We start from the raw sequence: 144,179 nt of genomic DNA on the forward strand, positions 1-144,179 counted from the left end.
TAGGAGACAAGTACCAAAAGGAGCTCTGCTGCTCCTTTTGCACTTTAAGTAGAAAGAAAGAAAGAAAGAAAGAAAGAAAGAAAGAAAGAAAGAAAGAAAGAAAGAAAGAAAGAAAGAAAGAAAGAAAGAAAGAAAGCTTTTCATAACAAAATCTGGGTAAACTCAAGCCTGTGGTGGAATGCATTGACATTTGGAGATTCATCATTCACTTCGATGGAGATGTTTTTCCTGACATCACCTGTTTTGTTGGTGCAACATTATGCTGGTGTTGTGGGCAGGGGCAATCTTGACATTAGCATAGGATTCCAGCTAAATTTAACTCCTCCTTTACCACCACTTATGTTCATCATACAACTCCACCCACCTCCCACCTTACACTAGCAGTCCTCATCAGCATAACCTGGTCCCATCTATTTTTCCTTGTTTTCTTTTTGGGGTAATAATAATAAGTTTCAATCTTTCTGTAAGCACAGGATTGCATTTTTCTGCCTCTTAGAAGTTACCACAACACAAAGAGCAATGGGCTTTAAAGAAAGGCAAAGATCACATCAGCTTACATTAGTTATTGGCACAGTTCTCTGAAATGGTATACGTTATCTTGTGCATGTTTGTTTTTATCTGTCAGCATGGTTTATTATTAGGGAAGTGTAGTATCAACTGTCTCTTCCCAGCCATCAAAGCTGCTTCATTAAAGTTAATAGTGTTTGACTTCCAGACGAGGATCTTTTACCAAGGTAATACAAATGAGTTTCAGCTTTTGACTAATTTTTTCCAACCATAAAAGCACTAAACAGATGCAGTCATTTGCTCTGTCTTTCGGAAAGGAATTTATTACATTAAATCTATAGAGATGGCATTTGCCTTTTATCCACATCATTCAGGCTGAGTAACGTCAAAAGCATGAAAAAAAATCACTGTTGACAAACAGCCAAAGAAGAAGCCCTTTGATATCCCCTTTGGTTGAGTGCAGGTGGTTCAAGTACACCTGCAACAAAAACAAATGCACAGTATCATTGGAAGACCTCTCTGATTCCAGTAAGTCTCCCAAGATATCTAGTGTAGTTTGGGGGGGGGGGGAGACGGGGGACAGTAAGTACTGAGGTGCTACAAGTCACTATGTAAGCCAGTGACAATTCTGTCCCCAAGGCCATCTGGGCCCACAATCACAAGCTGCTGCCCCTCCCACCATCTGTGCAGCCGGTCCGCCATCGGTCCCACCCCTTGCCCCCATCCACAGTCCTTGTAAAACCCTCACAAGGCAGAAAAACACTTCTGGTTTCACAAACTGGAAGTGACATTCTGACGCCCTTAGAAGACCTTCTGAGTGCCGAGGAGGCTTCCCTAGCCCTCAGAATGCCTCTGGGGGAAAGGTTCTCAGGGGGCAGCCCTTGGATCAATGCGCCGGCTGAGTGCTGCAGGGGTGATGGATGGTAGCATGGCACCACCCCCAAGCCTGGCACCTGCAGCGTTTGTCCCCCTTGCTTCCCTCTCAGGTATGCCCCAGATGTAAGTGGTCCCTTCCACTCACTGTCAGAGCCATTCCAGGCAGCAACAACATCTGCCGAACCAAAACAACGTCTCCTAATTGCCCAGTCCTTAAGAAATGGTATTGAAATAGGGGCTGTGCTATGGTCATTCCAATACATGAATGATTTTGTCTGAAATCCAAAGAATCAACCTGTGTAATTTTATCTTGCTTGATTCTAGTTCACATTTAACTGTGACTGGTGCTGTAGAGGTTTTTTAATGCTTCACAAAGAAAACTTTTGACATACCAGTACCAGATCATTTCTCGCTGGTACAGGAAAATTTAAATATCACTTGTATTACAGTCTGAACTGAGGAGTGAAAAATGAAACAAGAGTAAAACACAAGCAATGGTGACTGAAACCTGATCAAGAGATCTCCACTGAAAAAAATAACCTCATGTATATATATATTACATGAGCTGATGATTAAGCATTGAACTAATTATATACAGTGTAAAGATAGCTAGTTAGGTCAAAGGTTCCCTTCCACTACTGGAAAGAGCTTCGGCACTGATGCAGCTGTAATGCAGCTCCCTCACCTCGAGGAGAACTCTGTGATTATGCCTCCAACTGCAGGATGCAGAGTGCACCCTGTTGTCATTGGAACGTTAGGATTGGGCCCTAAAACAATTAGGATGGTTCTCCTGTTGGAATATAGTAGTTTTCCCTAGAATATATAGTAGTTCTCCCTATATATATGCATATATATAGTAGTTCTCCCTAGCATTCTGCCAAAGAAGTGTGAGTATCAGGATGATTTACAGTGCAATCCTAAACATGTTTATTCACATGCAAGTCTCATTGAGTCCAATACGGCTTACTCCCTAGAGAATGCAGCCCTGATCTCATGCTTGTATGACTGCACAATTGAAACAAGATAATAGATTGGCATTTCATTTAGTCAAGTAATTTGGGCCAAGCAAAGAACTCATCCTCCTGCACTAGTGCTATTCCACAAACTGCACATTCAGTTCTGATTTTTACAGTACTAGACTGCTATGAGCCCGGTGTTTGCCAGCTCCCATATGGAATGATTTTTCTCTCTTTTCTCCTGCATTTTTAAAAAAGTCTTCAGCATGACTCTCATAAATAGGACAAAAGATTTAGGACCTTCAATACCAAACTATCTGTTCCAAGTTCTGAGCAAAATCTTGAGAAGCTCCAGCTTGCCAAGAACTGCACTTTTCACTAATAAGCAAGCAAGCTCATTTTGTCCACCTCAGATAAATGTTACATTTCTGCTTGAGTTGGCTCCATTTTTTCCTATTTCAAGTTATTCTGTGTTTGGTGTCCAACATAAACAAAACTTGTTTCATGGAGAACTCCCACCCCAACTCTTGGAAACCATAACAAATGCAGAGGATCGCTCTGAAGTGCGAAGGTCAGAGTGTTTGCACTGCCAGATGGACTTGGCTCAAGTTATTACTAGGAATCGCCTTTACAAAGGTTCTGTCTGAACTAGCAGGAATGCTCAGACTTTGAGTACCTGAAGTCTGCACTAGCAAGGAACCGGAAAGAAATGGCATCTTCTGGACAATACAGAACACCCACCTGATATTTACCAGCACCTGTTCCTGACGATAGAAATTTCTTGTTCCCATAGATATTGCTATACAATTATTTTCAAAGATGTAGACAAGCACAGCCATAGACATCTTCCAAGCATTCATTACCATAAGATTTTATTAAATGAATACAGAGTTTCCTATAACAGCTACATGTATTCTAGGTGCTCCACCAAATCCAGAACCCAATGTTGGGCCTCCCGGCCCGACATGGAGCCTCTCAACAAAACCAGCAAAATAGCTGGCGTAGACTTGAGTAGCCCCATTGTGGGACTTGGGCCTTTCCCCAGGGGAAGGGGATGAGGAGACACCAGCAGCTGCCCAGCATGTATAGGATGAAGCGGCGACCATTTTGGTGCCACTGCTTCTCTGGGAGCTGAGCAGTTCAGGATTGGGCTCAGCTGTGGACATCCCCAGCCCTGTGCCCAGGGCAAAGGTCCATGATGGAGCCATGCAGTGGGCTCTCGCCACCCCCCTGTACAAAAATCTGCCCCCCCAACTCACCTGAGGCTCATGGAGCCTCGCACGACCTTAGCCCACATCAGGGAAGCCTCTCTGAGGTTCTCCAATGCTATAAACTGTGCTCCCGGAAAACAGGAAGCACCGTTTCCTACCCCTTCGGGAGCCTCAGAGAGAGGTCCTAGTGGCTTGTGCCTGGGGCATTTGCCCCATCAAACCCAATGGCAGGTCCGCAACTGATTGGGCTACCCATCCATAACAGCATAGCCCAGCCTTTTCATCTACTTCACCCTGCCCTCTTCCTACAGTTTCACACCATGCAGAAATAGTCTTCTATGAGAGATACATATAATAAGTTCATAATACACACATGTATTCTATCACTCCACCAGCAGTGAGAGGGTCAGTTCTGAACCCACAGAGCTGAGGTAAACTAGATAAACTTCAGGGCAGTGTATATTCCATTCCTAGTTTTGTATTTTTACTGTTTTTCTTTATGTTGTCCACTGCCTTGAGTGCCCCATTTATTTGGACAGGACAGGAAGGCAGGATATCAATCATATAAATAAATATGCTGTAGATTCTGCCAAAGTGTAGAAAAACCCAGAAATTGGTATTGGGTGCAGAATTCAGCTTACTTGACTATGGCTGTAATCCTAACCACACTTTCCTGAGAGTAAGCCCCATTGAACAAGATAGGACTTACTTCTGAGTAGACCTGGTTAGGCTTATGCCCTATCTCAGCTTTCTTTAAAATAAATACATAAAAATAACAGCTTTCTAGTTCGCACTACAGCTAATCTGCACCGCACACTATGGCTACAAAAGGTGGAGGCTTAAAATTTCCAATGGTTGTGAGCAAGGCTTACATAGTTCCAAACAAGTATAATGGCTATACTGGCAGCAGAAAACATCTACCTCCTCTTGGTTGGCATCTTGTTCTCACCACAACAGCATGATCCAGGAGCCTTTCTGCTGTATTCTATCAGACTCAGCATAGCAGCTTGTAGGAATTAGCTGTAAAATATAGGCTATTCTTAAAGTGTTATGGAATTCTGATGGTGGAAACATGCACTAAGTGGTAGTTTGTTAAGGGGGCAGAGCTAAATGGTCTTTGGGCATAGCTTGTTCGGTGATGTCACTGAAGTTTTTAGGCTGGCCTTTGATTCTTTTTTATTTATAGGCAATGCAATATTTCCTAGTCTAAGTTCTAATAAGTTAATATTTGAGTACTGCCAATGCAGCTTCTTTCGATCTCTCTTTTTTTTTTTTTTTTAACCAATGGAGCTGACTTGCCAGAATTTCGCTCTGTTATCAGTTAAGTTGTAGCAGAACATGCAGGGCTTCCCATGAAAGGATTACACTTCTAGGCAAGTTGTTAAGAGAGCCTCTGCAGTGTAGTCCTGGAAAGAGGGAGAATTCCAAAGGTAATCCATTGCAGCACACAACCGAACAGGAACAACTTAACTATAATTGCCAAGAGGGACATGGCTAAGGATCAAAAATGTTTTACACAACAGAAACATTATGATAAGACTAGAAGGATGTTCACTTTCAGGCAGGAGATTAGATATGATTTAAAGTTCATTCTCAGAAGAGTGCAAGAGAAAAAAGTTTAAAGCCTAGGTTGACGCTTTATTCAGAAATATATGAGTGGGACAGGATCAAACCAGGTACCCTTGTGCCAGCACAGCATTCTTAGCCTATATACAATTATGGAGCCCCAGAATTGCACCCATGTTGATCTTAGCTGGTGTGCTGTTGCCACTGTACTAATATGACTGTGTCACAAGCCCCTGCACTAGGACACAAGGGGATATATCATTGCAGTCAGTATCCTACCCATGAAGACAAAACCAAGACTTTTCACTGCATGGCCACAGGGCTGCACTTCAAAACATGCATGTTAGTCATAGAACAACTGTATTAGACAGTGTCTTTCTCTTCTGATGAGGAAGATGATAGGGGAAAATGGAGGCTCTTGTAGCTTGTATTGATGTACCTAAAGGGTGGCACACAAACAGGGCCATGGGGGTGGAAGTGAAATATCTAGCAGAGATAGGTAAATTCAGTGCAGATTGACTCAAGTTGAATCACGAGTCTCTGCCCCTTTTAACAGCTCAAAAAACGAGTCCTAATAAGCAGACTTTCTGAGTCACCCAGAGCATTTTGGGGCCTCTAAAAGACTCAAGTCCTGAGTCTTTTCTGTAAAAAAAAAAAAAAAAAAAAAAAACTCAGCTGTGGCTCCACAGAAAAAAATGGACCTGCTGCCAGGATGTGTGTGTCAGAGTTCTCATTTAATACTTCTCTGATGTCCTCATCCCATCTGTAAACAAGGCAGGAAGGGGTGGGACAAACTGCGTGAGAGCAGGGACAGAAGCGGCAAGAGGGAGGCGGGTCACACACAGCAGCAGGGAGGCTTACCAGTATGACCCAATCCATTGAAGCTCTTCTCAGAAGTAGTCCCATTGTGGCTAGTCATTCAATGAGCCTGCTGGAGCCATGCCATTTCTCCTGGATGACTAGGAACTGCCTCCCCTCTGCCTTCCCCTCTCACTCATCCAGGGAAAAAACCTTCATCCAATTATCATTGGGTCCTTCAGTGATGGGCAAGAGAACCCACCTCTCTCCCCCCCCCACCTCCTGTTCGATGCAAAAGCAAAACATTAACCCTTTCCTGCCTCCTGGCTGGAACTTCCCAGCTGCTCACCTGGTCTGAATGATGACCCCACAAGGTCTTTCATGCTGTGAAAAAAAGTAAGCAAGCACACCCAGACACAGACAGATTGAAGTCTGCATGTGTGCAGGGTAACGAATGTAACTTGAGTGTAACGAGTCAGCAAAAAACACGTTTTTGCGACTCGGACTCGAGTCACCTGACTCAAGTTCCATCCCTGGTAGCAAGAGGAGAAGGCTGGGCAGCAACCCCTTTGCAAGCCTGCTAAAGCCAAGCTAATAAGGTTTTAACCAACACTTAAGAAGTGCTCTTCTTGAGAAGTGTAGGGATGAGGGGATGTAGCAACAGGAAGTTTTTGTGGAGCAGGGACTTGCATTTGTGAGTAAGCTGCCTAAGGAGACACCCTGGCAGGAGATGGGGCATTCCGCCCCTATAGAAGGCCCAGCTTTAGGGAAGTTGGCCTCATCCATTTACATAAGTGTAGTTTTACAGGTTCACCTTATTAAATACTTAGATATTATCCACTGTGCTTTTCATGGGCAGCTTGGTTGTCCTATGATAAGCACCTTTGCAAGAAGGTGGTACAGGATTTGGGTGGACTGGCAGAAGCAGCAGATGGAGCTATGAATCCAAATTGTTACAGTAGGCGCAATCAACCATTCTGCCAGCTCTGATGCCCAGGACACCCTGGCTGGGAATTGGGTTCAACCCATGTGCTTCTGCCAGTGATTTTCAACCTTTTTCATCTCATGGCACACTGACAAGGTACCAAAATTGTCAAGGCACACCATTGGTTTTGGGACAATTGACAAGGCACTCCATACTGTTGTTGATGGGGGGGCTCACATCCTCCACTAATAAATGACCCTCCCCCAAACTCCTGTGGCACACCTGCCATGGTGGGCCACTGTGCTGAATGGAGTGTCTCATTTTGCAACATCCGTAAAGGACTTTGCACTGCCAGAACACTAGTTCCAGCAGCGTAAGGCCCCCATAGGTTTGGGCCATAAGGGGGAGGCATTCATGTTGATAAATGAAAATTAGACCAACGCCCAACGGTGCGTTGGGCAAAATTTTTTGGATATAATATATCAATGGATGATTGGAATCAAATTTGTAATACAAATATTAACATAACTAAAGCAGTGTCTTTTAAAGAGAATTTATATGAAATGTTTTATAGATGGCATTTAACGCCAGAGAAATTAGCAAAAATGTACTCTGGGTTATCAAATAAGTGTTGGAAATGTAATGAGGTAGAAGGAACTTTTTATCATATTTGGTGGACATGCGAAAAAGCAAAGAAATACTGGAAAATGATACATAAAGTGTTGCAAGAGATATTGCATTGTGTATTACCATTCAAACCAGAAATATTCCTCCTAAATGTGACATCAGAAATTAAAGACCAATCTAAGAAATACCTTACTGTACATATTGTTACAGCGGCAAGAATATTGTTTGCGCAAAAATGGAAATCTATAGATCTGCCAACTAAAGAAAATTTAATAGACAAAATTTATGAAGTAGCAGAAATGGAAGTCTTAACAGAAAGCATGAAAGAGAGAGATTTAGATAGAGTAAGAAAATATTGGAAGTTTTTTATGATTGGGTAGATAAATTTTGTTAGATAAGATTGTTTCGTAAAAGTCAATTTTTTATATTGATAAATATGCGAGCCTTTGTATTGATGATTATTGTGTGCTTTTTGTGTTAACTGAATGATGTATGTTGGAATCTGGGGCCGAACCTTATGTGTAACCTGTGTTCTACCCACCCAAAGTTAAACCTATTTCCTTTCCTGTATCTGTAATAAATAAATAAAATATATTAATAATAAAAAAGATAAATGAAAATTAGAGTGCATGGATGAACAAGTTCTCTATATTTGCAACGAGGTTACAATTGGTATTCCTTTATAAATCCTTTATAAGTTCTATATAAAAAGTTATTTGTCAAACAAGATTATGAAGAGCAAGACATACATCTAAATGATTTGACTGAAGTATTATCAGTTACTCCAGTGTTCTGAAAGTATGTTGGGTATTTGTGAACATTTGCAACACTTTGGAAGAAGTCTGACTACGTGTGGATTTTATTACTATGCACTACTGAAGAACTCAAGGCCAAAACAGGTTCAGCACTTTATAAGGACTTTTTAAATGTGTGTTAATAATTGTGTATTGATTTGCATCCAGCATTTCAATCAGTCTATTAGAATGCTGAAGTGATTATTATTAATTATTATTATTAACAGTATTTATATATCACTTTTCAACGGAAAGTTCACAAAGCAGTTTACAGAGAAAATCAAACAACTAATGGCTCCCTGTCCCAAAAGGGCTCACAATCTAAAAGATTAATGATGCAAACATATATAGTATTAATGAATTTTTAAAGATCATTAGTGGTTTTCAGTGATCTAAAAAATATGTGTGTTTTTTGTGTAAAATTTTGTCTGTTAAATTTGTTTTGTAAGTAAATATACCCCTTTATAATTTTTTTTTAGTAACCCTCAATTTTGCCCAACACACTACATGTACTGATCACTGTTATGTAAATCAAAACAAGTATTTTCCATGAACTAAAGTAAAAGTTTTGGTCAATCCAACATCATTTATTTGTCAGAAAGTCATTTGTCAGAAAGTCGATTCTGTCCTTTGATTGAGAGTTGGCTCCCTCCCCCCCATTCCCCTAAATATCCAAAAAGCATCCCAGAAAAGTGCCAGTAGGTGGCACTCAAGTTTGGGAAGCACATTTTCTCTGATCAAAAAAGTTTCTTTTTACTATTCACTGTTCTAGTCTTTTTCATGGTCCAGCAATGTAGAAAGAAGTGATAGCTTTTACAAAACCTGTTAGTGAAATAAAATGTTCTGTTCAACACTTTCACACACTCCCCATATAAATGTCAGATAATATTCTTTCAGTACACGCATGCCCTCTCCTTCATGTCCCCCTTTCTGGCAAAGATTTCTACAAAGATTATAATGATCATTCTAATACATCCTCTTCTGATCGGTCAGCTCAAAACATGACATGGCTCCTATTTTACCACCTGTTCCAGAATCATTAAGAAAGCTTGTAGTATACTGTATATGCATTTCGTAGATAAGAAAGACTACAATTTTTGTGGTTGTTTGCTTTAGAACAGTGTTCTTCATCCTGTGGGTCAGGACCCCAACTAGTTGCGAAACCTCTTTTATGAGGTCATGGCAATCTATCAAAGTCTGTCCCATCACCACATTTTTCCATCTTTCTGCCCCTACCCCAACTGGAAGATGAGGCGGGGTGGGGGGATAGACTCCCAGGAAGGGGACGGGATCAATGGTGGGTCCCCAGAGTCTCAGGCTCTCACTCTCTCTCGCTCTTGATTGTGGTTGTGGCATGAAAAAGGTTGAAGACCACTGCTTTAGAGAGCTTCCCACTTATACTTCGGCTGCAATCCTATGCACACTTTCATAGAAGTAAGACCCATTGAACACAATGGGACTTACTTTTGAGTGGAAATGCATAGATTGTGTTGTAGGACATGCACATGGATTCCTTCTTTCCACTGCAATTGAGAAACTGACTTTGAAAAGTTCACAGTGAACACAAGGAACTTTGATTCCCATGCAACACCACTGTTCACAACATCGGGCTCCCGAATTGTCCAGTCGGACATGTCTCTACTGGAGCTAGTTGCAGTCTCATGTCAACTAATTGTTGATATTGACATTGTACAAGCAGATCAGAACCAAGGAAATGATGTTTTGTCTATCCAGGATAAAAAGGAAAAGAAGAAACAACCTGTGCTGACATCATGGGAGACTCACAAAAGGCTGCTGAGAAAATTCCACAGTCAGGAAATAAGAGGGCAAGTCCTCTTATGGACTAGGAACTGACTGAAAATAGGAGACAGAGGGTTGGTATCAAAGGGCAATTTTCACAATGGAGAGAGGTTAAAAGCGGTGTGCTCCAAGGATCTGTCCTGGGACCAGTGTTTTCCGACTTGTTCTTTACTGACCTGGAGTTGGGGATAAGCAACAAGGCAGCCAAGTTTGTGGATGACACTAAACTTTTCCAGGCGGTGAAGACCAGAAGGGATTGTGAAGAGCTCCAGAAGGATCTCTCCAAACTGGGAGAATGGGCAGCAAAGTGGCATCATAAGGGAGTTGCCCCAGCCAAGTAATAATTTTGGTTGCTCTCTTCTGCACCTTTTCCAAATCCCCTATATCCTTGTTGATATCCTTTTTGATCACATCCTTTTGATGTGATGACCAGAATTGTACACAATACTCCAGGTGTGGCCTTACCATCAATTGTACAATGGTATTATAATACTGGCTGTTTTATTCTCAATTCCTTTTTAAATGATACCAAGCATGAAATTGGCCTTCTTCACTGACACTGCACGCTGGATCAACGACACTTTCATTGAGCTGTCCACCAGCATCCCAAGATCTTATCCATCACAGACAACTCAGAATTCATTAGCTTATATGTGAAGTTTTATTTCTCCCCCAGTGCATGACTTTACACTTACTTCATTTGAGGCATATCAGCCATTTTGGTCAATCAGAAAAGATCTGGCCAGATATTGTCAAATAGTGGTCAGGTATTTTAAACATATTAACTGTATATAAAAAACAAAATAAACTTTGATCATCAGCTAGACCAGGGATGTCCAAACATTTTGGAAAGTTGGCCACAGAATCTCTCTGACACTGTGTCAAGGGCTGGGAATAAAAAAGAATTGATTTACATTTCAAATTTGAATAAATTTACATAAATTTACATATTTTATTTAGCGCATATAATACATGGACTTATATAACAATTAAACTAGATCAAATATCAATGTTCAATTCGTCCAGCCATCCAAGGAAAGAATTACCTTCATTGAAAAAGTCAAACCATGGGCCAGTATACGCCCTCAGTTTACAACCAGACACAACAAACAAAACCCACAATCATACTGTGGGGGTGGATACTAGCCCCCATTTAAACATTGAGTCCTGGTTTATACCATGTGGGGTCCGGATCCTGTTCAAAGTTTTCCAGTGCTGAGGTAAGTCGAAACCTGGCACCTTAAGTGTAGGATTGTCTATATTTCTACCTTTTTCTGGGCATTCAACTACCCATTTAACTTTCCATTGGGCAATGATGTTGAAATTATTGTGCAGATGTTGTGCAAGTGCTAGAGAAGGCTTCCTGCTTTTAAGCCTACCAATTGATAGATGAGGATGACCAGCATGCACTGGTAAAAGTGGATTGTTGGTGATTTTTCTATATTCTTTCACTAAAAATATTTACATAAATGAATATAATAGAGATGGAACTTGAATGAATGAAGGTTTTGCAATAGCTCAAGGCCTATAAAAGGCCTTACACAAAGCAAGACTAGCCTTTCCTTCACTGCTGCTGCAGCATCACAGACATGAAACAACAAGCAGTGGAAGGAGCCCTCGTCCCACAGTTCATGCAAGAGGTCAAACAGTCGCCCTCACACTGAGAGTAGTTGCATTGGGCCAGCAGGGGCTCCAGCAAGTCTCCTTCAAGTGGTACCCAGGGCAGATGTCCCTACTTGCCACACCCAGAAACACCGTTGGCCTGAGCTCAGTTTATTAGGGAGTGCAAGCAGGTTGCCACATTTCCAGATTGCTCAGATTTCACTATTGTTGGATATTAAGTTGAATCTCCAGGGTCCCCATTTTCTAACCAAGGGGGAGGTTTTGCCAATATGACCTCTTCCTGGTTGGGTTTTTCTCTAGGTCTTGGGTGACAGCAACAGAAGCTCTCTCTTTTCCTAGTAACTTCCAGTCTGATCAATACCTACCCCTACCTCTGCCCCCTGTTCCTTCCCTCTTTTATCTTCTTGAGGCAATAATTGGACTGTAAGCCCATCCGGTCAAGAACTAGTCCCTTCAATCTATGTCGTTTCAAAGCATGTCCAAAGCATGCTACAGTTCTTATGCACAGCCTGCAGATGTTGATAGCTGGATTGGTACCATTGAATGCCAAGTCCTTCCCAAGGACCTGGGATATTCACAAAATTTTTTGTAAAATGTACATAGATATCATCATCATCATCATCATCATCATCATCATCATCATCATCATCATCATATGGACACAATGCAACCAATATCTCCTGCACTAAGGTACACCTAACTGGTACAAATCTGGAAAATACACTCTCTTACACACATTTTTTATGGGTATAAATCCAATTCTTGTGCACTTAGTAAACCACAAGAGGCTACATTAAAATTCCTACTTTATCAGTTCTTTTACATGCTGTGAGCAAATCCAGCAAATTGCAATAAACCATCATTTGCAACTCTATCTAGAGCCTATTTGTGCTGCAGGGGTCCACTGAAGTGAATGGGAGCTCTGCCTTTCGAGCTGTTCAAGGATGGGAGCAATCATAATTTATTACTTGAGGAATCTCGTGAGTCTTAGTAATAGTTTTCTTTTCCCCCCAGAAACTTTAACAAGCAATTGACCAGACAACTGAATTCCCAGCATCTCACTTTCTCAGGTCACCCATAAGCACCTTAAGATTTATGCAGTGAAGGAATCATGTTGCTATTTTAGGTGGCGGTGTGGTGTTTTCTTAAGCAGTGCATCTCTGATCAAGATTTATTCGAGTGGGGCATACGAAGGGCCTCTGCTTTGAGAGAGCTTGGTATGAACTGGGTCACATAGGCAATTAAAAGTCGTAAAGCAGATGTATCGTGTCTCCGTTCAATCCCTTTGGTTTCTGTCAAGAGGTGAAATCATTGCATGGTACTTGCTGGTGCATTTTTTCATTCCAGAAGTGGAAATAATGTAAACAGTGGGGAGGGGGGGCAAAAGCAGCTCTCTCCGATGTTATAATACAGTACTGAGCCTCTGTGTGAGTGTTTGTGTGTATATGATATCAATCTTTGCACTGCATTTACTGGCCAGTCAAACCATGCTGGTATAAAAGAGGAATCCTTGAGTCCAGGATTCTCAAAAGTACATAATCATTGCAATACAAACCTGTGTAGGTGACTGAGCTCTGTAGAAGGAAGGAAGGAAGGAAGGAACAATTAGATTCAACTCCATGCGCATCAATGATGCTGCAAGGAGAAGGTTAGACAATGCCAATGTTTCCCTAACTGAAAAATTCCTTCTCCTCCATCCTATTACATGACAACACTGACAGCTAGAAAACTAGCAAATGAGTCTGCATATAGGGCAGAGCTGATCCTATTTTGCCCTTTCTGTGTGTGTGTCCCCAAATATTTTTTCTAATGTACCACTGGCTATACTCATAGCAATTCACACAGATTCTAATTAAATGATTTTAAAAACATTGTAGATGATAACTCATTTTAAAGGGAGGCTTGCTTCTGATTTTTATTTCACTCAAATTTCCTTTTCTTGTTTATTATATGTAAGTCACAAGTACTTAGCATGCTTTGTATGCTTGTAGGAGAAGTTTTCATGAACTACAATCCACTTTAGCAGAATCTGAACAAATTCAGCTCTAATACAGTGTTTCTTAAACTGTGGGTCAGGACCCACTAGGGTGGTCATGAACCAATTTCAGGTGGGTCCCCATTTATTTCAGTATTTTATTTTTAAGATATTAGACATGATGCTACCATATTATGTGACTGCATTTGGGGAAAAGTTACAGACCTGTACTTTTAACAAGCTACTATGTATATTCTTTTAGGATTGCAGCCTAGGATTGTTAAAAATGTTCCTGCTTGATGATACAACTTCTGGTCATGACATCACTTCTGGTGGGTCTTGACAGATTCTCATTCTAAAAAGAGGGTCCTGATGCTAAATGTGTGAGAACCACTGCTTTAATACATTTGTCAGCCTTTAAGCTGCTACAAAACTCTGCCGTTTTTGTTGCAGTGTAGACTAGGGGCCCAATCTTATCCAACTTTCTAGCACCATTGCAGCCACAATGCAGCCCCCAGGTAAGTGAACAAATGTTCCCATACCTTGAGGAGGTCTCTGTGAATGCCTCCCCACTACAGGATGCAGTGCACGTCTCATTGACACAGTTGCACTGGCACTGGAAAATTGGATAGGATTGGGCCCTAACGTGGCAACCTCTCTGAAAGGAAATGTATGCTACTATACAATAGTAACTCTCAGTAGATATTGCTCCCTGACAGAAGCGGGGGTGGGGGGAGGCAGAGTGTTAAGTACAACAAGCTCCGCAACGCATCAAGCAAGCACCCCTCCCCCTCGGAGCTGGAGCCATTTAGGACAATGATGTCACTTTGCTACTGCTGCCCCAAATAGCTCTGATTCCAAGGGGGAGGAATACTTACACTGCGCATTGTGGAGCATGCAGTACTTACCACACTGCCCCCACTAGTTCTGCTTCTGTTCCCTGAACATCCATGCACAAAACACTGTTTCATTATGTTGAGGAAAGGAAATGTCTTGCCTTTTTGAAAACATTCCTAACGGATTTGCCATCTAGCCCATCATTTCTCTCTCCTGTACACTTCTTCTTCCACTCCAACCCCCTTCTTCCTTTTCCAGTTCAAAGAACAGTAGGAGTAGAGGTTGGCACATCACCAGTGTTTGGCATGCTGCCTCAGACACCAGGATCTCTTGAGCCATCAGTTTCCAAACCATTCTTGAATGGTCTGCACTGGTACCCAGCAGATGAGTCCTGTATAGTTAATCTAATTCATCAAGACTTGTAACAAGTAAAATCAGAGAGATGAAGACTTGACACTACATAGGCTCGTACTGAGAAAAAGTTGCTTCTTATAGAAAGCCATTCAAATTTTCTTTCCATGTCCTTGAAGAACAGATTTTTTTGAAAAAAGAAAAAGCCTTTCATGTAAAGGAGTTATTTCTAAACAATAACATTTTCAATAGCATTTATATTAAACAGACTTGCTAAAATGTCATTTGCTCTGACGAACAGAAAATCACAGTGAGCAAATCATGCATTTTTTTAAAAAAATGTAACCAGATAAGCATTCCAAATTGGAAAGAAAAGCTTCTAACATAACTGAGGCTTTCTAAAATCAGTTTGCAAATGTTATCTTTGTTTCCAAGCAAGTAAGTACAAAGTTAATACAACTTGCACAAGCAGGAAAGAGACTAGAAATAGATTACAAAGATGCTGATACTAACAGCAATGAAAATATTTTTTATGCCAAAAAGAGGTGGGGGGAAGACAGATTGGAGTATGACCTGGAAGTTTGAGAAGTTGAAGAGCACTGGTTCAATGTTTAATTTTGTTCTTCTCTCTGACACAAACCCTGTTCAGTCCAAATTACTGGCTATGCATTTAGACACAGATGTTGACCATCTCCAGTGTAGAGTGACAATGACCTAGTTCTCCTGTGATTTAGTAGGTCTCAATTCTATACAGCCACTCAAGTCTGTAAAGAACTAATCCCTTAATGGTCAATTGTGTCCTTGCAACAAATCTCAAAGAATTCAACAGTACTACAAATTGTACTTGGTGGTTTTACATGCACGTTGTCCACCGTTATCTTATCAAGAGGCTAATTCCCACAAATGATTGTGCAGTTTCAAGGAGGGGGAAAACATTGAATCCTAAATGTGTCCTTTCCCAGACTGCTGCTAAATAAGTAGAATCTTGATCAAGTGGAAATTAGCAATTAAACTGAACAATTAAGGATCAACGTGGAATCTGTAATGTTTTCTTTTTGGCATTTGTAACTAATATGTCATGGGCAATAAATGAAACAAAACCATGGTGCAGAAAGGAGTAGGAGGGCTTTAGAACTTTGCCCCGTCAAGATTCGAACCTTGATCACATTCCCCTTGCTCCTTTTTAATAGGATACAAATCACTGGTTTTTCAATGGGTTTTTTCCCCAATTAAAATAATGCAGGCAGTGTAATCAGGATCAAAAACATTAGGGGAGCAAAGTGTTACATTACCCAGTGTGCTAATTACAACAAACAAAAGAAAACACAGCATCATGTTATGCATTCATTATAACACTGTTTGACCGTAAAGGCTGAGAAATCATTTGGTTTTCTGTCAATGAAATATGTATTGATTAAAGTGGTTAATACAGAACTGGTTTTTTTAGAGTGTTATTAATCCTAAGTGGGGGAAAAATATTTTAAACAGGAAATTGTGACATGCTGACACAAATGCACTAAAATGTGTAGTTCTATTAGGGATCTTTCAAGAGATGAAGAATTCAGTCCTCTAAAACAGCAGATTATAAAGCAGACAATCTTTCCTTTTTGTTATTTTAAGCCATCAGTGAGGCCATCTCAAGGATATGCTCTTTTTCACAGTTGGTGTCAAGGATTCATGTCATTGCCAAGGGACGAGCAGCCCAATCCTACCTAACTCACCGCAAGACAAGGTAGCATCTTGGGGGAGTTTCAGCATGTTGAGACTGAAACTGCCCATGTAAACAGCCCATAGGATTTGGCCACAGGTTCCTTAGAAAAGCCCAGTGCCAATACCCAAGACCACCTCTATATTCATAGCCTTTGTGCAGTGGTGGAGCACCTCTCTTAGCCAAGAGTCACTTCGTTGTTGGGTTATCTCTCCCATTCTATTTACTAAGGTAAACTCCACCACAAACCACTGAGGAACTCAGATAGGAGTTAGGAAGTGTTCTGTAATGAAATGATGACATGTCAATTGCATTCTATTGTTCCTACATTGCTTTTTGACCCTTCTAATAGAAAAATCTACTCCGTTTTTAAAAAATAGATGATATACATGTAAGTGTGAAATACCCAGTGTCACCTGCCATATTTTAGTTTTGACTAGCACCAAACTCTGCTCAAACTACAAATCATAATTAAAAATAATCCAGAGAGCACTGCAAATTCAGTATATATTACAACTCACCAAACAGCAACATTGTCATATGGGTGCTCCATTCCTTGCTCTGATTATGCTCTGATTATGCCCATTCCTTGCTCAGATTATGCTCAGTACACAATGAAGGGAATCAGAAACAATTACTGTACCCACTTCATTCTGTACTCACCTCTAATACCACTCTGTGCAACATTTACTTATTTTCTGAAGGAGAACTCTTAAATGACTGGGTATCCTTTACCAGCATTACATTCATTTAAATTATTTGTTCAAATTGCTCTCTGGTGCAAAATATAACAAAAAACTCTAATTTATTCGGTGTTTACCAGAGATTTTAAATGTTGGTTGACTGAAATGTGAACCAAGAGTTAATCAGTGGCAACAGGGTAGCAGCAAATGTAGTGTACATAAACAGGTGATAAAAGCCGATAAGAGAGATGACAAAAATTACAAAAATAAAAAACACTGTTATAAAGATTTATGGAGCAGCTAAAGCAGAACTAAATAAATGATAACAACCACTGATAAAAAGAAACGGGGCATCAGCCATATAAACACTTGGGGGAACTTCAATGCTTCTGTGTGTTACTATGACACTGGCTTGTTTATGCCAGCATTGACCTTCTGCACCAGGAGAAGTATATTAACCATCTCAGTGTCTTTTGTGTTGTTTTACTCCTCAAGAGAAAGTTGTGCAGGGCTGATTCTGATGAATGGCTTTTGCCAAAAGTCAAGTTATCCTTGACTAGATGCAGATGGCCCAGTAAAAAATGAACACTGCCAACAGACGTCGTCTTTATCAGTTGTAAAAGTTCAGGAGGGACTAGACTTCCTCATCTCTGGCCAGAAAATCCCCCAGCCTTCTTTTTCAGCACCAGATCACATATTGTCCTGACGAATTCTTGCAATGCGCTGCAGCTCAGATAAATATACTTATATGAACTGTTTCTGGCAGTTTGGCGCATGGTACAGAATTTACACAAGTTTTTTTTTTTTTTAATCCTGCCTGGGGCAGACATTAGGAATTTATAGAGTTTAGACATATTAGGCTGTTGTTACATTGTTTGTCCTGCCTGTTGACCTGCCTTGTCATGGATCACAGTTCATGCTCTCTAGACTGTCATCTAAGAGGGGAAGTTGGCTACAGACTGGAGATGAACTGCATCCCAGTCAAAACAATACAAGAAATCAGTTTGTGTACTGGGGAGCACTGTTCTTCCTGAGAACAGCGTGCAAAGGCTCATTAGATGAGATTCATTCTAAAACTGGAGCTCAGAGGTCATAATGGCAAAGTCTTCTATTTCAACCAATTCAAGGCTTACTATGAAACTAGTTTTTTGTTGGTTTGTACTGTTGTCCTGCACTATGTGTTCCCCAACAATAACAACAGGTTAGTTGCTTATATGAATTAAAAGTATACTGTAAGATTACAATTGCCAGATTGAGACCTGGACAGGATTCTTACTGCAAAGCTATAGGTGCCTGACATGTAACAGGAACTGACCGAAAAGGGTAGGGTTAAAGAACACAGCAGCACCGTGATGGATATGCCACTAAATTCTGGATAACCTCTCACTGTGTCTTCCCAATCCTTGTCCGAGATGAGATATGGCAATATTATTTACAGCATACTGACATAGGTAGTATCATCACAAAATGACCTGGTATGTTTTAAACGGCACTGATGTCTTTTATAGGCATTTTTATCATACAAGACCAAACAAATACCTCTCCCTACTGAATGTCTGTTTTGAATTAGTAGTATACCCTCCCATTAAAATATTAACAGAAATTATTTGGCATTTCAAATTCAATTTCTTGAAGTCAAACTGATTTCTCATACCTATCCTTTTTTAATATTCTACAGTGGGATTCCTTGCCCCTCATTTCAGTAACATACTTTCCAATTGAATCAACTCATATGTTAAACCCTGAGTCAAGTGCAGAGCAATGGTGTGATATACGAGTACATGACCCAAGCATGAATCAGCTCTCACCTCACAGCAATCTTTTGAGGAGCAACTCCTTCAACACAACCAATACAGTTGGGCCCAGAAAGACCTTCAAGTTGTGGAGTCCCCTGCCTCAGTTATCAGACTTCCTGTCTCAGAGACAAATTGCATCAGCCTCCGTGGGAGGACTTCCCCTTGGCACTCTGGAACCAAAACCTAAGAGAAGGACTAATGTTGAATGCTTTGTTTTTTATAGGACAGTCTTCACCTAGATCTTAATTTCATAGGCTGTAACTGTAAGCCTGAGGAATAATTTCTCTTTGGTCACTACTCACATAGAATGCAGGCTTCTTCTACCTAATGACATAAGGTTAGGAGTATATGCTATAAAGAATTGAAATATGGTATTGTCATTAAGTTGATGGGGAAAGGACCATAATTTCTTTCCAATAAACTGTTTGATTCATATAAGCTCTTTAAAGTATCCTTAAAGCATGGAGTCCTATACAGGCTATAATGGTGACTTAAAACATCCAACAATCATCTCTTATTCTATATTCAGACATTTTGGCACAGTGGTGTTGTGTGTGCCTACAACTTCTTGACACATTTTGAAACTATCTCTGCAACTGGTGATGGCATTTGCATCTCCTTCCTCAGTGACTAAATAAACCCATTGTGTTTTCAGATTAGGCTGAGCTGCAATTGATATATTTGAGTATATTTGAAGTGGGCCATCTAGTGACAGTTTGGCTGTACTTGTCGTAAGAGGCGACTAAACAGCCACCAGGTAGATGGGACTCATCAGCCTGGGAAGGCAGCTCATATGAGAGAAGGAAAACTCTGATCCCAAACTTCCACTGCCTTGTGGCTACATCCAGTTATGGAATAGGCTTCAGGAGTCAACTTTGAGGCAAAATCCGGAGCCGGAGTCCCTGAAGCAGTTCATGGCTGAACACAGTCACGTTCTTGCAACTCCTGCGATGCCGCTGGAACCAACCGTATTGGCTTCTGCCTTTCCATTGGACCATTTCAGCGATGTGGAGAGGGGGGATTTGCTGCTTGGGTAACAGTCTATCCTCCATATCTACTTTACCCAGGCTTCACGCACTGGAGAGGACACTCTGTTCCAGAACCACTATTCAGAGCGCGATACTATACTCTTCTGAGACTGAAGGATGCCAACACAAGTGGCCACACATTATTATTGTGTAAAAGTACTTGTGTGCCTCCCAAACCAGGAAGTCTGAAACTTTCAGAAAGAGCACATCACGACACTGCTCCTATACAGATCTTAGAAGATAAACAAATCCTTCAAAAGGATTACAAAACAAATTTGAATGCATTTTTTAACCACCACCATTAAATGGGCTGTCTGTTCATGAAAGCAGTATACTAATAATACTTTACATTTTACTTTACATACAATGCTTTCTGAGTGTGCAGTGCTTCACATGTCATATCTTAATGTTGTCCTTACACCAAGCCTGTAAGAATAATAAGTACTACAGTGGGCCCTTATACCTCAGAAAGTCTCCTGGATGCTTCTGAAAGGCACTTCTGGTTTTTTGGCAAACTGGAAGTGCCCTTCAGATGAAACTGGGAGGGCATCTGAGGAGTGGGGAGGCTGCATGAGACCTCCCTATGTCTCAGAAGGCCTCCTGAGCATGACTTCCAGTCATGTCTGAGAAGTCCTCTAAGGCCCTCTAGCTACAGGTTTGGTGTCACAGATGTTTAAATCCGCAAATGCCAAGCCTGAGAATAAGGAAGGACCACTGTATTATCCCTATAGTGCAGCTGAGGTTTGGGAGGCAGTGCCTAGGAGAGGGGGGTAAAGGGGGTAATTTGTACCCGGGCCCAGGGTCAAAAGGGAGGCCCAGGAGCCAATGGAGGGGGCCCAGAAATTTCCTGGGATCTGACATTTTCCTATCTATTCAGACTTGTTGCCCACGCAGGATGCTGGGGACATTACCATGACTGAAGATGCTGGGGACACTACTGAAGCCACATGAGTGGGTAGACCTGGGCTCCAAAGACTTCCAGCTTCCCCCCCACCCTGCTTTGCCCCTCCCTGCCCCTATTCTGCCTGCCCATCACCACCCTCCCCCGCTCTGTTTCACCCCTCTCCCTTTGCAAAGCGGCACAGAAGAAACTTTGTACCCCTGATAAAATTCCTCTCAGAGGCCCTGTTGGGAGGGAATGGTTAGCCTAAGTTTTGAGCATAGGTTTGTGTAAAAAGGAAACTATAACCATACAAGCTTTTAAATGCAAGTTCTAGATTAGCTATTTTCAACCAATATGCTGGCTGGGACACATAGGTGTGCTACAAATGGTTTGCAGATGTGCTAAGGGAGTTTGGGGGAGGCTCCTTTATAAGTAGGGCCATTGTGGGATGTGAGCTCCCCACTGGCAACAAGTTGTGTTTTGTCAATTGTCAAAAAACTGATGGTGTACCTTGACAATTTTAGCGACTTGTCCATGTACTGTGAGATGAAAAGGGTTGGAAATTGTTGTTCTGGATGCTCAACAAGGTCTGCACATGTTGTGTTTCATTAGGAATGGGGAAACAGCTCTCACAAATTAAGTAGCTGCAGCATGTTAAGGTTTCACATTCATTGGAGAAACACCCACATTTTCCCAGCAATATTTAACCCGCAGACCACAGACCAGCTGGCAGATATGAAGAGAGTTCTTAAAAACTTCATGTCAGCATTTCTCTGGCAGCATGGAAAAGAAAGAAGGACACGGCCTACAGAAAATTTCACTTCAGAGCCGTTGCACTGATCTTGGAGGGACTACTGTGGATTGTGAAATACAGACACGCCTGGGCATCCACTAAATGTCCATTTCCAGAACCCCCACAGAAGCCAAAACCCATAGATAAACAAATTCTATGGGTCAGGGCACACTAGACCTCCAAACATGACCAGACCAGAGCTGCGTTCCAGTTGCATACAGAGGGTACAGGTTGAGCCTCAACATGGGTCAGGGAACCCACGATGAACCAAATCCACTGAAGCAAAATCTGTGGATGACAAGGTCTGACCTGTACTGACAAAGGAAAGTTGAAAGCACACATAGGCAGAAGTTAATTCTGCTACACCAATTTAGCTATTGAATAGCATTTAGCTATTCAAGCAAGCATATCACTGGCTAAGATCTTGTTGAATTTTAAAAAGTGGGGAAAAAACAAGTATGGGGGGGCCGTATCTGCAGATTCCATATCCACAGTGTCACTTATCCACAGATCAGAGATTGTCAGGGCCCCCTGTACCCCCTCTGGAGGTGAAGGGAGCTCTGCTCTGCTCTGCTCCACTTCACTCCCCTCAACTCCGGAAGGTCTTCTGAGCCCAGCAGAGGCCACACGCATCTGCCTGTGGCCTCTGCTGAGCTCAGAATGACTGTAAGAACGGAAAAAGTCATTTCCAGGTTTTTTGTGTTCCCCCCCCAACCAGAAATCATGTTTCTATGCCTTTAAAAGGAATTATGTGGGCCGGGGAAGCCCCAGAGGGGCTTCTTTTTTTACAAAGAAAAAACCCAGAAGTGAATTCTCCTCTCTGCTCACGTCTGGAGACTTGGGGAAGACATTCCCTGCACCTGTGGATTCACATATCCATGAGGGGCTCTGGAACTGAACACCCACAGATACAGGGGCATGCCTGTACTCTGTTCTCACAGCTAATGTCTCACTACACCACCTTTCTCTGTACTAGGTACTACACGGGCCATACTAACACTTTTGCTGGACATGTCACTGTCTGTTCACTAGATTAAAATCCAACTTTTCCACTTTTAGCTCAGATATTTGGATATATTTGATGAATATCACTGTTGTAGTCAACCAGAATGATTTCCCCTGCCCCTCAAAGGGAAAGGGGCACTATAACACGGGCTGGTGGGTCACAACCCACCAGATTGAGTACAAGTGCACTAGGGAATAAGCCCCATTGAGTATAGTGAGTAAACCTGCATAGGTTTGCACTTTAAGGTCCCAATCTAATTGGGGCCTTGCACTGCTGAAACTAGCATTCAGGCAGCACAAGCTCCTGTACAGCAAAATAAATGCATTTCCAGGCTGCTGCTGCAAGTGGTTAGATGTGGTGCATACAAGGCAGTGTCTCTGGAGGTTCTGCAGGCACCAGTATGCTGGTGGCAAGGGTAGGCTGTGGGCAAGGAGGTGGTGTAACAGGGCATGTTGGGGGAAGAACTGGGGGGTGATGGGGAAGGAGAGAGTGGATCTGGCAGCAGTTGTGAATGTTGGATCTTATCATTTTTCTGCTCACCCCACTCCCTGACTCTCCTCACTTGCACCAGCTATACAGCTGGCGTAGGTCCAAGGAAACTCATAGGCAAGCAGGCAGCCTAACAGGGGATAAGTAAAATAATTTTACTTTCCCCTGCATGCTGTCTGACTGTCCCCCCCCCCCCACCATAGTATACAGCACAGCCTCTGTTGATGTGGCTGCAAACTACAATGTGACAGGGGACAGGAGTGGGAGTAAGTCTTGTTGAAATCAATAGAATGTAACAGTCTTTGGATCAGAATACTATGGTCCAATTCTATTCGGACGTGGCCCAGAACATGCAGCAGTGCTGAAGCAGCCTCCACTGTGTGCGATGGGACCAGGGAGTGGTGGAAGAAAAATACAAATTCTCCTGGGGAAAAAATATTGTAGCACTCAACATAATAGAATGCAAACCAAATAGATGCCGGTCATCCTCAAGTACAGTAACTCTGATTTATAGAATTATATTTTTCTGGTCACAGGATTAGGGATTTTTAGCATGGAACTCTAGCCCCTAGCATAGTCAAATACTCAATTATTCTTCCTCATGCTTGCCTGTGAAACTCTTACAGGGCATTTCATTAGCGATATTGCAAGCAGCACGAATGAACCGTGAGGATGATAATGTACAGATTTCTATCTGTCAAACTCATCTTTGTTGCAGACCATTTGAACATTTTACTTTGCTCCTCACATGTCTTTCTTGACATATAGGGTAGAAGCCAGATAGTCTTCTCAGCTACTTTATAAAATCTCTGCAAAGACAGGTACTCTGAATTGTAAAGCCAGCTGGCACATCAACTCTGTTCCGTGTGGTGTGGGGCCTCCTTCATCAGGCCCCTCTAGTGGACCAGGAGGAATGCACGGTCAGCCGCTGTGATGGGTTTGCGAACACTTTGCAGATAAAATTGATCGTATTTGTCGCAACTTGGATGCCACATTGACAATGTCTGACGATGTCCCCTTGGCAACTGCTTGTCCAGTGTTGTGGGATTCTTTTCAGCTTGTACAGCCTGAGGATGTGGACAGACTCCTTTGGAGTGTGAGGCCATCTGCCTGCCTGTTTGACCCTTGCCCAGCTTGGCTAATAAGAGCTGCCCGGGGTGGACTGGCTGAGCGGATGGGGAGGGTGGTTAATTCTTCCTTGATGGAGGGGACGTTGCCACTCGCTTTGAAACGGGCGGTGGTTCGCCCCCTCCTGAAGAAGCCCTCCCTGGATTCCACGGTGTTGGATAACTACCGGCCAGTCTCCAACATCCCGTTTCTGGGCAAGGTAATTGAGCGGGTGGTAGCGGCCCAACTCCAGAGGGTCTTGAATGAAACAGATTATCTGGATCCTTTTCAATCTGGTTTCAGGCCGGGCTTTGGGACGGAAACTGCCTTGGTCTCCTTGGTGGATGACCTACGCTGGGGACTGGACAGGGGGAGTGCGTCCCTGTTTGTCCTGCTGGACCCCTCGGCGGTGTTCGATACCATCAACCATGGTATCCTTCTGGGCCGATTGGCCGAGTTGGGAGTTGGAGGCACTGTTTTGCGGTGGTTCCGCTCCTACTTGGAGGGTCGGTCCCAGATGGTGGTGCTGGGGGATGCCTGTTCGACACCCTGGCCTTTGAGGTGCGGGGTGCCACAGGGTTCAATTCTGTCCCCCATGCTATTTAATATCTACATGAAACCGCTGGGAGAGGTCATCCGGGGGTTTGGAGTGGGGTGTCATCAATATGCTGATGACACCCAGCTCTATCTCTCCTTTCCTCCAGACTCCAGGGTGGCAGTTGAGGGCCTGGAGCGCTGTCTGGAAGCAGTGAGGATCTGGATGGGGGCTAATAAGCTGAAATTAAATCCGGATAAGACAGAGGTTCTCCTGGTTCGGAAATCCTCGATGCAGGTACTGGACTATCAGCTTGCTGTGAATGGGGTTGCACTCCCTCTGAAGGAGCAGGTCCGCAGCTTGGGGGTCCACCTGGATTTGCAGCTGCTCCTGGATTCCCAGGTGGCAGCTGTGGCTAGGGGGGCCTTCGCTCAGCTTCGGCTGGCGCACCAGCTGCGGCCATACTTGGATCAGGCAGACCTGGCCACGGTGATCCATGCCACGGTGACATCGAGGTTAGATTATTGTAACGTGCTTTATGTGGGGCTGCCCCTGAAGACAGTTCAGAAACTGCAACTAGTGCAGAATGCGGCGGCCCGTGTGGTCACTGGAGCTAGGCGGTTTGACTCTGTCAGCCCGCTTCTCCGGGGGCTGCATTGGCTGCCCATTCGTTTCCGGGCCCAATTCAAGGTGCTGGTTTTGACCTTTAAAGCCCTATACTGCTCTGGGCCAGGCTATCTCGGAGATCGCCTACTTCCGTACAATCCGGCTCGTCCTCTTAGGTCATCAGAGAAGGCCTTTTTACAAGTGCCGCCGCCTAAGGAGGTACGTGGGGCGGCGGCAAGAAATAGGGCCTTCTCAGTAGTGGCACCAACATTATGGAATTCCCTTCCCCTTGACTTGAGAATGGCTCCCTCTCTTGAGACTTTTCGGCGAGGCCTGAAGACATTTTTGTTTAAAGAAGCCTTCTGAGTGCATGGCCTTTTTAAACATCTTTTCTGTATCTTTTTTAGTATTTTTTCAGGCCTGATTCCTCTGATTTGCTACGTTTTGCTCTTTTTATCTGACTTTTTATCTGACCATGGTTTTTATGGGTATATGTTAATGTGTTTTTAATATGTTTTTATTTGTGGTGAAATTATGTTTTTAATCTGTTTTTAATATGTTGTGAGCTGCCCTGGGTCCCTCTGGGGAGAAGGGCAGCATATAAATAAAGTTTAATAATAATTTAATAATAACTCTATGTTCTGATTTTGTCTCAGTGCTATTTCTCTCTACTCTTTTGTTATTGTCTGTCTGAATCCCACTAATGAAAAGCATCAACGCTTCTTAGGCCTACAACACGAGATGCTGCTCAGGCAAGTGTAGTGTTTATCAATTTTTTTGAAATCAAGAAGAGTAACAATGAACACTGCAATCTTGTCCAGAGGTCTGCTTGGGGAAAGAGACAGCTTAAGAATTTAATCTCCATCTGATTTTTTTTCTGCTTAATATCTCAACCACCACCACCTCTACAACATTTCCGTTCCCAGGGGAAAAGATACAGGTGTCTGTATCTTATCCCTTGTAGAGTGAAAAGCGGCTGAAGATGCTTTTGAATGGAATTACCAGATATGAAAGGGTTAAGCAGCTCCTTTTCCCACCCCCAATAGTCCTCCACTGAAGATAGCAAATTCCACAATAGTTTGCTTTTGGTTTAAAAAAAAAAAAAAGAGGGGGCGGGAAATACATAACCAAGGCCCCAATTCTATGGCCGCCTTCTGCTGATGGAAATAGCATTCTGTCAGTGGAAGGCCTTCTCCATCAGTGCAGCCAGTGCCAACACCAGTGTCGACATACACAACACAGCCAAAATCTCAGATGGCAGGTGGCTACATGTGTGCAGTTGCATGTGCAGGATCTGATCCTCTATTTTTCTGCCCCCTGGCTCCCCTAGAGCATGCATCAGCTATGTAGCTGGCATAGGTCTGAGAAGATCCATAGGCCATTGAGGTGCCTACAGGGTTTTGGATTGGGTAGTAAGTAACATTAAGCCTTAAACCCACATCACTATTTCTTTTTCTTCTTGATACAGTACTTTGTTTCACATAATGGAAATGTACAAGATCCCTTGAGGAGACACTGTGTGGTGTCAACAGTGGCCCCTTGCTCTGACAAGCATGGGGTTAACATCCTTAGATTGTAGTGAGTGTGTTGCACAGCTGCAGCCACTTAGAGGCAACAAGGCCTTCAGGGATGAAAGCAGCACCTGGAGGAGAGAGAATTTGTGGGTATAAGGAAAGAGGTTGGAGAGACAGAGAGCAGAAGGAAGGGGCTTGGAAGGAAGAGGACAGACAGACAGACAGACAGACAGACAAGACAGACAGAGAGAGAGAGAGAGTCTGCTGGAGACTAGTGTGTGGCTACCATGCCCAGGAGCTGCTGAGAGCCAAGATGTTGCTGCAGTGGCTGGAGAAGCTGCTGGTAGGAGAGAGAAGGAAGTAGGACCTCTGCAGGTTGAACAGGCGAGCCACACTGGTGGCAAGGTCCAGCAGTGCTGCAGCACAGAACTAGGACCATTGCTGGGGAAGGAAGGAGAACTACTAAGCTTAAAGTGGGCATAAGTTCTATAGGCAAAACTTGGAACAGGAATTTGGCAAAACAGTATCTTTTGTGTCTATTTTCTTTGTTGGACTGACTCCGACTTTATTCCTAGTTTTTGCTCTGAATCGCTAATATTGACATGTTATTTCTTCCTGTTCTTCAGATACCACACCATCATGCTGTCTCATAGTTTAGTGATTGCAATAAAACAACTAAAAGTGCCTTTCCCTAAATAAGGATTAACACACCTGCACACTACCATAAACATAATCATTGCAGTAATTTATACACAAGTGGCTAAATCAGAAAATGCTTTGCTGCACTGACTTTAAGATTACAGCAATTCATGTTAGTGTTTGTCATTCCCACTATCATGTTTGTATGTTATGCAAGAGCTTTCAATATTAGATTCTGTTCTTGTATCAGTCCCTACTGGAACTGATCCATAGTTTTGCAAGTTTCCTTGTGGACTGCACCCTCTATTCCCTTTGCACCTAAGGCAGGCATACAAAGGATGGGAGCTGCTGCAGAGTCTTCAGCTCTACATCTTTCTCATCATAGGCACAGACTGCCTTTAAATCCCTCCTGACTTCCACCACATGTGTAGCACACAATGGTCCTATTATACAGACCATTGGGACAGATGGACAGTGTCACGATATAAGAACATAAGAACAGCCCCACTGGATCAGGCCATAGGCCCATCTAGTCCAGCTTCCTGTATCTCACAGCGGCCCACCAAATGCCCCAGGGAGCACACCAGATAACAAGAGACCTCATCCTGGTGCCTTCCCTTGCATCTGGCATTCTGATATAGCCCATTTCTAAAATCAGGAGGTTACGCATACACATCATGGCTTGTACCCCATAATGGATTTTTCCTCCAGAAACTTGTCCAATCCCCTTTTAAAGGCATCCAGGCCAGATACCATCACAACATCCTGCGGCAAAGAGTTCCACAGACCAACCACACGCTGAGTAAAGAAATATTTTCTTTTGTCTGTTCTAACTCTCCCAACACTCAATTTTAGTGGATGTCACCTGGTTCTGGTGTTATGTGAGAGTGTAAAGAGCATCTCCCTATCCACTCTGTCCATCCCCTGCATAATTTTGTATGTCTCAATCATGTCCCCCCTCAGGTGTCTCTTTTCTAGGCTGAAGAGGCCCAAACGCCGTAGCCTTTCCTCATAAGGAAGGTGCCCCAGCCCCGTAATCATCTTAGTCGCTCTCTTTTGCACCTTTTCCATTTCCACTATGTCTTTTTTGAGATGCGGCGACCAGAACTGGACACAATACTCCAGGTGTGGCCTTACCATCGACTTGTACAACGGCATTATAATATTAGCCGTTTTGCTCTCAATACCTTTCCTAATGATCCCAAGCATAGAATTGGCCTTCTTCACTGCCACCGTACATTGGGTCGACATTTTCATCGACCTGTCCACCGCCACCCCAAGATCTCTCTCCTGCTCTGTCACAGACAGCTCAGAACCCATCAGCCTATATGTGAAGTTTTGATTTTTTGCCCCAATGTGCATGACTTTACACTTACTGACATTGAAGCGCATCTGCCATTTTGTTGCCCATTCTGCCAGTTTGTTTGCTGGCATGATATTTGCACGATGATTCTGCATGATTCTGCATGTGATTCTGCACGATGTTTGCTTATGCCTCCAGGCCTACAAATCTGTATTCTATTGGCTTCTACTTTGACCATTCAGTGCAACCCCATGGTCTGCTTGCTATCTCCACAAGCACATTATTTCATATATAACCCAATATCAGGTTCACTGAGGCAATTCAATCCCCATGTCCACACGGTTCACTAATGCAGGGCACAATACTGCCCTGTGCTGGAAGGCTTGCACTGTATCCAGTGCAGGATAGGGGGCCCAAGGCGGCTCAGCCAGAGGAAACTTTTCCCCTTACTTCTGGGTAAGGCACCTTTGCCCCAATAGGTCTCCTCAGACTTGCGCCACCGCCTGAGGTGGCACAAGTCTGAGGAGAGTGGAGTGGTTTCACACTGCTCCATACTCCCTGGGAACGAGGGTTGGGATCCAGCATTAGTGCTGGATCCCAGTCTGCCTCCTGCTCACCCCCTAGGCTGCCCACCACCCACCCTCCCACCCAGGAATGCCTCCCTCCCACCTTCTCTCCACCCACTCCAGAGCTTTGGGTCAACCCAGCCAGGCCAAAGCAAGGCTCGCTGAGGAAGCCGGCACAGAGGCTTGTGTCAGCCACCGCAGGCCAGTGCACCTCTGAGCTCCGGCCCAGCTTCCCCCCAAGGGAAGGGGCCTTGCACCAGCCCACAGGCACCTCAGAATTTCACCCGCAGACTCAGAAACTTAAAGAAGTTTTTATTAGTGAGACAAACACACAAGATATTTTAAAAATAATCCCTCTAACTTTACATAAGGTCAGTTCAGGAGAGTTTTCAATCAGTAAAGCCATATAAGCCACAGCAGCTGAGAACACAATAAACATCTGAATATCTAATATTGCCATCTTACTGGCTGTACTCTCCAGCCAGTGGATCTTCTTATCTACTGCAAGGCTAGCTAAAACTGAATGACTCTGACTTCCCTCTATAATAACTCCTTAAATACTGTTTTCTCCTCCTCTTACCAACACCTGTTATCCAACACCTGTTATTCCTCCTACCAGCACCTGTTCAATTCCACATTAGAACCTATTATCTTCCCAACCTTTCTGTACTCTCCAGAAAAGTCTCTAATCCTCCAAATTATTTACAGCCCAACCTTATCCAACTTTCCAGCACCGGTGCAACCGCAATGCAGCTCCAGAGTAAGGGAACAAATGTTCCCAAACCTTAAGGAGGCCTCTATGACTGCACCTCCAACACAGGAAGCAGTGATCCCATAGGCACAGCAGCACCGCACTTGAAAATTGGATAGGATTGGGCTGTCAGTCTTTACCCTCGCCTGGGCACTTTACAGCAACTTTTCTTCCCCTTTTCCCTTACATAAAATAGGGCAATTAAATAATAACCTCCGTGACAGGCAGAAGTAGACATTACAAAGGCGATACAGGTTTCCAATCCCAGGTTTCCATCATGATGCTAATGCAAGGCCATGAGATGCAAGGCCATCATAATGCTAGTGCAAGGCCACTTACAGGGGGAAAAATAATGTGTGAAAGAGAAGTGCTCAGTTCCTCCATTGCCTAATGGAGCTCTCCTGCCACTTTTATTGTTTCCCAGTTGGACTTCCAAACCAGAAATAAGTTGAGAAAATGATCGGGAGAATATTAAAAGAGAATAATCTGTACCCTCCCGCCTGCCTATTTTTCCCATGACTACCAGTCTCCTTGCCCCTAAATTCCCACTATTCCAGGGCCAAACTTGGTATTACTTTAAAACCTGTCTTTAACAGATGCCACTTTAATAGAATTGGCACAGGAACACAGCATGCAATGGGAGGGGTACAGTGGTTTCCCCCTCCACCAATTTCAAAACCACTTGCAACCTCATATTTGTCTAGATCAGGGGTGCTCAATAGGTGGATTGCGATCTACCAGTAGATCGTGAGGCAAAATGAGTAGATTGCGGAGTGCCGACCCCCCCCTTCAGGTGCCTCTGGGAGGAAACGCCGGGAGTAAGGCCCATTGTACTCAATGGGGCTTACTCCCAGGTAAGTGTGGCTAGGATTGCAGCCTCACAGCCTAATCCTAGGCATGTCTACTCAGGAGTAAGTCCTGTTATACTCAGTGGGGCTCAAGGTACACCAACATACATTGTACAAATAAATGTTATATGTTATGATGGCGCGAACATTGTAAAAAAAACTCTGGTAGATCTCTGGGCCTTGCTGGGTTTCAAAGTAGCTCTCTAGCCAAAAAAGTGTGAGCACCCCTGGACTAGATAGTATCTGCTTCTCTCCTGAGATTTTCTCTTGTATCAGGAATATCTACCGTGCTTACTATGTCACCCACCCTATTCCCCCAACCTCCTTTCAAACCGGTGATAAAGTCATTCCCTTGTCAAGGTGTTGACAGCAGCATGTATTAGTGCAGTTCTGCCATTTTGATCCCTATCCCTTACTCAGTACAGGGCCTTCTCATTAAATATTTTCTGCTAGGCGCCATTACCCAAATACAATGTGCTTCTAGGTTCTCATAAGAACTGACAGTGAAAGGATCGGGGCCAGGAACTAGCTAGTGTGAAACTAGTGCCTGATATTGCATATTTGTTCAATCCTCTCAAAGAATACTTTTTTCAGAATGATTGTTTTATTTCTTCAGACCATCTCTCATACGTTTATTGACTTTAAGTCATCTTTACTCAGTTGACAGCCCTAAACAGGAGGTCTTGGACTTGTTGCAACTATACTGGTGTTATAATTCAAACAGTTAGCTTTATTTATCCCTTGTTTTGCAGGACAACTTTCATTTATTTATTTTAAACCCTCCTTGACTTGTAGCATAAATCCATCAGGCAGATGTCTGTTTTAGGACACAAGCCTAAGCAGGTTTACTCAGAAGTAAGTCCTATTGTGTTCAATGGAAATTACTCCCAGGAAAGTGAGGCTAGGATTGCAGCCTTGGGGGCACATTAAACATCATCTGCTTTATACTAAAAGAACCAACATACATTCTCATTAAACCTGATGAAACGTTCAAGTGGGTTGTTTTTAAAACTGGATCACAAGTACACACACAGGCACACAGACATTTTTCCAAAATTCATTTTGTTTGCTACTCTTATTATGAGTTTCTCCAGAGGCATGCTGCCCTCTGACAGCAAAAGATAAAGATGATTGATACAAATGAGTCACAGTTCCCTTGAAATAGAGAGTGATTCAATCCCCATGTGAGAAACAGGACTTGAAGAATTAACTGTTGAGTTATGCTGGAACATACATGCGACTGCACTCACAGTTCAGTCCTATGCACACTTACATGGAGTAAATCCCACTGAATACAGTGGGACTTACTTCTGAGTAAATGCATATAGGCTTGCACTGTCAACAAAGGAAAATATAAACCATTTTCTTTGAGTGTTCTTTCTTTTATACTTTATCAGGGGGGAAATGAAAGACTATAGCCATACTTATAAGGACATAAAATCATAGATATATGTTGCAAGATTAAACATCTGTGCACAGCAGACACCATCCTGAGGCCACTGGAAGAAGTTTAGGATACAAATGAGGTTAATAGTTAATTATTCTAATTTACTTCCTTTTGCATTTGCACAGTTGTGTTGGGGTTGTGGAGTGACAGCACAATCCTAGGCATGTCTACTCAGAAGTAAGTCCCATTGTGTTCAATGAAACATACTCCCAAGAAAGTGTATATAGGATTGCAGCCTAAAAGCTCAAGCCTATTCATGTCTACTCAGAAGTAAATTCCATTATAGTCACTAGGGCTTACTCCCATGTAAATTGGGATAGGATTGCAGCCTAAGGGTCTGATTTTCCAGTACTGGTGCAGCTGTGCCAATGGGGCATGCACTGCATCTTGTGGTGGGGCAGCAGTCACAGAGGCCTCCTTAAGGTATGTTCCTTTACCTTGGGGCTGCATTGTGACTGCACAGGTGCTGGAAAATTGGATAGGATTGGGCCCTAAGGCAGCTATTCTAAAGGTAGTGAAGTTGCAATCTTTGTCCTGATGTAACTGCACTCATTTTGCATTAAAGGCAGGGTTCTGTGATGTGCCAAAGTGGGAGAGATTATGAGACCTAGACCAATGTAAGTGTAGCCTGTGGCTGTTGTTGTTAGGGAAAAATGATGTAAGTGGCTGGAGAGAGGTGAGAAACAACTAACTACAACATTAGGAAACTGGATACTGTTGTCAGGACGATTCCCCAGTGAGAAGGATAAATTGTGGTCAAGACCTGGGCAGGTTAACTAGTGGTCATCCATTCTGGTGGTACCTTTATATACTAAAAAAAAAAAAAAAGTTGAAACTATTGGACAAGAAACTTGAAACCTAATACCAGCAGTGAAACAAGACATCTGTTGGACTCTTGTTTGTTTCTCTTTATATGGGCTTTAATTGAAAGCTCAGTGAAAAATGCAGGTTACAGTCTTTGTGGTATCAATAGCTTGTAGAAACATCTGAACTGTGATGAATCTAACGTTTATTCATTTTCTAATTTTAATCATTTGAGAGCAATACATTATTAGATATATATAGATATATACACCACTTCAAGCAATAATGGTAAATAATAAAACCCTAAACCCTGAAATAATATATTTCCTCACATTGGGTATCTTTTTGCACATATAATTGCAAATGAGAAGACATTCAAGTCACTTAAGAGCCATCTGTTTAGCTTAAGAGCTATATGTTAATGGAAATTCTGGACCAGCCTCTTTGTAAGTTCAGCTTTAATTTTATTTTATACAACTTGCTAGCCATATAACCAGCATGGCTGCCTGTTAAACAAATCCTAAACATCTACAATGATACTTTTACTTTATGTGAGGAGCTGTGTCTCAGACTGGAATAAATTTAAACCAGTTTTAAAATACAAAAAAAAAAAAAAAATTAACATCATATAGGTTCTCTACATTAATGCTTCTGAAAAAAAACAAGTTAACTTCATGCAAGATTCTTATTTTCAGTACAGAGAGATATTGGTTCATCAGACTTCACCAGCTATAAAAACAAGACTGACAATCTTGAAGATTGTGTGTAATTTGCATTTCTCATATGTAGAGGGAAAGTTTGCTATATTGTACTGTTTCAGTTTTAGAAGAATACAGGAACATCAACATTTCCTGCTCCTACCTATTCATTATTTATATAATGCCAACTGTGTGCACAGCAATTTTCATGGCAAAAAAAAATAAAATAAAATAACCAGACACCAACAACAGAAACCCATAATGGTGCAAAAATACAGTTGGCCTTTAGCACTCTAAAATTTGGGTCTCAAAGTCCAAACTGACATTTTAATGAGGACAAGAAATGTCTCTTAAATAAGTAGTGCCTAAAAAGAAGGCAGAAGAGCAAAGTGGGAGAACGAACCAGAATGCACCCATGATAACAAAATTTATCTTCTTGATGGTGTAGTCAAGCCTTCATCTCTCCATCCAACACCCAGAAAATCTTACTAACACTAAGTTTGAAAAAAAAATTGCAACCCTGCCTATACTATCATTATTCTTGTGAGCATGCAAACTTCATCCAGTTTCATGTCTTTGAAGTGTGACACTAAATGCATGTGTGGGAGCACAATCGCAGTGACTGACTCCCCTCCTGACCTATAAGCAAAAATAGGGTTCCTACTTGCATGAAGAGAACCCTCTGAGTAAACACTTGTACACTCATAGGCTCTATGCAGACTTGTAATTGAATGCATGTACATCAGGGCTAGGCCAGTGAGCCTAATTCCTCCTCCATCCCCTACATATTCTCATTGAACAGCTGAAAGCATTGATCCCTCTCTTGCCCCTTTCTTCAGTGTAGAAAATTTGGGAACAGCGCAAGCTAAGAACCAACGCTGTGTGGACGGCGGGGCTCAAATGCACATGAGGATGTGCATCCAACCCCCAAATCAACCGCATATACTTATGAGAAACTAGTGTTCCCACAGTTCTCAGGATTACAAGCCAGATATTTGGAAAAGGTAACATGGAAGATTCACAGAAGAATATAAAACTATGCCCACTGGGCTATACAAAAGTTTAAAAAATTGACTCTGTATAGGAATGCAGAAGTATTTGGAAATTTCAGTGTACACAGTAAGCACACAGTGTACATGAATAGGCATTCATACATACCCATCATTATGTATGAGTATGGTCACTAGCCTGAAATTGCAGATTTCAAGTAAAAATAAAAAATACAAAACCTTCTGAAGGAAAGAACAAGTATACACAGCTAGACTGTATAGTAATAACCGAAGGTATAACATATCAATTTGAATTATATAATAACATTACAAATTGAAACCATTAGTGGGTTTTGAGTAGGAAGATTCAAAAAAGGAGAAGCCTGAACTGAACAGAATCCTACGGTTAAGTTAACTTGTCTCAACTGCATGATGAAGATGTCTGAAGATTTCCTAAAGATGATCATTGAGTGACAATGGTTGAAATGTTTGCAGTAGTTCATAGGGTCCCATCTGGTTTGTACAGATAGCGTGAAACATCTAAAGGGTAAGTTGAAGTTTAGTCATGTTTCTGTTGTGCATATTATGATGACGGACCAATTCATCAGACCGGGCAAATTTTTTTTGACAACTGGGCCACCGACAACTGAAAGGCTTTTCACCTGTCAACAAAACACACAATTATTAAACTAAAAGAGGATTAGATTGGAACATTATCATCTGGTTTCCTCCCTTAGGACTCTTATCAAAAACATAGCACTAGCTGAAGCATGTAGCTAACCTCTGCATATATAGCGCTTAAGCCATTTCTGTCCATTGTTGCATATATGCAACAGGGATCAAATGTGTACACCTGTGGGCCGGGCAGAAATGGGTTAATTGGAATCACAAGAGTCTTGCTAATGATTTCAGTATGAAGCAGAATTGCACTCTTTTGCTTCTGTTGCTTTTTATTGAAAACAATTATTTATTGCAGTATTTGATTCAGAGTGATTTATCTGTAGTTGCAACAGATAGTCTATCTAAGCAGTACTCAGGGCCAGATAAATTTGGGTTCTGCAAGAAAACCATATCATGTCTCTTGAAATCAAGAGATTTCCAAACATCTCTCCCCAAGTGAATTCACTCTCCCAGTTTCAAAATCAGAAGCCCTGCTCCATGTGCCCCCTCCTTTTGAAGCTTATTTGTGGAAAGGGTCACTTTGGTTGGAGCCCCCAGGCTATGGAATTCTATGGCCACTTGGTCTCCTTATTGTCACCTGACCAATACTTTTTTGTTCAGACAAGTTGATCACCTGTATCATTTAATAATAATAATAATAATAATAATAATAATAATAATAACAACAACAACAACAGGTATTTATATACCGCCTTTCTTGGTCTTTATTCAAGACTTTATTCAAGGTGGTTTACATAGGCAGGCTTTTATTTAAATCCCTTATTAAATAGGGATTTTTACAATTTCAAAGAAGGTTCTTTCTTTCAAGAACGACTACATTCAAGGTGTTTCATTCCGATCTGGCTTCACATTCTGGCCTCCATCCTCCCACGCTCAGAGCAGATGGAATCGCTCGGCTTCAGCTTGTCAGCTGCTCCAAGGTCGCACGGTGCCGGTGGCCTCGAACTGGCAACCTTGTGGATGTTATCTTCAGGGAGACGGAGGCTCTACCCTCTAGACCAGACCTCCTGCCCAATTATTTATTGACAATTTATTTAGCAGACAATTTATTGTTGTCTGCAGTTAGTTCGTTGACTGGCTTCAGTTCAGACAATTGGTTTTTTCTTTTTTTAGTTTTACTATTGCTATGATTCTGTTTAAATTACTGATTAATGTTTACTGTTTTATTTTTGATGTTTTATTAAGTACTATGTTTAATTTTTCTAATTTGAATTAGGGGCAATAGCACAGGGTAAAAACTGCTAAATTAATAAAAATCAATCAATAGTTATTTTTCAGTTGAGAACTGAACATTCAAAACCTTTGTAAAATCAGGTCCTATGGAAGAATTTTCTCATTTTAGACCACAGCTTAAAGCTTTAAGAGGTGCCATTTACCATTAAACATGTTAAATTAGGGGAGGTCAACAATTTCTACTATTTGCTAGCAGTCCAATCCTATCCTCAAGATATGCCAGTGTATGTTCACAGACACCAGCATGACGACAGCCATGCCAGCACAGAAGTCCAGTCACTGCTGAGCATGCCGTGGATGCCAGCACAACATTGGAAAAACGCTGTGACAATGTAGCTAGGATGTCAGCCCAACTCCACTGGCAGAGAGTTCAAAACAGTGAGAAGATTGAGGCATAATATGGGAGAGATGTGGGAGGGACAAGGAGAAGTTGACATACACCAAATCCTAAATCTCTTTCTTATGACAGACATGGAGAAAGTCTGGAAAAATGCTACACCAAGAGAATCCTGGCATAGGTTCGAGTAAACCCATAGGGAACGATAAAAAAAAAAAAGAAATATACTAGGAAAATTCCACCACCACCCTGCCACACCCACTTTCCTATACTGGAGCATAGGATACAGATTACATTTGGCAGCCAATCACAGAACACCAACACCAGTATAGAATCCCCTGCCAGGGACCCTGCAGTTTAGATAGTGATGGTGAACCAATGACACTCTACCAGGTTTTTCTTCAAAAATGGAAAATGCAAGTATGGTACTCCTCACCATCCCATCTGACTAATATATTGTATTGCATATTACACTGCAGTGGCTGAACTAGGATAAGTATGAACGTAACACTAAATTAGAGGTATTGGGATTTTTATTATGTAGAAAGACTCCAAACATATGATCTTGTGAAAAGGGAAAGGAAGCACATGACATTTGAGGGGTAAGAAGGGAGTCAACCAAGGCTGAAACTGTCACATCAGCATTGGTGTGGAAAATGTTGCCAGTATAGTGAAGATACCTGGGATGTCCAGCTTGGTTGGAATGGTGGGTAACAGAACACTCAAAAGAATGAGAATGGCACAAAAATCGAGCTGTGGTCAGTGAAAGTATGGCATAACTAGCAGAGTTTTAAATAGGGAATCAATTTCCCTGCAATGGGGATGAGTTACAATTCACCCCCTAATAGTGTCAAGGGGACATTTGTGGATACCTATCCTTGCCAATCTCCCTGCGCATCTCTTTAGGAGGTATTAAAATGATCCCTTCCACACTGGTCTTAGCTAATCTCTATATACTGTATTCTTTCAATAAAGTAGGAACCTGTTTGATTTCATTTATTGACTTTCTTTTTCCCCAGTCCTTCTGCCATCAAGTACTCCCTTTCTTGAGCTTTAGTCCTCCACTAGGAAGTATTGGTGAGAATTCTATTTCTTTGCTCTGAGTCAGGGGTGTCAAACATAAGGCCAGTGAGTAGGTTACAATCAGCAGAAGCTCATTACCCAGCTCACATAATACTTGGGCTCTCCCAGCACTGCCTTTTCAGCAGCACCACTTCTGCCAAGGCTCAAGGAGGGAGAGATGGAAGGAGGCCTCAGAAGGCAAGGAACACCCCATGGCAGAAGACCAAAAGGAGTGACAGAGGGAGATGCTGCTGAGTGGCTGGGAGGGCCCAATTATTACACTGCTCGCCCTTTCAGCAGCACTGATACTGCTGAGGGGTCACTTTGCAGAGCGCCTCTCAGAAGCTGAGCTGTGAAGTGATGCCTCAGCAGAAGTGGTGCTGCTGAAAGGGCAGCACATATAATAACTGGGCTCTGTCAGCGTGACAATTGAACTCTCTTGAAAATATGAAAGTATCTTGAAAATATGATCAAGATTTGCATAGTTTCTCTTCTGTCATTTGCAGCTAATGAATTATTATGTGAGAACAAAATGCTTATTTCTGGCAATCTGCTTAATGACTTCACGTCCTGCTTAATGATGTCACTTCCTGCTTAATGATGTCACTTCCAGCCCTCAGCAAACTCTGTGAATGTTATTGAGCCAGCTGTATGAAATGAGTTTGACACCTCTGCTTAAGCAATACATTTTTTGTGCCTTAACTAAAATAAATTCATGCCATTTTTCAAGTTCAATTAGTTGTACGTTAGCTACATGCATATGAGAATTTAAATCACAGCAAAATCAGTTTAGGTAAAATAAATTTTAAAATATAAATGGTAAAAAAGTATACGCACTTGTTTTACCTGTATGAGTCCTGGTGTGAGTCTTCAGATGATCGGATCTGGAAAACTTTCTTTGACAGGTTTTACATTGGAAGGGTTTCACACCTAAATAGATAAAAGAAGTCTGTTCCTATATTCTTATACGTTTTGGGAGGGAGGGAGGCATGTTGGTTATTTCTGAATTTCCAAACTGGGAGCTTTTTTGTTTGTTATTGAAATGACTCTTTTTCAACTACAAGCCTAAACATCCCAAAGGCTGTTAATCAGGCTTTTCAACTATCTAACCTTCTACAACCCTCTTTTCCTCTCTCCAGTTAGAACTGCATTAATTCCTGGCAATATAAGCAAGTGTTAACTCACCATTGGATTCTAAACTTGAAAAGCTACAGGTGAGGAACATCATGTAACGTTGGTTGATATATTTACAGTGTAGTGTCCTAGGCCTTATTCCATTTTAAGTTTGTTTCAGTATCACATTCCTAGAACTTTTTAAAAGTGTTTGAATTACATAAGCATTATCAGTTCAGCCTAGGAAATTTACAGAAGAATTTTAAAAAGTGAATTTTAAAATCACTTCTATCAATAAAACGAAGCACAATATTCCACATCATTCAGTGGAATTTTAACTCCAGAGATTAGCTTAATTTTGAATTTTATTGTGGAAGGGCCCACACTATACTTGTCAGCAAATTTTATCATTATTCCTTAAGACCTAATACAGCAGGCACCAAACCCCAGCCTGCAGGGCGGATCCGGTGCCTCTGAAAACTCCTCCCCTGCATGAACGAAGCTTACCATTCTGGGGACAGGAGCTTGCTATCTTCGATCTCCCCCAAACATTGCACTGGCCTGCCGCTTCTGCATCCTGTTGCCCCAGCAGGCTCTGCACCCAAGGTTTCTAGGCAGGTATGGTTGGTCAGTACAACATTTTGGGGAGATTGGAGAGGAAGATAGCAGGCTCCGCTGTGGAACAGTAAGCTCCTGTCACGCTGGGAGGGTTTTTTCAGCAAGCAGCAGTCTCAGGTTTGGAGACCACTGACCTAATGCATCAAGTACAATGTGTATATAAAGTTCTGATTATTTCCCAACCAAAAAATAGATCAACCATAGAACCTTTTGAGTCTGTAAGTTTTATTGTGAAAATATATTTTCTTACTTCTTCTACACCATAGATTTTATACTAAAAGTGACTTGCACAAACAGAAAAAGTTACACCCTGCTTTTTATTGATTCCCCTCCCTTCCCTCTGCAGCTCATCTGAAAATCTTCTTCTATAAGTAGAGGTGTTCTTCAATGTTTTTACTTTTTTGCAGATTTTGTTTTTTTCCCCAGGAAGGAAAAGTGCAGAAAATGTTCTTATTACTTCAAGGGTGCATTTTTATAAATGATAATCACTTTAAAAGTGTACTAGGTAGGTGAAACAGATGGTACAGTGTCAGCAGATGCAGCCACAGTCATTATCCATGCACCCCCTCAGTCCAGCCCAACCAGCCTAAAGTGACCAATATGTAGAACTGTTTGCTTTTGCAGATTTGGGGTTTTTGTTTATTTTTTTACAAAAATGAGAAGGTCAGAAAGCAATGTTATGTGTTTTTATTTTGTTATAACCAAAAAAACCACACCTCTTATAGGTCCCCCAATGCTCAGGATCACATTGTATGTAAACTATCAGTCCAATTGTTCTTCACTAATGATAAAGGTGAGATAAAGGCTAGAGGTTTTACACTGTTCACCGAACAATTACAGAAAAAATGATTATGATGGCAGGACATCATGTTTATATTAATCATTTATTATTAATTGTGTATTTAAACTATCAGCCCAATCCTACCTAAATCCCCACATTGCAATGTAGCCGCAAGGGGCCAACTCAGACCTGCACTAGCGATATCGCTGGCACAGGTTGGTATTGATCCATGCAGGCAGATCAGGTCCAGGAAGGGGGTTTGGGTATGGCACACATGGGTGCCACCAATCCCAGGCCTGATCCACCTAGCCTTCAACCCCATCACTGCACTGTTCTGCCTTTCCTCAACCTCCCCTCTTCTGCCCTCCCCCCACTTCTGCACTGGACTTACCTGCTCCAATGGGCCTCCAAGAAACCACCAGCAGTAGTGGGAATGCCTTGGCTTTCCTACTGGTGTGCCTTGGCCTTGCACTGTCACAAAGCACTTTATGGCTTTCTTGTGTGAGCACAGGCCAGCAGAACATGTGTTCCACTGGTGCAGACCCTTCAACAGGATTTGCCTTAAATTTGCAGATTTGTAACATGGACTTAAACATAATGACTCGTAAACAAGATAACTGTTTTACCTGTGTTCATAGCAGTTATTACGTATTATTAAAAAAACTCACAATTTTATGTTCAGTATTTTTTTAATATATCCAAATATTTGATTGCATAATGAGTCCCTAATTCTGAAGTACATGCAGAAATTAGAATTCCACAGAGATGGGCAAGTCAGGTGTGGCTTGATTTGAGTTGTCACGAGTCTCTGCCCTGTGACTCAAAAACGAGTCGTAACAGGGCACTTTCTGAGTCATCCAGAGCATTTTTGTGACACAAAAAGACTTGCGTCTCAAGTTTTTCCCTTTAAAAAGCCCACCGCGGCTCTGCGGAAGAAAACGGGGCTGCTGCCGGGCAATGTGTGTGCTTCACCATTCCTTTTAAACACTTCCCTGCTGTCCCAACACCCATCCCACCTGTCAGGCAGCAGAGTGGAATGTGCCAATCCCTTCCCTTCCAACTCCAGCCACAATGAAGGAAACCTACTCTGCCCTCCCATTAGGGACACAGTAGGGAGGGAGCGAGGGAGGGCACATCCCAGCTAGGCAAGGGGGGAGGGGATGGGGGAAGCCCACAGGTAAGTCCCTGTGAACTTAGCCACAGCACAGGCAGACTGATTAAGGGGAGACAGGCATGCTGCTCAGACACACAGTGACTGATAATTACTTTCAGGCATGTTTCTAGAAGAAAGGAGGGGTGTTCAGAGGGGCCAAGGTACCCACTATCCATCCAGGTGTCCCATAATAACTTCAGCCTGGACATTGGAGAAGCCTCCTAATGTCAAGCAAGCAGCATGCAGGTAGTGACTAACAACACACATCGGTTCTGCAGCCTGCTTCATCTAAGCTGCCTGGCCAGCACGTATTGCACCACACAGAGACACACCTGACTTGTAGTGTGGACCTGAGGTGTCAGAAAGTTTGCTTGACCCACCCCAGCCCTTTTCTCCTACTTGCAAAACCCTCTTAGCACTATGGGGGAAAACAGCTCCTCCAGGCTTCCTCTCCCAGAGACACATCCTCCGTCCAATGGATGCTCCGGGGAGCAGAGGAAACACCTCCCTCCCCTGGGTTCTGCAGGCACCTCGAGCCAGGTAAAGTTGATACTTTTGCAGAAGATGCTACAAGTTCTGCATCCTGAGACCCTGCAAGTTTTTTTAAGTGCAAACAAAAAAAAGTTAACCATTTCACTCCCCCAGCCCATCTCTGAACATAGTGTACCTTGCTCCTGCTGCTCACACACACGTGCAAAAATTGGCTTCCTGAATGAACGCAAGAGGTTTTTCAGGTGAGATGGAGGCGGCGCAAGCAGTGGCCATTGGCAGGTGACTCAAGTCGTCCAAGCAGATGGCTACTCACGGGTCAGGGGTCCCTGTCTCAAGTGTTTTGCCAAATCTTCCATGCGCGTGACTCAAGTCTCCACAAGTCAGCGAAAAATGCTGATTTTCACAACTTGGACTCGAATCACCTGACTTGAGTTCCCGTCCCTGGAATTCTATCACACAGGCTCCAGATAACAAAAGCTACAAACTGCTATACATTCCAAACATCAAGTCATGCAACAAACCTGTATGCCGTCTTTGGTGTCGCTTTAGTTGATCTGAACGAGAAAATCTCCGTTCACAGTCTTTAAAGTCACACTGGTATGGTTTTTCACCTTGGAGAGAAGAAGTTTCATTGGAAAGGAGTGAATAAGGTTAAAAGACATGAAGTAAAAATCCTATATAATAATTTGCACTAATATGTAATATTAATTAGCATTTGTAGAGTGCTTCCTGAGTGTGCAAAGTGATTCATATGCATTATCTTCATATTGTTTCATGACGAAAACTGGAAGCGGCCTTTTTTTTTTACTATTTTCAGCAGTTTGGAGGCTTGGGCAGCCCTGCACAGGGGTTCACAGGCTCCCTTTGCCTCCCCCCCCCCCCCGAGGCTGGAGCTGCCTCAGATAAATTTTTTAAAATACAATTTTGCCCCCTGCAGCAGCATAATCATAAGAACATAAGAACAGCCCCACTGGATCAGGCCATAGGCCCATCTAGTCCAGCTTCCTGTATCTCACAGCGGCCCACCAAATGCCCCAGGGAGCACACCAGATAACAAGAGTCATGTCACTCTTGATATGACTCAGTAAGAGTCATGTCACTGCTACTGCTACAGTAGAAGGATTGGACTGCGGAAGACTGAACTGGACTGTGCTTTGGGAGATTGAGCTGGAGTGGACTTGGACTAGATGCTTTGGACCTTTATCCACTAAGTTAAGTGGAGTTTTGGGGAGGGAAAGCTTCTGGACAAGAGGAAGTCAGGGTTTGTAAGCAATAAATTTGGTTAATTGCTATAGATAAGGAGTTCTGTTCATTTCTCTGCACACCACAGCTGTTGTTCTTGGAAATAAGGATGTGTTAATTAGCCAAAAAAAAGTGGGCATTGGGAGCCAGAATATAATTCGGACAGGACAAATTGGCGTAGTTGGCAGGATAGGAGATCATGTCATGTCACTGAGATAACACTGAGTGACAAGAGTCATGTCACTGAGATAACAAGAGTCATGTCACAATAGAGATCATGTCACTGCCTTCATCACCACCCCACCCCTTGAGGGAACAGAAACACGTCTTTCCTGGCTGAGGTGTCGTGATGCCCTAGTTTGGGAACCTTTGCTCTAAGGTGAGCAAGTATTATTATCCCTATATTGCAGCTGGGACCTGCAGCTTCAAAGGAGTAGCTTCCCCCAAATATCGGATGAGTTCATGGCAGAGGTGAGGTTTGAATAAGGGAAGTCCTTATTCACAGCTTGGACTCTTAGTCGCAATGCAACACCAGCTTTAGTTACAAATATATAGTTAATGCAAGGGTCTGCACTTGAGAAAAGTCAGCATAACTCAGATTTAGTACACACACTATGTATAAAAGAGATTTTTATTACAACAAGAAAATCTCTATATAGGAAAAAAAAATATGTACACCATGTCATATGTGGCACAAGATAAGAAAGATGGTGGGAGCAGCAGCTGTATACTGGATGCTGCATACGTAGGCCAGAATAAACTTCATGCAATAATCTTCATTCACACATCATGCTATATATGTTTCGGCCCAACCCTATCATTAATTAGACTGGCACATGGTGGGCTTTATGACAGAAGAACTGTGTTCCACTGTCATAAAATGGCCTCTAGCAGCAGCCATTTTAGATGTGCTGCCGCATCGAGCGGCAGTGCTGGAGATTGGCTGCTGGACCTTCAAAAGTAGGTGCAACTGCAGTGCAGGGCCACTAACATTGGGCCTGGGGCAAAATGCCTAACTGGGCCCCCTTCTTAAATCTTCCTACAAACCAGTTACTACATTTTTGAAACAAGTTTTTAACTTAGCATGAGCAAAACTAAAACTAAGTGAAAATATTTATCAGATTATTTCCTTACTTTGAGCAGTGCAACTGCATTTCTCTTTCTACCTCAGCAAAGTTCTCCTCATTTGCTTTTCTTCTTCTAATAACACACAGACATCCAAAGACAGGTTTTTACTATCTCCCTCATTACTATGTGATGATTTTGAAACAAAGCCCAGGTGCAATAAACTTACCTGGTTTTTTTTATTTTTTATTTTTTTTTACTCTTTTTCTCCTCTGTGCTCCACACAAATACTGTATTCATATTCCATACTGTTAATTTCACTGTCACACAATGCCAAAGTACATGTAAACCTGATCCAATGCCATGTGTTCTAGACACACTAAACTAGAAGGGATGGAGCTTGCTATTGGAATTGAACTGAACTGGGCCTGAACTGGATGATCTGCTACAGGAGTTCTGGTCTGAAGGGGTTTCACTTTCCTATGTTTTAATTGATGTTTATGGAGAAGACCTGGGCTGCATTACACTGTTGTGATTACAGCTTTAATCCACTTTCGGTGCATTCTGGAGGAACTGTAGTTTGTTAAGGAGTCTTTTAAGGTTTGTTAGAGCTATTCCTAATAAACTACAGAATGCACTGGGTTAGTAGAAGTGCATTGAAAGTGGATTAAAGCTGTGTAGGCTGAGATTGAGGTACCCAAATTTATTTTGTAATAAATTTGTTTTGTAGTGTATAGTTTACTTGGCATGGCCTGGGCCCCCTGGAAACCCTGGATTTGGTCCCCCTGCTTCCCTCCCCTCAGTCCTGGCAGTGGGCTGATTTTACTAGCACAAGTCAAAAAAAGAAGGGGGTGGGGAGGCTGCTGATGGATCCACCCTCTCCCGCAGCCTCCCCACCCTGTTCTGCCCTCCCCATGCTCATTCCCCCCTTCTTCAGCGGGTGGCTTCCACTCTAACAACACTTGCAGGAAAGCTTCGGCCTTCCTGCCAACACTCCAGCAACACACTATTCAGCACACTACTCAGAGTGCACTTTATGGCCATTTTTCATCGATCGCTACCAACAGAACACATGTTCCATTGGCACAAGGCACAATAGAATTGGACTGTTAGACAAAGGACATTGGGAAAACAGGAAAAAATAGTGATTTTTGCCTTAGGAATGCTATGGCATATTTTTAGAACTTTTCTTCATACTTTCAGTGCCATGTGATTCTGATTTCCTTAAACATATTTTGTTTTGCTTTTATTGGCATACTGTGCCTTGGAGGAGGTTTCCAATCACTGCCTACCCATGTCACCAGGTTTGATCTCCAGATAATATTTGAGTTCTGTTCATATACGGATTTTAACAAGATGTTCTCTGGAACAATCTGCTGAACATGCAGAATGGTAGCACTTCACTGAAAGTTTTTGTAAATTTTTATCCTTTGGTAAACAGGGTGGGAGTAGGGCAGGAAATAACTGCCTGCCCTGATTGACCATAATAACGCATTTCCATTCATACTAATTTCCAAACATGGAAAAGGAATATGTGTCAAGTAATAGATAAATGCATATTGAAAATATGTTTACAGTCTAATGGCCAATTTAGATGTTCCACCGGAACAGTAAATTGCATGTGAACAGTCAGCCTGTCGGTCTGTGTAGATCCAAGCTAAAAACTCTGGGAATGGTTCATTTGAGTCTCAGAGAGAGATCTTTCCCAGCCCCTGTAAATGCAAAGAATGTTCTCTACCACCAAGCTATGCGCCCTGCATAGTGGCATCTTCTTCCAGTTCTGAATGATGTGATTTTATAGTATTCTTTTGTAAACCAGGTTTATTTTTTTATAAACTGTTAGCATGGAGTAAAGCAACAACACTGGGACATTGTTAAGTCTTTTCCAAATGGCAAGTGAAGTTACCAGTATTAACAGCTCGTCCAGTTTTACACTTGGGGTAGTGAGGTCAAAATCTAAATGTAACTATTGGATATCTCTAAGAGGATCTTTATAACTTCCTGTGGCAGTCACCCAAAGGACTTTACTGGCTCTTAAAACCCAAAATGGGTTGTTTCCATGTCTATTCAATTTAATTTATTTATGCTGAACATTATATTTGCTACATGTGTTTAAAGTGATTCGTTTCAAATCTGACCACAAGGTCTCCCACAGGAATGACTGTGCCTTGGAAACTAATTCTGAAAAAGTCTTAAACCCTGGCAGATTAAGGAACCAGAGTGTAGGCAGAACAGAATGCACCGACAAGTCGCTAGTCTCCAAACTGCTACAGAAATACATTGCTAAAGTTTATGCATTTGAATGTATCATATTGCTTTCACATTGCAAACAAAGGTCCTTTGTTACTGTTAGACTGATGAACTCACTAGAACTTTTATATCTTTCTTAAGCCAAGTTACACCAATCAACTCCTGGAAGTTTAGGCTATGGCCACTCAAAATTGGAGTGTGTGTATGCATAAAATAGCCTTTGGTTGTGTTGCAAATGTTACAGTGTTTCTGTTTACTATTTGTTTACTGCTGCTACTACTGCTTAATGTTTCTTTAGTGCCAACATGGTGCTAGACCACAGGCACTTTGTTGAATGACGACACAGGACTTTTTGCTATGTTTCTAGTGCAGGGATGACCAACCCATGCACACCATGAGTCACTTTTTCTGTAGATAATCTTGAACATGCCACTCTACCTTAACATCACTTTTAGCAATTACTACAATAGCTAAATAGAGCCTCCAAGTTCAAAGGCAGTATATCTCCGAGTGCGAGAAGGTACAGAGCAAGAAACATTGGAGTGCTGTTGCCTATTTGGGGCTTTCCAAAGTCACCTGGCTCACTGATGATGAGGCCAGAAAAGTGGACTACATTGACCTTTTCTCCAGCCCAGCAGGTCTTGTTCCAAGGTTCATATAATGTGCATTCATTGCCCTTCTGCACAGCCCAGCCCTCCTGCCTGCCTGCCTGCCCACTTGCCTACCTTCTCATCCTCAAAGATTATCCTAGCCAGGATCTCTCTGCAGATGATTTTCTTGAAGATGGTTTCTTGACCTGGCTGGGCCATCTGGGCTTTGTTAATCTCATTGGCCATCTCTGTGCTGCTCTGCTCAGCCCTCGTCACCTAATACAGCTCACTTCTCCAGCACCCCACAAATACTGGCCTTCTCAGGTAATGAGGACCTGCCAGTTTGTGAAATGAAACTCACTAGCCTCTGCCTTATTGGCTTTCATTCTTGTCTGTTGCTCTTTTCCCACCTTTTCCCCATCATTTTCCAACCAGAACAAATCAAGCAGAGTAGCCATGGTCACAATGAGCATGCTCTTTGCAACATTAGAAACTTGGAGTGTGCTGTATAAAGAGCACAAAGAAATCAAGCAAACCATAAACTGCTGGGGTGCCTTCTTTGTTATGATTTAAATGTTTTTCCAAAAAAACAGCTGACTGTGTGTGCCACTTAGAAAGTGTCTGCATGTGACTAGTGGCACAGATGCTACAGGTTGGCCACCCCTGTTCTAGTGGCTGCCACCACTAGCCTGGTGATAAAAGTTAATCTACTGTGTTCTTCTAATGTGATAGATTATCTCTTAGTAGTAGTAGAAGCAGAAGATAATATTTGAATTTCATTTCAGTTTATATTCATGCAACAATCTACCATGAAGTATAAAGTGGCCCTTTCATGAACAAAAGACACTTTCTGTATGCAGAAGGGCATGTCAAACTGATACAGCATATACATGCATGCCCCCTTATCCATGAGCGTTCTGTTCCAGAACACCCCATGTATACCTGAAACTGCGGATATAAGCCAACACCCATCCCTGCGGTCCTGGGACCACCACCCCCCTCCGGAGGCGAGAGGAGTTTTTGCAATGGGAGTGAGCAGAATGAAGGCAAAACAGGTAGGAGGAAAGTGGCAACAGCCAGAATAATCTTTGGAGCCCAGGTCTACCAATCTTCCCAATGCAGAGCTCAGGTCTACCTGCCTGCTTGGTGTTGGTAGCTAGATACAGTAATACGGAAAATCAAATGCACTCCCTAGTCGCTCTAAAATCTTTCAAATATAGAAAATCATTGCAGGAGATTAGTATCATTCTATTTAGGCTCACACTAGATAGAAAGTGTCCTGCGTACACCAAAACGGACTTCTGCAGTAGCTACAGTCCTGCAGCTGTGTCACTGAGCTCCTCTACCCTCCTTCATGGGAAGCAGATCCACAAGCCAAAGACCTACTGTAGCAGGTCAGTTTCTCCCAAATGTGACATTGTTAAGGAATGTAAGCATTCCTGAGCCTGGAGTGTATGGCTTATGGAGGTAGTCACTGCCATGTGTCCACAGTGATGCCCCCAGCATCCCGTGTGGGCAGTGAGTTGGGTGGAAAATTTAAGATCCCAGGAAATTTCTGGGCCCCTTCTTTGGCTCCTGGGCCCCTTTCTGACCCTGGGCCCAGGTACAAATTACCCCTTTTACACCCCTCTCCTAGGCCCTGGGGCCCCCTGTACACAATGACGATTACAGTATTTTCATTGGGATGTAGACAAGATGTTTCAGTAAGATATTAGTGCTGTAAGGTTGTAAGCAGGAGTATTACCCAATAGCAAATATGCAATTAATAAACATTGAAGCAATCTTGCAGAAAGATCCATGATGTTGAAAGAGTGTGGAAAACACAGCAAATTGGGTATTGAAAGAGTGGGGAAAACCCCTGCTGGGGGCCTACAGACACAATCTGTGGATATGGGATACACCCCCCTCCCTGTACTTATAATTTTGCTGAGAAATAAAGCTGCGTCAGAAAAAAAGTTTGCATCAGAAAACGTTTTTGTGACTTGTTACTTGTAAAAAACAAGACCTCAAACTATAAGCCAAATTCCAGAAAATCTTCAAATACATGGATCACTTTTGCTATATCAAGTTTAAGGTTGATTAAAGCTTCATGAAATCTTATCACCACGCTATCTATGGTATCTATGGTATTGTTAATATTTGCCTCTTTATACATATGTGCTTCCAAACATTCCAAGGCAAGTGGTGCCCTTTTAAGATATTTGTTTCAATAATGTCATTGTTAATCCTAGGAAGACATTTAACAAGCAGTCACTGAGGGTATGAGGTGTCAGCAAAAACTGCGCAGAAGCTTTGGGAAATGCTGACTAGAAATTCCCGTTTTGCATATCAGAGGCCTATATGTTTTGTGATCCAGTTCTTAGCCATATTATCAGAGAGAACTGGAAATATGAGTCAGTTTCTTATAAATACCAAGTGCTGAGACCAAGAATTCAACTGGACACTTTTTCCCTTCCTTTTTTTGTAATCAATCAAACTTCTACCTCGCCTTTTCCTAAAATATAAAATATGCATCTATGTTATCAAATGCCATTTACTGGGAAAACTTCAAATATTATTTGTTTGTCTCCAGAATGATACACATAAATATCCCAATCTTATAAAGCCACTTTGAGATTTTGTCTGGAGCACCACAGAGCAGTGTGTCTCACACATTTAGCACCAGGACCCACTTTTTAGAATTAGAATCTGTGAGGGTCCACCGGAAGTGATGTCATGACCAGAAGTGACATCGTCAAGCAAGAAAGTTTTTAACAATCCCAGGCTGCAATCCTACCCACACCTACCCAGGAATAAGTCCCATTGACTATCATTTTTAAAAGAATACACATAGTAGGTTGTTAAAAGTACAGGTCTGTAACGTTTACCCAAATGCAGTTACATACAATGGTAGCATTAAGTCTAATATATTAAAATATTGAAATGAATGGGGACCCACCTGAAATTGGCTCATGACCCACCTAGTGGGTCCCAACCCACAGTTTGAGAAACACTGCCATAGAGTGTTCAGCAGTGCTCACCTAGCAAAGAAACAGCATCTTACTTTCAGTCTCTCTTATTGGTAGAGGCGGTGAAGGGTTATGAAGTGAAGGGTTATGCTGACATTCCTCTCCCAAAATGCCCATACGATGTTTCATGATGGGAGCACTGTGAAACTGTTCAATTACCAGCACAAGGGCAAGGTCACCAGGATATAGAACCAGACTTCAAGGTAGGGAGAGTTTTGCAATCAATGAAAATACTTACCAGTGTGCTTTCTACCGTGCATTTGCAGATGAGACAATTTAAAGTATCGCTTGTTACAACCAGGGTATGCACACATGAAAGGCCGTTTCTCATTTGTCTCACTTGCTGATCTAACTATTGTAGGAGCTACTCCAGGCACTCGCCGCATATCCTATAATGACATTTGGGTGGGGGAGAAAAAAAGTTTGTACACAATATATATTTTGAGCAATGGGAGCCCTGGAAGAACTGTTGTGCATGCAAGAACTGCTACAATCATGGGCAATCTGAGATTGTTCAGGTCAGGCACTGACTGAGGGCCCACACAACTAACTACTGAATCTACCTGTGGTGGGCAGACTAATGTACTGGGCACAGAGGACGATTAACAGAGGATGAGGGGAGCCATAAGAGCCAGCACAAGACTCACGTGGGTTCTTTCTCCTCCCCCTTTTCCTGGCCAATCATGCTTGCTCCTCTCAGGCCCTTTGTGTACAGAGGGTTCTACCCCATTTCCTCTACCCCTCAGCTAGTCAGGTTATTCCTAGGAACCCTCTAGATGTAGAGGACCCCTGGGCACAAGAACTCACCCACCTATTCTCTAGCTTGCCCAAATGGCAGAAAACCAGGTGGGTAAACTTACAACCAGAGGAGAAAATTTGGAGGGGGGGGGGATGAGCTTGGTTATGAGAAGATACCATGCACTCTTTGTGTACACAAGAAGCCCTCTTCTATGGGTTACCAAGGGCCAGCACAACCTAGCACCTTTCCTGGCTAATATTATGTTACCCTAAACTTACATATTGTAACAAACCTTGATCTTTCTGATCCTTTCATCATTATTTTTTCTTCCCATAGAACAAATGTTAATATATTGTAATTTCACACAAGTAGGTATTGTGTGGGAAACAGCAACATACCATTTAGAAAACCTTGTATTTTGAAATATAGACCCAAATATTCTGTAATTAAAGGGAAATATATTATTTTTGCCTTACCCAACATCAATTCTCTTCTATAGAATAAGGTGGATTCTCACTGAGATTTATTACAAATAGATTGTGAGCCCTTTGATGACAGGGAACCATTTTTTTGTTTAGCTATGTAAACCACTTTGTGAACTACCTTTTGTTGAAAGCGGTACATTAATATTTTTAATGTTGTATATGATGGAGCTAAGTAGAATTTTGAACTTAGTGGTTATGAACATGTTAAATAATCAATCTGAAAAGTTATATTTTCCCCAATATACTCACTTGTATTCCTCTAAAGACTCCATGGGTATGTATTCTATATTGAGCACCACAGCTGTATAACATAGGGGCTGTGTGGTTATCACTTTCATAGCCTCCTGAATGGCTGAAAATAAACAAAGCAGAATATTGAAATATATTTGGTTTACAAGTCTCTGCAGAGATGTTTTTGCAATGCTTCTTCATTTGGTGGCTACATTTTCACTCCTGAAGACGAAACATTCAGTAAAACTTGGTGAAGAAAGATACCCCAATTCTATTTTAAACATGGGTTTTAAAAAAAGAAGATGAAAACATTTGTCTAGCTATGCTCTAAAATTTGATTACTGAAGTAAATTAGTAACAATGGGGAAAGATAGAGGAGCAAAAGTTAATTCTGTGCATACGTGCAAGTTATTTATCAGTTAAATGCCAAGTTGGCCATTGCTAATATCTTTGGAATGAGCAAAATGCCTCAGGTTTCACATTAAGTGCAGTGGGGTTTTGTCAGCACCTCATGACTCAGATATAACCAGATAGGGCTGAGAAAGTGATGACATTTACAAGAACAGCAGTGATGTAGCCACAGGATAGGATTACAATTCAGTGTCCTAACTGTTTAACCCACGTATCAGCTTGGAAGATGTACTGTAACTTAACCTTTAGTAAAATCAACAAACAGGCAAAATGGTTGCCTTGTGGAAATCAATTTTCTCTTTTACTTTCAGTGCAGCAAGAATTCCACTCAGTGTTTTCCTTGAAGTACTTAGGGTTTTAAATTCAAAGCCAAAAAATGTGTACACTCTAACATATATTTGACAACATGTAATTTTCTATGCAACTGTGCAGGGGAAAACTTTACCTTTTACCTTTTAATTTTCCTTGCATGCAGATTTTTTTTCCTGAATTGAAATTGGAGGTCTGCTTCCCTCTTATACCTATTTTTTTTTAACTTTTACACTGTATAGGAGTTAACAATTACCCGCTCTCAGAGCAGAGCCTATCTACCTACCCTCCCCTTTTCTGAGGCTGCAATCCTATACACACATACCTAGGAGTATATTGGCAACCTTCAGTCTCGAAAGACTATGGTATCGTGCTCTGAAAGGTGGTTCTGGCACAGCGTCTAGTGTGGCTGAAAAGGCCAATCCGGGAGTGACAATCCCTTCCACACCGGGAGCAAGTGCAGTCTGTCCCTGGTCTGTCTCCCTGGCTATGGGCCTTCCTTCTTTGCCTCTTAGCCTCAGACTGTTGGCAAAGTGTCTCTTCAAACTGGGAAAGGCCATGCTGCACAGCCTGCCTCCAAGCGGACCGCTCAGAGGCCAGGGTTTCCCACTTGTTGAGGTCCATCCCTAAGGCCTTCAGATCCCTCTTGCAGATGTCCTTGTATCGCAGCTGTGGTCTACCTGTAGGGCGCTTTCCTTGCACGAGTTCTCCATAGAGGAGATCCTTTGGGATCCGGCCATCATCCATTCTCACGACATGACCAAGCCAACGCAGGCGTCTCTGTTTCAGCAGTGAATACATGCTAGGGATTCCAGCACGTTCCAGGACTGTGTTGTTTGGAACTTTGTCCTGCCAGGTGATGCCGAGGATGCGTCGGAGGCAGCGCATGTGGAAAGCGCTCAGTTTCCTCTCCTGTTGTGAGCGAAGAGTCCATGACTCGCTGCAGTACAGAAGTGTACTCAGGACGCAAGCACTGTAGACCTGGATCTTGGTATATTCCGTCAGCTTCTTGTTGGACCAGACTCTCTTTGTGAGTCTGGAAAACGTGGTAGCTGCTTTACCGATGTGCTTGTTTAGCTCGGTATCGAGAGAAAGAGTGTCGGAGATCGTTGAGCCAAGGTACACAAAGTCATGGACAACCTCCAGTTCATGCTCAGAGATTGTAATGCAGGGAGGTGAGTCCACATCCTGAACCATGACCTGTGTTTTCTTCAGGCTGATTGTCAGTCCAAAATCTTGGCAGGCCTTGCTAAAACGATCCATGAGCTGCTGGAGATCTTTGGCAGAGTGGGTAGTGACAGCTGCATCGTCGGCAAAGAGGAAGTCACGCAGACATTTCAGCTGGACTTTGGACTTTGCTCTCAGTCTGGAGAGGTTGAAGAGCTTTCCGTCTGATCTGGTCCGGAGATAGATGCCTTCTGTTGCAGTTCCAAAGGCCTGCTTCAGCAGGACAGCGAAGAAAATCCCAAACAAGGTTGGTGCAAGAACACAGCCCTGCTTCACTCCGCTTCGGATGTCAAAAGGGTCTGATGTGGAGCCATTGAAGACAACAGTGCCCTTCATGTCCTTGTGGAAAGATCTGATGATGCTGAGTAAGTTGAGTAATTGGGCTTACCTAGGAGTAAGACCAATTGAACTCAATAGAACTTACGTCTGAGTAGACAAGCATAGGATTAGGCCAGTGGCTCCCAAACTTTTTTGACTGGTGGCTCCTTTGACCTACTGGGCCACTGGCCACGGCTCCCCATTAAGGCTACCATCCTATACGTTGTACAGACTGGTGAGTTTTTTGCAAGGATTCCGTGGCTTCCCTGGCTGCTTTCTGCACCTCTCTAGAGAGCCATGGCTCTCCATGGTTTGGGAACCACGGAATTAGCTGTGAACCACTTCTCTGGGTGTACTTCCTGATGGAATGGAAGACTAACCAGAGCAGTGAATCACAGAGAGAAGCAGCAGGCAGCCTCCTTTGTAGATGGGGACTTTGGGCTCCCAGGAAACTCTAACTATTTAGCAAATATCTTGGAACATAATCAATTGTCTCATGGCACACAATTTGGAAATTACTGACACAGATGGATGGAGTTTATAGGAGATCTTTAATTTTTTATTAAACCAGTTGTGTTCGTCAGGCAAGATAGTAAAGTTTTGGATTGCCCAGAATGCTTCTTTGGCTTTACTTTTTTTATAGCCTAAAGTAACTTAAAACTAACATGTCCTTCAAGAGTTTGTGACATCTAAAGTAAACTCACAGCACCAAGGACTATGAAGATAACTCTGAAGCAAATTTACTTTTCTTCTACAAAACTCTGGCCTCTCTCACTCATTCAATTGGCAAAACTAATTGTTTCAACATATACGAAAATAAAGTCTTCCTTGAATTTGCAACAGTTCCTTGTTACGTGGAGTTGAATTGTGCACGGATCTCAGTCTGATTCAAACCTTCTGCAGTCACTCACGCTCCCATGGAGAGAAAATGCATAAGGGGCTCTTCACAGACGAGTGCTGTAGCCACAGCCCCCACATATAATGCATCAGTTAGCCACACACCCCACTCTCTTTGCATTCAGCATGTGTATGTAGAGGCAAATGCAGAGAGAATTTCTCCCCGTTATTGGAACCTGAACTATCAGGAGAGCAGAGGCGGTATTAGCACATCAGTGGTAGAAGCTGGGCTACTGTGCTTTTTCCTAAGTCAGTGGTTCTCAGACTCTCTGGGAGAGTTTGAGAGCCAGTAAGTCCTTGCAGGGGTGGGGGGAAGAGGCAGCAGGGGCGGAGGGAAGGCAGCGGTGCAATCCCCAGGATTGTGCTGCTCAGGGGGCTGCAGGGGTTTGGGTGCACTTACCCAAGGCTCCTGCAGCCTCCCCGGGGTGCGGGGAGCCTGGCGCAACTTCTGGCAGGGCTCCCCGCAGCAGGGAAAGTGGATGCGGAGCCATCGTGCCCGTCCCCACTAAAGCAGAAGTGAAGTGCGATCGCTCCACATCCACTTTCCCTGCTGCAGGGAGCCCTACTGCAGGTTGCGCCAGGCTCCCCACACCCCCGGGAGGCTGCAGGGGCTTGGGTACGTGTACCCAAATCCCTGCAGCCCCCCTGAGTGGCCCAATCCTGGGGATCGTGCCGCTGCCTCCTCCCTGCCTCCAGACTGCCCCCGCCCCTTAAGGGGACAGGGACCAGGGCCCGCAGGCTGGGGCGTTGTGACGCCCCAGTTTGAAAAGCCCTGTCCTAAGTGAATAAAACTCAAACAACACATGCTGAAATTCTTGTGTGAATGTGAATTTTCCACAGAATAAACACACATTAGGATCCAAAACTCACATTGGTTTCCTTATTCTGGGGGTTTTGTGCCACAAAGTCTTTAAATATCTCTTTGCTAGTTGATGCCCTTTAATCCATGAGTGCTTTTTCTTCCTCATTGGTTTTTGAATATGTGATTGCAAAACCCATGTGGTTCTTGAAATCTGCGACTCTGGTAGATGAGATGCTGTCAACCTGCTGCCATTCAGCCACTTCAGTTGGCCCTCCAATCCCCTTCTCACTAGCCAAGAGTAAGCAGGAAGAGGGTTGGGACAGCAGCAGCTCATCTCTTTCTTCAGGGCTGCTGCTGCTGCAAGAGATCATGGCAGTGGAATTGCAAGAAGAAGCAGCTGGACCATTCTGACCTGACCACTTGCTTCTACAAGCAATCAGAAAGAGATTGCTCACTTCAGGTCAGCTCAGCCTCTTTCTCCAACTTGTCCTTCCAGCAAGAAAGCCTGGTGGCCAAAAAGGAGGCAGAATCCCTATGCCTTATCTTTCAGGCAGGGCATTCATCTGCCACACTGCCTCTTGCTCCTCTGCCCATCCTGTTGGAACAAACAATGGTAGTAGCAGATGGGCAGCCCACCTGAAAGGTAAGAGGAGGAGGAGAAAGGGGGTGGACTTCCTGCAGTCTACTCCCCTCCCCTCTCCTTGTCCGCTTGGTTGCTTCCCTAAGCAGCTAAGAAGGTGAGAAGCAGGAAGCAGCGTCAGAGGCAGCAACACTGGTAACAGTGGTGCAATCATGAGCCAACTTTGTTTTAAAAGGGTGGGTGAGTGCAGGGGCAGCAGATCTTCACAAACTTAGATGGCAGATCCACTGAGGCTGCCCCCGAATAGATTCACATACGTTGGACTGTAAAAATTAGTCTTTGATGATGGTCAAAAACCTACAAGAAGCAAAAAACGTTAACTTATGTACCAGACTAGAACAACTTTGGTTTCATGTTTGTAGGATGCCTGACTTAATGAGCCTCCGGTTCTTGACCTGCACTTCTTACTGTAATATAAACAATATCTTCAAACACTGTTTAATCCAAGAAACTCTCTCAAAATACTATGTCCTGCATCTAGGGAAGGGAAATGAGAAATTTTAAATTTCTCTTTTAGATAAACATCAAACAACAAAGACTGATGAATCTATCAAAGAGTCTTTTCCTGCCTCCCCTAAATACAATAACATGCACACACTTTTCTCAACCCAGTGGAGGAATGCAAGAAAGGGGGATTTCAAATGATCATTCAAACAATTTGGACACCCAATTTCAAGTTCTAGATTAGAATAAGAATGTTAGATAATATGGAAACAGAAATTGATATTTGAGAAATCCTAAGTACTATCCATTTATCTATCTGGAAGCAGTTGCATTAGTCCAGGAAGTCCTTAATACTTGGAGAAAAAATCTGTTATAATGATTAATTATAATACTGTACAGTTGTACAAGACAGCTAAAACATAGGTTTTACCTTCTTACAAATTAAAATGTGTGATGAAAAACAGAGCGGTCCAGAAGAAATATATCACTGTGGCTTAAAGAAAGTCTCCTAGGCACGTTACAGCCTAGCCTAAAAAGTATGAAGCGTTCAATTACCTTCTTACACCATCTTTATTTTCTTTCATTGGCATGCTCTATCTGATTCATAAACTATAGACTCAAGTTAACAAGGATATACTAAGCTTTTTCTAGGAAACATAGAGACAAGTCAGCAAACATCAGCTTGATTCATCATCATCAGTCTTGAACGTTTTTTAAATAGTTCAGGGGGAAAAAAGATTACACAGAACTGGCACCATATTAAGCTATAACTTAATTGCTGTTCAAGGAAGAAACTTGAATTTTAACATCCAGAAACAGTGAAAAATATGAAAAACAGGAAAGATGCCACTTTCACTTAGAAAATGAATAACAACGTTTAATAGGACAGTTCCTTAAAATAGTTTTAATCAGCACACTGAAAAATACTTCTGATTCTTACAGCAATACAGGCATCCCTCTGTATTCGCTGGGGTTCCATTCAGCCCCTGCGGATAGAGAAACCGCAGATACGGGGGAACCCTATATAAACAGCAAATGTAATGTATTTGTAAAGAGTGCAAGACATATGGCTAAAAGACCACCTAAACATTCATATTTTTCTGTTTTACAAATAGCCAACTTTGAAACCGTAACATTAATTAAATTTTGCTTATTCTATGTCACTTTGGAAATGAAAAAGTGAAAAAAAGCATTTTGAAATACCAGATATTTCATCATTTAAAAAAACTTCTTCACAGAACTGAAAGTGTTTGCTTCCATTTTCTCCTTGTGCTTAGCACAAAAGAGTTTTATTAAGCTGGCAAAAAGAACCAAGAGATAGAAAATGTCCTTGAGACTATCAGATTACTTGCTTCTATAACTCTTTATTATTACTCCTACTGTTGCTCAGCAACCATTGAGAAAGTTGGCCAGTTACAAATGGATTGTAAAAGCCACGGGGAAGGACTTGTTTTAAAAACAAAATGGACAGCACCTAGAACAATTTTGTGCACTCTGTAAAAAAAAAATAGTTTGTAAATACTATTTCAAAAAGTAACAATGATCAATTGTATGGTTGAATTGCTACACAATTAGGACTGATTCTCAAATGCATGTATTAGGGCCCAATCCTATCCAACTTTCCAGCACTGTTGCAGCCGCAATGCAGCCCAGAGGTAAGGGAACAAACGTTCCCTAACATTGTGGAGGCCTGTGTGACTGCCTCCCCACCAAAGAATGCAGTATGTGCCCCATTGGCATAGCTGCACCACCCCTGGAAAATTATATAGGATTGGGCCCTAAGGGTCCAATTTTCCAGTGCCAGTGCAGCTGTGCCAATGGGGTGTGCACTGCCTTCTGTGTTGGGGAGGCAGTCACAGAGGTCTCCTCAAGTTATGGGAACATTTGTTACCTTAACTAGGGGCTGCATTGTGGTTGCACCGGTGCTGGAAAGTTGGATAGGATTGGGCCCTTAGAGCCCAATCCTGAGCTCGGTGCTCCAGCTTTCCACCAGAGTGCACTGTTGTGGCATGTTTGCGAGGCTTATCACTGGGCTACTGCCCGTGCTAGCCCAGCACTGGCTGGCGCTGGGGTAGTGCCAGGCTTGCACCTGGCAGGCACATAGCCTCTGCCACTTGGTGGTCTCATGGACCGCAGAGCCGCGGATAGGACAGCAGGGCCGGGGGGAGAGGCAAGGAGGAGATGTGACAGGGAGGCGGGAGGCTGGTTGAGGGCGGAGAGAGGGTGAGGAGGAGGCGTGATGGGGAGGCGGGGTGAGGGCGAGCGGGGTTCTGGGGGGTGGGAGCGGAGAGGCAGGGTGGCGGGTCCGGTGGGACTCCGCTCCACCGGATCCAAAGTGTTCATGTGGGGCTTGCCGCCCAACACGAATGCTCTTCCCCATTGCTCTTCCCTAATGAATAGCCCCATTGTAGGGATGCTTCCCTTACCCGGAAAAAGGGGACAAAAGTCTCCTTCTCCTGAGGTGCTGCCCAAGGCACATAGGATGTGGCGGCGGCCATTCTTGATGTCACTGCAGCCGCGTGCCCCGGGCAGCTCGGGACTGGACTGTTAATCATTTATTTAGCATCATTCATGTACATGGCAGTTTGAAGAACAACGCATGCATCATTTTATTTCTCCTTACTGGATATTCCATAGCTAATGACCCAAAGCTGAATGTGTGAACTGACTCCACTGAAAAGTGTTGTGAGCAAGTTGGTCTTACAAATGATGTTTGTGATGACTTATATGGATCACATTAGACATGCATAACTTCTTTGAAGGTTCTTTTTCTTTTTAAACAGAGAGCAACCACTGAGACCTGATCCAGATTGTGGTCGTGGGACATGAGAGGTTGCTCCTTCTCTACTGAAAATCCACCCTCAATTGTTATTTGCAGCAAATATTCAGTGCTTAATGATAACAGTCAACAAGTGATGAATATGTGAAAAATACGTGAATATTTTTCCTTCAGTAAAAAGTTCAAAATTCAGTATCTTTGTTCAAAAGACAGTAGACCCAGCTTCAGTGGAGTCACTAGGGTTTATGTCATCCAATGCAGGAGGCCAGCGCGTCACCCCCAAGATGGACCACCTCCCATGCAGTGGGTGGGACAACACCCCAGGCACTGGGCATGGTGATGCACCATCACCCCACACCTACTGGTTTTTTGGCTATAACTTTTTATAAAATAGATATATTTCAACACGGTTTTTTCCATTGTATTCTGCATGAAATTGCACATTGAATGATATGTAACATGATGGTATTATTCAAAAATGCCAAGATTTTAAAATTTTTGGTGGTGTCACCATAAAATTCAATGGTGGTGTCACCCCCCCGTGAATGTCACACGATGCAGCCTACATCCCCCCATACCCTGCTACAGACACCACTGCCCAGCTTAACTTTGTGTCTGCATGCAAAAACCATGTAGCCTTTTTCAGAAAATCATCAATGGACACTGCATGCATATGCAACCCCTGCAGCTGTGGTCTGGTGGCAGAATCTTCTGCACTTCAGCCATTTGTGTATGCGAGGCATAGATGTGCTAAAGCCCACTTCCACACACATATACTCCCTGGCTTGATCATAGTAAATACTTTATAATTTTACATTTCAGAAGTTTGGAAAACCTTCTTAAAACATCCTCCATAATACGTGAAGGAAATTTTAATTGAATCATAGACAAGGGCAGCAAATTTATAAAGGCTGTCATCTCTCAAGGAAAATAAAAGAGCTACTCATTTCAATGTAAAGTAAGATGCCAACGTTCATTAAATACTTCAAGAAGGAGGAAAATATCTGAAACACTAAACTCCTGGGAATCCTTATGAACAGTTCATGTATTTTAAAGATGTAAATCTTAGGAAGAGTAGCTTATGTTCGTGGCAACTGAAGCTGAAGGCACTGTGTATTGTAACTCTCTCAGCCAGAGAAGACAGATAACTATTTTGGCTCATATTACCAGAGATGAGACTATGTCTAGCTCTGATTTTCCACAGATTCTACAATCTTGGCCTACATAAAAACATTTAAATTTACTTTGCCATAGATCACTCATCCTGATTTCATCTTCTCTTTCCTTCTCTCCCCCACCCCAGCATCCCTAGTCACATCACTGTTAACAGTCCACACTTTCAGATACATAGAAGGCCATTTATTTTCTTCATTCCCCATATATACTTCATTTTTTTTTTCCTTTCACTTCACCCAGATCCCCAAAGAATAACCTCTTCCTTGCTTTAATTACTTGGATCTCAGTCAAGGGTAATGTGTTTCTTCACTTTGCAGGGTATTTTCTCCAGAAGAGACAAAATAGTGTCTAATATTGACAATGAATGCCGTATTGAAAGGGCTGGATTTATAGAGGAAATTACAGACAATGAAGGAAAAACTTAGAAATAGCCTCTAAAAAATCAACAGTGGGATAGCTGAATGAACAAAATCAATAATGAGTGATGGACTGTTGGAACCAGGGACTGTTTCCTTTTTTCTTCTCCTGTGAGTTCCATTTTAGCTTTCAGAAATATCACTGGATAGGCTGATATTAAGACTTCAGTTCGTCCCAGTGCAGTGATTTGCTATATAATACTTCAGTACCATCTTTGAATGACATGCAAGGGCACTGAAAGTAATCTAAAAGTATGTAGTATGGGTTATGCAGCAACATATCAGTAGGCAGCAGCTTGAGAATACAATTATCTTTTTCAGATATGCACTTTTTAGCCTCTTCCATGTCCAGTTATATAAAAAACTTAAATGACTTAGGAAAAACAATGCTGTTAATTGTGAAATCTATGCTATTCTCCCTGTGACCTTCCTCAGCCTCTTTAGATTTGTATATAGTGCTGTTGTAGAGCAGAAATGGCTAACTGGGCTATGATCCAAGAAATCTCTTGTTCAAACAAATTTCACATGAGGGCCCAATCCTATCCAGTTTTCCAGGGCCAGTGCAGCCATGCCAGTGGGACGTGCACTGCATCCTGTGATGTAGAGGCAATCACAGAAGCCTCCTCAAGGTAGGGGAACATTTGTTCCCTTACCTTGGGGCTGCATTGCGGTTGCACCAGCGCTGGAAAGTTGAATAGGATTGGGCCCTGAGACATTACTCAGTAGGAGAGATCAGCAAGACTTTATTTCTCAGCTTTCCCTCACTCCACCACCTGCTAGATGAAAACAATAATACTAACATACCCTTAAGGATAGTTGTATTTGCAGCACAATCCTAGGCATGTCTACTCAGAAGTAAGCCCAACTGAGTTAAATAGGATCCCTCCAAGGTGTTATAGGATTATAGTCTAAGGGCCCAATCCTATTCAACTTTCCAGTGCTGGTGCAGCCACAACACAGCCTTGAGGAAAGGCAACAAACATTCCCTTATATGGAGGAGGCCTCCTACTGCAGGATGCTGCACATACCCTGTTGGCACAGCTGCACCAGCGCTGGAGAACTGGATAGGATTTGGCCCTAAGACTGCAATCCTATAACACTTTCCTGGAAGTAAGCCCCATTGAACTCAGTGGCTCTTACTTCTGAGTAGACATGCATAGGATTGCATTGTTAGTGATGTATTAAATGTGAAATGCTTTGAAAAGTGCTATATTATACTGTAAAATACTAAATCAGTGCTTCCCAAACTTTTAGCACAGGGACCCACTTTTTAAAACTACACTCTCTTTAGACCCATCTTGGGACCCACCTAAGTTTACCAGACTTTTAAAAAAGGAGATCTAGAAAGACCCTCAAACATTTATCTCCCTATATTTACACATGCTTGCAAACTTCAGGAGCTCAGCTCCTTGCAGGGCAATTAGCAGCTATCTTGCAAACTGCAGGAGCTGAGCTCTTTGCAGGGTAATTAGCAGCTATAGGATCTTATTTTTGAATAGCCTCAGGCAATTTGTTATCTGATCTTTCCATCACCCTTTGGCAAGCCACCAGTGGGTCCTGACTCACAGTTTGGGAACTACTGTGCTAATGTCTAATTAGATTTTCAACATTTTGGTGCTAGTCTCCTGTGCCACACTAGGCCAACCTTTGCAGCCCAGGTTAATCTCACATTACTTTCAGTCTATTTTGATCTCATTTTCTGGGCATTCCAGAGCTTGTGTATAATCTGTACTTCCTATGTCTGCATATGTTGGGTTGTTTGGAGACAAATGGTTTGTTTTCCTTTGTCCTAATAACACCATCTCTCCTCCTTTTTTTAATTCTTTGACAAGAATTGAACATGTGTTTATAGGAAACAATCTAAGCTGTTTCTTAGGCATGCATTTGAATAAAGGCACCAAATATAATCAAGGAAACAAATTTAAAACCTCATCAAATCTGAACTAGAAAGAAAGATAACAGATAGGAAGCATGAATTCCAGTGGTGAGTTATGAATTTAAACTAGACTCAGTGGAAATAAGCATGCCTAAGGGCACAATCCTAACCCCTTATGTTGGTGTTTTCCAGCACTGACATAAGGGCAATGCAGCTCCAAGGTAAGGGAACAAACATTCCCTTACTTTGAGGAGGCCTTCGTGAGTGACACCCAAATGCAGGTTGCAGCACACTTCCCATTGGCACCACTATGCCAATGCTGGAAAGCACTGACATAAGGGGTTAGGATTGCGCCCTAACTCTGCACTGGGCTACAGCCAGGATGTTTGAACTGTGAGGTTTCGGTGTGTATTATGGAAAGTTGGAGTTAGGAAATGTGCCCTTCTTCAAACCAATGTTTTCAATGTGATAAAATGTCATAAAACCAGATGCCTCTTCCTTGCCCAGATCTGTGGAGTTTATCCTTTTTGACCAAACCAAATTATGGCCAGTTCTCAAAAGATGTAATGAAAAGCTTTAAAGAAAAAGTTGAATCAGTGCTGGTGGATTAAAACAGCATAATTGTTATACAGGTTGAGTCTTGTTATTCTTGAAGGTTCCGTTCCCACATGGAAAGCAAAAATTGCACTAAACCAGGGGTGCTCAAACTTTCAACTTTAGGGATCCTGGACCTTTAAAATTGTGTAGGAGAGATAATTTCAGCAGGTGCAGCTTGTCATCTGTGGGATGACAAGTTGCACCTGCTGAAATTCTCTCTTCTATACACTTGTTAAAGGTCCATCATCCCTAAAGTTGAAAGTTTGAGCACCCCTGCACTAAACTAAATCCATGTAAAAAACAATGTCCTTTTGCTCAGTGCTTTAAAAACAGCCTTGCTGACCTTGCACGCAGAGGCAATCAGTCTCTCTCCAGGTGCTTAGAAAGGCTTCACTCTGAGGCAGCAACCTCTCCCTTCCCCAGGAGCCCAGTGGATGGAAAGAATGGAGGAGATAATAATGACTTGCATTCTTTCAAGTGCCCAGGAGGGGAGTGTGGCTGTTCTAAGTGCCTGGAGATAGAATGATTGATGAATTGTCAGCTGGCTACCCTCTCTCCCATTAACAAGGCTATTGTTAAACATCTTTTTCCCTTTGATTTAAAGGGCCCTTCTCATCACATTGAGATAAAACCTAAGGATCCTCGGCATCACCTGGCAGGACAAAGTTCCAAACAACACAGTCCTGGAATGTGCTGGAATCCCTAGCATGTATGCACTGCTGAAACAGAGATGCCTGCGTTGGCTCGGTCATGTCGTGAGAATGGATGATGGCCGGATCCCAAAGGATCTCCTCTATGGAGAACTCGTGCAAGGAAAGCGCCCTACAGGTAGACCACAGCTGTGATACAAGGACATCTGCAAGAGGGATCTGAAGGCCTTAGGGATGGACCTCAAAAAGTGGGAAACCCTGGCCTCTGAGTGGCCCGCTTGGAGGCAGGCTGTGCAGCATGGCCCTTCCCAGTTTGAAGAGACACTTTGCCAACAGTCTGAGGCTAAGAGGCAAAGAAGGAAGGCCCATAGCCAGGGAGACAGACCAGGGACAGACTGCACTTGCTCCCAGTGTGGAAGGGATTGTTGCTCCCGGATTGGCCTTTTCAGCCACACTAGATGCTGTGCCAGAACCACCTTTCAGAGCGCGATACCATAGTCTTTTGAGACTGAAGGTTGCCAATACATGAATTAGGTTATACCTGTATTTGTCTTTACTATGTTAAAGAAAAAATATGCGCTCTCAAAACAACAAATTAACATGTTATTTATAAGCAATTTTGTTTTAACTTACATAGCCCCAAGATTTTGATTCATGTAAATGTACAAACCAGCATTCAGCTCTATTAGCTACCGTCTGACGACCATAATTATAATGAAAATTTTCTCATTCTATCTAAGCTTCAGGAAAGAAAGGAGAGCATTATGCATGCCAATCCTCTTATCCTGTCTGCAGCCTCATCACATATCTTTAGCAATATGCAGTGCCTTCAGGAAGGACTTCCTGTTTCCAGAGTAACAGGAAACCAAACCCGGACAAGCAATGATCAGTTGAGAGCCCCCTCCTACAGGTGGGAGTACAACAATGGTCTTCAGGGAGGAAGCCAAAGAAAATGGGGGAGATGGCTGAAAACCAAAGCCAAAGGATGTAAGACCTATGAGAATGCAAGGTAAGGATGTGAGACACAGACAGTTTATAAAGAAATGTAAGGAGGATTAAAATAAGAAACAGGGAAAGGAATAGAGACAATTTTGTAGACGACAGCATTCTGTCTGGCAGGAGCCAAGGGTGATAGAACAAGGAACCTTTGACCTATACTCTGCTTGATAAGGCACTTACAGCATAATCCTATGCATATCTACTCAGAAGTCAGCCCTATTGAATTAAATGTGGCTTACTCCTAGGTAACTGTGTATAGGATTCTGGCCCTATGACCCAATCCTATTCTTCACTAGCACTGGTGGAGTGTGTGTTCCACTGGTGCAAAAGTGCTGTAAAACACTTTGCTGCAGCATGCCTGTTTGCAAACAAGAAGAGCGGCACCCGCCAGACAAGGTAAGCCTGGCAATATGCATTGCAGGGGCAGGAGAAAGGTGAGGGAGGGCAGGGAGGGGATGGGCACATACTGGATCCTATCCCCCTTCCCTGGCCTGATCTGCTGACACAGATTAACTCAGACTTGCACCAGCAATATTGCTGGCACAGGTCTGAGCTGACCCATTGTGAAGGCTGCAGCTTACTCCAGGGCAAGGGGAAAATGTTCCCTTATCCCAAGGAGTCTTTCCTGGCCTGCTGAAATCCCCCATGAGATGCAGCATAGCCTGTGCTAGCACCACTGCATCAGCGTGGTGAAATTAGATAGGACTGGGCTGTTCAAGTTGCAGATTGAAAAACTGTCAGTTCTATGATATCATCCCGGGCTCCAGGGTGATAACGCCTATCCCTGAAGTGGATAGGCCTGAATTCACCTGGCCTGCCCATATATCAGAATTCGGGAATCCTGGACAAGTTTGGGCTTTTGCTGGACAATAGCCAGCATGGTGTTTTCTGCCTGGCTTAAAATCCATTGCACTCAAGGTCAAAGCACATTACTTTAATGTTTAAACACAGCGATAATAAGCAACCAAAGGACTGCCTTTGGGAAGGTCTCTAGATCCCATGCAACAAATTGGATTTGCAAATGTATTTCTGGATAAATGAGAATATGGAAGTGCCCTTATGGTGATCATAAATACTTAATTTTTGCAAAGGTTCACCTTTTTGCTCTACACATCTGTTAGAACACTGAAGTGTGTTCACACAGAGAGAAAGAAGTGCGTGGTTTTATCTATTGCTAGATCAATGCCCTACTTCCAATCTGATTGTGGGAGGAATGGACGAAATGGTTGCTTCCTCCTTAATTTTGCATACTACCTTTCTCACTTTCCCCATGATTCATTCCTGCACCAACCAATGTTTCTCTTCAATGCATTCTAGTTTCCATCCACCTGCAACATGCAGCATTTTCTTTTACTGTTTGGCCTCACGTTGTTGGACTCACTTTGCCTTGAGAAGCACGGGCCAATTTGGAAGCAGAACCTGATTGCCATCAGTTATAGTGAGGGACTCCAGCGGGTGAAGTTGAGTCCTTCACTCAGGCATCGTAGAAGTGCCACTGAGTGAAGAACTGGGGGTCATTTGGGTGAATGAGGGAATGTGTATGGCTTCATCCTACCAGTAAGAAACATATGCAGCAATGACATTTGGAGACAACATAGCAGGTATCTTGACACATCTGTGACACAGCACCAGAATTTAATGATCCTGTGAAGCAAATTACTGTATTCTGGTGCTGCTACTCTGGATATAAACAGAAACCTTGAACACATAAATTATCATTATTTTCAATTGGCAATAATCAAAGGATGAGATAAAGCAGCAAGGGCTTTTCCGCTATCCTTGCTGGGACCAATTCCTATACTGTGCCATGTTTAATTTATGATATAACAACAATACTGTATACCAGTTTTTGAATTTGAATAAGAAATACAAGTGTGCTTGTTTTCCTAAGAAACTGATATCTAAGGTTGCCTACTCTTGAAATACAAATTCTGGTATATGACAAGGCCTGGGGGAGTTCCTAAGAGTACATCTAGAGGTGGAGCCCAACAGTTTAAGGCAGGTCTAGGAAAAGAGTGGAGCACAAGAACTCTCAATTCACTTGTATGTAAGCTTTTAACATTGGCTTTCCCTTGCTCTTTTGGCAACTGGCCCAAAATGAAAAGCGAAAATGAGGTCCAGACCTTTCTTATTTTTCCTGATCCTTTGGCAACCCTACCTGTGCAACAATCACCACCTTCGATAAGTCTTTGCCACCACCAAGGCATTTGCGAAGATGAAGTCAACAGGATTAGACCAGTGTAAGTGAAAGTATGATGCTTATAAAAGCAGCATGTTTGTTTAGACTTTGCAGAATGAACTCAATAGGGACTTGCAGTGTTGGGGTGGCAGGTGACGCAGAACTGCCCTGTCATTGTTCATGAGTAAGCACCACAACAGTCCCACCTACTGACACCTGTGGAAGCTCTCCTTACACCCAAGCAAGTGGGTGCAAGGAGAACTTTCTCGGGTGTAAGGACAGCCTCCTCAGGTGTAAGCAGGCAGGGTGACTGCCATGCTTTTCCATGAACAACAGCAGAGCAGTTCTGCCTCACCTGCCGTCCCCAGGCTGCATGTCCCTGGAATACAATCTACATTTAATGCCCAGAAAACACACTGGTTTAAATAAAGTGGTAACAACATTGTTTAGCCCTTTAACTACTTGTTCAGAAAGCTGTGCAAATTAAGTTTAAGTTTTATTTAGAATTCTGACCACAGATAATCTGACCATAGATAATGTAAGCACAATCATGGGCCTGTTTAGTCAGAAGTAAGCCCTACTGTTTCAGTGGGACTTAGTTCCAGGTCAGTCTATATAAGATTGAGTCTGAGTTCTTCAAAGTTAAATGCCCAGCATGTTCAGTGACAGATATCCACATGCTAATAAATTTAATATTTTGATAACCATTGCCTTATTTAATTGGTAATCAAAAATAAATTACTTTGTAATTCTATAGCATGAGATTGAAAATCATTTTAAAAAGAAACCTTACCCCTTAAGTGTGGATCCCAAGTTCATTTGATTCCATGTCATGCATTCAAGCTGTGAGGTCATTTGGTATAAATTGTCACTGTTATGAAAATATTTAAAGTTAGAACTACAGTTATATATGACCCAATTCAAATAATTTGTATTATAAGAAGCAATATTTTTATTTTCTTTTTAATACATTTCAAAAGCAAATATGAATGAGCCCAAGGCAGCTTACTTAATATTAACCCATTTTCCTATTTGTAAGGCTGAATTTAAGGGAAAAGAATGAGAAAAGAGGAAAATAAAACACATTAGCCTAGAGATTTTAAAATAGCTACAAAATATTGCTATTATTTCTGTAAAGAAGAAAAAGGTATTATTCTATGGAATCTAACCATTTATAGGTCCATAACAACAGCTTTGGGGAACAGAATTTTAGGCTTCAAAAAAAGACTGCAGGTAATCACCCAGTTAATGAAGAGAAGCAGCAATAGGGATATGAGATTCACAGCCCAATCCTAAGCTTCTTGATGCCCAAATGGCTACCACTGTTTCCAGTAGGCACCAGGAAGCTGCCAGGAGTCTCGCAATGGGGTTTCTCAAGTCTGCAATGGCTATTTTGCTGGTACAGACTTGAAAGACTCTGTGTTGCCTTTTCAGCCCGACATGGAGTTCAGGCTGACGTGGCCCCACTCACCTCCCACCCTGGTTCCTCCCCCGCCTCACCCTTGTTCCACCCTCCCCCCATCCCCCAGAGGCCGCAGCACTGCTCGGCGGTTTCACTTACCCCCGGCGGTGGTGCATCCTTCTCCTGCCAACATCAGGCCTGGCACCTGACTGGTGTGGGTGCAGCATGAGTGCTCGCTGCTCTCCCGGTGCCGTAAGCATGCCTTACAGCATGTTTATGGCACCCAGCACCAATGCTAGGAGGGTTCAGGTTCGGGCCCTAATGCTGCAACTTATAGTGACTTGACATGAAGAAAAAAAATGAGAGCCTGAGCTTTAAACCGAGCTCCTAACTTGAATTATTCCATGCACATCTATGAATAAGTAGTAAACTCTGCAGACACAAATGCTGTCTGAAACTTGTTCTTTATTTACTCTCTACTATTATGAAAAACAACCTTAGACAAAATAAACTATCTCAATGTCATTAAAATAACTTCTCCTTTTAAGAAAATGACAAACATTGGTCAAGAAAGGGGGGAAATGCAAACACCAAAAGACCAATTTACATTATTATTATTGTTGTTGTTGTTGTTGTTGGACACATCTGCCCCATAAGCAAATTGGAAACACAACCACATCCTCGCCTGCTAGCTGGACAAGTCCCTCGGTTACCAACACATCTTTAAGCCACATAGTGCTGCTGGATTATGCAATTTGGATGAACAAATAAACACCTGAAAATTCCCCATTTCATTGAAAAGAGGAAAATTTTACTGTGCAGAAGCCTAAAATCAACTTTCACAAAATCAATCTGAAAGGTTTTTATGAAGAAAAAAAATCCTTATTAGGGTTGAATACAGCCTACATGCCATTTTATGCAGAGTCCGGCATGAACTGATGATAAGTATCAATGATAAACCCTAACTTTCTAAATTTAATTATAGCAACATGACATTACAGTATAATGTAACCTTTATTGGCATGTACCTGGACATCATAGCAATGTATGAATAAAATTCAAAATTTACATAAAATGGTTTACATTACAGTATAATGACATTCATTAAAATGATATTTAAATCATTTTCTGCTACCATTTTACAGACAGAGCTTACAGAAATCAAATTTCACTTGAATGCTTTTATCTCTCTCTCTCACACACACACACTCACACTCTCACACTCACACACACACACACACAGAGAGAGAGAGAGAGAGAGAGAGAGAGAAATACAGCTAAATGACTTCAGTCATGAAGTATGTGTAATATCACTTGTAATTTCCACAGAACACTATTACTCATTGGAGTGTCTGAACTGCTATTATGCGACCACAATGTCTCGCATATCAGTTCAGAAATTGTTAAGACTCTCCTGCAGTTTCCTCATTTGCAACAGCAGCTCCGTGCTGGTCTGTGCCACCACATTTTGCAATTCCGTGAATTCTTCCTGTAATGCTGATGTAATTAATTCCTCCAGGGCCCAGATTTTTATTAGAAGCACCAGGCCTGTGCATTTACAGCAGGAGATTTTCCTTTAACTTTATTTCATTTGACAGTTCATTTATAAGAGCCTCCCCCACAAGATCCACTTTTTCATTTCATTTGCTTTTTCATCAAGTAACACACTTATTCATCTTGTCACCAACAAGTTGCTAGGGCTGGACCCTGAAAGATCTTATTTACCTTTAAGAGTGGCATAGAATGGAAAATTGTATTAGGGGCAGCTTTTGAATGATAGGAAAAGTGGCATTTGGAAAAAATTTTCCCCTGTATACAAAAATAAAACAAAATCTATTTATAGATTGAGAGGGAGGGGCCATAGCCAAAATCGTTTAGGAATCAGGACAATTTTCAACTCAGAAATAGCTTGCACTATTCAAGACCTGTTGAATCAGAGCCAGAACATCAGCCCAGCATCCTGCTTCTCACAGTGGCCAAACCCACTAATTCCAGGAATCCCACAAGCAGAACTTGAAAGCAATAGCCCTATTCCCGGCTGCTGGTATTTTAGCAGCATATAGCTTCTGAATCTGGAGGTCCCATATAGACATCTTAGTTGCTGATACACTTGCTCTCCATGAATTTGTCTAATCCCCTTTAAAAGAATCTAACAGGCCCAATCCTATCCAAGTATCCAGTGCTGATGCAGCTGCAATGCAGATCCAAGGTAAGGGAACAAATGTTCCCTCACCTTGAGGAGGCCTCCATGAGAGGAGGAGGAGGCGGCAAGTGCTATGTCCTGCTGGCTACCTAACCATTCTGAAAGCTGCACTCTTCCCCTTTTTTAAAGGGGAGGAGAGAGGAGGGCAGCCCTCAGACGCAGTCAGTGACCAGTCACTGTCTACAAGATTCCCACTGATCTGACGGCTGTCCTCTGCTTTTCCCCTTTCAAGAAAGGGGAGGAGAAGAGGGCGGTCCTCTGATCAGCATGAAACCACACCAACAGCGGCTTCGCTCCTGCAGCCACTGTCTGCGCGGTTCCCGACCATGCAAAAACAAAAAAAAGTAGCGGAGGGAGCAGGTCGCAGTGCCACTATCCTAAGCCTGGCTCCTGGGGCATTTGCCCCCATTGCCACTGGTACTGGTATGCCACTGGTGACAGCCCTCAAGTTGGGAAGGGAGAGGTAAATGTAAGGTGTATGTGTGAAGGGAAAAAAGCAGTTTGAAAAACTGGAAGAGAGAAGGGGAGAGAGAGAGAGAGAGAGAGAGAGTTGTGAATTGGCTGAAGGCAAAAACACCTTGGGGGTGCAGGCCCAATGTCATTTCTGTGGGGTGTCACATCTGCTGCCTTTCAGAAATGCCTCTTTGCCCAGTTTCTATATTTGCAAATATTACAACGACATCTTAATTTTCAAATGCTGCCTCTCCCAAAGGAACCAAACCTGGATAGTGCTGCCCCAGAAACTTGGTAACATTGCTTTCTGAGAATTTTTATTAACATGTTTTAATTGCATCTGTTTTTATATTTTCCTCCAAGCTATCTTGGAATTTTTAGTAAAAAGTGGGATAAAAATAGGTAAAGAAATAACTAAAAAGATTCTGCTAACTGGAGAAAGAAGCACCTTTTAAGGGATGGTTCCTTTATATTTAGCAGGAGGAAAGCAACTGTCTTAGAGCCCAATACTGTGCTTGGTGGCACGGCTCCGTGCCGCTGAGCACTGTCGCAAACGTGCCTTACGGCTCACCACTGGGCTCCCGCCTGTGCTAGCCCAGCGCCAGCAGGTGCTGGGCTAGCACAGGCTGGTCACCCAGCTTCCGCGGCTCAGCGGTCTCCCGGACCACCAAGTCGCGGAACAGTAGGTGGGGGTGAGGACGGGCCAGGGAGGAAGCATTCCGGGGAGGGGGGAGGCCGGCAGGGGGCTGAGAGAGGGCAGGCTAGAGGCGTGCCAGGGGAACGAAGGGAGGCAGGTCCGCAAAGCTCTGCTCCGCAGGATCCAAGGCACTTGTGTAGGGCTCTGCGCCCGACACCAATGTCTTTACCTTACCGCTGACCTTTTGGTTGGCGGTAAAGTGAATAGCCCCATTGCGGGGCTGCTTACCTTACTCGGGGGAAGGGGACAAACGTCCCTTTCTCCCGAGGCACGCAGGATCCGGTGGCAGCCCTTCTCAGTGCCGCCGAGCCTGGGTGTCCCAGGCAGCTCAGGATTGGGCTGTTATTAATTCCAGAAAAGCATTTTTTCCAGTGGCAGTTTGCTGATGTCTGTTTTGTGTCTTATTTGTTATTGGTTTGTTTTTGTACAGTGAGCCCTGTAAGGGCTGGAAGGACAGGGGTGCATTTTTTCATTTATTTGAATCACTTTGTGAATTCTAAATAATAAAGAGTAAAAATCAGTTGTAACACTGTATCTTAACGTTTTAATTCTTAGGGGACAATCCTATGCATGTCTATTTGGAAGTAAATTCCATTTTGTTAAATGCAGCTTACTTCCAGGAAAGCGTGGACAGGATTGCAGCCTAAATGTGCGATGGGCTGCAGATGCAGTACACATTAAGATTCTGATTTTATGCTCTAAGGCTGCAGTCCTCTACACGCTTTCCTGAGAGTTAGCTTCACTGAACACAAGGACTTTCTTGGGATTTTCTTCCAAGGAGACAGGAATAAACTTGCATGGTAAACTGAATTTTGTTCATAGTATTCCAGAGTACAGAAGAAAGTGTAAGATAGAATATATTCAAATTTATGACTGGCTTCTATTATTATTATTATTATTATTAACAGTATTTATATACCGCTTTTCAACTAAAGTTCACAAAGCAGTTTACAGAGAAAAAAATCAAATAACTAATGGCTCCCTGTCCCAAATGGGCTCACAATCTAAAAAGATGCTCACAATCTAAAAAGATTATATCTGGCTGTGTAACCATAGGATGACCACATGTCATAACCACAAAAGAGGACAAGGCACCCCAAAATGTAAGACATCCATGAAAAATGTAGGAAATAACAAAATCAAAGCTAAAAACACTTGTATATTGATTTCCTGTGGTTAATTTAAACACTATATTACTTATTATTAAATATAAAACTATGGCTGCAATCCTAACTCACTTTCCTAGAAGTAAGTCCCATTGAACACAATAGGACTTACTTCTGAGTAGACCTGGTAAGGATTGTGCCCTGTATTATTAATTATATTACATATATCTAGTCACTACAAGAAGGCTGTGTGCTGCCTGCAGGGGCCCACTCACAGGGAAAAGGAGGACATTTTAGTTCTTTTCCAGGACACTAGGCTAAAAAAGAGGACACGTCCAAGAAAAAGAAGACATCTGGTCACGCTGAACCAACAGCCCTGTTCCAATATCTGTTTTAAAGTTGTCTGAAATGGTAAAACTAATTGGAAGGAATATGATTCTTTTTATTCTGAACTGATTGCTCCAAATTCCTGCAAATGAACCACTGCAAAAATCCTTCTTCCCTTTCAGAGATGTTTTTAAAACAAACTGGGGAAGAGGAAAGCATTGGAATGGCAAGGATTAATGTCAGTTGGAGTGAAATAAAAGGAAGTTAACTCTGAGCAAAAAAGGAACTTAAAAGGAAACCAGTAGTAGATCATATAGAGTTTGTTTTGGCCTGCATTGCAGCCTACGAGTTCTTGACCTTGGTGCAGAAAGAGCTATAATCTGAGCTGCAACTCCTCCACTCTTAAAGTCTTTGTAAGTGTGACTCATAGTAAATTTTCAGTATTAAACATGTTTACTACATAAAACTGCATGATGAAGAACAGTTCACATCGCATCACCATATTAACAGAACCATAACTGCTGGATATCTAATGCACATTTACAGACAGCATTGCCTTGCCTTCTCTAGCTGGTCATGAAACATCAACAGGTAACTCTTGACAAACATACATTGCGCTGTTTCAACTAGGGTTGCCTAGTTGAGATCTTTGAGCTATTTCTGTACCTAGAAGAGTTCATAAAAGGAAGAGTGTCACCAGGTATAGCTCTCCCCCCCCCCCCGCAATCATAGAAGAAGCTGCATCTGCATCTATCAATGGGTAGAATTTCCCATTTCGCCTAGCATTACAAACGTATGTAGGCCCAGACCAAAAGGACAGCACATCTTGGGAAATCACATCCATGAATGTCAACCTAGATGGGATTTACAACCACACATTAACTCCAATCCAGGGGTTTATCTATGGAAAAAGCCATGATAGCCCCTCTCGCAGCACTGTCAGGCTTCCTTGGGCTTTCTACCTATGTTTGCATGCATCCCAGCAGTACTTGCCTGCCAAAACAGATGGGAATTTCTCCTTGAGGGTTTTCCCTTCTGAGAAAAAAAAAACTGTGGTGAAGAGGGGCCTCTCCCCAGGAGACAGCCTAGGTTGCTCTCAGCTCCACTGAGAACTCAAAACCCGCAGATAACAAACACACAAGTTTTCCAACCATATGTTTCAGGTCCATGTGGAAGATGCTGAACTCACAGATAAAGAAGTACCTGGCACCACAAAGGTACTTGGCTTATTCTTTAGGGCAGTGTTTCTCATATTGTGGGTCGGACCCACTAGGTGGGTTGCAAACCAATTCAGGGGGGTCCCCATTCATTTCAATATTTTATTTTTAATATATTAGACTTGATGCTACCATGGTATGTGACTGCATTGGGGGAAATGTTACAGATTTATAATTTTAACGGGCTAATATGTATACGCTTTGAACAATGATAGTAAATGGGACTTACTCCTGGGTAAGTGTGGGTAGGATTGCAGCTTAGGATTGTTAAAAATGTTCCTGCTTGATGATGTCACTTCCGGTCATGACATCACTTCCGGTGGGTCCCGACAGATTCTCATTTTTAAAAAGTGGGTCCCGGTGCTAAAAGTTTGAGAACCATGGCTTTAGGGTGGGAAATATAGATAAGGTAACCCAGGTGGATTTTGCATCCAAGCAATAGTACATTTAAGGGAAATGCTGGTTTTTACATGCTTTTTTGCACATTTGGTCTGGGACTCAGACCTGCTGAGTTCAATGAAAGTTACTCCTTTGTGAGATCATTGGGTTCACAACCTTATTATTGTGGTGGTGGTTTTTATTGATTGACATTTGTATCCCACCTTTCCAATGAACAATGCCCAAGGCAGTTAACATTCATAATAATAATTTAAAAAATTAAACTCACTATAAACAGTATAACAAAATAAAATTAAGGACCAGCAGATAAAAGCCCATAAAAAAGCAGCACAGTAAAAGGCCACCACCAACAGATTAAAAGCTGAGCCAAGACAAAAATGTCCTCAACTGGCAGCAGAAGGCCATCAAAGAGAGGAGTGAAACTTCTCCATTATGAAGGAAGTCCAGTCTGGCCTCAGCCAAACAGAAGGCCTTCTCTCTCATTCCAACTAAACACATATCAGTTTTGTTATACACAAAGAGAGCCTTTCCAGCACACCTAAATGTTCAGACAAACCTTAACACTTAACAAAGATACAGAAATCCCCCAGGAAACTGTACGTACTACAGAGAACAAGTATTTGATGGAAATGGAGAGTTACAAGATCCCACTGCTTCCATAATAATAATTAAAAAAAAAAAAAGAATTAGCAGTAACAGCTATTCTTTCATCTTATTTCTTCCAAATTGCTCTTTACATTTCAAAGCAAAAGAACGGTTCATATTTCAAAAAGGGAAACAGGGAAGGGAAAAGGTGTTAGTTCATTGTTTTCCTTTCGGTTTCACATAGATCAAGCCAAAATAACTTTAAAAAATTAAATGTGATTGACTTCAACAGAACTGACATCCAAGTGATTCTAAGATGAAAAGAAACGAAATGTTTAAAAATGGATGGGGAAAGCCTTTTAATCTTAATCAAACAATTTTAAACCTTTGAAAATTAATTCTGTTCTCCCACCTTTTTACCCCCCACCCCCACCATCAACCAAGATTGATATCCCAGCTACTGGGCAAGTATTAGGCTTGTGTATATGGTTTCCAAACCCTTTTTTCTCACTTACCAACGATTGGGAAGCCATACAGAGGACTCTAAGGAGCCCCCCTGCAACCCCAGAAGCCAGCACTACAGAGGGCAAGTAAAAAAACCCTGATCAGCCCTGGCAGGGGCACAATCCTGGGAATGGCATCACTGCCTCCTACCCACCCACCAACCCCTTCCCCTTAATGACTTACCTGGTTCTCAAACTTCCTGGGATTGTGAGAACCACTGATCTCGACATAGATATAGACAGGCAGCTCATTCCTACCTAAATCCCTACATGGTGACTGCTGCTAGTGCAGCTACTGCTGTATCCCTCAAGGGCTTTTCACCTGCTGGAGGTCTACTCAAGCAGGGGGACATTTGTTCTCCTGCTCCAGTGTAAGCCACAGCAACCACTATGGTCAACTTAGACCTGTGTCAGTGGTATCGCTCATGCAAGTCCATGTTGGTTCATGAAGGCAGATCAGGCCCAGGAAGGGGGTTAGGATTTGGCATACCTGTCACTGATCCTGCCCCCCTCCCAGGCCCAATCAACCCTCTCCACTGCCACATCAACACCCCATTCCGCCCACCTCCTGCCACTGGTAATCCTGGCTCCTGTTCCACCCAGGGCTAAAACCAAAGCGTACTGCTCCCCCTGCTGAGTGCTGCCCCAGCCCCCATCCGGGAGCCTTCAGAGAGCCAGAGAGCCAGGGAGGCTGTGCACCACCTCCCCGACACTCAGATGGCTTTCTGAGGCCTCTAGAACAGGGGTGCCCAAACACCGGCCCGGGAGCCACTTGTGGCCCTCAGAGGCTCCCAATCAGGCCCTCAGAGAGCCCCCAGTCTCCAATGAGCCTCTGGCCCTCTGGAGACTTACTGAAGCCCGTGCTGGCCCAACGCGACTGCTTTCAGCATGAGGACGACTGTTCGACCTCTCACCTGAGTTGTGGGATGAGGACTCCCTCCACTACTTCCTGTTTCACGTCTGTGATATTGCTGTTGAAGTGAAGGAAAGGCTGGCCTTGCTTTGTGCCAGGCCTTTTGTAGGAATTGAGCTATTCCAAGACCTTCATTCATTCATATAAGTTACATCTCTAATATATTCATTTATGTAAATTTATTCAAATTTTAAATAGTAAATTAATTCTTTCTTTTACAGTCCCTGATACAGTGTCAGAGAGATGATGTGGCCCACGTGCCAAAATGTTTGGACACCCCTGCTCTAGAAGGACAAAAATTGCTATTTCCAGTTTCCAGCAATTTTCAGCGTTCAAGAGACGTCCGAAGGCCTTCGGACAGTAAGGGAGGTGGCATGCAGCCTCCCGGCTCTCCGAAGACCCCCGGACAGGGACGGGGGTGGTGGCAGGAGGGTGAGGACGGCAGAGCCACCTTGGAGGCCTGGCACCCTGGTGTATTTGCCCCTCCAGGGACATCACTGCCTCCCGCCCCATCCAAACCCTGCTAGAAGACATGCTAGCAGAAGTTGCGTTGTGAGTGCCATAAAACAGCCTCCACCAGCACGATGCTACCCTGGTGGGCAAGGGGGATAGGATTGAGCCACTAGATATCTAATGTTTGTCATCTTTGACATAACTTTTTAAAAATTGTTTCACCATCTTTCAAGTCATCAAAACAAAGGAACATCAAGAGAGAGATATTTGGTTAATTCCAGACTTACTATAACCTGCAAAATGGTTCTGCTTAGTACAAAAATCTGGTGGCTTTGTAAGAATTATGAGTTCAGATTTTTTTTTTTATAAAGTTTTACCTATAGATGCAAAGAAAGTTATGAAAATTCACTGAAATCATCTTAAACTTCTGAAATATAGCTGGTATAAATTGAGCTTCAAAGATCAGAATTTGACAGCTTCCTTTTCCTCTCCCTTAGAACTCCCCACATACCCCTATGTTTGTACATTACCATGTTTTTAGGTACTTAAGAAATAATAAACTATCCTTAGTATTAGTATTCCCTAACCATACAAAATCAGTCTTGCTGTCAATTTAAGTTCTGACTATTATTCAGTTATCCCTCAACAAAACTATAGCTGCAGAATCTGGGCTTTCTACTAGCAGTGTGTTAAAGAGTTCAACATAAAATGTTAGAAAATGTGTTCTAATATGTGCTATAACACAACCTGTCACAAGGGCATATGAAGTCTATGGAGTAAATAGGTTCTGGTGTGTGTATTCTCCCCTCCCCCCCCCCACAGGGTAGGAGAGACTTATGAATTTGGAGTGAGACAAAAATACCTGTTGTATATAGAGAGACAGGGACCTGTCCATTCCCCACCTCTCAGATAGATGGGCTGCACCATCCTATGCAAAGTGAAGTGGTGACAATTTTCATGAATAGAATTAGGAGAGAATTTAAAATCAATGGAGGGCAATCACTTTTTTTGTTCTGCTACTGAACCTCCTTGATAATGCTGTTACGCTACTCCCCTGTAAAAGCCCAATCTACGCGCTGACCCTATGCTAGCACTGAGTGTCACAAACATGCCATAAGGCACGCCCGCAGCATTTCATGCCGGATTAACACTGGCACCGGCTCAGTACCAGTTCGCATTGAGCCAGCACCAGCCAGAGGCCCTCCACACTCTGCCCAGAGTAAGGGACGAGCTCCGGGAGGGGTAAAGATTAGTCGGGGTGCAGGGGGGGAGGTGTTCCAGGGCAGGGGGAGGACAGGAGGAAGGCAGGGCAGGGGGGAGTGGGGAGCTCTGCTTTGCTGAATTCAAAATCCTGCCTCAGGCCTCCCAGTTTGACATGGGGCCTCTCAACTCCTTCAAAATAGCCAGCACAGACTTAAGTAACCACATTGTGGGACTTGGGCCTTTTCCTGAGGGAACAGGACGAATGTCACCTTTCTCCAAGGAGACTCTGGTGGTTACCTGAAGGCCATAGGATGCAGTGGTAGCCATTCTGGTGCCGCTGCTCCTCTGGGGGCCAGGCAATTTAGGATTGGGCTGTAATCAGACAATTTGCTCAAAAATGTTTATAAGACATTGGTGCTTTACAGATGAAAGAGGCTTCTAGCTGAAATGATCTGTGTCTCTCGAAAAGTGTACTGCCCTGCTTCGCCAATACGACTACAACCTCTCAAATAGTAAAAATATCTTCCTGACTTTGCAGAAACCTAACTGCTGTTCAGTAAGACCTTTATTGGCATAAAATACAGAGAAAGAACAAAACAAAACAGAAATATACAAAGACAACACAACATAAGCATAAACATCAGTCACTACCCAGAGTCCCAGGGCTCTGCCTGGCTATTACCCCAGATAAAAAGGAAGCGACATTATCCAGCGTCTCAGAATCAGGTGTAGAAAGGAGAGACTGAAGCATGATTGAGTCCTCCCAGCCCTGCATCCTAGCTAACAATGGGCCTAGATATTTCTTGCGTGACGCATCATACAGCGGGCAGTAAAAAAAGGTATGCATTAAAGTCTCAACGCAATCCCTACCACACTTGCATTTCCTCTCTGAGTAGGGGATACCGCTGAACCTGCCAGTTAATAAAGCAGATGGAAGAGCGTTACACCTTGCCAGTGTGAAAGCTCTCCGGGCCTGGGGGCACACCAGGTGGTAAAAGAAGGAGACCAGTTTCCCAAAACTGACTGGAATATGGAGATGGAATGGAGAACATGTGGTTCTGGCGGCACTAAACTAACTGCTGTTCATACGCTAGATTAAGGGGGGGGGGAGAGTAATAAAACATTTTAAGAAACAAGCTCTTGCAGTCTTAACAGTTATTGAAAGGAATTGTGCTCAATAAATGAACAGCCCTGCTGGCTAGTCATTAAAAATTAACTGCCCTTCCAAATATGTAGCCCTTAAAGAAAAAACATGAGCCTAATTATTTCAGGTTTTCTCTCAGAGGCTGCATTGCCACTATCAGGGCTCTGAAAAAACCCAGACAGTTTAGCAACAGGTTTTCTGCACCAACTTTCTAGAGTTGTGATTATCTTGAAGTGCATTCGATTAATTAGTTTTGTTTTTCAGATGTTTATTACATTATTTTGTGTGAGAGCAATTTTACTTTTATAAAAGCAGTCTGCAAACAGTAAACTGGCAGCATTCATAATCCAAATTTACATGACATATACCTCCAAGTTAAACCTACAGAAGTGGAGAAAATATAGCATGCTGCCTATAAAGTTCATATAATTAGTCTGCCTTTAAAATATTACAGAATTTGCAAGTTCCCTGCTATCTGGGTAAAGAGCCACCTCTAAAGTGGTGGTCCTCTTACCTGGGGAAGAGCAACTGTCCCTGTTCACCCAGCACAGCATCCCTTCCAGTAGCTGTTTGCTGGCATTTCTTCTGCATCTTTTTTAGACTGCGAGGGATTGAGGACATTGAACTATTTATTATTACTATAATAAATAATAGTATTTATATACCGCTTTCCAACAAAAGTTCACAAAGCGGTTTACAGAGAAAAATCAAACAAACAACTAATGGCTCCCTGTCCTGAAAGGGCTCACAATCTAAAAAGATGCAACACCAGCAGACAGCCACTAGAAAAGACACTGCTGGGGTGAGGTGGGTCAGTAAGTTAGCTCTCCCCCTGCTAAATAAAAGAGGAGCACCCACTTGAAAAAGTGCCTCTTACCCAATTAGCAATTATTTATTTATTTATTTATTTACTCACTAAATATCCTTATTAATAATAATAATAAAAACTGTTGTTGTGCTGTAACAATTTTGCATGGTTAATCTTCTAGAATCTTACAAGAGAACACACAAACCCCAGCACCCCTCTGTTATCCAACATGGGGAAACTACATATACTCCTTTGCCCTTGCTTTTAGCTATAAAATTCACTCTAGATTTGCTTGTGTGATTCTTTTCGGCCCTTGATCACCTCTTGTGAGGTAGAAAAAATCATTGTTTTCTCCACAAAGGCGAAGTGTACCTCTCTGCCAGCTTGCAGGATGTGGACTAGACTTTACCTCCTTTCTGTATGCGAGCTTTCTGTTGTCAGGTAAGCTTATTAGGAGAAAGATGCAGCCCTATCTTATGCAGGTTTACTGGAAAGTAACTCCAGTATGTTCAATGGGATTTACTTCCAAGTATTTATTTACATGTGAATATTGCAGCCTGCATGAATTAAGCAATTTCTGCCCAATGTTGCATATATGGAACAGGGACCAAATGTGTACACCCGTGGGCTGGGTAGAAATGGGTCAATTCTGCCATGAATTATGAATTCATAGCCATTTGAGGGTGGGAATTGAGATGGAGAGGCATGTGAGGGAGTGATATGAATAAAATGTTGCAGATCTCTTAAAATCTGCAATGGCCAAATGGAGGCTTGCATTTCCAGCACAGCCCAGACTAAGGCAAAAAATGCTTTAAGTCCAGGTAGATGGTACAGCTAATTATACAAAAGTCAGGAAGTGCAAAAGCAGTTGTATGCATTACTTGTAGGAAAGGGTCACAGTCCCAGCATACAACACACATAAGAAGGACTATTGGCCAATACAACTATAATTTTGTAGACAGGCAGCTATGCATCAGCATATCTTCTATAGTGAGCTTAATCTCTTCAGTTGTGTTTAAGAAGAAACCTAAATAATTCTTGACCACGTAAGAAGTAAACAAAGTCAGGAATGAATTGACATCGGTAGGATGACATTGGCACCCTGATAGTAAAGATAAGAGTTAGAAAAATCCAATTGCACTGATGAAACTTCAGATCTCATAGATTGGAGTGCAAGCAGGAAAAAAGGGCTAAAATTAGAGGACCAGCTGCTAACCGGAGATAAAGACTAATTATACAGAAGGGTAAATCTGTTGTGAGTGTTTGGAGTTAACACACCATCACTGGGAATTGGATTTATTCAACAGAACATTCATGAGGAATCGGAGGAAGCCTAAATATCAGGCTAAGGAATGGGAGGAAGTGACATGCAAGGAGAACCAGCTACATCCCATTCCTAGGAAAGTAGAGAACTTCCATCAGAGACCATAAATAGTTAGAATACATGGAGAAGCTGACGTTACAAACTATCTCTTTAAGCTCCTTTGGCTGCAGCTTTACTTTTGGCACTGATGGGTGGTAAACAACAAGCAGAAACCTAAAGGATACTTTTCAGCTCCTGGCTGGCGCCCCACATTTTGACTCACACTAATTAAGCTTAATGAAGCAAGCCCTGCATCTGGATAGGCCAGCTACTTTGGAAGAGGGACAAGCAAGGCAGTGCTCAGCCAGGTCTTTGGCCTCTCCCCTTCTCAGAGTTCATTATGCAACCATTGTGGAATTTACCATGACTGATAATAGTTAAATGTGTGGAGGTCTGTGCCACGCTAACCTGAAATCAGGTAAGAGGCACAAAAGTTCTCCTCTCAGCCTTGACTCTGTTTGAGGCTGCCATTCTCTGCCTGCTTACTTAGAAGTAAGTGTCACTGAACTCAGTGACACTTACTTCTGAGTAATGATGCAAAAGATCATGCTGTCAAAATACACATGTCCCTAGAAATGCACCAGACAGAAGCAGACTAGTTGGCCATACAATCTGTGGCAGAAGACTTTCTCCTGTGCAACTAATCTCAGTCTGAATAAACTTCAGTCTTTCCTTCCTTTATTACCACATCACCTCCTTCCCTTGACGTCAACCTAAATTCGACACTTAGTAAAAGGGCTTTTGGAACTGAATGACACAATATTTTTGCTGTCAAGGCCTGATTAATCAACAGTGATATAACCAAGCCTGTACAGCTCCCCTTCGCAGAGGTACATTGTTTTTGTGTGCACATGTTTCTTAGCAGCTCCCGGGACATGGGATTGCTTCCAAGTTCACCAAAAGTTGAAGCATAGGTGGGGGAGAGAGAGGAAAGGAGGAGGAGGAGGAGGTTTTTGTTCTGGCTTCTGAACAAACTCAAAATAAAGGGTGCCCTCCCCTGTGCTCCACACTCCATGTGAAAGAAAATGGCAATCTCTCTCCAAAAAGAAGCTACAGGTTGTTGTTGTTGTTGTTTAAACGTATCCTGGACAGACAAATCATGATTGAACATTTCAGGGTTTATAGTGACAGTTCTGTAAGGGGCAACCGAGAACAAGCAACAGAGATCCCTTTGGTTTTAATCGGGGATTGATTGTAATGAAGGCTTTTTTTTAAGCAGTCAGTCAACAACTGAGGATGTTTAAAAAGCACTTCTGTGAAGAAATGTACAATTCCTTCTACTCAGAATGATCCTGTCCAATCCTATGAAATGCAGTAATTTGGACTTCCTTTCTTCTTTTCAGTTTCTCACAGTTGGTATTAGTCTCCTGAAAGAGGCTCTTTACACTAATAGTTATAAAAAGGGACAGAAAGCCATAGAATTCCCAGATGCTGTCTATCCCAGAGGCACACTGACTTTTTCAAGTAGCACTATTTTCTCGTGTCATTCCTTCTTCATGAAAAGGAACATACCCAGTCACTCACTCCACTCACTCATATTTGTCATCAGTGACAAATGGTCTTTTGCAACTGGCAAGAATGGAGAAAAGTTACAGAACTTTTACGGAAATGTATTCATTTACCTTTGCAAGTAAGAATCAGTGTCTTGAAAGAACAGCAAATCAAATTGGTCCCACCAACTTCAGTAGTGACTGAATCGCACTTAATTCCAAATACTTTTGATTACAGGATTGAATTTGGTCATTTCCCCCCCCCCCATTCCGATCCAAATCCTCCCCCTGTTCTGTGGCTGCTATTGGGGAAGGGAACCAAAGCACTTAAGGGCCAATAACGTGTTAGCGTGACACGTAGTTTTCTCCTAAGTGACTCTTTGCCAATGGACAATGCAAGGTCTTCACCAAAACCCACCATTGGCTAAACCTGAGCAGATCCAACTATTCCACTAAGGACCAAACAAAGAAATGGAATGTTCTCTGTGAACATCTTGTGCAAGTGAAGATAGTCTGACAAGCAGCCCCATCCTTTGCAAGTTGACTCAGAAGTATGTCTCATTGAGCTCAATGGGCTCTACTCCCAGATAAACACAAATAGGATTTCAGTCATGGTCCTCCTCAAAGGCAAGGATGGGCCCCTATTACACTATGAGGAACCCAAGGTCCCAAAAACATTTGAAATGCTATCAATTCTGTCAATAAGCAGACCAGTTCACTGTACAGTACAGTGAACATTTTGGAATAAAACTCTACTACTTAGCATAGTAGATGTCAGTGTGATGCTACTAAATCCTTTGCAAAAAAAATTAGAAAATGTTAATTAAATTACATTTTTATTTTTAGAACACACACAAATTATGGGCGCTCGATTTTCTGTCCTTGCTTTTTGCATTTGTTGCTGTAGCTTGTTATCACTAAGTCTAAAGAGAATAAGAGACTAGCTAAAACTTAAATTCCCATTCTATTCTTGGAAGCGGAATGTGTGATTTCTGAAGAAATAAAGTCAGGTGGCAGGGGGGAAGGGAGGGGGAGAGGAAAAGAGGAGGACAGCTATTCATTTTCAGAGTCGTTTGCACCAACAATAAAGCTGTTTTGGCAATAACTGGGAGGTGGAATGTACACAGGGAAGATGAAGACACTACAGTAAAGGCTTCGCACCTGTTATAGGGGTTCCTCAGGAGCAGAGCCTGGCTGCCCGTGCAACTGTCCGTGGGAGTGTGGCAGCTGTAGACAGGGGGAGGCACAGAGTATTGCTGATCACCTGCAGAGAAACCAGAGAGATTTCACTACCCTCCAGCAAGGCTGTTTGCCAGTACCACAGAGACACTAACATCATTTAGTGAAGAGGGGAGAGCTGGAGCTACATTTCAGAAGTGCCATCTGAAAAGGGAGAAGGGAGGAAGCAATCGTTATTGTCTCCAATGGAGAGGGATGGACCAATCCCTATGTACACCTAAACTGATAAATTGTTGAACAGAGTTCTAATGTAAAACAAGTGGCTAATTCGATTTGTGATGGATGTGAAACAGCCTATTGTGGGAAATCAGCCCGGGGAAACTTTGATTCAGGTCTCACTTCAGCCCTTCTTCACCAGCTTCCTATCTGCAATGTAGATATGGTGGTACTGGCCTACCTGGTAATTCTGTGGCAAACTTCACTAAAGCAACCTGCATGAAAACCGTTTGAACTCTTGCTGTATAAATTTGGAGAGCTCAATTCAACTACAGTATAGGGAAGAGCTTTTAAGTACCATTGGATTTAGTGGAAGAGTGAAGAATGGGCTTAAATCTCTCCTACTGGAATCAGTGGAGTTAGAAAGTGCTTGGGTTTCTGCACTAAATTTGCAGTGAGCGATGCTCCAATCCTAAATGCTGCTGATTTCAATTGAACAAAATCTCAGCAGTTCCAGCATAAGGATTGGGCTGTGGATGCAGGTCATATATACAGAAAACCAATGTTTGAGCTTAGGTGTGCCTGGTGTCAGCTCAGAGTCAATGTTTTTATTACCATCCACTTATAGAACACACATAATGCACTGAGATCCTGGAAGAGATTTTCACTGCGACTATAGCCTATTTCCTTCTTGTAAAAATGACTTCCATCCCAATTATCCAACTACTATTTGCAACTGTTCAGAAAAGAAACCCTTGCCTGAACTCACTCCCATTCCTCTTTTAGACTTTTTGGGTACACCGACTATCTCTCTAGTTGTGGATAAGGCGAATCATTTCTCTCTCTGTAATCGCTGGTACATCCCACAGACTAGGATTCTGCTGAGTTACCTAGAGATGTCTGTTGGCCGATGGGGTCCTCATGCTTGAAGGAGTGGTTGGCAAACTGCGCGGTGTGGTGAGAGGGAGTGTGGCCGTAACTTGGAGTTCCATCAAACGCCACCGTGCCGTAACCTGCCAAGAGAACAACATGGTCAGGAATCAGGAACTGAATCGCCTTGGCCTTGAACCTTCTCATCAAGCGGCTTCCTGCAAAACTGTCCCCACCAAGCAGGCGTCAAAAGTCTCTTTCCAGAAGCGGGTGGCTCCTTTTAAAAAGAAGAGATAGCCATCACAGTGAACCCAGATAAGCCCAGCAAGCAACCAAAATAGTTCACTGCTTATAGCAGCAGCTGTTCTGGTCCAGCTGGCTCCGAACTTTGGGCTGCTTGCGTCACCTTCTCCACCATTCCCACTGCTAACATTTGATGGTGGAAGGAAGCCCTTTCTTGCCATGGAAGCGCTCACACCTTCATGCCTATTTAAAGCTCAAGAACTGTGGAGGGCCTTTGTGAGAAGGAAAGGTGGGGGAGGTGCTCAGGCACTTACTGCAGAGTTAGGGGAAGTGGGAGACCTGCAGAAGACTGTGAACCCAATCCTATTCCTTTCTACTCAGAAGTCAGTCCCATTCTAGGCAATAGAGCTTACTTCCAGGAAAGTGTGGATAGGATTGCAGCCTGTGATTCTAAAGTACGCGCAATGGGAAAGACAGGTCCATTGAGTTCAGAATGATTTACTACCACGAATATTCTTACTTCGAAGGAAACCAAGTGCCAAACTGCTTACTGGGATGGTGAGGCTCAAAGGCTGCCAACTCTGGCTAGAAATTGGGAGTTCTGGCTGCTCCCGAAAAGGGCAGGCCTCTGGCTTCCCATAATAAGAGTGATGTTTTCATTAATTGTTCCTCATAATTAAGAAGGAAAGTCCCCATCTGTTGAGCCAACACTTCTGTCCTTTCCGATGTAAAAGTTAGCCTTTAATCCCTCTCTTTCTTGTTTCTCACGTTTTATAAGATTAACTTTCTGAAGAGCCTGCAATAAAAATGGCAGGCCGTTAAATGAAAAATAACCTCCTACTTTAAGCGAAAATTGCTCGCTCAAATAATAATAAACAGCCTATTTAAAGGGGAGAAAAAAACGGAGCGAATTCAGATGGAAAAGGATCACTTCTGGTGACCCGAAGGTGATGCTGAATCGTAAATCAGGAGTTGAGACACCGACTTTCATTAATTACTTGGAGCCAGTTAAACAAGTTCAGCTAAAAAGTAATTACAATGTAATATTATCTTTCAGGCTTCTCGGCTCATCAGCATTTACCCCAAGACCAAAGAATTTCTGGCGTGGCCCTTATGAGATCTGCCCTTACTCTCCCAATCATAGACTTGGTGGATTATGATGTTACTTTTTTCTGCTTTGTTTAGAGAGCTCTCAGTGAAAAACTATTTCCTCCTAACCTTTCCCCCTACTTTTCAACTGCTAGTTTAGGATGCCTCGGATCTTAAAATCTCGGTTCAATCCTGTTGCCAAAAGAAGGGTAAGCGGGTTTGCAGGCGCAAGAGGCAGGGGGAAAGGGCAGCTATCCCCTTCCCTGTTACAACCTGAGCTTCCCTGGGCAACAGCCTACTTCATTAGTTGCGTTTGTGGAACCAAACTCTCCCCTGCTAGCAGGAGAGAGATTCCGTCAATGAAAAATGGACCAGCGCTGATGGTTATGATGAGGGGTGTGAAAATTAAAACTGAAGAGGGAGAGGAGAGATTTCCAGAGCACGACAGTGATTCATGAGCAGCTCACATGCAGATCCAAAAGCCACTTCCAGGAGTGACTGAAAGAGGTGTCCATCTCCAGCCCTAAACATATTAACAGTGCTTAGGAAAAACATTCTGCACATGTTTCGTCAGAAGCATCCTCGACTGCAAGAGATCAACAGCCCAATAACCTGAAAGAGGCAAATCTACTCAGAAGTAAGTTCCGTTGTGTTCGATGGGGGGGGGGGGGGCTCCTCCCAGGAACGTGTGCATAGGCAATCCTATCCACACTTTCCTGGGAGTAAGTCCCATTGAACACAATAGGACTTACTTCTGAGTAGACTTGCAGAGGACGGTGCCCTTACTCTCTAGCAAATGTTCTCAAGTCTGCAAGCTTGCTTCACTTGAAAAGCAAAAACCACTGAAATGAACAGGGCACGCTGACAAGTGTAGGTTTAGGATCCAAGCTGCGTTGGAATCCGTTAAGTGATCCCAGCTTAAACCCAAACACTCTGCTTTGATTTCCAGGTGAGTGGTAACCAAAGGACCAGTCACATTGAGATCCAGACACGCGCCAAAACCTTCGCACTGAAGTGGGAGAGGTCAGCCTACACCCCAAGTGGGACAGTGCGTGCATCCCAAACTGCGATCCACAAGCAAATTAAGGCGCTGCATTTTGCATACAACCCATTGGACGTCATCGCCCGGATCGCATCCCTGGGAAAGAAATCCTACTAATCCTATTTGGACATTCTCAACCTCAAGCACTGAAGGAACAGAGAGTGTCAGACGCTGTAAGCACAATCCTGTGCTTGTCTACTCAGAAGTAAGTCCCACTGCATTCAAAAGGGCTTACTCCCAGGAAAGTGTGGATAATACTGGGCTCTGTAACTTCAGTGATACTGAACGCTTCGACCCAAAGGATTTTTGCTTGGTAGCAAGTATTCCTCGTTCTCGTGATGGCTGGGAGCCCAATCCTATGCATGTCTACTCAGAAGTAAGTCCTATTATAGTCAATGAGGCTTACTCCCAGGTAAGTGGATAGGATTGCAGCCTAAGATGTTTGTCAGCGGATTCCTACAGCCCCATCTAGCCATACCCGGTTCTCTCCGTCCTTGGATTTAAGCCTGGCGATTTCCATTTAAGGCGGACAGTCTGTGGCTGTTTACGCTGAACCAAGTCTAAAAAAACTGCAGACTTTGGCTGCAATCCTGTCCACCCTTTCCTGGGAGTAAGTCCTATTGAACACAATGGGACGTACTTCTGAGCAGACATGCATAGGATTGTGCCCTTCGACGAAAACGCTCTTGAAAGCCACTGCGCCCAGTGTGTGAAGAGGTCCTAGGCACTGAAGGGCAATAACCTTAAGGCTGTAATACAGCAGGGACGTGCGGAGGGTGGGGAAGGCAGGTGAGGCAGAGCCTCCCCACAGCAGTCCTTCGAAAGGGGCCGCCGCGCGTGAGGTGTGCAGGCACACACAACCCAGCGCGGCTGCCTGCGAGGTGTGCAAGCACTCACGACCCACGCGTTGGATTGTGTGTGCTGGCGCGCCTCACACGTGGCGGCGCTTTTGGAAAGACTCCGGTGAGGAGGCTCTGCCTCACCTGCCTCCCCACGCACCGCACGTCCCTGTAATACACAGTACTAAATAACGCCCTTGCTAGGGAGTGCGGAGTACACTGAAAATTGTGGTTCTTCGTTCCGGGTAAACATGCGCAGGATCGGGCTGCAGAAGAGCACTGCAGAGTCATTTTAGAGCGCGACCTTATGCTTGTCTACTCAGAAGTAAGTTCCATTGTGTTCGCTGGGCTTTGCTCCCAGGAAAATGTGGACAGAATTTCAGCCTTAGAGCCCAATCCTATGCATGTCAACTCAGAAGTAAGTCCCGTTATACTCAATGGGGCTTTCTCCTAGGTAAGCGTGGATAGGATTGCAGCTTTAGGGCCCAATCGTAACCAATCTTCCACGGGGCAGCCGTGCCAATGGGGAGTGCACTGCATCCTGTGGTGGGGAGGGTCAGTCGCAGAGGCCTCCTTAAGGTATGGGAACATTTGTTCCCTTACCTTACGGCTACATTGCGGCCGTACCAGTGCTGGAAAATTGGATAGGATCGGGCCCTTAGAGTGATGGATGGGGCGGGGCAAGGCTCCCCCCATGGAAGAGTGTCTCTTGGAAAGCGGGCTCCGGCTGCGATCCTAAGCACGCTTTCCTGAGAGGAAGCCCCACTGAAGACCATGGGACTTACTTCTAAGTAGGCAAGCAGAGGGTTGTACTCTTTGTTTCCTAAACAGCCACGGAAAGGGTTTCTTTCCCCCCCCCCCACCTTGCAGAAAGGACTGGAAGCCCCTGAAAGCATATCCCTCCATCGGGAGGTGTCCAGTGTCGCCCTTCCCCCGCGGACAGCCAAGCCTGCCAGCGGTTGAACAGGGAGCTGGGAGCGCCCCCCCCCCCTCCAGCGCTGTGCGTGCGCTTGGCGCGTTCTGGTACCCAGCGGAGTGCGCTGGCCGCTCGCAGCGATGACAGGCCGGTGCCCGGCCCTTTGCACTTCCAGGCTGCAGCTGTTCCGGCCGCCTTATCTCTGCGCTGGCCCGCCAAGCGAAGGCTTCCCTCCTCCCTTCACCCCCCCCCCCGCAAGAGGGACCCTTCCAGCCTGCCGCTCCAGACCTGGCCTGACCTTCAGAAGGCTGCCAGCGGCCCAATGAGGTTTTGGCCACATTTTCCGGTGTTGCCTGACCCAGAGCTGAGGAATGCGATAAGGGGCGGGGGGGCTCTTGCGTTAGGGCCTGACCGGGGCGGGCGCGCTGCGAGTCACTGAGAGCGGGACATCTGGGGAAGGAGGCAGAGAGATCTAAAGGGATCCGCTCGTTGGAGGAACCCAGCTGGACGCGGAAGGGGAAAAGGGGGTTGCGGACAGGCAGCAGTTTCAAAGCAGGGAGGCTTTTGTGGGTTGGGTTTGTTTTCTTGGTCCCAGCGCCAAGGGAGCATCTTTCCCACGGTGGGCAAACCGTCTCAGACCTCACGCTCAACCTTGACTGATTCCAAGCAAGAACATTCTAGCCACCCCCCAAACACTCTTGGCCAGCCTTGCCAAAGGCTTCCCAGCCGCCCAAAGAACTTCGGTCTCTCTCTCTCTCTCTCTCTCTCTCTCTCTCTCTCTCTCTCTCTCAGAAGGCACTACTGATTTGGTTTTGTTTGGGGCTTGGAGGATCATTAAAGCTTTCATCTACAACGAGGCTGCAAAGTCATTAACACCCCCCCCCCCTCGCCTTTACTCTTCTGTTACACTGATGAGAACGAATGCTCTTTCTCACTGCCCTGGATGGGGAAGCCTGAATTCAAGGAGGCTTCAGCTGGACCTGTCATCTGAGAAAGCTGCCTGCCTGGTACGGGCTGGGAGCGCCCTGAGCCCACAGACCTCATATCAACTCGTTAAAAAAAAAATCCAGAGTTTGTACTCTTTTCTGCCTATCAGGAGAAGTGAACAACATAGAATGAGCTTTGAAATCTAAAATGTGTTTGAGGACAGTAGCAAACTAAGATCCAAACATTCTGGTTTATGGTATATCACAGATTTGATATACCCCTGCTAATCGGGTAAGAGGCACTTTTTCAAGTGGGTGCTCCTCTTTTTTTAGCAGGGGGAGAGTAACTGGCCCACCTCACCCCAGCAGTGTCTGTTCGAGTGGCTGTCTGCTGGTATTCATTTGCATCTTTTTAGATTGTGAGCCCTTTTGGGACAGGGAGCCATTTAGTTATTTGATTTTTCTCTGTAAACCGCTTTGTAAACTTTTAGTTGAAAAGCGGTATATAAATACTGTTAATAATAATTAATAATAATTTGGAATTTCTTTTTTCCCCTATGTGTTAGTGACTGGATGTTTCCAACAGGGAGAACCTGTAAGAGGTCTTTTTCTGAAAGTAGGTCTCACTGTCAGTGCTTTTAAGCAGCACTAATCTGATTTATTTATTTATTTATTTATTTATTTATTTATTTATTTCAGAGGAGCCTTGGGTGTTGATTCATGTTTCTCTAGGGAAAGAGAGGTTTCACATACATTTTCTACCCACCCCCGGGCATTCTCATACTAACATTTGACTGTATCAGTCTGTCATTGGAACTATGACTTATTTTCCTCATATCTGTCCCCGTTCACTGATCTAGAAATACTTTCCAAAGTAACCAGAAGTCATCAAGGATCCCAGATTTACAGTTGCACAAAAATAATCAGGAAGGGATGTGACTTTTAATCCATTTATAATAAAGAGGTTATAATAAAGAGGTAAATCAATTGTGAAAGAAAATTACTGTTATACAGAATAATATGCACAATATGCACGCATGTTCCATATGTGCAATGATGCCCCAAATACCCTGAGTTTCCAATCTACTAAAATCTACTGGAGTTTTGCTATTGATATCGAAAGAACTGAAATTGCATCTCTGGTTCTTACAGTCCTACTTAATTTAGCTACAGTACTTCCTCTCCACAGAAAAGAGAAATATTATCAATTTTTTTTTTTATCCTGTGAATCTGCTAAGGAACCCAGTTTGCTTCAGAAATTATCTGGCTAACCACATAGCAGCTCAATGTTCTTCAAAAAATCACTTAACAAGCCAGGTGCAAGAGGTTAAGAGAAGGTATTTAGAAAAGTGAAAAGGTCTCCAAAATAATATACTTCACATAACCTAAAATCTTGGAGAACACCAGACATTTCAAGATCATCCCACTATGACCACATAGTTTTTAAAAATGCAGTGAAGGTCTTTCTCAGTTATCTGTGCATGCGTTTAACCACTAATTTGGTTAAGAAAACAACTACTGAAAACACTTTCTTCAAAAATAAAACACTGCATTTTGAAGAATAAGTTAAATGAATTTTGATTTTTAAAAACATTATTTTCATTGTTGGTTTGTGCTGCAGTTCAAAGACCGCATCCAAGGAACTATCACAGTCAATGAAGCATATTATTTACTTTCTCAACTATGCATTTAAAGCACAATTACCTCCCAAACACTGTGTATCATTACGCAATGCAACAAGCCAATTTACCATTTACACATTGAGCTGTTGTCTGTTGCAACAGGGAAATTTACAAAAGTAAGCAAAACTAATTATGGAATTCACAACTGGTTTTCTCCAGAATTCACTATTAATTCATTGCGCTTCAGCTCCATACATGTGGTGAAATTGCTAGGAAAATTCATGCTGCAATAAATTATTAGGGCACAATCCCCCAGGAAGTCCACTTGCTCAAGTTCATGGGAGCTGCTGGATTATGTCAATTTTTAAGGTACTGGAATATATTTTCTTGATCTAAATAAATTCAGTACCTAAAGGGCATTGCTTTCTCATTCACACAAAGAATGCTAGATTAAAACAAGGAAAGTTTAGTACTTTGAGGATTTGTTTCAAGTTGCTTCCAGTTTGTCTCCATCTCTTTTCCTACTCCTAAAAAGTGGTGCATCCAGTAAAACAAAAGATCTCTTTCATTATCAGCTCCAGCCACAACCCAGTTAAGCAAAAACACTTTGGAGTAAAAAAAACAAAAAACCAAAAAAAAACCTTAAGCATACTTGTTTGGGTGTAACTTCTGGTAAAATCAATGGAATTTATATTTCTTCTTGTAGGATAACTTCCAAGCACTGATTCACGGATTCCAACTTAATTAAGATCTTAGGCAGAATTACTGATTCTAAATACATAATGTATTTTCATTTGTCCTACAGCTGCAATCCTATGTGCACTTACTTGGGAGTAAAGTCCCATTGAACTGAGTGGCTTTTACACCCTAGCAAGTGTGCATATGGTTGGGATGTTACTATCACAAAAATATGTGCTACATCACATCCCAGAGAACGGCACCTTTAAACTCACACTTGTGATACACTGCTCTGGAGCAATTCAGTGGTAGAAGTCACACCCATTCAGCCAACCTCTGCCTGAATAAAAATCACAAATAGTTACTTTCAGCACAAAAAGTTTATGATACTCACTAGATGCAGTTTAAGCTTGCAGTTTAAGCTTGACTGTAAGAGTAAGAGATGTTTGTTTCAGGTGAGTAAGATAGAATTACAGCCTAAGTCTTACTGAACACAATGGGTTTACTTCTGAGTAAAATAACAAAATTTTCTAACACCTCTATGCTTTTACTTCCTTTACATTTGTAGAGCTAATGGTGGAAGGACAACTGATTATTTTCTTCTTTGTCGGATAGGAGAATTTTCTAGCAACTCCTGTCAATGTACTGTAATGCCAACTGAACACATCAGTAGTTTCTGAAAGTGGTTCCCTGGAAATCAATCTTAAATTGCTGTAGATAAATTAACAAATGTTAATTCCACAGTGTTATAGAAACTATAACATTAGACATGTTATAGGATGGACAAAAACATCTGTAGGGATCTAACAAGATGTCTCCAAGAAGAGGTACTACTACAACTTGTTTATTTAAAAAAAGTAAAACACTGCAGAGTTTCAGGCCATAGATTCAAAAATGTTGCCAATAACAGGTGCCACAATTTTAAAAATAAACAAAGTAGCATGACAACTGGTAAGAGTTATTAAAACTGAATTTTCACATGTGCCAAGATGCAAGCCTAAACATACCTAGCAGGTTGTAAGTCCCATAGAACTTAGTAGAATTGAATTTTTTGTAAATATACACTCTAGAATGTGTAGTTACTTGAAAGGAAATCTCACTAATTTGTCTTTACATTTTATTTTTCCTTGATACACCACTGAATTTCTCCCTCTGAAGCAGCAAATGTAACAGCACATCCTGAGAAGCTGGACAGGCTAGTTAGTATTACATCAAATTCTTTAAAAAAACCAGAAGGCACAATATTAATAATGGGATATAGTGTTAGGAACTCAGTGTATTCCACTTCTCATTGAAATTGATATTCAATATTTCAATGATTGTAGTGAACATGTTTTGTACCTGAAGAAGTGCTTACCATCTTCAGTCTTTTTTTTTTTTAATTCCAGAATCATCTCCGCAGAATTCCTAATGGAACTACTTCAATACCACTACCGATTAAATGAAGTTGAAGATTACAAGTTAAAGTTGCAAACCTAGCAATTCATTGAGAGCTCAATCCTATGCAAGTCTACTCAGAAGTCCTATTATGTTCAATGGGGCTTACTCCCAAGCGAATGTGGATAAAATTGCAGCCTTAATCCACAATCATTTCCTTGCATGTTAAATCACATCACAATTCACTTAATTGGAAGTAAACTTGATCAAACAAATATTATGTGTCAAGAACATTCTTAGAATGTTATGATTCTCTAAGAATCTTAAAATGCTGAGTTAGCCTAGCTGTACACCCCGGGAATCGTGTCCATTCAGAAATGCATTCTCTTGATTTAATTAATGCACCTATGTCCAGGATGGCAGGCAGATGTATTCATAAGAACATAAGAACAGCCCCACTGGATCAGGCCATAGGCCCATCTAGTCCAGCTTCCTGTATCTCACAGCGGCCCACCAAATGCCCCAGGGAGCACACCAGATAACAAGAGACCTCATCCTGGTGCCTTCCCTTGCATCTGGCATTCTGATATAGCCCATTTCTAAAATCAGGAGGTTGCACATACACATCATGGCTTGTACCCCATAATGGATTTTTCCTCCAGAAACTCGTCCAATCCCCTTTTAAAGGCGTCTAGGCTAGACGCCAGCACCACATCCTGTGGCAAGGAGTTCCACAGACCAACCACATGCTGAGTAAAGAAATATTTTCTTTTGTCTGTCCTAACCCGCCCAACACTCAATTTTAGTGGATGTCCCCTGGTTCTGGTATTATGTGAGAGTGTAAAGAGCATCTCCCTATCCACTCTGTCCATCCCCTGCATAATTTTGTATGTCTCAATCCAAGCGTCTCTTTTCTAGGCTGAAGAGGCCCAAACGCCGAAGCCTTTCCTCATAAGGAAGGTGCCCCAGCCCCGTAATCATCTTAGTCGCTCTCTTTTGCACCTTTTCCATTTCCATTATGTCTTTTTTGAGATGCGGCGACCAGAACTGGACACAATACTCCAGGTGTGGCCTTACCATAGATTTGTACAACGTAGCCGTTTTGCTCTCAATACCCTTCCTAATGATCCCAAGCATAGAATTGGCCTTCTTCACTGCCGCCGCACATTGGGTCGACACTTTCATCGACCTGTCCACCACCACCCCAAGATCTCTCTCCTGATCTGTCACAGACAGCTCAGAACCCATCAGCCTATATCTAAAGTTTTGATTTTTTGCCCCAATGTGCATGACTCACAACCAGGCATGATTGCAAAACTACGCAAACCTCTGTTCACACGTACTCATCATACTCACTGTTAATTCCAAGGAAACATGCAGGCTCCATGTGTTTACTCTTGGCTGCAGTGCTAAACATGCTTAAGTGTATCTGCCACTATGGGTGCCAATCATAAACTTTATACCACAATTACACTGCAGTCCCCAAAGTTCAGCTCAGCTCAGCCTAAAGCTAAAACAGCTATAAAGGTGGTCACTGACGGTTAGGATGGGGCTGCAGGGCTTGTTCTGATTTGGGTTTGCAGGTTGTCTCCAGTGACCATGGGGCCCAATCCCATCCAGCTTTCCAGTACTGATGCTGTCGTGCCAATGGGGTGTATGCTGCATCCTGCAGTGAAGGGGGGGGGGCAGTCATAAAGACATCTTCAAGATAAGGGAGCGTTTGTTCCCTTACCTTGGGGGGGGGGGCTGCATTGTGGCAGTTGGATAGGATTGGGTCCCATATCTGCTAGAAAGGCTGGAACCCAGGTCCACTGAAGGCATTGTCAAAAGCGGCCGCCAAGACCCACTCATTGCTGTCAGTGGGAAGAGCCTTCTCTGGTGGTGGCAGTGGAAGAGGGGGGGCTCACGCCAGCCAGCGCTAGCCAAGGCAAGCCCCGCACAGCAGTCCCTGTCAAAGGCTACCCTATCCACACTTTCCTGGGAGTAAGCTTCATTCATGAGGCTTAGTTCTGACACGCATGAGGCTTCAATCCTATCCCCACTTTCCTGGGAGTAAGCTCCGTTAAGTATAACGGGACTTCGTTCTGAGCAGACACGGAGGCTGGGGCTCTGCGCCTTACCTTGGTTGCGGATGGCCTGCTGGCCCTCGAGGCAGCTGGGCAGGTAGGGGCCGCCGGGGAACATCCTGGCCTGGCCGGCGGGCGGCTGGCTGGGCGGCGGGGGCGGCGCGAAGGGCCCGTAGCGGCAGGCTCCGGCGGTGCCCGTGAACTGGCCGGAGAAGTGGACGGTGAAGGCGCTGAGGCACTGCTCCTCGTGCGGCTCGGAGGCGCTCCAGCTGGGCTCCTGCTTGATGAAGGCGGAGTGCGGCGGGGCCAGCGAGCCGTAGGAGGCGCCCGGGGGGAAGTCCAGCACCGGGGCCCACTGCGCGGCGCTGCTCACGGGCAGGGGGCAGCTGCCGTTGCCCGGCAGCGAGGGCACCGAGGGCGGCAGCAGCGAGTTCAGGTCGCGCACGTCGGAGCCCATCTGCTCGCCGCACAGCTTCCTCCGGGGCGCAGGGAACCACTCGCCGCCCGCGCCCGCGCCCCCGACGCCCGCCGCGGGGCCGGCGCACTTGTTCCAGGCGCCCTGGCCCCTGCCCGGCTCCGGCTGCAGGCACCACGCCGCCCCCGCCGCCGAGCCCAGCCCCTTGGGGGACGCCGGGTCCGCGGCGGGCAGGCAGGCGCCCGCCTCCAGCCCCGGGGGCGCGGGCAGCAGCGACAGCGCCAGGTTGGTCTCCAGGGCCGCCTCGGCTCGGCGCACAGCACAGCAGCGGCACCGGCGGGGATGCTCGCGGGAGGAGGAGGGCACGGACCGCCGCGGAGCCGCCTCCAACTTCCCGCCCCGACCGCGGCTGTGCGCTCCAGTCCCCGAAGCGCCGCTAATTGAGAGGGGCCGGGAGCGCCGCGCGGAGGAGGAGTCAGCAGCGCCCGTGCCCGTCCGCACTCGCCGCGCCGCGCCGCTCAGAGCACACCCCGGGGTGGAGCGGGGGACTCTCTCTCACACACACACGTGTGCGGACAGCCCCAAACACACACAGGACTTCCTCACTCACACGCAAACACATATGTGTGGGGACAGCTCCAAACACACACAAAATGCACTCTCTCTCACACACACACTCACACACACACACGTGGGCACTGTTCAAACACACAAAACTCACACACACGTGGGGACAACCCCAAACATACAGCTCTCTCACACACACGTATGTGGGGACAGCTCCAAACGCACAAAACACTCTCTCTCACCCACACACACACACGGGGGGGGGGGCAAAGACCAGACCAGGGGCGTGAGGGGGCGCAGGAAAGACAAGCTACCCACAGCCACCCAAAGTGGCCCGGGTGCTTCCTTCGCCCACCTCCTCCTCTTGAGAGGCTCCAGCAGGTTCTTGGCCGGCTGCTCGACTCCACAGGGGTTCACTCAGTGACTGAATACTTGCACGTGTGAAAGGGAAGCTGTGCCACTCACTGATGGGGGGGAGGACTTCCCTTGCCAGGAGCTGCGTCCTAGGAGGTGCCTTGTATTGGGAGGGGGTAGGAAGTCTCGCTCTCAGTCAGGAAGCCCCCAACTCGAGAGGGGGCCTCGGACATGCCCGGAGCAGGTGATCTTAGAGGAGGCTCCGAATAGAATCCTCTGTACCTGCCCTGGCCGGACCACTTATCACACTTGGCGCCATATGCGCTCCTACTCGGAAATGGCGACTAACTCAGGGCCCAGTCCTAGCCAACTTTCCAGCACTGGTGCAGCCGTGCCAATGGGGTGTGCGCTGCACCCTGCTGTGGCGGGGCAGTCACAGAAGCCTGCTCAAGGTATGGGAACATTTGGGCTGCATTGCAGCTGCACCCCTGCTGGAAAGTTGGATCGGATCGGGCCCTCCATGGGATTTACTCCTGTGGAGACCCAGCGAGGCCATCGCACGGTGCGGTTGGCTTCTGACTCCGTGTGCGGGAGCAGGACCCTTTTCCAACCCACTGGGCTGGCTGTCCTCGGGGCACCAACCAGTGGCCCGGCTGGAGAGAGTCCCACCTGCTGCTACCTCAGGTGCCAGCCGGCTCCCGTTGGGTGATGCAATCCTATGCACACTTTCTTGGGAGTAAGTCCCATTGGACACAATGGAGTTTACTTTGGAGTAGACATGCATAGGATTGGGCAAGAAGCACCCCCCCCCGCCGCCGCCTGCATCCCCCTCCCCTTTCCTCTCAGGGCAGCGTGAAAGGCTTCCCACTTGGGCCACACAGCAGCCGAGAGAGGTCGGTGAGGAAGAGGCAGATGCCTCCGTGCGGAGTGCGCAAATTGCTCCGGCGGCTGCCCTGGATCTCCGGCGAAGGGCAGGCATGCGGGACGGTACTCCGCGCCACAGTGTGGTCGGCGGGGCTGCCAGGTGGCTCTGTAGGCATCGCCCGGTCAGGCACACTGAACCAGGGACGCGCAGTGGGTGGGGAGGCATGTGAGGCAGAGCCTCCCCACAGGTGTCCTTTGAAACCTGCGGGGTTCAGTTCACCGGGCGAAGCCGCGGGGGAGTCTGTCCAATGCAGGGACGTGCGGTGCGTGGGGAGGCAGGGGAGGCAGCGCCTCCCCAACGAAGTCCGTCGAAAAGAGACACCACCCTGTGAGGCGCCCACGCACTCACAACCCACGCACGTGGGTGGGGAAGCAGGTGAAGCAGAGCCTCCCCGAGCTGCCGCCCTGGGAGGCGCCCGAGCACCCACAACCCACGTGCAGAGCGCATGGGTTGTGGATGCTTGGGCACCTCCCACTGCAGCGGCGCTTTTCAAGACTCTGGCGGAGAGGCTCTGCCTCACCTGCCTCCCCAACCGCTCCGCACGTCCCTGCACTGGACAAATTCCCCCGCAGCTTCGCCAAGCAAGCTGAACCCAGGCAGCCCTCCCCACTCTAGTCCCAGCACTGGAGCTCTGCAGCAGTTTTAATTCAGCCCGTCGAATGTTCTTGGCTTTGAAGGTATTGGGGCGCAGTGAGTCGAGGTTCTCTGGTGGCTCTTTATTATTTTAAGAATTTGCAATCAGCCATTCAGAACCACAGATCATAAAATCTTCCATATTTATAATAATCTTGAACAAAAAAAAAGCACAATAAAAAGGCACCTTCTTTCCCTACAACAACCCTGTGAGGAGGATTGTGCTGACACAGGTAGCAGCTTCCCCCTGGGTGGGTTCTCAGGTCTCTTCCCAAATCCTGCCTGAGGACAAGATGCTCCCCAACCATCGAGAAGAAGGGAACCCTTTCCTTCTGCGGCTGCACCCTGGATTCATCTGTCCCTTGACCGCATTGAATGATGGCCCCATTCTGTGCAACTTTCCAACACCAGTTCAGCTGCAGTGTAGCCCTGAGAAATGTACAGCTCAGTGTACTGCATTGAGGAAGTCTCCGTGATTGGAGGATGCAGCACACGCCCCTTGTCATAGCTACACTGGTGCTGGAAGTTGGAAAAGATTGGACGCTGAGGCCCCTACACTTTCTAAGAACTTCATTGTTCGCCTGTTCCGAAGTTGCGCTAGTTTAAGGGATCCTCTGAGAAGGAGGGGGAAAGAGGAGGAGGATCTACAGTTAGTGGCTAACGCGTTGGACTTTGATGTGCTGAGCAACTGGTGTCATCATATGGACCTGTCCCATCACTCAAGTCCGCCTACTGCACAGGGTTGTTGTAATCCTAAATCTTTGTGCCAAGTTCTGGAAGCAGGGCCTGGTGCAACTATTATTAAGAGATAAAAGGCTTGAAAGGATGCTAGTACTCTGTGCCATTTATTTCGTTCATTCAAATATATCTACCTATTTGAAGATACAAAACATGCAAATTTAAAGTGGACTGGAATTATGTTTTTTTAAATGAAGAAATTAAATGAAAATGAATGAAATGGAGAAATACTGTGTTTTATTTAGGGTTGGGGTTTTTTTTTGGCAAATATCTAGGGGGTGTCCTCTCATAAAAAGGTCACCTTTTTCAAGCATGTGTTTGGTAGTCACCCTATAGATCTGAGTGGAAGTTTCTTCAGAGTAAAATGTCCAGCAGACTGATCCATAAACATTTGCTTGGAAGAAAGTCCCACTGAGTTGAGTGGATCTCGCCCCCAAATCAGTGTTCTTAGGGTTGGAGCCTTCTTATGGCTGCAGGAGTTTCTTTTGACATCTGGCTTGGATGACAGCTCCTAACAGATGAAATTTAATGCAATCAACTTACCGGTGTGTATTTCGGGACAGGAAGCAAAAGGTTGCAAATCACTCTTCTGGTGTCACTTGCAATTTTTCAGCAAGTATTAAAGAACCTAGTTAACTTCGACTCTCCAGGGGGCTGGCCTGCTTGATACATGAAAAGGGCAGCCTCTCCAGTTTCACTCTTGGGTTATCGGTTTAATAGCACTCCAAACCCCTGCTGCAGTTTGCACCTCTCAAGCAACTTGTAATTTTATACACCGGAATTCTTGCAGTAGTTAAAAAAAAATGGTACTAATACAATAGATGCTAAAAAAAATTGTTTGTTGATTTTATTCATTTGCATTTTCAGAGATGGACTTTATGATCTCGGGAAAGTCCTGGATACCCAAATACCCCCAGTTTGAAGTATAACAAATACTGAATTTGTCCTAATCAATTAATAGGAACTGGCTAATCAAACCAGTGAGGTTCAGCAAACTGGCCTCACCTCTTGATTATTCATTTGCTAAGCGTGGGCTTTGTCACCCTTTAGTTTGTACTTTTCCAAGATTTGTTTTTCTTGGGGGGGAGACACTAAGGATAATTCCAGAGTCACCAAAAAATTATATGTAATTTTAAATTACACTGGTAGGTTTGTCCATTTCCGTTTGATATGTCATCACCTCTAACTTGGGATTCAGTTCCCACCTAGTTGAAATCAATGACAAAATCATAAATCACAATCCCCTACTGATAAGTGGTGTCCTGCACAACATCCGGTCTGTTTTTATTCCTATGCAAGCGGTGTTTGGAGACCACTGTAGATGCATGGTCAATCTTTGGCAGCTTTTGGATCTAGACCTGCAGTTCCAAAACAAAACTGTCACACAAATGCACGGGGGGATGTTAATTCTATTTTATGTTTTTAATTCAAGCCTGTTGGGACAAATTCTCTTTATTATCATAATATTTCTATTTTCAAACTGCTAGATCTCAACGAAATCTTCTCAGCACTTTCCCCCAGACACACACACCTTTTCCCAGCAATCCAATTTGATATATTTGTGCAGTCAGAAAGGCAAACTTTACTCGACCCACTGAAATTTGGGATGGGGGGGTGGTGGTAAAAGTGGCCCTACTGACTTGCTCCCATGGGTCTTTATTAAGGGCTGCAACTCTTTCCGTTCATCCCCACGCCACTGAAAACAGACTGGCAGAATAAATTGAGACTTTCTCTGATCTCTGCTGCAAACTAGCAAAGACTCTTTACAGCTAACTTGAAAATACCAAGATAATCACTGAGAGCCCAATCCTGCGCATGTCTACTCAGAATTAAGTCCCATTATATTAAATGGGGCTTACTCTCAGGAAAGTGTGTATAGGATTGTAGCCTGAATCTGTCAAGCGACAGTCTCCAAGACGATTCCATCTCAGGCTCAGCACCAGCTCCTCTGAAGAAACCTGCAACTCCATTTGTTATGTTACAGGTTTTTCCTATGGATTCTACACTTGTGAGCATTTCAGGATAGTATTTGTTTTATCTCCTTGCCTTTTGATTGTTCTTAAGCTTTGATTTTCAAATAACTGGGTCTCATTCCCTAGGAAAAAAAAAAGAGGGAGATATATGAACAACTGAAAACTTACTTGCTTTTAAGCTGGTTTTGTCCCCAAAGGAACGAAATGAGTTTAGACCTGGGTAATTGGGCTCAGGATGGATCCTGCTGACAGATTCCATTCCCCTCTAAATATAAATTGGTTGGGGGTCAGATATCTGTCCCTGTATGCGGTCAGGTTAAAGTCCCCATCCTTAACTCATCAACGCCCCATTGAAATTTATGGCATTCAAGAAATGGACGCCTATTTGATGGTCACTTAGCCATTCCAGAAGAAAGAGCCCTAAAGAGGAATTCCAACAAGCCCCAGGTAGTAGTTATAGTAGGCCATCCTTTTATTTCTCAGACTGTGGGTCTGGACCCACTAGGTGGATCTCGAGCCCATTTCAGGTGGGTTCCCATTCATTTCAATATTTTATTTTTAATACATTAGACTTGATGCTCCCATGGTATGTGACTGCATTTGGGGAAGTGTTACAGACCTGAAATTTTAACAAGCTACTATGTATATTCTTTTAACAATGATAGTCAATGGGACTTGCTCCTGGCTAAGTGTGGGTAGGATTGCAGCCTAAGACTGTTAAAAATGTTCCTGCTTGATGGTGTCACTTCCGGTCATGACATCACTTCCGGTGGGTCCTGACAGATTCTCATTCTAAAAAATGGGTCCCTGTGTTGAATGTGTGAGAACTACTGTCTTATACTATATCTAAGTCCTCATTTCCAGCATGAGTGCAATTTGAGTGCAAATCCCAAGAGCAGATGCACACTAGATTGTTTTGGTCCCTCAGTGGAACTTCAAGGTCAAGAGAATGTCAGGTGCACTGACCTGTTTGGCTCCCTTCTGCTAGATTAGGGGTCGCCAAACTCAGGCCCTAGGGCCAGATGTGGCCCGTGGCCAGCCTCTGATCCCCTCTGGCCTGGTTGACCAAACACAACTGGAGTTGTGCTTCTGGGGTGGGGGAATGGGGGCCATTTAAGTGTGTGCTTTATTTCTTGGGCTGTGTTGGTGCTTGGAGAAATCCTGGGCATTTGAACGCATTCATTTATTCATTCATCTAAGTTCCATCTCTAATGTATTTATTTAATTTTTTTTTTCCGGCCCTCGACACTGTACCTACTATTTGATTCGGCCCTTCGGCCAAAAAGTTTAGAGACCCCTGTTCTAGATTGAAGGAAAGACACATCCAGGGACAATTTCAAAGGCTGATTTAAAAACCACCTTATTCCCAAGCAAGCGATCAATGGGTTCTCAAGGAAATCAGTAGTTTCCGCCAGTGAATGAGCAAAGGTTTGTGGTGCTATGAGAGAGATCGTAGGAACCGCCCTGTCTATTCCTCCCCCCCCCCCACCTAAAAAAAGTCTTTGCAGATCTTGAGAATGTTTCTCACACTGGAATATTGCTCTTCTTTTACTCTCTTCTCTAACAATCTCCCTGCAATGAGCCGCAGAGATCCTAGTTCTCATGCAGTGCTACAGGAGGTGAGACATTCCTCATCGATCTCGTTGCTGTTGCAGTGCACGCGAGAATTCAAAGAGATGCGCTGCTGGCGCGTGCCCTTTCTGCACTCCCCCCCCCCCCCAGTTCATCAGCCCTCCGATCATTCTTCACACACCCCATTAAACTCCATAAGCGGTCTGCAATCATTTTGGATGGGAGGGAGGGAAGAAGAGAAGAGACATGACGTTGAGTCTGTAAACCGAGTGAAATTGACTCAGAAGTAAACCACGTTCATTTCAAGGGTCTAGTAAGCATCCTCAAGACTGCAGCTTTTACAGGAGAGAGAGAGAGAGAGAGAGAGAGAGAGAGGAGGGGTCATGGAAGGGTTGCTGAAGTGAAAAGGACAAAGTTTAGAGCTTTTGGACTGGCATCTCTCTTTAGGAAGTTCTCCCGTGGATCAGAGTTGTGTGTGTGTGTGTGTGTGTGTGTGTGAGAGAGAGAGAGAGAGAGAGAGAGAGAGGTTGGTCTTTAGTCCATCCCAATTCCAATCCTGATTCTTGGCTGTTCAGGGGTTCTGTCTCCTCTCACTCCCATCAGGTTTGGATTATCCCAAGTGCGAAACAAAGCTGTGAAGCATCTCCTGGCAGGAGGAGCCCGGGCGGGCGCAGGGAGCAGAGAGTGCTGCGAAGAGACAGCGAACCCATCACCGGACAGCCAGCGCCTTTCCCCGCATTCCCAGGCGCGAACTGTCACCCAGCGCGCCTGGATGGAACTGCAGCCTGGAAAGCGCCTGAGCAGCGCGGCAGCACTTGGGCTTCTCTCCTAGGCAGGCAGAGAGCTCAGCCATGGGTAGGATGTGGGGGGCAGGCAGAGGCTTCTGGGAGGGCAGCACATGGCACGTCTGAGCGCCACCTCGAGGAAGGGGGGGCTCAGTGGCCTGCGCGATCAGCTCTGCGCCCAAGAGCTGCTCAAATTCGGTGGCTCCGCTATCCCGAGCTCAGCTGACCCAGGGCTCCGAGGCTGATCTAGGCGTACTTCCCATCGCGCCTTTGCCATGCCTGCCCATCTGCCTTACAAAGAGACAAAATAGGCAGCCTGAGATCTTCTAGTGGGCCCACCACTCTCCATGATCAAAGGGTGCCAGCAGTGGCGTAGCTAGAGGGGGTGCAAAGCATTTTGCAGAGAGCCTCACCTCAGCGTGCAAGCAGCCCCCCCTCTTCTTTGGAGCCATTCCGGGTGGGGGGGGACAAAACGGAGGCGAATGGCTCCGAACGGGAGGGGGAGGGGCCGCTTACACGCTGCGGTGAGGCTCCCTGCAAGACTTAGTGCTTTGCACCCCCTCTAGATACGCCACTGGGTGCAAGCTTTCCAGCTTCACCGCATTCTTCGTCTGGCTCAGGCAGATGGGGAAGGGAGCAGACGATCACTCCCACCAGAAGGAGAGCAGCAAACACGAGAAGTTCTGCGACCAAAGGCACAGATGGGATGGTCCCATTTTGTACCACCGGAGACTATGGCGACTATTTTGGTCCCTGGAATGGCCACAAACCTCTGAAATGGACGTGGAACTAATACGACACAGATGAAAGTCTACCTCAATAAGTCTGCAGTGCTAGCTTCACTTAAGAGCCCAATCTGATGCATGTCTACTCAGAAGTAAGTCCCATTATGTTCAAAGGGGCTTACTCTCAAGTAAGTGTGGCTAGGATTGCAGCCTAAGTAGGAGTAAGCCCCACTGACATAAGAACATAAGAAGAGCCTCGCTGGATCAGGCCAACGGCCCATCTAGTCCAGCTTCCTGTAACTCACATTGGCCCACCAGAAGCTTCAAGACAACATGACACAACCTGCTTCCTGGTGGTGCCTTTCCTTGCATCTGGCAATCTGAGGTAGCCTACATCTAAAAGGAGCTTGCACATACCTACTATGATGGTGTTAGAGGGACTTACTTCTAAATAGGCATGTATAGGATTGGACTAGAAGACACACACCCCCCCCACGCACACACACACACACTCACATTCACTTCACACCAGAGCAAGCCCCTTCGGCTTCATCAGGAGGAAAGAAGCCCCCACTGAAGTGAATGGAGGCAGAAATAAACGTACCCCCAAATAAAGCTCAAGTCCATTCCACTCGCCACCAAAACTGGAATCTGCTCTTACTTATCCACTGGCCTTAACCTGGCAGCTCTCAAGCCCAGCTCAAGGGTGGGGGGTGGTCGTCTTCATTTGCAAAGAAAGGGGGAACGCCCTTCATGTTGGCCTTCCTGCTCTTAGACTGCTGCCCCCAACTTTATGGACAATCGCAGAAGTTTGGAACTGCAACTGTGTTGCAAAGAATGCAACTCTCGGTTCTTCTATCGTCCTAACACAGAGCTGGCATTGTTTACACTGGGGGCCTTGCTGGAATTTCTTTATTTCTTGGCCCAGGGTGTAATTAGCCTGTGGAACCCCTTGCCACAGAATGTGGTGGTGGCTGCTCTAGATGCTTTTAAAAGGGGTTTGGACAGATTTCTGGGAGGAAAAGTCCATCACAGGTTACAAGCCATAATGGGTATGTGCAACCTCCTGGTTTTTGAAGCAGGCTGCCTCAGAGAGCCAGATGCAAGGGGTGGGGGGCCTTGGGATGCAAGTCTCTTGTAAACTCCCTGAGGCATCTGGTGGTCCACTGTGAGATACAGGAAGCTGGACTAGATGGGCCTTTGGCCTGATTGGGAGGGGGGCTCTTCTTATGTTCCTATGTGCTTATGGAAACAATCCTTCCAGAAAATGCACACACACATGCACGGGCGCGCGCGCAGGATGCCCTGCCAGTTCTCTTAACATGAAATGAGGCTTGACCGAAAGTCAGACGCTTTGATTGTCACGTCCTTTGGTCCTATTCGCCAGCCAGTGGTAGGGGGGCGATAGAGGAGCGATCTTCAGCCCTTACACTTCAGAACGAGAGGAGAAAGGCGAGGAGAGAGGGATGGGCGAGGGCAGGAAATCCCGGAGTCTCGTGGCGTAGCTAGAGGGGGTGCAAAGCAGTAAGTTTTGTAGGGCTCCGAAGGGCTCCTCACTAAGTTTTGCAGGGAGCCTCACCACAGCGGACCCTGCCCCTCTCCTTAAGAGCTATTCCGGGTGGGGGGAGAAACGGAGGTATTAGCCTCCGTTTTGCGTTCCCCCCCCCCCACCCGAAGATCTCAGGGAGGGTCCGTTTGCACGCTGCGGTGAGGCTCCCTGCAAAACTTAGTGCTTTGCCCCCCCCCCAACTTCGCTACTGGTCTGTGATCCACCGAATCGCCACCGTGGGGGGCTGGTGGTCTATTCTGGGGCGATCAAAAGCCCGCTGGACTGAGGAGAGGGGATCCCCCCGCCGCTGCCCCCCAACTCCTCCTTTCAACTCTGGCCTGCGGTCATCAACATCTAAGGCCGGGCCGCGTGAGCTCATCCTCGCCAGGGAATTGGCAGCACACGGAGCCCGTCCTGTCTCTTCCCGCTTCCTCCGCAGCCGGCTTTGTGCAACTGTACAAACAGGCGAGGGGCGAGCTCTCGGGCGAGATTCATGGAGCGGCTCCTCCGAGCAGGAACTGCACCAAGTAACAAATCTTGCCGCTGACCTCCGGGTGGCCCCAGCCAGCCAGGGCCGGAGTCCCTGCACACGAGATCCCGGGGCGGGAATGCAATTGGACTGCTGCGCCCTGGCAGTCCCGGGACGTGGTGCCAGGGAACCGGAGGGAGAGGGTTGAACCAAGATGCGCCTTTGCTCAGGGATCCAGGGGCGGGGGAAGGGCCTGCTCTCAGTCAGGCAGCCAGAAATGCACCGGGATGGGTGGAGAAGGACCGGCCCCAAGGCTGCCGCAGGTCTCAACGCACCAGTGGCGTAGCTAGACTGGGTGCAAAGCACTAAGTATTGCAGGGAGCCTCACCGCAGTGCTAGCAGCCCCTCCCCCTCCTCTTCGGAGTCTGCTCTGGTCCGGAATGGCACAGAAGCAGAGGGGCAAGGGCCCCTTGCACTCTGCGGTGCTTTGCACCCCTTCTAGCTACGCCACTGGTCTTCTGCACACTGAACTGGCACTCAGTAAGACTCGTGGAACGGTAAACAGTGAGCCATGGGGGGGGGGCAGCAAAACGGAGGCGAATGATCCGTTTGGAATGGCTCTGAAGGGAAGGGGAAGGCGCTCCCTACCAAACTTAGTGCTTTGCACCCGCCTCTCCAGCTAAGCCACTGCAATACATTTCTCCTCTTTAACTCTTGGAATGGTTGATTCAAGTGACGGACCTACATTTGGGAGGGGGGCCCCTGAAACTTGAACTGTTAGGGGGGGCCCTTCGCAACCAGCCAGGCGGTCTGGAGGTCATCTGTTACCTTCTTCAATTAAGTTGTCCCACAACACATCACCACAATTATAAAAAAAAAAAAAAATTGTAACCACTACATCTCAGATTTTGATTAAAATTACTGTACTGGATTATCTCACATGTTAATGTCACTGGGGTGAAGAAGAATTTCCTATGCCCTATACTAGTTTTCGAGTTATGGGAGGGGGATGAGAATGAGGGAAATATCATATACTGTGATATTGTATATGCACATGCACATATGTGTACATCATAGAATGATGGAATTAAACATAATAAAGACCACAGTCAATATAATCTTTTAATTCACATACCTATGAGATTGCATACTACATGAAGGACACTTTACAAAATACTCTCTATAGTAGACCCACCATTGTTAAGCAATGTAGAGTCGCTACTGGGGCCTCTCCATGATTAAGAGTCCTGAAGTTTAAGCTTCAATACTTTCCTAGCAGATCTGCCCCTGCCTAGTTATCCCGTGATAATTATAGCACGTGTAAATGGATTCTCATACAGAACCACCACAGAATCAACGTCCAATGTCACCTCAAACATGAGACATTTCAGCACTCTCGATTCACACATGTTCAGCTTCCAGTCAGGTAGGTATCACCAAGTAATTAAAATATAGAGAGGTCAAGTGATGCGCATTGAGTGGTGAACAGGTGCAGAAACTCCAGTCTTGAAGCCATTTGCTTAACAGGGGTGTCCAAACATTTTGGCAGGAGGGCCACATCATTTCTCTGACACTGTGTCATGGGGGCCAGGGGGGAAAAAGAATTAATTTACATTAAAATTTGAATAAATTTACATAAATGAATATATTAGAGACAGAACTTATATGAATGAATGAATGAAGGTCTTGCAGTAGCTCAAGGCCTACAAAAGGCCTTGCACAAAGCAACGCCAGCCTTTCCCTCACTGCCACTGCTGCATCACAGATGTGAAACAGAAAGTAGTGGAAGGAGCCCTCATCCCACAGCTCAGGTGAGAGGTCAAACAGTCATCCTCACACTGAGAGCAGTTGCATCAGACCAGCACGGGGTCCAGCAAGTAGCCAGAGGCTCATTGGAGACTAGGGGCTAGGAGCTGAATTGGGAGCCCCCAAGGGCTGCAAGTGGCCCCAGGCTGGGGTTTGGGTACCCCTGGCTTAGAAGAAAGCCTCACACTGAACTCAGTGGGACTTACTTCTGAGGAAACATGCACAGGATCTGCTCGGATAGGTGTCTCATGTTGATTTCATGCAGCTGGGTTGAGGAAGAGATTGCCACCTGAAGAACACGATTTAGAAATAAGTCCCAATGAATTCAGCAGGACTTACTCTCCAGTAAGGTTTGAGCTGTTCCTTCGAAAGTGACGATGCCCTAAGCCTAAGGTGAAAACCAGAAGCCAGACCTGCTGGATCTTCTCTCTCCCACCAGACAGAGAAGCACAGAAACGCCCATCTTCAAGGTATTACAGACACAACGAGGAGATTGAGTGCCCTTTTGGGAAAACAAACAAGAAAACTCCTTCCGTTTGTGTCTGTGGAATCCCGGGAAATATGTAGCTTTTAAGACAGGAAGGCTACAATCCTGTGCACACTTACTTGGGGAAAACTATATTGAACTCAGCATGATGTACAACCGAAGAACTGTGCCTAGGCTTGGGCTAAGTGGACTTTACTGAATCATCAGAGTCAGTGGCGTAGCTAAAGGGGGTGGAAAGCACTAAGTTTTGCAGGGAGTCTCACCGCAGCGTGGAAGGGGACCCTCCCCTTCGGAGCCTTTCCTCCGTTTTTCTCCCCCCCCCACCTAGAATGGCTCCTAAGGAAAGGGGGAGGGGTCCCTTGTACGCTGCGGCGAGGCTCCCTGCAAAACTTAGTGCTTTGCACCCCCTCTAGCTATGCCACTCACAGAGCTATTCTAGTCCACTACCTCCAACAGCAGACAGCAAGTTACCTCTTGGAAGTTCACAAGCAGAGCACACTGGAGTAAGCTGTCCTCTGTTCCTTGTCGTCCCTAACCCCCTCCCCGCACACCAGCTCTGAATGCTAACTTCCAGTTTTCAACTATCATAGCTATACCGCGGAGGAACCCTCCAAGACCGTGTCGCCTTTTTTTTTCAACACCACCTACCCTTGTAGCCCTAACTTAATTTTGCCCTGGCTTTTTGCTTGTGTGCGGGACGCTGGAACTTCCCACTAGGCAGTACTGCTTTAATGCGTTGCCAACTGCTCTGAAGGGGTCCTGCGGGGATGGAATGGCTGGGGTGTGTGTGTGTGTGTGTCAGATATTGTAAATAAATAGTCTTGAAGCCCGCAATCCTTTCCTAAAAGGTCCCATTGAAACCCATGGATCTGACTTCCATGCTCGACAGTCGACCCTCTCCTTATTCGGAAGTCAATCCCATTGAATTCAATGGGTTTCCTCCTAAGTAAGCGGGCGGGCGGGCGGGCGGGCGGAATGGGCCACCGATCCTCTTCTCTGGCTCGCTCCCTTCTCCATGTCCCTATGCATGTCTCCTGAGCCGCTATGCATGTCTACTCAGAAGTAAGTCCCACTGAAGTCAATGGAGCTTACTCCCAGGTAAGTGTGGCTAGGACTGCAGCCTCTGTTTCCAAGTGTTGCACTCTAACAAGCCCAGGGCAAGCTGTCCTCACCCCACATCGGCCTGATCTCCAAAGGATCCTCTTTCCCCCAGGGTCAGGGCTACTCAACACTGCGGTCAGCCGTGCCACCCAGCCAAGCGCTCTCCTCCTCCTCGCTGAAGGAGGGCAAACCAGCCCAGCAGTGCCTGCTGGAGTTTGTGCTCGATTATTCCCCCGTAAATCTTGGCAATCCTGGAACTCATTATAGAGAGGATATGTCTCAATTTGTTCTGCATTAATGCCAAGTTGGGAATGGAGTCGGGGCCACAGCCAGAGCAGACACCGGAGCACATGAAATTGATGAGCTGAGACTTGCTCCGAGTCCCGAACACACCATCTGGAATTCCAGTCTGAGGTTACAATTAGAATTTCTGACCCCAGATTCAACTTTGGGGAAGAACAAGGGGAGGAGGGGAGGGGGAGGAGAGGAGAGGAGGGGAGGGGAGGGGGATCTCTGGAGAGATAAAGAGGGGAGGGGGGAGTCGCCTTCTCTGCACCTGTAGGAAACACAAAGCTCTAATCTCTCGCTCTTTCCCAGAACTTGGTTCCTCTTTACTTCTTAGAATGATCCTGCTAACACTTGTCTCCCAGGCGGGGCTTATTGATACTGGCACATCCTAGGAAAGAAAAAGAAAATGTGCTGGGTTAGGACTCCAACAATGACCCTTCTAGTTCTGTGCTACGTGAAGGTTCAGGCAGCATTACTGTATATGGGCATGAATATATTAAATGGTGCTGGCAGCGTTCATTAGGGTTCCAGTGGCGTAGCTAGAGGGGGTGCAAGGCCCTAAGTTTTGTAGGGAGCATTACCGCAGCGTGTAGGCTCGGAGCCATTCTGGGCATTTGCCTCCGTTTTGCTTCCTCCTCCCAGAATGGCTCCGATGGGAAGAGGGAGGGACCGCTTGCACGAAGCGGTGAGGCTCCCTGCAAAACTTAGTGCTTTGCCCCTCTCTAGCTACGCCACTGCTGAGATGCTCGACTACTGCAGTCAGAGCGCTTGCGCCTGAGTTTCCTAGCTTGTTCACAACTCTGTACCTAGAAACGAATCACCCCACACTTTTTGCTTGGAAGCCAAACGTGCTTGGGAGAATCAGAGCCTGCCTTGGAACCAAGCCCCACAACCGACTGGAAGAGAAACCCCACTGAACTGAGAGGGTATCAGTTCCGAGAAAACATACTGTAACATAGGATCGGGTCGGGCTTGTGTTCAGGGTGGCTGTTGGAATCCAACCAGACTGACAGCCCGATCCTCAAACATATTCACAATCCCCATTTGAAACACGTTTCCTCGAAAGCAAATTGCAGCGACTTCAACGACGCTTAGAGCGCAATCCTATCCATGTCTACTTGGAAGTAAGCCCCATTAGAGTCAATGGGGCTTACTCCCCAGGTAAGTGTGGCTAAGACTGTAGCCTTACCTCTTTGTAAACAGGCGTGGGAATTAGAACTGTGCTGCCTTACTGAAGTCCCATGGTCAGTGCAAGAAAATGTCTACCCAGGGAATGTGCAATCCGTTGTTAGTGATGATGATGATGGCACGTTTTCTAGACAAACGTTTCTGGCTTGGTCGGTAAGGGGACGCACTCCAGCTCAAAGTATTTGTGGATCGCACTACCCAGGGCAACTCTTCCCTCTTTTCATCGCACCACCGTCGTGTCGTGTCCCCCCACCCCCAGGCGTCTCACTTTGCACCGAGCTGCATTTTAAATGAAGTACGAGGGTACTACAGGGGTCTCGTTAAATTTATTAGCATATTGCTAGGGCAAAACTGACCATAAATCACCAGGCTGCACAGGCCATAAAACATCCCTCTGCTACAGCTAGTCCCAGCCAAGATCCTGGTGTATAAGAGTTCATACACGGGGAGGTATCGGTAACATCTCTCAGATCTATGTGACGTTTTAAACGTCTTGGACCCACCAGAGGATCTCTGCAGAGATTAGCTGGGGCTGTTCAGAAACGTTGTGTGAGCACTGAGGGCTTCTCAGATGCACAAGGAAAATAGAAGCGAGTCCAAGGAGGCGCCCCAGTTTCATTCCCACATTGACACTCACTGTTTCCAGTTCAGTGGGGCTTACTGAGTGCCAATTCAGTGTGCAGAGGAACAGTGGCGTAGCTAGAGGGGGTGCAGAGCGCTACGTTTTGCAGGGAGCCTCACCACAGCATGACATGTTGACTATAGTTTTCAGAAGCACTTGTATTAAAAAAAAGTTAATGTTTTGATTTCTTGAAATTGTCTCAGAAGTGTTTTTAACTAATTAATCTGTTGAATTGATTAAAAAATGCAGGCTTAGCTTAAATAGGACTTGAGCCCTTATTTTTTTAGATTTATATACCTGCCATATGACATCAGGGAGAGAAACTGTATGTGCATGTGTTTGTGTGTTACAGATATAAAAATATAATATATACTTGTATAATAGTTTATTGGCATCCTTCCTTGGAAATATGTTGCATAAAAAAATCAGTGGGCCTTGCCAATAAGTAAGTGCAGACATCCAACAAGGGAGAGTAGCTATGGAACACCATAGAAATCAGTAGTTGCATCTTAGAGATTAACTTTTATTGGGACATAAGTGGATGATGAAGTCATGTTTTGCTTGTGCCTATTGCCATGCTGTTTGGCTTTTGCTGCAGCTTTGGAGAGTCACCATCAGTCAGTGAAGCCAACATGGACTCCTGCTTCAGTAGAAAGCAGCTTCACACATTCATGTTTCCATTCTTATAGCACTCTGCTATGTTTAAGTTTCATTTTATTGCTTTCAGTGGGATGGAATCTATACATCTTTTCTTGGCATGTAAGCCCCACTCAGTTCACCAGGATTTACTCCCAACTAACAGCCCAATCCTATGCGTGTCTACTCAGAAGTAAGCCCCATTATAATCAATGAGGCTTACTCCCAGGAAAGCATGGATAGGATTTCAAGCTGAACAATCCTATCCACACTTTCCTGGGAATAAGCCCCACTGAAATCAATAGGAGTTCTAAGTAGACATGCATAGGATTGCAGCCTTAAGATCCAAGTCAATTTGCTAGGCTGAAAGATACTGAAAGAATACTAATGGCAAATACTGTACCACTTTGAGGATGAAAGGCATTTGATTCACAGCTTGGAAGAAACCCACCTACAAGCTGGTTCAAATGACTGAGAAAAAAAATACCAAGATATGTCACCTGGATCTTGTCTGTAACCTTAGAAATGTATCTTTAAAACTTCAGAAGCAATGGAATATTGTTGTTGGTAGTGAATATCACTATAGAAAAGGCATCTCACTCCAGTTAATTAAGAAGTATGTTTGGAAGTATTCAAGACCTTCTCGATGAGTCAGTGTAAGCTATTCATAACTCATGGAGACAGAATTGTTATGAGTCAACACAAGCAATTTGTAGCAGACTCTGAGATAGAAGAGAACTCAAGGCCTCATTAACTGTAGCAAAAATACTGTGCAAATGTTTCATAAGGATGAAATGTTCGACAGTTCCCCCCTCCCCCCATAGATTATGTACCAATGTGTTTGCCAGTGTCAGGTTTTCCAGGGTTTCATGTTTCTAGTGCAATGTTTCTCAAACTGTAGATCAGGACTCACTAGGTGGGTCACAAGCCAATTTCAGGTGGGTCCTTATTCATTTCAATATTTTATTTTTAATATATTAGACTTGATGTTACCCTGGTATGTGACTGCATTTAGGGGACTATTACAGATCTGCACTTTTAACTGGCTACTATGTACATACTTTTAACTATTATAGTAAATGGGACTTATTCCTGGGTCAGTGTGGATAGGATTGCAGCCTAGGATTGTTAAAACTCTTCCTGCTTGATGATGTTGTTTCTGGTGGGTCCCGACAGATTCTCATTCTAAAAAGTGGGTCCCAGTGCTAAAAGGTTGAGAAGAACTGTTCTAGCTTTTAATTTTCCCTATGAGCAAAGATTTGTTGCAGCAATGCAAGGAATTTCTTGATTATCAGTTTACTCTTGAGTATCCTGTGATACATTGTGGGCCTGAGCACAGAGTGATGATACAGCTCTGTTGCCTTCAGGTGAACTATTATTGGGTCTATTTTTATTATATTATTATTGGGGGGGGCAGGGTAGCCATTTATTCCAAAGCTAATTTCAACATTAAATGGAATAATATTTCAAATGACAGGATTGAGTATGTTTTGGGGACAAAAAGTCATCCTTAAACCACTGTCAGACATTAAGGTAAAAATAAAAAGGGATGAAGGGCTTAAACATCTCCAACTCAGATATTAATTTAAGCTAACGAAGAACTTCCACTGATGTAATGCTTGTGTTGCATTTGAAGCAACCATTATGAGCAGCTGAATTATGATCAGCCAAATATTTCCAAACCAGGAAAGACAGAATGTAGAGACATCACAAATGGAAAGCACCTTAGTATTTGAAACAAATCCACCCAAAAAATTTCCCCCCGATTTTCTTGGTCCTCTAGCATAAGACATCCCCCTATCATGTTCCTGTAAGCCAGTTCCTGATGTTTCTCCCCCACCCAAATCTTATGAAAGAAAAAATCCTCTCAGTAGGCCACAAGTGAAGTACCAGATTAAAGACCAGCCTTAAATGTAGCCCACTGTCTGGAAAACAGTGAGATTCTTTGTTCTCAGGACTGTTCTAGAGAGACAATTTTACACTTCTAATATTTTACAACATAATTCCTGTGACCATTGCTCTTCCCTGGTATTAAGAAAAAACAGATCTTGGATAAAATCCAAGACCTACTACAATGTATATCTTATCTGGCAATTTGTGCTGAAATTTTATTTGCGCAAAAGCACTTTTGTGCTTTTGTAAAAAATGGTCAAAGTATTTTCTCTTTTACACACACAATATCTCATCAACCTACTCACCCATCAAAATTTTATCCCCCTAAGCTATGTTCAGCTAAGGAAAACAGTTCTTTTATTCACAGTGATAGATCTTCCTTCTTTTTCCCCAGAAAACAAACTACTGCTTACTTCTATGTAAAAATGTATCACAATTCCAAGCAGTTTCCAGGCAAGAAAAGAACAGGAAATATAACAAAATTTAGCATTAACAATCTGTTAATATCACTGAATAAAGACTTTCAAGGTTTCCTTTCACACTGAGGCTACCTCAACCTCAAAAATCCTTAATGTCTTTTCAAAGGTGGACACAAATAGTTTTGTTTTTAAACTATTATCTTGGATGAATGGACAAAAGGAAGGGAGGGAGGGACAACCTGAAAAGGAACATAAAAGCCACTTCATACCTTACTAAATGCCTTCCTGAATGAAATTTCCATAGATGAATTAAAATGTTACATGCCTGAACACTATAATATGCACAATCCGACATGCAAATGAATGCTTGACAGTGACATTCCCAGAGGGGGGACACAGGGCTAAGTTCTGCAGGATGTCTCAATGAGCCATATAAGCTGCCCCTCCCCCTCACCGTTGGAGCCATTCTGGGCAGCAAGAGGGAGGAGCAGCTTCCATTGAGATGCCCTGCAAAATTTAGTGCACCTTCCCCAGGAACATGACTGCAGCTTGACAGAGGACACCCCCCCCCCAATCCCATCCTTTTCCTCTCCTGCAGATGCAGCCGCACCACCAGAGCGCACACTGCATTCTGTGGGGAGGGGGGCAGTCCCAGAGGTCTTCTCCTGATGAGGGAACATTTGTTCCCTTACCCAGGGGTAAACTTCCAGTGCCAGAATGGGTTTGTGGTGCCGCTGCCATTGATGCTGCATCCTTTCAGACTTCCAGCCTTATGATCAGACTTCCAGCCTTCCAGATCCAAACCCCATTCCTCCCCCTCCTGGCCCCATTCCCTCTCCCTGCCTCCCTCCCACCCCTTGTGCTGACTTAGGGATGCCTGAAGAGCTAAACAGGAAAATATGTGGTCATGTTTCTGAATGGGAGATGGAATGCCAGGCTGTGACAAGCTGCTGTACCCATTGTGGCATGACAGCATCACTAATAAGCTGATTACCACAGGGAGAGTGCAGGGGAATGTGTGAAGGCCAGTCAGCAATAACGGAAACAACCTTGAGAACCTGTCCAGGCTTATGATTTATGATTCCTGCTGAAGCTCAATGGCACACAGCCAGAAAAGATAACCACACCAGATGAAGGTAACATCTGGTGACTGAGGGTTCTGTAAATCTTCACAGACCATATTGTAAAAACCCCATTGAAAAATGGTAGTTTAGACTAAACTGTCTTGAATGCTATCTAAAAAAACAGAGAAAGGCAGTATATAAATACCTATGTATGTGTTAATTCCTTCATGGAAATATTTTCTGTATATTTATTATTATTTTATTTATATTCCACTTTTCAATTAAAAAACATTCAGAGAGTGATTTGCATGACCAAATAAAAGGAAAATATTGTTCCCTCTTAATCTAAAACACAAGAGAGACACCAGCAAAACAGCACTGAAAGGAATATTGTGCTGGGGTCTCTCCACCCACCCCCTGTCCACTATCACTTTAAAAGGTAGCTCTACTTAGCAGGCATTAGGGTATACAGGAATTTCATAACATGTGAAGTAGTCTTGTGTATCAGTAGTGTTTCTTACCTAAGGGAGCAGGAAGCTGTAGTCTTTCAGCCTTCACCCCCTGGGCTTGGATCTGAGCATTAGAATTTCCAAATATTGCAACTACTGATACCTACAAAATTTGAATGCAAGCCTGCTTCTTATATATTTCTCTGTCCTTTTCAAAAAATACTGACTCCTTCCATAATATACATATTTTAAAATGTGCTTTCTGTTCTCATTTTACTTGTAGAATTCAGAGTGTTAACAATAGAAACATGATTTAAGCTTTTTTGGATGGTTCTGAAAATAATTTCTCATGGAAAAGGATGTAAAATAAAGGATAAAAAGCCATCACAATATCCGAATTAAAGTACTGAAGAAACTCCTTATTTTCCTCACTCAAATATCTTACTCTTCAATGCAACACTGTGCATTAATATATCTTGGAACACATTTGCAAATGGCACTATAAATTTACTGATCACGGAATATAGTGTTTCTGAAACATCACTGGAGGGTGAGGGGAGTGAGATTAAACCAATGCAAATGTGATATGGTCAATAGTGCATTTATTCAATGTGTAATGCTGACTTCATGTTTCCATAAATTCTGTATAATTAAACTCTGCACTATGATTATTCTTTCAGAACTGAACAATCCCTTCTATTCCCCCCCCCCCCATACAAAAAATTGAGATGCCTATTAGAAAGTTTCTGGCTGGGTCTACTGATGTCATGTTAATCACACACCCTATGAGATACAAAATTTAATTCCATGAAGATCATTGAAAGACTATCTCCAAAATGTGGCTACTTTGATTTATTCACGCATTAGCTCATATGAAGTAACTCATGTTTTTGTTTAATTTGTTTCCAAAGTCAAGGAACTCACTTTTGTGTCAGTTCGCTATGGGAGGTACAGCCAGTGGCACAGCTAGAGTGGGTGCAGAGCACTCAGTTTTGCAGGGAGCCTCACTGCAGCGTGCAAGCAGCCTCTCCCCCTCCACTTTGGAGCTATTCCAGGCAATGGGAGCAAAACAGAGGTGAACACCTCCATTTTGTTCCCCCACCTGAACTTGGCTCCAGGGGCCACTTGCATGCTGCAGTGAGGCTCCCCACAAAACTGAGTGCTTTGCACCCCCTCTAGCTACGCTACTGGGTAGAGTAGATGTTATGGTTAGCAGCTCTGCTTCTTCTGAGGTGCATCCTAGGGCACTTTCTCCCAGGACTCACAGGAACTTGGCTTCAGTCTTCCATGTCCTGGCCCTGTCCTTGAGTGTGTGAAGTAGTGAGTACCTGTTCCTTGAGCATAGGTGGAGTGCTTCCCCCCCATGATCATCCAGCATTAGCCACTACACATTTTGAATCAGTGGTGAAAAGGTTTACAGGTCACATGATGAGTGTTTTACAAAGGCTTTAATCATTGCTAAGACATCATCACCTCTCTCTGATGAGCTGGACCTTGCACCAATACCAGAGTGGCACAGGAATTTGCATATGCTGCAGCAGTAGTTACTTAATATGTTCACACATATGCTTAATATGTTCACACATGTGTGTGGTGTCAGATGCATGTCAAATACGTTGGAGTTGGTCTAACTCCGTCTGCTGTCCAGAGGGGGCAGGATGCTGTCCAGAAGGGGTCAAGCTATGCCCCAGTGACTCTGACCTTTCTACCTGTTCTCTCTGTGATCCTTGTGGGGTGCGGCCCTAACCCTTTATCCTTCCCTTCTCCTCTGAGCACTTCCTCTTGTCCTCTGACCACCGACCTGTTAAGATGGCCACACCAGGGCTCTGATGCCCAGGCCATCTTGAGCACAAGGCATGCAGGGCGAGGCAGCTCTAGGGCCTTGCTATCTCTCAATGTTAGCTGAACCTCTGATCCTAATCAGATGCTATAAATATACACTCAATGGAACTGTAAGTAAATAACTTCCTTTTTTGCAACTTTAACAAGCCATTGCCTCTTTGTCTTTTTTATTGATTAGCAGTCAGTCGGTTGAAGGAGGTTCCCTGGGGTGATACCCAAAGGGGGGGGGGTCTGCTTCTTAAGCTATTCTGCTTCCCCCCCTCCCAAAGCGGAAACTATTTTTAATTTCCTCCAACAAAATACATGTCCGGTGAGCGTGACTCAGGTCAGTATTGTATTGCTTTTGCTTGATCTGATGGCAAGAGAGCATCAGGTTCCCACAGGCCTTTGGATTAAAATAAACCTAACTTTGGTTAAAGCAACACCCCCACCCCCACCTTGATGGGTGGCAAGAAGACTTGCCTTTGGAAAGCTCCATGAACAGCTTCATCTTGCTCAGTCCTTCTATTAAGAATTGCGAAGAAAGCCAAACCCTGTGAGCATAAAGCACATTTGTGTCTCCATGAGAGCAGGCTGGGCTGGTGCAGGCCTCTGGCCTCCAGACTTCAGAATCATGATTGGAGCAGGAAGGCTGCCAAGGGAGGCCAGTGCTAGGAGTGATAGAGGGTGGTTGGAGGGCAGAAGGGAGACAGGGAGCAGTGTTTGCTTGGAGGGAGGGTGGGATGCTAGGCAGATTGGGTCTGGGACGGGGGGTGGGAGCGATTTCACTGGTACAGATCTGAGTAGCTCCGTAGGTGTGAGTGGGGCATGACACAGGGTAAGGGGGAAAGTATCCCCTTACTATGAGTTGTGCTTCAGCCAACACTTACCATGCGCTGGATAGAACACAGGCCACTCTGCTTGCCTATTCCAGCACAAGTTATGATTGGGCTGTTAAATTCCCCATGTGCATATATTACATGTGTCTCAGAGCACACCCTATAAGCAGAGATGTTTAAAACAGTGCTTATTTTACTCATAAGTAAGCCCCTTGTGTTCAGTACAACTTGGGCTGTAAACTTGTCGTATTCACTGGAAACAAACAACTCTATAACACAATTCCCATGCTAACAATTTAATATTGGAAGGGGCTTTCATGCAATTTTTAGGGAAGAGGCCATAACTCAGTGGTGGAGCACACATTTTACATACGGAAAGTACCAAGTACCGTTCCTGGCATCTCTAGGATTGGGAATGAACCTTACCTGGAACACTGGAGAGCCGCTGCTAGTCAGTGTAGATAATAGTTACTAGATGGACGAATGGTCTGATTCAGAAAAAGGAAGGTTATATGTTCACGCCTATTCTTACAGAACTCAGTCAAAAGCCATGACAAGTTTCATTCCATTACTTTCAATGGGACAGAGCCAAATGCACCTTTACTGAAGACATACTGTATTCACCAGTCAGTAGACTGATCTAGATGAATCAGTGATCTGATTTTCCTATGTCCACATGTTTCTTCCCCTTCTGTTTCCAGGTTGTCCACTGCTTCCTGCTTCCAGGTGGTCCACTTCCAAGTCACCTTTTGGTGCTGTGCTCCATGTGCACATTGCATAAAATTTGCATTGGCATAACATTGCACTTGCATGCAGTTAACGTGCTTATGTAAACAGGTCCAGAAGTGACCAAGGACCAATGGAAACAGGCAGCATTACTCAGTTGGAGTACTTTAGAACAGAAATGTTACAACCCCTCTTTAGGAGTTAACAGGAAATGTGAATCCGCATTCATGTTCACTACACAAGCTTTTCAAAGAAGTTCAAACTTCTCTTAACAGACAAGGGTAGTTTTCTCTGTAATAGTTTCTTTGAAGTATCACAGGAAAATACAAAACCTAAATCCTTACAGAAACATTCCCATTAAACAAAACCCATGCAAAACACATTTCATTTTCATAGGCAAACAATATAAAATTCTGCTTGCGCAGATGCTTATCTGCCCACCCACATTCATTACACAGTTAGTTACATAGTCATAATAACTGTGCTATAACAAATTTGGAAATACAGGCTTTAAAGAATATGTTTATATCTGTCAGTGAGAATGCATCAGTCAAAGGTCTTAACATCAGCCTCCTATACCAAGTAGGCTAATTCCACATGATCCAGATTCACAATATTTAAGAGGTGGAAAGGAGCTACTAGGCCATGTAGGTCAAGCCCCACGTGGCAATGCAGGATTGTTCCCCATGGCACACATTTCAACTCTTTGTCAAAGCTAATGTTGTGTTTCCCACACTGTGGGGTTTCCATCATGCTCCTGAAGGAATGAGTTCATAATCTAACAGATCTTCTCCACACTCAGGCTCCTTCCTTTCTTTTCCTTAATTACCTCCATTATTCATTATGCCTTCATGTAAGAACTTAAACTGTTTTTGTGTATTTTTTTAGTCTCCATCATGTACACTATATGCAATGTTTGCCTGTTATTTAAGGGTAGGAAACAGGGGGGAACAAAAACTGGCATGGTTTAACATCACAAAATGCAATACCTAATCAGCCCGCTATAAGAAGTAGAGCACCCAAAGCAGTGATTTTCAACCGTTTTCATCTCGTAGCACACTGGCAAGGCACTAAAATGGTCAAGGCACACCATAAGCTTTTTGACAACTGACAAGGCACACCGTGCTGTCAGTGGGAGCTCACATCCCCCAATGGTCCTATTGATAAATAACCCTCTCCCAAATTCCCACAGCACACCTGGGGACCATTCACGGCACACCAGTGTGCCACGGCACGGTGGTTGAAAATGGCTGACCCAAAGTAACATCTCAGATTAGAGCAGCATTTTTCAATGTGTGTCCTCTGCCATACCACTTTGCTTGGCCCACCAAATGGAAGCCCCACTGGAAGTAGCTGGTGATGATGTCATTACCAGTTACTTCTGGGTTGGGAGGTCAGGTGTGATGCAACAAGCACCAGTAAGAGGCTTAGAGTGGATGGGAGGGTTTTTCGAGCTCTAAAAAGCATGCTTTGGAGCTCTGCCAAGCATCATACTGCTGTCTGTTGTGGCATGTTGCTGGTCTTGCAGCTGGGCAGCAGGTGTCCAGGGGTTACTATGTACCTGGACACCACCTCAAGAGCTACTGGTGGTACCTGGTGGTACCTGTACCACTAGTTGAGAAACACTGGATTAGAGCAGGGGTGTCAAACATAAGGCCCAGGGGCTGGGTGCGGCCCGCAGAAGCTTTTTATACAGCCCTCAGGCTTTCAACTGTTGTGTAGTGCTGAGGTGTTACTGCTGAAAGGGCAGCCCACATAAAAATTGGGCTCCCCCATATCTTGAAATATGATCAAGATTTGTATATTTTCTCTTTTGTCATTTGCAGCTAATGAGTTCCTAAGCGAGAAAAATGTGTTTATTGTTGGTTATGACCTGTTTAATGACATCACTTCAGGCCCTCAGCAGCCATCAAGAGTGCTATGCGGCCTCTGTATAAAATGAGTTTGACACCCCTGAATTAGAGCTCTCCCTCACCCATATCATCTTTTTGTGGCTTTCCCATCTCCTCTATTATTCAGTTCTCCCCTTTTGGTCCTCTGCAATTCAGTCCCCTGACACCTCACCATATCTCTTAAACTCACTTCTCTTTACATCAATGTCCCACCTAACAAAATTCCTAGAAATAGAAAGCTGTCTTATACTGAATCATACCCTTGATCCATCTAGCCTGACAGAGAGTGGCAGCAGCTATCCAGGGTTTCAAAGAGGAATTTTTTTCTGCCGCATCTGAAGATGCTGGGGGTTGAAACTTCTGCACGAAGAACAGGAGTTCTACCACTGAGCCACATTCCTTTCCCCTGGCCTAAGTGATAGTGCAGGGTCAAATTAAGAGAACTGGGGGAACACAGACAATACTGCTGCTGGGACACCACAACATTTGTTGGTCTGTACATTTTATATCCTGTCCTTCCTTGTAGACATAAGCCCAAAGACACTAGCATGATCTAAAACCACATTAAAACCACATTTTTTCCACCAGAGCAAAATGGATAGGCAAAACTATTTTGTATAACATTATTGCACATGAAAAGAACATTGATGAAATAAAAATAACTACACAGAAACACTGGAATGCAACTATTTGACAATATTGTGTGGACTCCTTGTAAAGAGTGAAAAAATGATAACTATTCTGAAGAAAGAGGCTAGTGGGGAAGAAACACAGGGCACAATCTTAACCCACTCTCCAGCACCGACATAAGAGCATTTCAGCTCCTAGATAAGGAAACAAACATTCCCTTACTTTTAGGAGGGCTCTGTGAGTGCCCCCCAACTGCAGGACGCAGCAAACATCCCATTGGCACAGCTATGCCAATGCAGGAAAGTGGGTTAGGATTTGGGCCACAGTCTTTCAAAAGATATTCTGAAAGTCTTAGATTTTGTCTCCCTTTTCTTTTCAAACTGTTTTCTAGTCCTCATGACACAGAAACAGACAGACAGACAGACAGACAGACAGACAGACAGACAGACAGACTGGGAGTCAGGAGAAATAGTACCTTGCATGAATCAGTTGAAAATGAAACACATGCTATGTAGATACAAATAAAATGTGCTTGCTTTTGGTCCATTTTGTAAATGGTTTTATTGGTCAGGCTGTTTTTAATTCTCTTCTTTCTTTGTCTCTTCTTTTAGATAGATGCAATTCAATATTTAAAGTTCACCATTTTACCATGTTAGCTTATGTATTTTATTCATATTCATAACATCAACAGTTTTAGCTTAAACACACAAACAGAGGAGTGAAAAACACTTGTTAATCCCAGGGAGAATGTGGAACCAGCCAATGGCTTGGTATATGCTCATCAGACATATAGCACAATTCTCTGAAAAGGATACAGCATTGTTGAGAGTACTGAGTAGCAAGCTCCTACTCATCCCAGCTGTGGCAGGAGTGTTGAAAATGCTTAATGCTCTGCTTCCTGTGTCTTCCCTTACCAATTTTACACCCATTGCATCCTTTTTAGTGGGCTAAAAAAAAATAGGTTGTGAGCATGGCGCAGTTGCTAAGCAACAGCTGGGTAGTGCTCCTTAATCACCTCCTGGTCAACCTTCACAATGAGAAGTACGAATGGCATGAGGTCAAAAAGAGGGACAAGGGAAGCTGTGCTGTGGAAGGATAAATTATTAGACAGTAAAGTGATGAACAACAGGAATACAGAACTGGAGCCCTTATCAGAGTACCTCTGGAACCTTCCGTTTAAAGCAAGGTCATGCAGTTTTGCTGGAAGGCAACCAACAATGAAAAACTAACCCTAACACAATTACCCAGCTTGTTGAAATCATTGGTTTCTTCACCTAACTCTAGGCTGGATAATGGCCAAAGGCTCTCATTCTGTCATCAAAGGATGTAAATGTGTGCAGGTATTCTGAATATGCTTAGAAATAGCTACCACCACTCACATACAAACACACACATAAAATATTTTAAACTGAGAGTATACAGGATTGTCTTACTTTAACATATTTTGTTGGTACTTTATCAGAATCTCAATTCACTCATTTGTCCTATGATTTAAAATGGTCTTTTAATGAATTCATGCAGAGAAGGAGCACCTCACAACTTTGGGGTCTTTTCTAGGTGATTGAGGCTACAATCCTATGCACACTTACCTGGAAGACCTATTGACAATAATGGGACTTATTTCTGAATAGACATGCATAGGATTGTGTTGTTTGTTGTTTTTTAATTTGCTCAATTTACCCTTTCAAAATAGTTATTGGTGGGCAACAAAGGTTTCAATGTTATTATAGCCGAGCACATATTTTCTTTCTTCCTTCAGCCCAATCCTATGGAAGTTCTCAGAAGTAAGTTCCATTGAGTTCAATGGAGTTTACTCCCAGGAAAACATGTATAGAATTTTGGCCTGAATTATTAGCAAGGTTGGCTATCCCTTATCCAAAGAGGTTGAGACCAGAAGTGTTTTGTTTGGGGATGGAACCCAAGTCGAAACACAAAATTCATTTATGTTTCACAAACCCCTTATACATATAGCCTAAAGTAATTTTATACAATATTTTTAAATAATTTTGTGAAGAAAACAATACTTGTGCATGAAACACATTTTGTGATTTATTTCTTTAGGCAAAAAAGTAAAAAAAACAAAACATTTTTTGAAATATTCCATATTTTGGAATTTTGCTCAATCTGTAGTGTTAAATGAATCAGTGCATGATCTTTTTTTAGTCCTTTTCTTCTGTCCTGTTCAATGCCCTTGGGTGGTATGAAGCCATTCAACTCTTCTGTCACAGAGCTTGACATGTATTCTGAGCAACACATATAAAGAGGTGGCTTCACGTATAAGATCTGGAGCATCCAAGCCTTAAAGAGCTTCTAAGTCAACTGCATATCTGTTTTACTTCCCATATACCCACATTTGTTTCTCCATCTCTATCTCCCTTTTGAAGGGGGTGGTTTATAGGTGTCCCTCTTGTATCAGTTGGTAAGAATTAAAGCATTACCAAATTAGTGAACATCTTAGATTTAATATCTCTAGGAAATCCAGCCCATAAGCCATGTGAGTGTGTTAGGAACATTGCATGGATCTTAAAGCCTGTAGTGATTCTATGTTACTAAAGAAAAATGCCATTTATTCCACTACACATTAGAACCCTAAAATGTTTGTAAAGTCCTTTGGGGTGAGTGTTGCACAATGGAAAAACATACCAAAATTTTAACAAAGGTTGTGCTGCAAAATGTAAAAACAAAAAAGTACTTTCGCCCTTTTAGTTCTTTTCCCCAAGGAAAGAAAAGGCATTTTGTACATGTCCAAGGAGACATTAAAAATAATTACATGGAAGAGTAATAGCTCCCTTGATTGTTTTAATGTATTTTTGTCTACAAACAAGAAAAATTTCTAATCTGCTGCCTTGGCTTTGCTTGGAAGGTCTCTCAAACAAAAAGCATTCAAGTAACCTTGGAATTATTCAGCAGCAAGAACAATTAATGTAAATTTTGGTACAAAAATAAAGACCTGAAAAACCTGAAAATAAAGACCAAACATGAGTGGACAAAGAAGAGCTATACCTTTCAATAACAGGAGAGGTATCCAATATTCTTTTGGATTTAATTGTGAACCCTTCCCAGAATTAAAATATTGCATATCATGCTGTTGGCCAAAAGTAACATAAAAAGCTTAGTAAAGTGACCTTGTTTTGTGGTTGTTTAATGTTTAGTCAGTGCCAATGTGAAATGATGTGGCATCATTTTAGCTGTAACTTTTATAATATAGGGGTTCAACTGCAAATCTCTTTCTTTAGATTCTAGTTTGTGTGTCTTTGAATCTCTGAAAGAGTCATTCATACCAAGTCAAGGAAGGAAATTATGCACTTATCCAAACTCTCTTGGCTGGATCCAAAAGTACACACTCAAAACCTACTGAGATTAGAAATCAGGTAATAACAAAAAGTTGCAGCTGCTGGTAGCATCTTCAGTAGGGTTTGAAAAGTAGAGCCTTTTAATCTGTCCTTTCTCACTGTTTATGCTACAACTGCTTTTGCAAAGGAGATAAATATGCACAAGCAGCCTTAAACAAATGCTAATCATATAAATACTGGTAATTCATACTCTGAGGTTAGCTGTGGGTAGCTCAAGGACTCAATCCCTCAAAAGAATACATTGGACTTACCATAAACCTTGATTTGTCCTTCCCACTTTACATTTTATCAAGTCGCTGGAGTTATCTGGAAAAGTCCAGGAAGTAGCAAGTTACTTTTCAGCCATACAAACAGGTTGAATCCATGTGCTTTCTGCAACTTACAGGAGTGATTCCTCCTATACTAATCAAGGCACTCTTTAATGAACAAGCAGCATCCTCCAAATGAACTGCTTTAACAGTTGCTACAATTCAGGCACCTGAGAAGTATATGATTGAGACATACAAAATTATGCAGGGGATGGACAGAGTGAATAGAGAGATGCTCTTTACACTCTCACATAACACCCGAACCAGGGTACATTCGCTAAAATTGAGTGTTGGGAGAGTTAGAACAGACAAAACAAAATATTTCTTTACTCATGTGTGGTTGGTCTGTGGAACTCCTTGCCACAGGATGTGGTGATGGCATCTGGCCTGGATGCCTTTAAAAGGGGATTGGACATGTTCCTGGAGGAAAAATCCATTACAGGTTACAAGCCATGATGTGCATGTACAACTTCCTGATTTTAGAAATGGGCTATATCAGAATGCCAGATGCAAGGGAGGGCACCAGGATGAGGTCTCTTGTTATCTGGTGTGCTCCCTGGGGCATTTGGTGGGCCGCTGTGAGATACAGGAAGCTGGACTAGATGGGCCTATGGCCTGATCCAGTGGGACTGTTCTTATGTTTTTATGTTCTTATGTTCTTATGCTCATTGTTGTTCATTTCAAATGCAGCATGCTTCTTTCACCATGACTATCCTTTGCACACAGCAAGCAATACATATTCAGTTAAGCATTTAGCAAAATATTCTTCAGCTATTTAACTGTATTTCTGAAAGATGCAAATTTTCAAAATGGTTTTCTTTAATTCTTCTTTTCTGTCATCACAACAGCAATTTCTAAGACAGGGCATAATAAATCCCAGAGACTATGCTAATAAAACTGTGACATATGGACATTTCATACATTCCTTTGTAATGCACATTAGCACAAATGTTGATCAAGCAGCCAATTTACTAAGTAATGCTATGGCTTATCAGGTGGCATGTATGCTAAGTAACATTTGGCTTCCTTATATCTGGAAGGATATCTTTGCAGCTATAAAGGTATAAAGTAGGCTCAAATTCTGCAAAGATTTAAGTAGGTATTTCTGCTGTTAGGGTTCTTGCTGAAATATAAATACCTTTATATTTCTGTCTGACAAAGTTTTTAAATGAAACTTTAAGAAAATTCAGTCTTCTGGCTGGTTCACATAGGCATTCAACATTTTATTACTGAAGCCTCAAGTGATGTGTAAAAGAGCCATCACAGACACAGATAGAGCTTTCAGAACACAATTGGATACAGTTCAATTCACTTGAGACATTTCATTCAAAGGACTGACAATCCAATCCTATTGGGCCTTGCTACCAAAGAATGTGTGTTCCACTAGTGGTGACTGACAAAAATCAGCTGTAAAGTCAGAGCCTTCCCTTGCACATTGATGGGGCCACCCGCTGAGGAAGGTAAGCTGGCAGAGGAGGCAGAGAGGGAAGCAGAGAAGGGAGGAATGGGGCAGAGAGGGGTGAAACTGGGTGGGAGGGAGGAACAGGGGGTGGGTAAATCTGTTGAAGATGGTGTGCACCATATCCCATCCTCTCCAGCAGCAGCCTCCCTGCTCCCTTTTTCTCCTTGGACTTGCAAGGGAAAGGACACACGTTATGGGATAGGAGGCTTACAGAGGATAGTAGGCTTACAAAATCTCCCCCCCTCCCCGAACAGAGCACAGTTCTTTTTGGCGTGGCTGCACCAGTGGGGGAGGGGGGTAAGGATAGGATTGGGCTGTGAGTCATTAAATGTTGAGTAATCAATATTGAATGTTGACAATTTGTGTGTTAATAAATTGTACACTGATTAATTACTGTAGTGAGAATGTTCTTTCCTCATATGTTTTGGTAGGAACAGCATTCTGCACCAAAACAAAATTGTTAAATGAAAATGTTTCAAGGGGTCTCTAATGGCAATTGATGTACTGTATTTTAACATCTGAGTATCAAGTCCTGCTGAAATGTAGTTTTCATTATTTCCATGAGCTATAAAAGTTTGCACAATAAAGTTATGTCTGAAACTGCACACAGTTACATGTACATCAATTGCATTAAAATGAAAAGGACTAAATTTGGCAGTGATTTTAAGTAGGAGCTCCATTCAGTGGCATCATCTTGTTCCCTGCCATGTCCCTCCTTCATGTATCTCTAGCATCCAGAGCAGTTCTGCACTCTGAATGGCTATCATGAAACGTTTAGACTGCTGTCACGTATAAACTTTCTGTGGAGAAAGTCTCACTGAAATTAGTAGAAATGATTTCCAAGAAAACATACATAGGTTCAGACAGTAAATGAACTCAATATCCATGAGTGCAATTTTGCTTCCCAAACAAAAGGGCATCTGTACTGTGTTGATAACTTTCCTATAACTATTAGGATGTATTTTTTTAAAAATCACAAAAAAACTCTTAAAAAACCTTTCTGTAAAATACCTTGCAGATTTATCTTTGAACCCTGCGATGAATCTCATCTACTTTACTCTTGCACCCCACAGCCCAAAATGTGAAATGATGTTTCTGATCTTAACAGAAGCAAGTTACACTAAAAACGTTGAAGCTTATTCCCATGTATGTGCGCTAACAAGTAGGGAGCCAGTTTGTAGTTTGCTCCATGATTGCAGCTAGCTGAAGCATGGCTCACCTGTTTTCTGGAGCAATCGCCTTGGGCCTGCAAGAATCATTATTTAATCTAGGTTTGGACTAGATCAGTATTTCTCGACCAGTGGTATGGGTACCATCAGCTGTATTTGAGGTAGTGTCTGGTGGTCCTTATGCGACCCTTGGACATCTGCTGCTCCAAAGCATGCTTTTCTGCACTTGAAAAAGTCCCACTCTGAGCCTCTTGTTGGTGTTTGTCACATCCCATCTGGTCTCCCAACCCAGACGTAACTGGCAATGATGTCATCACCAGTTATTTCTGGTGGTACTTCAAATAGGTGGACCGTGTGAAGTGGTATGGTGGAGGACAAATGTTGAGAAGCACTGGATTAGATAGACTAGACAGATATGCATCTAACGGCATGCTTAAGGTCTGTTGGCAACCTTCAGTCTCGAAAGACTATGGTATTGCACTCTGAAAGGTGGTTCTGGAACAGCATCTAGTGTGGTTGAAAAGGCCGATTCGGGAGTGACAATCCCTTCCACACTGGGAGCAAGTGCAGTCTGTCCCTGGTCTGTCTCCCTGGCTATGGGCCTTCCTTCTTTGCCTCTTTGCCTCAGACTGTTGGCCAAGTGTCTCTTCAAACTGGGAAAGGCCATGCTGCACAGCCTGCCTCTAACGGCATGCTTAAGAGACATGTATAAAAGTGGAAGCACCTCTTTTTTCTTAAAAGCAGCTGCAGGGGAGTCAAATCCTGATCAAGACTGCAGTACACAGAGAGGATGAGGTTCTTTTTCCCCTTCATACTGAAAATTCCCCCTACCCCCAGAATAGCTATTTATGCTTGAGGTAACTATTTGCTGCACATGGGTGTTCTCTGCACTGTGAGCACAGAGAGGGCTTTTCCTTCATCCAGATTTCAACCTTACAATTCATTCTCTTGGACCCTCTATAAACGAATCAGAACCAAAGACAAAACTGGGTCCCCAATAACTCCACACATTAATATGGAGTTAATGGGGACTTTTGTACACACTAATTCAACACTAAAATACAGTGTGTTGCTTTTTATAAACAGATATAAATAGAAATAACTGCTCTTATTTCTGTGAAGGGCTGGCATTCTTCCAGTAGAGACTGCTAAAAGTATGTTTTGTACTTTAGGGCGGCAGGAAAGGGGGGGTAGACGGCTGCGGGGGGAAGCTAGCGATGGGATGCTATCCAAGTCTGTTCATATGAACTTGAAAAACATGGCATAAGAGCCTACATGAAGGAGCCAAGGTGGTACCACCAGCTGCAGGACCATTAATTAAGGTTCTGTGGTATGTAGCAGTAAGAATGACCTTGGTACTTGTTGAGCACAAGGAGATAACATTCACAGAGAAGTTCTGCTTGTCCTGCACAGGTATATTTATCCAAGAAGTAGTTTGTGCATTTTCCCCTCAGTTCTCAAGGCAGTAAATTAGTTCTAATTGCTGAGATATGTAATAAAAGCCGTGTTCTGCCTTCTGCAGTATTTGAAGATTTATTTTAGGGTTTTAGGTTTGCTTTGAGTGTCTAACTTAAAAAGAAAAGGAACACAGGAGAAAATGTAGGTTTTATGGATCTATAAAATTACTCAACTTTAGATAAATGCATGTTCCAGCGCAACTTAAACAGGATAACCAAACACTAAAGAACCGTGGCTGGCAGTGCAATGTACTGTATACATTACATTACCTATTTTTTCCCCAGCTTGCAGTTTGCTTCTCTGAATGTAGAAATAATGAGCTCTATTATTATCTCTTTGAAAGCAAGAATGTGTGCATAGAGTGACATGGAAAATCTACATTGGCCCAGAATTTCTATTAAAACAGCAAGTTAAATACCAATATTTAACCACGAATACAAAGCTAAATTCTTTTGTCCTTGCATTAAGGAAAACAACAACTGATTTCCATGTGGGCTCTTCAGCTTTGCTTACTAATGGTTGCAAATTACCATCACACCTTCATTTTATTTAAGTAAAAAATGCATTTTGAACCACTCAAGATGCCACATACTCCAAAATGCTCAGTAAGTCATTCACTTTTAGTGCCTTTGGAGCCTCTGTTCAGATTCTTAGACCAAAAATATTTTATGGGGTTCAGTTTGTTTATAATGGTATGAATACTGCCAACAAAACAAAGTTTCTAAGGGCTGAAACTGAACTGGTTGTCTGTTCAAGGATGCTTGCTTTCCCCATTCCCATCAATATAGTGGTCCCTGGCTCTCTTTGTTCATTGAACCTCCTAGAATCCGTCAGGCAGCTCTCTTACGACTCTTCCACACAGCCAAAACACTTTGCTTGTTTGCTTCCTCTAGCACAGGGGTGCTCAAACCCTGGCCCGGGGGCCACTTGCGGCCCTCAGGGAATCCCAATTCAGCCCATGTGGAGCCCCCAGTCTCCATTGAGCCTCTGGCCCTCGGGAGACTTGCTGGAGCCCATGCTGGTTCAACAAAACTGCTCTCAGCATAGGAAAGGTTGGCCTTGCTTTGTGCAAGGCCTTTATTAGGCCTCGAGCTACTGCAAGACCTTCAATCATTCATATAAGTTCCAATATATTCATTATGTAAATTTATTCAAATTTTAATTTAAATTAATTCTTTTTTCCCCAACCCCCAACACAGTGTCAGAGAGATGATGTGGCCCTCCTGCCAAAATGTTTGGACACCCCATGCTCTAGCAGACCATTAGGGCCTAAATTAACTGCACGGGCTTTCATGTGCATTGTGTTAGTTAAATATCTCCAGCTTCTATGGCATTTTTCACCCAATATATGATAGATATACATAAACATTTGCATATAAATATTCCTAGTTTTGAAGGTCAGGTGTAAATGGGAAGGATTTACTACTATGGAGAGTGGAATAAGGTCCTTGGAAAAATTTCACCAAAAATATTTAGTACACTAGAGTGGTGATCTTATTTAGGCTGATTTGAATATATTCAGATATCTCAATATCTGAAATGGAGTTCTCCCCCTTTTCATACACCATTGTCCCTCCCACAAGATTTACATTATTCACTAGTCAATCTCTACCCACTATTTAGGAATAATATCCACAATGAAAGAGACTACTAGGATATAAAATAAAAATTTATTGCCTCCAGTATTGCCCTATTCTTTATACCTTTAAGTCGTGCCACATCTGTCTTCTATGCATTTTAGCACCAGTACGCTTATAAAACATTTTTTTACTGCATACTTTGGGAAAAGAAACTTTCTTTTCATCTCTGCTCTGATCTCCAAGAATCAACTTATTTTTCAGTCTACAGTGAGAAAACGACACTGAGGGTGCAATCCTAAAGCACCCTTGGGCTGGCGCAAATCCCTTGCGCCAGCACAGGAGGGTCGCAAACATGCTGTAAAGCACGTATGCACCTCCATTCAAGTCAGGGAGGCCGGTGCAACGACGTGTGACAGCTTCCCCATGCTGCCACGGGCCCAGGAATGCGGGAGTCTCGGGGAGCATGGGGAGGATGGGGAGGAAGCATTTCGTGGGGAGGGCAGGCAGTGGGCAGGCCTGTGGGCAGGCGGACAGGCAGGGAGCGGGAGGTGGGGCCAGGATCCAGCACTTATACCGGGTCCTATACCGGATCCAGCACTTATACTGGATATACTTATACTGGATCCAACACTTATTCCGGATCCTAACCCCTTCCCAGGCAGCTTGGGCATCTCCTCTATAGGTGGCACATATTCGAGTAGCCCCATCGGGGCTGCAGTGGTGTTACCCGGGGCAAGGGGAATTATTTCCTCTTGCCCCGTGCTGGCCCACAGTCAATGCCAAACTTGTGCTGGATAAGTGCAGGCCCGCTGGCCTGCCTGTTCCAGCACAAGTTAAGTCTGTGCTGTGAACTTCTTAAAATGGTCAGCATGCATCAGTTCATCCCATGGACAACACAAGCCACTTTTTATGGACAGGAAGGAAAGTGTACAGAACAAGATGGAGTCCTGTTAAAGCTCTATCTCAACTAGACAATTTCTTCTGCTCTTCTGCCTCTATTTATTTTAGAATGTGTTTCACTTTCTGTGAGGTAATGCACTGAAGGCAGTTCACAACAAGAAAAATAACTCACAATGAAAATATATATAACTAAAGAAAGCAAAGAATGAACCTACTTAAACTTTAAACAATAAAGAAGGAAAACCAGAAGATCCCACAGCACCATAACCAAGCTAACTTACAATGGCCACAAGCCAGACCAGAAGCCCAGAGAAAAAGTGTGGCTGTCACAATCTGCCTAAACCTGGAGACGGAAGTAGCTGGACCTCACAGGGGAAGGGGGTTGCACAAGTAAGGTGCAGTAAACCAAAAGCCTACATCTCTCAGAGGCTGGTAGGATCTCAAGCAAGGCCTCTTTAGATTATCTTATTGAAAGGAAAGATTGATACAGTATGAAAAGGTCCTTCAAATAGCTCAGGCACAAACAGGTTACTGCTTTAATTTAACGGTCGTAACTAGCTACTTGAATTGGTCCTGGAAGAAAATGTTGAGAGCCAGTGAAGATCATGTTGTAATGTGAACTTGAATACAAAATACTTGGTAAAATGGCTGTTGCAATTTTATATAAGGGAAGGGGAGGAGACACACTTCTGTCTGAATTATCTCTGCATTTCAGATTCAATGCCTGACTTTGTACCAGAGTTCATTTTTTAACATTCATATCTAGAAACAGAAAAGAGATTCACAGCTGGTATATAACATCAGTAGAATACCTAGAAGGGGTGCAAAGCACTAAGTCTTGCAGGGAGCTTAACTGCAGCATGCAAGGGGCCCCTCCCCCTCCCCTTTGGAGCCATTCCAGGTGGTGGGAGCAAAACAGAGGCATAACCCTACCTGTCCTCTCAGATAATCAGAGGAGACCCTTCTAACTGTGTTGCCACCAGTAGGGGGATAGCAGCAAGAAATGGCCTTCTCGGTGTTGGCACCCCATCTGTTCATTAAGAACAGCTCCCTCTTTGGAGTCCTTTTGGCAGGGCATCTTTTATTTGGGGAAGCTTTTAAATGTTGGCATCGGAAGGCTGACGCTTTTTATGAAACATCATTTTAACTGTGATCCAGTTGAGCTTATTGTGTCTTATTGATTGTTTTGACATTAATGTTTTAGTATTTTTATCCATTATTATATTGAAATATTATTTTGTAAGCCACCTGGAGGGCCCTTAAGTGGGGTGGAAAGGTGGGGAATAAATAAATAAATAATCACCATGGGCACCTGCAGCTGGGAAATCCAGCTGCAAATTCCTAACACCCAGTTTTAAATGTGTGACCCAGTTCCAAAATTGCAGGAAGAGAATTATGCTTGCTTGTACATTCAGCAGGTTCGCAGAACAGATTTCTTTAATCTATAAATTGCACTATATGAAAATGAATGATAAAAAAGCAACTGACTAATTAAATTGATATATTCGTCCTCAAAACCCAAGATAAATATTGCTCGCACATGAATTTGACAAGTCATTTTACATGGCTGTGGGTAATATATAAACAAAGCACTTTATCTGAGGGCTGACTACAAACTCAGAGATTGTAATGTACTTACAGATAACATTCCAAACCTATCCTTTTAAGCTTTCAGCCAAGAATTTGTTTTGGTAATTTCTTTACTGTTGACATTTTTTTTTATGTTACTTCAAGTTCTTTAGCTATTGTTGTGTGCTGCTGCCAATTTCATATTTTTAAAATAAAAAATGAAGCATTATGAAAACTAAAATATAAAAAAGAAGCTCTAACTACCTACTATCATCTCCTTCTGTCCTTTTAGCATGCTTATTTTATTAGGTATCAGACATTAAATGGCAGACCATCAACTATCAGAAGGAATAAGCTTCCTTCATTTAACAATGTACAATTAACTGGCTTTTGCAAACCTGTTAAAGTTCAATTAATTTGTACTCCAATAATCAAAGTTGCTTTCCCTAGCATTACCAATGTATTCATATGGCATGAATTTATAAGATCAGCCTTCAACGAGAGCAAATCAGAGTTGTCTTATACTGGCTGCTCCCACTGAATCTACTTGTGAAACTCCTCAGTGACCCCAGTGGGAGTAGAGGAGTGATGAAAGCAGATTACATGTTTTCCACACTCCCATAATGTTATATAGAATCTCTAAACTCAGTGATGAATGTGAATGCAAAAAAAAAAAATCTAGAATAAGCTTTATCACTCACCAGCCACCCCCACCATTTTATCATATATTTATTGAATACTGGTGAAATGTCCATCATTATGATGAGGGAGTGGAGTTGAGGAAAAGCTTGTAGTTGCAGAACATGGTCCTATTTGCTTAGGCCTGCTTCTTCATCTGCATGACTCCACCCCTTCATTAGCATGACTAAACTTTCATAGTCCCGCTGTACAAGAACAAAGGCGACAGGGGGACTGCAATAACTACTGCCTCATCTCTCTCCTTAGCTTTGTAGGAAAGCTGTTTGCCCAAGTTGCACTGAAGAGGCTCCAGGTAGTTGCAGAGAGTGTATATCCAGAATCGCAGTGCAGATTCCAAGCCAACAGGTTCACCACTGATATGGTATTCTCTCTTAGACAGCTGCAGGAGAAATGCAGAGAACAACGACAGCCAGCCACTCTTTATAGCCTTCATAGATCTCACAAATGCTTTCAACTTGGTCAGCAGGGATGGCTTCTTCAAGATTCTCCCCAAGATTGGATGTCCACCCAGGCTCCTCAGCATCATCAGGTCTTTCCATGAGGACATGAAGGGCACTGTAGTCTTTGATGGCTCCACATCAGACCCCTTGGACATCCGAAGCAGAGTGAAGCAGGGCTGTGTTCTCGCGCCAACCTTGTTTGGGATTTTCTTCATTGTCCTGCTGAAGCAGGCCTTTGGAACTGCAACAGAAGGCATCTATCTCCAGACCAGATCAGACGGAAAGCTCTTCAACCTCTCCAGACTGAGAGCAAAGTCCAAAGTCCAGCTGAAATGATTGCGTGACTTCCTCTTTGCCGATGATGCAGCTGTCACTACCCGCTCTGCCAAAGATCTCCAGCTGCTCATGGATCGTTTTAGCAAGGCCTGCCAAGATTTTGGACTGATGAAGCTCTGCCAAAGATCTCCAGCAGCTCATGAACTGTTTTCATGAGGAAAGTCTTTCCTGCCAAGACTCAGCCTGAAGAAAACACAGGTCATGGTTCAGGATGTGAACTCACCTCCCTGCATTGCAATCTCTTTGCATGAGCTGGAAGTTGTCCATGACTTTGTGTACCCTGGCTCAACGATCTCCGACACTCTTTCTCTGGATACCGAGCTAAACAAACGCATCGGTAAAGCAGCTACCACATTTTCCAAACTCACAAAGAGAGTCTGGTCCAACAAGAAGCTGATGGAACGTACCAAGATCCAGGTCTACAGAGCTTCGGTCCTGAGTACACTTCTGTACTGCAGCGAGTCATGGACTTTTCACTCACAACAGGAGAAGAAGCTGAACGCTTTCCACATGCGCTGCCTCCGATGCATCCTTGGTATCACCTGGCAGGACAAAGTTCCAAACAACACAGTCCTGGAACGAGCTGGAATCCCCAGCACGTATACACTGCTGAAACAGAGATGCCTGCGTTGGCTTGGTCATATCATGAGAATGGGCGATGGTCGGATCCCAAAGGATCTCCTTTAGGGATAACTTGTGCAGCGAAAGCGCCCTACGGGTAGACCACAGCTGCGCTATAAGAATATCTGCAAGAGGGATCTGAAAGCCTTAGGAATGAACCTCAACAGATGGGGAAACCTTGACCTCTGAGCGTTCTGCTTGGAGGCAGGCTGTGCAGCATGGCCTTTCCCAGTTTGAAGAGACACTTTGCCAACAGACTGAGGCAAAGAGGCAAAGAAGGAAGGCCCATAGCCAGAGAGACAGACCAGGGACACACTATACTTGCTCCCAGTGTGGAAGGGATTGTCACTCCCGAATCGGCCTTTTCAGCCACACTAGACATTGTGCCAGAACCACCATTCAGAGCGCGATACCATAGTCTTTCGAGACTGAAGGTTGCCCACAAAACTTTCAGCTGCATGGTCCTTCCTATTCATCAGCACAGCTCCAGCTTAAGTTCCATTTCTTGATCACACTAGAGCAGTGTTCTTCAGCCTTGGGGTTAGGATCCCAAAGGGGTTACAAACCCTCAGTTGTAGGATTGCGGCAATTTACAGGAATGAAAAAAGTTGAAGACAACTGGACTAAGGCACCACCAGATGAACCAAACTCTCAAAAACAAAATTCCTTGGGATACTCATAATATTTATAAGTACTTCCATTAGATAAACAGCCAGCTTCCTGATTACAGTTGAATAAAATAAAATGGTTTAATTGAAATATTAGTCTCTCTTGGTTCAAATTAGCAATGTGGGTTGATGGGATGGAGCATTATATGTAAAAGGGAACTAATATGGACAAATAAGTACCTAGGAGGAGGACTATATACACTTTGAGGTGAAGGACACAGGTTTCCAAGAATTAAATCTTTTGTTTCTAAAGTTCATATTTAGCATTACCAAGGTCAGACTAAATACTCAGTGGAAAAATATAGCTTCTCATTTGATAGTCTTCTGTTTTTTTGACTAACACCTGCTGTGCATTCATTGTCAACAGAAGTGTTTGGTCTATGGATCACATTCTAAAAGGCAAAGACATAGCATTGTGTTAGATCCTTATGTACATTCCAGGAAATCAGATTTTACAATTATTATGAAAATCATATTTTAAAGCACATGAAGGGCCAAACTATATATTACATGTAAATGCATATAATGTTAGCCTGATGGCCTATTTTAAATTTGAAAAGTCATCCCCTCCCTAGAGCACTCACTCCTACTTCTAGAACTGCTGATCTGGAAGCACACATAGGACAACCAGATACTGGATGCATATACATGTGTTTACATTCTCACGACAATTTCTGGAGAGCACAATTTTCTACAGGCAAGTAACGAATGTGTGTGTACAATGCTCTTTCCCTGCTTGCTGTCTGTTCTGCTGAAACTTTTCACCCAATTGCTTCTTCTCCCCTGTACAGTGTTTGTCTGCTCAAAATCACCCCCAAAATTGCCTTTCCTTTAAAAAAAAATCAGGTTTTTAGTACATGCCTATGCATTTAACATCAGTTAAATGCCCAGATTAATGCATACCTCTAAGACAGTGCCTTATCTGACAGAGATTCAAAATGCAATCATGAATAAATCTGCAGACATCAGGGATAAAGATGTCATTATGCTTTCCTCTGTTGTGATTTAAGCATGCATAAAAAGTAAACAAAAGGCTCTTATGAATCAGGGCAATTGTATTTTTGGAACATGATGATAAAAACACATATCAAGAATAGTAGATTCAGTAGTGTGCACAGAAAATCAGATAATACCTGGCAATTGTTGAAACTGAGTTCCAGCATGAAAAACATTTTATATAATGCTCAGTTAACTCGGTTAACACACACTCTCTCTCTCTCTCTCTCTCTGATTACACATGTGTCTGTAATTGTGACATCATTGCCCTTTTTCTTAAAGTCATCCAATTGCAAAGGTATTTACTGACTTCTTTAGCTGTTTTTTATGGACTGTAGATGCAATCATCTGTCATTTGACAACCGTGTATCAGGGCAGATCTGCTACCAATTTCTCTCATCTTCTCTAGGAAAATGCTTAATTCTTTAAACCAAGGGTGTTAGAAGAGGTCACAAGGTCAATTTAATCTTAGCAAATATCTTTGCAAGATATAAAGAGATCCTCCAGCATGCTTATCTCTTGGGCTTAGGTTAGTTATCTAAGTTAAAAGGCAGGATTAGAGTTATCAAGTTGGTGTTTTGGTTTGAGAAGGTAGACTATTGATCATTATAGGTAGAAGGCTGGTTTGGACAAGCAGCACATGAAAGATTCCCCATCCATCCCATATAAATTAAACCCTCTGCTTTTTTAGTTAGTTAAGAGCTTTTCTAGAATACAAATTCTCATTATCAGTTAGATAGGAATGATGGAAGAGACTTGCAATCTATAGAACACGCATGGGTTCAGTGGGATAAGTGCAATCCACTCTATATTTCATAAAACAAAGTTTGTTTAGCTAAGTATTAGTGGCTCTGTTAGAAAGTAATCCTCAGACATGAACTATTTGGGAAAAGGCTGCTTACAAATGCATACCCAAAATCAATATGCCTTTAATGGACCATCATTAGAGCCTGCACTTTATTAGAACAAATTCTGATGATTCATTAAGTGAATGTACAAAATGCTAATATTCGTCAAGTAATTCCCCTGTGAAGGTATTATTTTTAACTATGAGTGCAATCCTAACTTGCGCTGCAAACAGGCAGGCCACCAAGCCTGCACGGTATCCAGCGCAATTTTGGGGCTGACTGCAGGCCAAACATTTCCCCTTACCCTATTTCGCTCTGCAGCAGCTCCAATGGGTCTACTTGGATCTGCGCCACCTGACAAGGTGGGGCAAATCCAAGCAGCCCAGGACTCCCCTGGGCCGCCCGGGAATGGGCTCCGGATCCGGCATAAGTGCCAAATCCGGGCCCCATCTCCCACTCTCCACCCATCCACCCACTGTCCTGCTCGCTCACCACTCTTCCTCACCCCAGAATGCCTTCGTCTTGCCTCCTCCCTGCCCTCCCCACACACTCCCAGATCCCTGCATTAGCTGACCTTGGCCAAGACAACTCACCCTCTCCCTGGGGCTTGCAGTGGCATGGGGAGGCTAGCGCACATCTGTGCACTGGCCTCTCTCCCAGAAGAGTGGCACAAAAGTGCTTTATGACACTTCTGTGACACTTCTGGGCCGGCGCCAGGGATTTGCTTCAGCCCAGGTACCTCTAAGGATTGCTCCCTATGTATATTCATGCATGGGCCATAAGTATTGAAGAACTGAGAGCTCATTCCTAACCCACGCAGGAACAGGCAGGCCAGCTGGCCTTCCCCATATCCAGCACAGGGATGAAGCTGGCTGCAGCACAACCCAGGGCAAAGGGAATAGATTCTCCTTACTCTGGGTAATGCTGCAGCAGCCCAAATGGGATAATGTAGCAGCCTAATGAGGTGACCTAAAGAGGTGACACAGATCTGAGCAGCCCGGCACTAGCCAGGCCTCCAGGGAGGGGGGTTAGGATCCAGCCTAAGTGTAGGATCCTGGGTTCACCTCCTCCTGGGTCTGCTCCACCCACAGACCTGCAGCGTGAATTCATCTGACCTGGAGCTTGCTCTGGCATAAGGAGGCCAGCACATGTCCTTGCATCGGCTTCCCAACTCCTAAATCATAGCAAACATGCCTTATAGTATTCCTCAGCTGGCATAAGGACTTGTGCCAGTCTATACAGCACTTAGAATTGTGCTCTGAGAAACATTTTTTTATAAAGCTCAGTATAGTGGAATGATCTGGTCTATCCTAGCTAGGCCAGGGCAATGGGTGACCCCTAAATCTTAGTCTGGAAAATGCAAGTTGAAGCCTAAAGTGCAGTATGCAGAAAATACTGCTCTGTTGATTACACAAGGGCAAACAGGAAAGAGTGATGCTAAGATGCTGTAATGGAAATGCACAAGATCTCTCGAGAAGATAGGGTGTGGTGTCAACTTGCCCCTTGCTCTAGCAGAACTGGGAAGCATGGGGTTAAAACCTGAGCTTTAGATTGCAATGAGTGTGCTGCACAGCTGCAGCCACTTGGAGACAACAAGGCCCTCAGGGTTAAAAGCAGCACCTGGAGGAAGGAAAGGGTGTGAGTGTAGAAGGAAAAAAGTTGGAGAGACTGAAAGGTAGAGAGACTAAGGGCGCAGTCCTAACCCTAATCCTAACCTTATGTCAGTACTTTCCAGCACTGGCATAGCAGTGCCAATGGGACATGTACTACTTTCTGTAGTTGGGTGTCACTCATGGAGGCCTCCTCAAAGTAAGGAAATGCTTGTTCCCTTACCTCAGAGCTGCATTGCCCTTATGTCAGTGCTGGAAAGCACTGACATAAGGGGTTAGGATTGTGCTTTAAGAGAGTAGAAGGAAGGAAGGAACTTGGAGGAAAGAGGACAGACTGTCTAAATGAACTGATTGATGGACTGTATGAACAGAGACTGTTGGATATGTTAGAGACTGTTGTGTGGCTGCCACACTCAGGGGCTGCTGGGAACCAAGATGTTGCTGCAGCAGCTGGAGATACTGCTGGCAGGAGATTGGAGGAAGGAGGAACTCTTCAATTTGAAGATGTGAGCTACCCTAGTGGTGTGGTCCAGCAATGCTTTCTGCAGGATTAGGGCTATTTTGAGTCAAGAGGGGAATTAATTAGCTTATAGTGGGCATAAGTTCTCTAGACCAAGTCCGGAAAGGGAATCTGTTTGACCAAATTCCTTAGTTGGAAATCTCGGAAGCTTCATCATGAAGCAACATTATGATTTGCATAGCAATAATTTCTAGAAATTTTTCTTTAATGCAAGATATTACAAGATTTGGCTTCTACCCTGTTCTCCTCTTGTGCTATTATATTCCATTGTATGAGTACAACACTATGCAGATATGATATTGAGATATTATGTTAAGATATTTCATGTGACCTAGATTATTTTGCTATATCACATTGACATCCATGAAACAGTATTTCCCTGGAGCAACTTTTTCAAGGTTCTTGAAAAAGCTTAATTGTCCATTAATTTCTTTAATTGCCTTTGTTCTTCACAATTGGGGATTTAAACAACAGTAAAGGATGGAGTTTGTCATGCTTTCAATATACATTTAGATGTTAGTAAAGTAGGGTCATCACTTTACAGTAATTACATCACAAATTATTAGATTACTATTTAAAATATAATTATTTTTTACTTTTTTAAATAAATTTTTATTATTTTTCCAAAAACAAACAAACACAAACAACACAACACAAAACACATTATCACACTACACTACACAAATGCACTAATGGAGGGTGCAGGAAATCATATATCACTCTCATGTATCACTATAATTAACAAATCATTACATATCTCCTAATCAATCTCCTCTTCTATATTCACCTCTTAATATCATTTATCATTTATCTATCATATATATCCTACCCTACATGGTGTTTTTCAGGACTCAATGTTTAAATGGGGGCTAGTATCTACCCCCAGTATGATTGCAGGTTCTCCCACCAAACCATGTACCACATTGTGTCTGGCTGCAAACTGAGGGCGTATACTGGCCCATGGTCTGACTTTTTCTATGAAGGTTACTCTGTCCTTGAATGGCTGCATGAACTGGACATTGACATTTGATTTAGTCTAACCAATATATAAGTCCATCTATTATTTGCCATACGCCAAATAGATAAATATATGATATATATATAATACATTCATCTAAGTGCCCTATCTTATATTTCTACAACTTCATTTTCAGCCAAGCATAAAAAGATTTCCATTGCTCAGTTTGTGTTGGTTTTCGCTGTTGATCCAAAATCTCTGAAAGTCTGTCCATTTCTGCCACGTTCATTATTTTCTCTATTAATTCATCTTTCATTGGAATTTTAGAATCCTTCCAGTATCTAGCATATAAAATCCTCGCTGCAGTTAATATCTTTCTCCTGTTGGCAACCTTCAGTCTTGAAAGACTATGGTATCGCGCTCTGAAAGGTGGTTTTGGAACATCGTCTAGTGTGGCTGAAAAGGCCAATTCGGGAGTGACAATCCCTTCCACAACGGGAGCAAGTGCAGTCTGTCCCTGGTCTGTCTCCCTGGCTATGGGCCTTCCTTCTTTGCCTCTTAGCCTCAGACTGTTGGCCAAGTGTCTCTTCAAACTGGGAGAGACCATGATGCACAGCTTGCGTCCGAGCGGGCCGCTCAGAGGCCAGGGTTTCCCACTTGTTGAGGTCCACTCCTAAGGCCTTCAGATCCCTCTTGCAGATGTCCTTGTATCGCAGCTGTGGTCTACCTGTAGGGCGCTTTCCTTGCACGAGTTCTCCATAGAGGAGAACCTTTGGGATCCAGCCATCATCCATTCTCACCATCCAGTTAATATCATAATAACTAAATACACATCATTTTCTTTATCTATGTTATCTAAAGTAATATTGAGCAAAAATAATTCAGATTTCAACGGTATAAAAAATATAATTATTTTTTATAACTGATTCTGTATTATTTTCCCTTTCTGC

The 144,179-nt window shown here is 43.7% G+C and overlaps 1 protein-coding gene across 12 annotated transcripts; it reads right to left on the reverse strand.

The window, feature by feature from the left end:
- Nucleotides 1-35,395: 35,395 nt before the first annotated feature.
- Nucleotides 35,396-97,625, reverse strand: WT1 (WT1 transcription factor). Of its 12 annotated transcripts, none has more exons than XM_066628071.1 (11): nucleotides 97,223-97,625; nucleotides 86,391-86,513; nucleotides 85,267-85,369; nucleotides 68,633-68,710; nucleotides 62,470-62,499; nucleotides 56,344-56,364; nucleotides 52,138-52,240; nucleotides 50,903-51,053; nucleotides 43,031-43,120; nucleotides 39,190-39,282; nucleotides 35,396-35,701 (listed from the first exon to the last, which is right to left on the reverse strand). In XM_066628071.1, the coding sequence occupies exons 1-11, from the start codon at nucleotides 97,623-97,625 to the stop codon at nucleotides 35,580-35,582; spliced, it is 1,317 nt and encodes a 438-aa protein (XP_066484168.1). In that variant the 3' UTR covers nucleotides 35,396-35,579. The 12 variants fall into 12 exon arrangements, with proteins under 12 accessions (XP_066484168.1, XP_066484196.1, XP_066484186.1 ...); XM_066628099.1 differs by lacking the exons at nucleotides 56,344-56,364; nucleotides 62,470-62,499 and adding exons at nucleotides 54,040-54,074; nucleotides 63,147-63,173 and having other exon boundaries at nucleotides 39,199-39,282; nucleotides 52,138-52,229; XM_066628089.1 differs by lacking the exon at nucleotides 62,470-62,499 and adding an exon at nucleotides 63,147-63,173 and having other exon boundaries at nucleotides 39,199-39,282; nucleotides 56,344-56,367.
- Nucleotides 97,626-144,179: the final 46,554 nt, after the last annotated feature.

This window comes from Tiliqua scincoides, chromosome 1, assembly GCF_035046505.1.
Source record: "Tiliqua scincoides isolate rTilSci1 chromosome 1, rTilSci1.hap2, whole genome shotgun sequence".
Taxonomy (NCBI): Eukaryota; Metazoa; Chordata; class Lepidosauria; order Squamata; family Scincidae; genus Tiliqua; species Tiliqua scincoides.

Coding starts and splice junctions, on each gene's coding strand:
- WT1 (XM_066628071.1), bottom strand. CDS start 97,625: ATGGGCTCCGACGTGCGCGACCTGAACTCGCTGCTGCCGCCCTCGGTG. Junction 56,365..62,469: donor GGCTGCACCAGCACTGGAAA/GTTGAATAGGAT, acceptor GCTAGTGAGAAG/GGGATTGGAGGGCCAACTGA. Junction 43,121..50,902: donor GCACGGTAGAAAGCACACTG/GTAAGTATTTTC, acceptor CTTCTCTCCAAG/GTGAAAAACCATACCAGTGT.